This window comes from Nesoenas mayeri (genome assembly GCF_963082525.1).
Source record: "Nesoenas mayeri genome assembly, chromosome: 7".
Taxonomy (NCBI): domain Eukaryota; kingdom Metazoa; phylum Chordata; class Aves; order Columbiformes; family Columbidae; genus Nesoenas; species Nesoenas mayeri.
Window position 1 is genome coordinate 18,843,287 of NC_137551.1, and position 113,859 is coordinate 18,957,145.

The 113,859-nt window shown below is 41.9% G+C and overlaps 3 protein-coding genes across 5 annotated transcripts; 1 reads left to right on the forward strand and 2 right to left on the reverse strand.

Annotated features, from left to right (window-relative positions):
• Positions 1 to 505: 505 nt before the first annotated feature.
• On the reverse strand, positions 506 to 48,061 carry TM9SF3 (transmembrane 9 superfamily member 3). Of its 3 annotated transcripts, none has more exons than XM_080347597.1 (15): positions 47,882 to 48,061; positions 39,556 to 39,751; positions 33,157 to 33,279; positions 28,523 to 28,683; positions 25,552 to 25,629; positions 24,523 to 24,654; positions 23,869 to 24,035; positions 21,361 to 21,455; positions 19,280 to 19,362; positions 10,816 to 10,955; positions 9,186 to 9,254; positions 8,945 to 9,091; positions 8,428 to 8,511; positions 8,242 to 8,318; positions 506 to 3,751 (listed from the first exon to the last, which is right to left on the reverse strand). In XM_080347597.1, the coding sequence occupies exons 1-15, from the start codon at positions 47,975 to 47,977 to the stop codon at positions 3,684 to 3,686; spliced, it is 1,716 nt and encodes a 571-aa protein (XP_080203723.1). In that variant the 5' UTR covers positions 47,978 to 48,061; the 3' UTR covers positions 506 to 3,683. The 3 variants fall into 3 exon arrangements, with proteins under 3 accessions (XP_080203723.1, XP_080203722.1, XP_080203724.1); XM_080347596.1 differs by having other exon boundaries at positions 19,280 to 19,410; XM_080347598.1 differs by lacking the exon at positions 8,945 to 9,091 and having other exon boundaries at positions 19,280 to 19,410.
• A 4,170-nt stretch (positions 48,062 to 52,231) lies between these two features.
• On the reverse strand, positions 52,232 to 96,068 carry PIK3AP1 (phosphoinositide-3-kinase adaptor protein 1). Its single transcript, XM_080348115.1, has 17 exons — positions 96,030 to 96,068; positions 89,823 to 90,239; positions 74,334 to 74,482; positions 73,337 to 73,481; positions 71,679 to 71,821; positions 70,418 to 70,550; positions 69,475 to 69,671; positions 67,319 to 67,508; positions 61,361 to 61,456; positions 59,737 to 59,916; positions 59,100 to 59,162; positions 57,915 to 58,120; positions 56,255 to 56,327; positions 55,778 to 55,933; positions 53,999 to 54,069; positions 53,706 to 53,815; positions 52,232 to 52,625 (listed from the first exon to the last, which is right to left on the reverse strand). The coding sequence occupies exons 1-17, from the start codon at positions 96,040 to 96,042 to the stop codon at positions 52,571 to 52,573; spliced, it is 2,397 nt and encodes a 798-aa protein (XP_080204241.1). The 5' UTR covers positions 96,043 to 96,068; the 3' UTR covers positions 52,232 to 52,570.
• Positions 96,069 to 99,324: 3,256 nt separating this feature from the next.
• On the forward strand, positions 99,325 to 111,267 carry NOLC1 (nucleolar and coiled-body phosphoprotein 1). The gene is made up of 15 exons (XM_080347639.1): positions 99,325 to 99,454; positions 99,534 to 99,589; positions 99,680 to 99,801; positions 101,421 to 101,536; positions 102,305 to 102,446; positions 102,975 to 103,078; positions 103,765 to 103,915; positions 104,882 to 105,022; positions 105,452 to 105,541; positions 106,863 to 107,009; positions 107,172 to 107,726; positions 108,430 to 108,542; positions 108,911 to 108,991; positions 109,262 to 109,412; positions 110,084 to 111,267. The coding sequence occupies exons 1-15, from the start codon at positions 99,344 to 99,346 to the stop codon at positions 110,137 to 110,139; spliced, it is 2,136 nt and encodes a 711-aa protein (XP_080203765.1). The 5' UTR covers positions 99,325 to 99,343; the 3' UTR covers positions 110,140 to 111,267.
• Positions 111,268 to 113,859: the final 2,592 nt, after the last annotated feature.

Genomic DNA, 113,859 nt, shown 5'->3' on the forward strand with positions numbered 1-113,859 from the left:
CCACAGACTGAAGCGGAGTTTTTTCTTAAGCTTATGCTTTTTGGGTACGTTCCAGTGGAGAAATTGCTGATGGAGTCACAGTTATGCAGTTTTGCTGTCTTCAGTGAAACTGTGCATATATACTTCATTGGGCAAATTTAGCTGGATGCTGGTGATGAAGCCAGAGCAAAATGTAACTTTCTCAGTCGCGTCACCTCCGCAGCAATGATGTGCTATGATTTTTACCCAGTTTTAGCACCAAAAGCATAGAAGTCAAAGTTATAGTTTTGTCTGGAGTTGATTGTTTGGTGGTGGTGGTTTTTGTGTGTGTATTTTGTTTGTTTTTTCTTTTGCTTAACCTGAAACCTGTTAAAGAAATACTCTTAGACTATCATACAGAAAACAATTTAATTGTGTGCCCTTCACACACTTTGGAATGTAATTCTGGAGAGGAATTAGTAGACACTTGCACCAAAACATTCAGACATGAAAAAAAAAGAGCATAATGTAATGTTTATTTGCAGTCTCCATTATCTCCAATCCAGCGTTCACCACTTTTCATACATGAAGTACCAGAGGTGCTTTCTGTGTGCACCCTGTCTCAACTGAAAAGATTTACAATCTTATTTATCTAAAGCATTTGATCAAGACTGGCTATTGCTACATAACTATTTACCCATTTTTCTGGCCTCTGATCCAGGGTTGGGAAGAGAAGCAGCAAGTGGCCAACTGAAGAGTTATCAAAAGCTGCAACTGAAGAACCAGAAACTCCTAAGAAACAACCATGGAAAGAGGAGCGTTGGCTGTAAGATCTTTATTTCTTCCATAAAAGAGGAAGGACTACATCATCTAAGCAGAGAGCCTCCGAATTCTATTAAGCAAGATGGTTCAAGCGATATCCACAGTGCTAGGGGGGCAAATAAACAACCTTGCCCCAAACAGCAACCATAAAGACAAGCTGTTGAAAACTGGTCACATTTTGCACTCCTTCAGAAACCAAAAGGAAGGGGGAAAACAAAGCAATCCCCCAACCTACTGACGTGCTAGGGTCAAAGTATAAAAATGTCCATTATTTAAACACAGTACTCCAGAGGAACGTGCTTGCAGAAAACAAAAGCGATGCCTGTGCTGTAAGTATCTTTTCAATGTCACTTCAAAAGCTATACAGTCCTATCTGGATATGCAAAAGCTAATAATGCCAGAGGATAGAGAAAGCAAGTAGGCAGCCCACCATTCTGTGGCATTATAAAGTGATTAAATGAAATTCACAAACGGTTTAGTGACATGTCTGATAGACTAATCACACAGCAGTGCTCTAAATAGAGAAACAGACCTATTATCAAAATAGTCCCTTTAAAAAACTTGTATCTCAGCAGAGTACTAGTACTTAATGCATTTATTGTGTGGAGATAATGGCTTCTCACTTCAGATTTACAAGAACATAGATGAAAAGAGGGCTTCCCACAGCTGTATGCACTAGCAAGAACTAGCGTAACACCCATTCTTTAAGTCTCCACGTTTTGGAACAACGGAAAACTAACCATTGACCCAGTTTATAACCTCATCTTAAAATCAGCCTGTACTTCAAAAAAAAAAATCTGTTAAGATTTATTTGCTCTGTTTCCTCAGAGCAGCGTGTTCAGCTACAGACATCAACCATTCACTTGAAGCAAAACTTAATTATTTTCTGACAGATTGGTTAAACTTGGCCAGGGAGATGAGAGCTGAAAGCTCAGACACTTTTCTGAAGCCATATTCAGCAAGATGCATTGCTGCTCACTGGGACCTGTCAGTTCCGCTCCCCCAGCCCCAGCGTGACCCTGCCGACACACGGCTGCTTCTCTTTGCGGCTATTGCATTATCAGTACTTTTTATACAGAGACAATACAGTGCTAATCAATACAAATACTTCCCTCATTTCTTAAATTCAGGAAGTTGCCTCCTCCATGGCGGGTGCTCTATTTCAGACAGCCACGCTGATGAAAACATCCCTATATGACAGATGCCTAAATTAAAAAAATGACAATAATCAAGCCGACTGGCTCTCAAATCTGTCACAAAAACATCCAGGATATTTCTAGCTAAATACAATGCATATTTAACAGTCATCTTAGAAGGACTTAACCTTTATTTGCCCATTTATTTCAGTCCACGCTTACCCCTGCTTTTCTCGGTACACTAGCTGGATCACACAACAGATTTCTCCACAAACAGTTCAGCCAAGAAGAACCTTTTGGGCTGGTCATCCACTTTGGAGCTGTATTGCACAACACAGTTGTAAGAAGATTCTGAATTAAAGCATGGGGTTTAGCTATTTGAAAACCACACTAACATTGTGTACAGAAACTGGTGTTCAGCAGTATTGCCTTTTCAAACACTTTCAATTGCAAACTCATCTACTTTCACAATCGGAACACTTTTGTCTGAAAAGTTTATTTTAGTTTTCTGAACACCCTAAAGCAACTCTGCTCCTGATGTTACACAAGTGTCCAGAGAGGATTAACAAAATTTAAAATGTTCTAAATTACAAATTTAATTTTCTGTAAGAGCTTGAGGAAGGAAACAGAACAGAAAAGCATGACATACACACATTGTGAAGAAACCCCAACTTTTCATGCAATGGCAGGCAAGATGTAAAAAGCCACCCAAATTCACACATTTTTACACCGAATCATCAGAAAAGTACTCTGTAGTAAATCTGTACATCCAAATACATTTGGGATCTACACCTAAGTTACATTATTTAATGTTTGTTATATACACTTATTACCCCTTGTATAATGTCTAAAGGAAAATCTTCATTCAAACCCAAACAAAAAAAATAAGCAAGACTAACTTGGAAAAAAGGAGAATCACTTTAGACATTCAGTTAAAATGTTGGTTTTGTTTTAATCTAGACCTCAAAGTGTTTATTAAAAAACAAACAATCCTCTTCATTTAACATTTTGCTTTCTAACTGTACAGTAAATTGCATTGCAGAGAACACATCCCGTCTTCAGACTGTATTTTCTTTGGATGGATTTAAGATGTAGTTGGATATTACTTTAAAGATAAATAAAGGGAAGTTGGTCCAACTAGAATAACAGCTGATATATTACATGCATATGGGTTTTTTATATATTTTAAAATTATTTTTTAAACAAATGAATGTAGGGTATAGTTGATATCGCAAATAAACCAAAAAGCACCTGGAGTCAAAATATAAAACATACCTCCTATCCTGGCAATGGCAGTAAAAATCAGAAGAGTAATCTTTCTGGAACAGCATTTTTACATAATTTAGAATTTTTAAGTACCAGGAAGACTACTAATCAAGTAGTTTTAGCAGCCAAGTTTCCCTCTTTCTATTGAATGGAACAAATGCTTTAAATAAACCGTTTGTCCTCTTCACTGAAGAGAGCTAGTCTATTCATCTTTAATGAGCTAGGTTTTTTGTTTTGTTGTTGGTTTTGTTTTTGGGAAGATTAGCCACATACTGTAGTAATGCCTACTGCATATAATCCAAGCATTTGCTGTGAACAGTTGGAGAAAGCAGTCAGTAAGAACCTAGGATCAATGAAATAGATGTTACTTTAAGCCATCCACAAAATGGAGACCCATATAGTGCCCAGTGTTAAAACCCAGATATCTTCTTGCGCTTTTTGTTGTGCAAGTTCGTCCCCATGATAACAGGAACTGATCCATAGTTCAATTTTCTTATTTCCTTAGTCAATTTTCACATTAGTGTAGATTTTACGAACAAAGGCACTTGTTCCCATGTAACCAATTGCTCCTGCAAAATAAACCAAAAATGTTGAATATGTTAGAGAGCAGATCATCAAAATAAGACAGAAATATAAAATACATACTTAAACATAAAGCATGCACTCTACATACAGAAAATTATTTACCTGCAATACTTGTTCTCAAACTCTAATTATCCGTGCTCCCAGTCAATGTCTGGCAAGAACTCCCCTAGTCCAGCAATCTAAATCCATTAAGCCATCTTACCAAGAGGCCATGCTCACTTGGCCTTGATAAATATAGCAGCCCCCCTGCTGCTGCCAATAACTGGGTCCCCTCTTCTGAACAGAGGGTAAAAAACATACAATCACCCACTCTGCAGGGAAGGTGGATGGGAGGGAGGGTTTTTATTAGAAGTTACATGCCTTCTGGACGAGTGCTTTGTTGGCAGATGGCTTTTTCCTTCCCACAAGGCACAAATAATAATATACCCCCATCCCAGGAGTCTTGAACTCCAAGGAGGTCTGTACAAAGAGATTAAACTAGTAGCAGTTAGTAGTTAAAGGAAATTGCAACCTGTGGTTTTCAAATTAGTAAGAGTCACGAGCAGAGTATGCATCGTCACAGCAGTAATAAAAGAACAGGTCACTGAGTTTCTGATAGGGGCAACAGTTTATACTGAACTCAAAATACTGCAAGACTAAGGATGCCTAGAAAAATGAAAGAAATGCACTGGACCAAGGCCTCTTCTCAGAAAGAGCTTCAGCAACCTGCTCAGTCAAACCCAGAACCTCAGGTTTGCCAGCCTCAGTAAATACTGTTGTCTTGCAATATCCGCAGAGAATATCTTCATTGCCTTCAAGCAAAACTAAGAGTAAATCAGCCTCGTGGAAGTCAGCTTGGCAAAGTCTCAAGTTAGAAGTTGACAATCAAGCACGAATTAAAGACAACTGCTGTCAGATTGCCAGAATAACACGTCATAAAATATGGGAAGAAAAGGATAGAGAAGTCAGGGCTGTAACTCACTACAGAGAACTCCTAACATCAAATGTTGGATGCTCAGTACAGAACAGACTCTAAACAGAAGAGATATTTTTGCTTGCCTGAAGCAATATAGAAAAGCCCAGATCAAAGAATAAACTGACATTTTTGGTGATCTGGGATGCACCAGTCTTGCATGAGACGTGTCAAACACAAAAGCCTAACCAACACTAAAAGTTTTCTGCTAAAACTTTATATTTCAATTAAAATAGAGAAGTTTGCCTTTAGAAATTAACACCATGCAGACCTGCAGATAGCAGTGCTGAACACAGAGTTTTCAGAACCTGGAGAGTTCTTTAAATCCTGGGAAATGATCAGATCATTCACGAGTCAGTCATTGAGCTCTCACAAAATTTGATGTTTAGAAGGCTAAAAGCCCAGCATTCATACCTAATCAGGAAATCTGCACAAGGCAAATCCGATGCATCCTTCCATTGCTATTGGAGTGGTAAAGAGCCTGTGGTGTCAGCCTCTGTACTGCACAGCATTTCAAGCTGTAAAAGTATCTTGACAACTATTCCACTGGCCCACAAATTAGGGGTTTGTATTACTAACTTGGACAAAGTAGAGTTCAGTCAAAACAAATACAGCACACACAAGATGAGGCTGCTTGCTGTGCTGAGGACGCAGCAGAGGGAAGGGCTGGCAGTTCCAGGGGAGACCAGTACAGCACTCAGACAGACCCAAGCACACGCTGTGCAGAGGTGACGTGAACCTGGAGTCATACAGGAGCACACGCAAATTCTTCTGTAGCCTGTCAAGGAGCTCACTGTCTGTCTTATCCAGTAAATGGACAAAATAATGGCACTGGAGTCTTGTTTTAAGACTCATGTTTTGTCTGTTAAAGCAGACACTGGTAACAGATCCAATGCCCATTTTAGTTGCTAAACTCAGACATATTCCAGAACTTGCTCTTTGCGGGTTCATCTAGTGATGTGATGCCAGATATCAGAGAGATTTGGGAGAACAATACATTAATTGTGTTTTGTTTGGGATCTAGAGAATGTGTGCATGAGATGGAAGCAAGGGGGAGGAGTAGAGAGTAGCAGTCACATGAGACCACAAGCTCTCAACCCCATAAACAAATCATAACCTATTCTGAATGACGGGAGCCTTAGCCATGAAGGCCACTAATGGCCAATACCCAAGGCAGAGGTTAAACCTCAGGGCTACTTCACAGGCATTGAATAAAACATGGGGCGCGGAGGGGGAAACCCTACACAATGACTACTAAAGAATGTCCTCCTGAAACAAATGCAGGATAGTTGGCTCATTTGAATTAAAAAATCCATAGCAAAGGGAATTATTTTGTTTATTAAACACCTTATCAGATGATATTTATAACTTGGTTATGGCCTATATAGATTCGGCAGAAATAGACTGCAAGCATATTTCAGCAGAACAACAAGCTTTTAAATAGAGCAAAATGCAAACAGCGAGGAAGAGCAACCACAAGCCAGAAAAATATTATTTCCCATCTATTACTTCAAACCAATTAACACTAATTAGAGTTGTGACTTTGTACGCACAGGATTTTTTCAAAAAGCCCCTTCGATCACACTTACAGTATTCATCTGGATGCTGAAGTGTAGTATTTCAAGGGGCCTTTCTATACTACCTGGCTCCTAAGCCATCCACTGAATTGGGGAATACGTTTTATTCTTTTCTGTCACTAAGAGGGAAACATGAGGAGCTCAAAAGGTTTGGAAGTTCTCATGGGCTCCCCACTGTCCAGTCCCAGAGCTGAGATGCTCTGCAGAGCACAGTAGACTTTGTGGATCAAAGCGTTCCACTGCATGTGGGATCCGAGTTCACTGGGCATCGTCAGGGGCACTAAAACCAGAGTTGGACGACACAAGCCTACAGAGTTTCCCTGTGGCTGCTTTGGACCCTGTAACTAGTTCGTCTCCTACCAAACTGTGTGATACTGAACAGGCCCATTCGTGTGAGCCCCCAAAGCACAGCTCCACACACTGTTCACAGGAGACATACAGTCAGTAGCATGCACATTGCACAATTCTTTAACACAAATGTCTTTGTTAGACCTCAATGGCAGCAAGTTCCCTAGACAAATGCTTTTTGACAGGGGATTTTTTTTTTCTTCCCTCCACATGCTGGAAATGGGAGTGCTCAGTAAAAAGGAATCTCACAGCTTCTCTTCCAACCCACTTAAAAAGACAAAAAGAAATCTCAATAGAGCTATGGAAATAAAGTTTAATGTCACAGTATTTTCTGATTTAGAACAAATTTCGATTTTACTCTAATATGCCACCAAGTAGTGTCCTACCATGACAAGAAAGCATTTGACAGTCTTCCTTTTCCATATTTTAAAAAACATTTTAATTACAGAAACTGGTGGGCAAGCTTGGCTTCTGCATCATAGACATTTTAATCAATACCAGCCTGAGCACTTTAAAAAGAAAAGATTAGAGCTGAAAAGTATAAGCCTATTAAAGAAAAAAAATGGCTGCAAGACTACCAGAACAGCAGGGAAGTCTTGTAATGTGCCAAGAACCTGATGAAGCAAGATTAGATTGTATGACAGAAAAGGGGAACAGGTACTCAGCAATTAAGAGATGATTTTCCTGCCCTTTTTATCAAGCACTGTGAAACTACGCACCCTCTTGCAGTATCATGAAATGTATACTTTATAGAAAGTAAGTTCCTGTAAGACATCATGTGTCTCAAATATTTAACTCAAAGAAATCCTTTCAGTAGAGTCGATAGACTACTCATTCTCTGCTAAGAAGTATTAAATAAGTTTCATGCATAAAAAGCAAATAACATCATAGAAAAGTACAAAAGAACCAAGTAGCACTTTCTGAAAGTCAGAGAGCAAAGGATAAAAATAAAGCTAACAGGCGATCAAGTATTTTTGACTTTACCAGATGAGCTCCATGCAGAGCTTTTTTCTAAGCATTTGTCAAAACAGTATCTTAAAAAGCAATGAAATCCAGTTGTACACAGAAGCACTAACCATTCTTCTCACCTGTGAATATTCCAATACTTATTTCTCAAATGCTATCTTGATGTGTCAGTCCTTTCTGTTCTGGTCATTCTCATACACACATATCACAAGATACAGGTGGTAGCATCACCAGTATTGCAACACCACTGATGCCTCAATAGGTGCACCAACCTCCCTGTCTTCCAGCAACAGTAAAACCTCTAAAACAAATTGCTAGCATGGACTCAACTTAATGGAGTTTATTTTCCACAATTTCTTGCCAAATATTGAGTCTTTATTGAGGCTGAAATTCACTGCATAGTACATAAATTATCTTCCTATCAGAAGACACAATCCACATAAATCTCCTATATTAGGTAGAAACAGAGTATAAGCAGAGAATTCTTAAGATTATTTTTAAAGATTGTAAGCTTTTTTGAGCACAACTTGCAGACATACACACTCCACCGATAAAACCACAGATCTAAAAATCAGAAACATGACAGTCTGAAAATTTCTGACAGAAAACTGTCAATGTATTTGAAACTTACCACACATTATTCCCAAAGCTGTGCTAAATACTGCCATATAGCCAAAGTAAAATGACGTTTGAAACAAGCCATACATCCTGAAAAAGAAAGACAGGAATTTATGCCAGATATTTTCTCCAGTTTTTCTCAATAAACTTATTTAGCAATATGGTAATCTGATATTCAAGCAAGAAAGCTACCACTTACTTTGTCTTGAAAAAGTAGTAGTAAAAGGAGTACATGTAAACATAAATCGCAGTTGATGCCGCAGAAAGAAAGCTTGTCCATTGCCTGAAAATAAACACACATGTCCATCATATATCTAACCAACAGGCCTCCCAAGAAGATGCACAATGCGCTAAATCTTTATCCTGAAAATAAAGTATTCTGGTTCTACAGGCTTATTTAACAAAATCTACATGTTGTCTGCTGTAAGTGACAAAAGCTTCTACGGCAACAGTTACCACTGATATCAAGTGATGATCCTTCTTCACATTCCTGTGTGCCTTGACATACATATTTTTTTAATACATACATACATGCACACACAGATGCACATACATACAGAAACTCCTACACAGAAAGGATCCAAGATCTGCTTTTATTCCCTACAGCTACACTGTGGACATGGGACCCTTTGAAAAGACCCATCTAGGCTGAAGAAGATTACTTTTCTATAAAACTCTCACAATCTGGTTAACTATGCAAATAATGCAATACTTACCACCTGTAATCCTCTGCGTTTAGCAGGAAATACGTACAAACGATAGTCACACAAACTGTCACAATACAGAGGATAACCAGAACCAACATCATAAAGCCATAAACATAGTAGATCTTGTAAGCCCAGAATGAAGTAAAAATGAAATACCTGAAGAGAGTAAACAAAATATGCAGATGATATTGTAATTGAGCTTAAATTATTATACTCTTTAATCAAATTGACAAGTAGCTGACATACTCACATTTCAATAAAAATTGAACCAAAAGGGAGGATTCCACCTAGACAAACAATAACAGCTGGTTCCATGAACCTGAAAGACATTAACATTAGTTTAGGGATAATTTTAACCTTTGGTTTATAAACACATTAAGACAATACCAGGTAATTAATATAGAAGAGAGAATTTAAATGGCACGCTAACAAAACCGTATCTGAAGAAGATTCCTCCAAAGACGTCATGTGTATGGATAGGAGTTATTCTTGGGCAAAGCTGAAACAAAACGTAAGTCTCACACCTACCACCTGCAGGCACAAGGTTGGGCATCTAACCACAGCCTTAAAGGCTACAGAAAGAACCTTTCTTGCCCAAAAAGTGCCTAAGCAATCAAGCCCTGTAACATCCACTAGCCTTGAATGAAGGCAATGAAAACTCAGAGTTGTTGATGGCTATAAATACAGCAAAAAGCACAAACAAAATTTTGAAGGGTAATGGTTATATAATTAAGAACCAGTGTTTATTTTTAATGCTATACTAAGTCACAAGCCTACGGCCAAAAATGAATACTCATCTACCTGTAGATGATACTATCACTTATGAAAGGTGACCTCTGTGTAGTACTTGTAATGATGCTGAATCTAGCTAGTAACCAGTGATTTAATTTGCAGCTTCTTTTATTATTTATAGGGAGACTTGTCTAAGCTGACGGTGTGCAATTTCATCATCTTCAAGAGAAGTATCTTATTTCTTTTTATCTGTCACACTGATCCAGAAAAATCCATCAGATTGCCAAGATACAGGTCACAATATAAATCAAATCCTAGCATCTGAGCTGCACAACCCACCGTTAACGAGAAACTAAGTATGCCGCACTTCCTGGATATCGTGGGCGTACACGTTTCAGTGCCCCTTTCATTTTTGTCTGTTCCATTCCTCGGAACAGGGAAAGCAAGAAAAATCTATTAAAATATCCTCTGAGGATATTTTCATTTCCATAGCTTGCTGCCTCCATCTCAGAATTAAATTAATAGGAAAAAGTGACTGCATTGATGATTTTCCAAAAACCAAGTCTACTTTTTGAGACTAGGCATCTACCTCTTTATATTCCCTTCAAAAATTATAAAGGCTTATTTGCAATTCAAACTGTATACCTGGAGTATTTTAAGCTCTGTGCTATCAACAAAAGTGCAGAATTGGTAGCAGCATTGCAAACTTCTCTCCACCCTCACCCTGTCAATATGTCTCAGCTTGTAGATGGAGATCATTAACCAGAACAGTTCTGCCTCCAAGGCACATTAAATCCTAAATGTGCAAAAGGCATTAACTAAAGAGGAAAGGTTTGGTTTCAAGATACCTATACAATCATGGGTTGGGACCATCCGTTTTACATAAAACACTGAAGAGTATTTCAGGCCAAAAGTGAATCAGTGACCCAGGATGGTAAATCTGCTACAACTACTAACAATTAACTGCACTTGGTGTTTCTATTCAACAGACAAATCATACTAAGGAAGTGTCAGTTGATGTGTTCTTCTAGATACAACTCAATTTAAATTTAAAAGGTTATTCTAGAAACGCTTTCAACAACATCTGAAAAGTCATTTTTAATGTACTGAAGTGAATACATCTAGTTAACATGTACGCTTGTCTTTACCATTTTTTCTCTGGTATGGGACGAGGCACTGCATTGACACGACATGGAAAATTAGGCTGTCCTGACAGATTTCGGCCAAGAATTGTACCAACGAGGTTCAATGGAAGAATGACAAAGAAGCAAATACAGCACACTGCCACCTAGAAGCAAACAACAAAAAATTTTTTTAAATTCAAAAGATGACAAAAGAAGAGAACAAGCTCACTCTGTATACATCAGTCCTTAGTAGTTTTTGCTTTAGAATCATACTGCTACTTATGAAGCATTAGTCAATATACATCTGTTTTATCAAATGGAAGTATTTACTTCCCAAGAAACTTCCTCATAAACATTATTAAGTATATTTTCTTGCATCAACTGAGAGAACAGAACCATTACAGATTTTTTTACTTTCATCTAATCATTATACTCAATATAGTGAACAGGAAAGAAATGGAAATCTTCATGGTACTTCATCACAGAAAATTTTGTCAGCTTCTCTAAAACTTTTGCAGAGTGTGCTGTCCCTGGGAGTCAACATCCCGCAGCTACACAGCTGCATACAAAACTACAACTACCGGCTGCAAAATTTTTATTCCAATCCAAAAATGAAACCCAAAAAAGAACTGCAAAGCCATGTCAGAATGCTACCAACTAAAACTCTGGGTTCCATTTTCTCCACCATCCACCAACTAACTAGTTAAGAACACAGGCTGCCAGAGACACAAGTGACCACTGGCATGGACAGATACACAATCCAGAAGCACAGTGGTCCTACTTACATATAGAGCAAAGTCAACCAAGGTTCTACCTCTTTCCAATTGAACAACTTCCTTAAAATTTTACCACAAATCATCTTTCTTCCAATATATGTATGTAGCTTTACTTTTGCTATTCTTTGAAGGCAACATATTTTTATCTTCCAAAACGTGAAAATTTCAAGCATTTAGCAAGATGTTCTCTACTTATAACTGTTTAGCACTAAATGAATTAGCATTAGGCAGTTTGTTATCTTTTTGATATTGATAATTAAAAAGACACAATAGTTGCCTGTGATGCCATAACCACGGTTATGACCCTGTGACCTTTTCTATGCAAATATAAGAAAATATTGCCTTCTAAAAGTGCTGTTGCCTGAGGCTCTGTGTACACCCTGGTGCCTCCTGAGCAAAGAAGTTATATTCCTCTCTGATTCCATCAGGATGCAAAGCCCATGGCAGCAGATTAGTCCAAAACAATGGACAACGGACCACATCTAAGAGCCACACAATGACTTATGAAGCAGTTACTCCAGGATAAAAAAAGGCTGTTCACATGTTATATTTACAAAAATCTGCTGTGAGCAGCTGAAAAACAAGAACTGCTGCCAGGCTTCAAGAGATGAGGAACTGCACTACATTAACACAACACAAACTTAGCATTAAGTCAATCACACCATTTAAGGCAACATCTGACAAAAGTCAGTGGGTTATCCCTCTATTCCTGAGTTGTTATGATCACTAGGCCAGGCCAGATGTGAATGGAAAATGTTGCCTGGGGTTGGATGGAGCAAGCCTTCATGCTTTACAGAAGGGCTTCACCAAACAGGAGGTGAACAAGCTGAAGCACTGTCTAGACTGCTCTGCATATCTTTGAGGAGCCATTATTAAATAATTACATCATCACCAAAATATGAAGCTTCAGCAATAAATAAGGAAAAGCTAGAGTATTTATGCTTGCCAATAATAAAGCAGATTTTGCACATTTTATACATATTTAGTGTCTGCTGTTTATCTTCTTCCTTTACTTGAAGAAACACAGGTAAGCAAGCAGTGTCTTAGGTAGGGCACTGAGGCTGCCTAAGAATAAATTACAGCAGAAGTATACAACTAACTCACTTTAATGGATGCAAGTTTTGCCCCTGAAAACTGCTCAGTCTGAAAGAATGAGCAGATGAGTATTTTCAGAGAAAAATGTCCAAAAGTATTAGAAACATCAAAGAACATCTTGAGCGCTATGTTTGCTAAAATTCTGAGCAAAAAGTCCCAGCTTGTTTGTGGTCCAGTGGGTAGAAGGGACATCCAAGAATTAAGGCCTGGGCAGGAATAAAAAAATTTCCAAGCTGACCATAATGAAACCATTTCCATTTGCAAGAAGAGCTCACTCTTGTGGGGCAGCCCCTGTTATTGGAGCTCGGCAGTCTTCAAACCTGGCTGAGGCACAAAGCTCACACAGGCAGCATGAGAGGGCAGCTGTACTGCACATCTAGCCATAACTGGCTTTTATAGTGCAGTTATCAAGATGTCTTTATTTCTTGATCTCAGAAACTACCTCTGACTAGGGACAGGGACAGGAGCAGAAAGTGAATCCACTGCTTCACTGCAGAAAAACTGTTCAGGAAGAGCCTTGGGTTCCAAGCTCACCTGGAACAAAACTTAGTAGCTTGTAATTGTCCATCTTGCAAAACACATCTACCATAGGGAATCCACAGGAAAAGAATATAACCTTGGATAAGGAACCAAACAAGAAACATCCAGGCCTAATTAGTAATTAGCTGGCAAACTCCTAGATGAAAAAAGGCAGTCAGTAGCATCTCATTCTAGTGACACCAACTGTAGAGCTGAATGGCTTCAAATCAGGTGGGCAAGGAGAAAACCCAACTTGTTCCAGCAGGGCTGGGCGGTTGTGTTGTCCAAGAGACTGACTCAGCAGCAGCTTTGAAATCTAAAATATTTATCTGCATAAAACAAGCTGAGACAGACCAAAGTTCCTTGAATAATGGCTTCAGGAAGTACTGTTCACCTGTCCCCAGTACACTCAGATTTTCTGAAAGATGCCAATTACAAGTGCTTGTGGTTTTGTTATCAGATCAGTCAAATCATGACTGATAATGTTGTAACATCTTCCCTTCTATTAACAATTTGGCTGAAAAAAAGAACTGATTTCAGACAGAACAACTATCATCTTCAGTGAAATCTAGCGATCAGCATTAGGTAAAGTCAATGTTTTGTTACACAATGAAATGCCTGTCTTCATGCCATGCCATGTTCTGACGATAGCTGGAACCGAAGTACAATTTTTCCTAGTGCCATTCAGGAGCATAAAAATTATCTGAGATAATTTTGCAGAGCACAGGAGGCCCAACTAAGCAAGCAAGGATGGCCCATAGTGCAGGTTCAGGTATGGCTCCTACTTCCACCTGCTGCTGATATGCTGTCTAAGCTGTGAATGTTCTGTCTTTGGAGATAACTCCACCCCGGTGATGGCACCCTGTGGGTCTTAGTAGGTTGACCAACACAACCAGTACTGGTTAGAATCAGCACACAGTAGCATTTTCTTTCTTGCTTTGAACTTGCTGTCTGACTCAGGGTAGTCTACCTGCTCAGACTGATGCTTGCTGAAAATCACTTTCTTCATTCTTGGCAGTAACAGTCTTCTCTGGATGTGAGAGGTGGCTGGGCATAGCCAGCTTCTGCCTTTTTAGGCATGTTCCTCTTAATTTCAGATCTGAGGTGAAGACACTGCCTTCCCCAAAAAGTGAAGAGGTAGTGCTTGTCACCACACATGGCAAGAGCAGCGATGATGCAGGTTGGGCAATGCCTAAACGTAGAGAGCTTAAATCCAAACTGAAGCAAACACAGGGCACCGGGATACACAAGAGTCTTAACTGAGAAGACTTAACTGCCTCATAGATTTCAGAGAATGAGATTACAACGGTGAAAGCAGCCCAGGCACTTACTGGCCTTCGTTTCACCATCACCAATGGCGAGAGGAAACAAAGGCAGGATCAAGACCTATACGCGCTCTGCCCTCCCACAGAAGCATCTCCCTACAGACATCACTGGTAACATACTAAAAACAAAACCCAAAACCTCAATAATAGCTGTTGCATGACAGGCAGAGATAAGAAAGCTAGGTCTTCGTGAGTCTTTTAAGAGAAGAATTACTGTAACATTGGCCATACTATGACTATAAACCCAGTCTTCCATCAAGCAAACAAGCACACATTCTCCATAATCTGTATTACTGATGACAAATTTTATGAGTTTTTCTGCCAAGCTAGTACATTAAAACATGCCTACTTCATTTTGACTGTTGCATTTTTGTTGTACAAAATATTTATACACAAGCAACTGGTTTAGTTTGCAGGTTTTAGCTGCCACAGAAGAGACTGTCAACCCCACCAAGGCTGCATTCTTTCTAACCCTTTTTGTTTGGAGGGGGAAAGAATATTCTACCGCCCTTGACTGAATGTGCAGAATTCAGTTTTCCATATTTGAAAGGGAACATTGTCAAGAGGGACATAATTTATGTTCTAGCGCCATGTGTTTCATATTTTCTGACAACTGTAGATTAAACTTCATTCAAAGGTGATAATTAAAATTTTTATGAGCATATCTAATATTAAACAGCTACTGGCAGGCTATAGTGCCTTGACTGCTAAATGCACAAGGGAGAAAAGCAATAAAAATTAACTGTCAAAGCAGCAGCTTGATCCTTCCTGTCAGCTACCAAAACTGCACCCTCGGTCGTGAGACTCTACCCCCTCCTGCACATCACCTGGCCAAACACTATACAAAACAAGACATGAACACACGGCTTCAAAATAAAGTGCTACTGATTTTATTACAACTAAGTAATTAATCTAGGGTGCTGCTTTGGGTAATAAATTGAATTGTTGAAAATTTACACAGAAGCATTTACCTAGGTCTATTTTCAGCAAAAATGAGGGGTTTGATCAAGGATTCCACAGTCACTTTCAAGTAATCTGAGAAAGCACCCTGCTGAATGTATATAACTACATTTTTTAATATTCTTAGCCAGGTATATCTCCTTATCTGGCACAAGGCATGAAAAATCCTTGGTGCTACCAGGTCCTCCTTTTTCAGTGGCAGCAAACATTTACATCAACTTAAAGCTGTCAGGGATGGCTGCAGCCTAGATTGAGCTGTCTGTGGGAGGAAACACTGTTTTCTAGTTTAAACAAGGTATAAAAGATGCAAACACCAGGGCCTTGATCCCAAGAGAAATTCAGTGTGCATAACCTTAATTAATTAAATCATTAAAAATGCATACTGGAAACATTAGCCACACAGGAACCTACTGCTCAAACAAAACAAAAATAGTACATGTTAAACAGTTTAATAGAAGCTGCATGGATTCTGCAGTCAGAATACTACATCAGTCATGGTAGCCTTAATGGAAATCTTTAAATTATGTATAACACACAGAACAAGATAAGCAGTCACAACTTATGAAATGCAAGAATTAAGATGGTCCCTTCATATTCAATCATGCTGTACTCTGCAGAAATTCTGCATTACTTTGTAAGTATTTCTGCACAGAACTACCACTGCACTCACAAATATATATGGAGAGGTCACTTCACTTGCCATTATTTAGAATTCTTTTTAATTGTTCCATGCTCCTTTTTTTGCATATAATTAAAAACCAACAAAATAGAATGATGGTTGATATATACAGTGAAAAGACTGACAAACATCAACAGAAGGTAAGCCACGGTGTACACCTTCAGGAACCTTCAGTGTTCACCAGTAAGACGATACAATAAACAAAATACCTCTCAAAATCAAATCTGGGCTCCAAAAGAACAAAATATTTGAACAGCACCCACTGCATTTCTATACAGGTGAAGAGATAAGAGAAAAATCCCAGACTTTTATAACTCCTCCATATGCTTAGGGAGCTGAAAGCTTTAAACTATTAAGTTTTACAAAGCTCTCATTTTGAATAAAATCTGTCACATTCCGTATTGCAGTTTGAAGGGAAGGGCAGCTGAAAGATATCCCAGGAAGAGATTGAGCCTTTGTTCAGGCCCATGGTGTATTTCACTAGAGAAGGTTTGTCACAGTTTAGGTAAGATGGTTTGCATGTATGTCCAAAAGGGCTAAAGGCAGAGTCCCAAGACTGAAGAATGATTTGAGAAGCAAGCTTTGGATTTTCTCAGTCCCTGCCACATCTTCGAGATCCCAGACATCAGGAATGAATTCTACAAGGTGAGCGAGGCTTTTAATTTCAACACAGACTGCAAAGATTGTGAGGTGTAAGAAGGTCCTGAAGAGCCCAGTCAATTTGAGCATTTCAAGACAAAGTGTGGACGACCAGACACCAGGTAGATCAAAAATGCAGCAACTGTGCGTTAGCTTGGATGTCTTGGCTTTGGCACCATCAGCTGCCCTTGCCTACATTGCAGAGAAAAAAATCTGCCTGGAGGGACAAATTAAGACAGTGAGAGGAGACTACCTAGCGGTTCACGGGGCAGTGGCAACACAAAATGGACAAAGTACGGGATGTCATATTTAACCACAGTCTCTTAGCAACCTTTTAGCTCAGAGACTTTCTTCAGCAACTTGGGTTCTGCTTTTTCCAGATTTACAGTAGCCAAGAAGAGGTGGTAATTCTTGCCAGCAATTTAAATCAAGGAGGGTGGTTTCAAGACACACCAATGCAAAGGAAGTACTTTCTGTGTTCTAATACACTTAGATGGCAGAGGTTTTATTTTCCCAAGAAGGCAGAAGCAGCAAGTTTGCACTAGAGAATTCTGGAAGCTTCTTTACGCTGAAAAAAGCGGTGGAAAGACATAAAGGTACCTTATCTGTAAAACCAGAGGGCTTCCCAGGGACTTCAACCTGAAGCATAACACAGTAATTTCAAACAATTTCATTTCCTTCTACAAACCAGCTTCATTAGTTGATTTGAAATCATTAGAGCGTTGCTTATTCTGATGAAGTTTCCGATTCATAACCTGCTCCTACTAAAAGTCTGCTAACTCCCGTGAAGGTTTATTGCCACAGTCAATGATTTGAACACATTCATAAAACCTTGAGATCATTAAAATCACTGTGTATAAAGAGTCCTAACATCCTGATTAAGTGACCCCTGAAGATTTATATTCCCTTTTGCTCTTGCAGATTTCCATGATCTTAAAATATAAACCAGCTGAACAGATTTACAAGACAAACTTCAGTGCAGTTGGAACTCCCTGACTTCCAAATGGCAATACAAGTGAGAAATGTGATTTTATAAATGCTTGCTCAGCAGTGAAGCCTATTTGCACATATCAAAGATCAAAATTGTATACTTTTCTGACAGTATTGTATTTGGCTACTAGCTTAGGAAAAACAAACAAACAAACAATACAATATTCTTTTGGGGCACTGACTAACTAATACAAATATATCCAAAGATTTTAAGCTATTTTCTGGAAGAAGAAAACCAGAAAAATTAAATGAACAGTTTATAAACATACTTAACTCGGTGTTATATTTAGTGGTATTATAGCAACAAATTTAATGCAAAAAGTTGGTATTTAGGCATTAATTGAAAATACTGAAAAGGAGGTGACTAGAACCAGCAATGTACATGTCAAATAATGGCTCCTCCATCAGGAGAAAATTATTGAAAACTCTTGCCTGAAACTGAGAATGGTCTCTCTTTTTATTACCATTTGTGATTTCTACCACATTCATTCATTAACAATGTCTTCTTAAGAAGTATTTTCAGCCACATAATTAATTTGATAATATCCCAAATAATACAATTTTTAAGATAGAACTTGTGATATTAGGCTTCACTATGTTGTAGATTTAAACTAAGAACAGTTTAACGTATCACGAAAACTGATATGCAAGGGAGCTATAAAGTGGTTAAATTCTAAGATTTGCTACAGCTCTAGAAAAGAAAACAAGCCTTCCTGTTTCAAGACATTTAAAGTTAACAGTGCTACTGCATAAAAAAAGAAAAAGCAATTTTATGGTGTATTAAAAAAAAAAAAAATCTGCTCTCAAATACCACCCCTTGCAAGCTCAAAGACAAATTCTGTTGAAGTGCTAAGTGATTATTTCCTACATTGTATCCACAGGGTTATTTGAGGTTACTTGAAAGGGCCATGACCACAAATGAAATCCTCACAAAAGCCACAAGAAACAAGAAAAGTCATCATGACTAAATGAGAAAGTAATCAAACCAGCATTCTTTTTCAAGTGATACAGTTAATACACAGACACAAGAGCATAACTGGATACTAAATACCACTTCAGAAAGTGAAAACAGAGATTTGTTTTCATAAAGTCAGATCTCCTCAGGATTTCTCATCTCACCTTGTTGGCTGATCTTTTATTTTTATTTTTTCTGCTTGACTGCAATGATTTGGAAGTAGCTTTCACTTGGAATCCTTTTGTGTTGCATTTGAGCTTATAAGCAGTTTGTATTGGCCATCCAGAAGCAAATTCAAGTTGCTAACTTCCCATGTTGCTATAAGATTGAATACAAAGCAGCAGCACCATTTTAAGCAGAGAGAAGCCTCTTGGCATCCATCAGCTGTTGCTATTGTAACTAAAATGATTTATACTTCAAGCACCTTAAAACCCTCCAGAATAAATTTCTAACTAGGCAGCTAAAGCTATGACTCACAATTGTATTTAGACTAAAAGGTAGTTTTCCTGTGTCTATAGTGGTGTTTAAACTCTCCAGTAAAAAGACTTACCATGGTTCCAAAGGGTATAGCTCTTGAAGCATGATAATAGATGGCAATGAAGTTAATGAAGAAGGCAGTTCCACACACCATTGCTGGAATAAGGAAGGCCCCAATGAACATCTGCTTTATCCATCGTCTTCCTGTAAAAAGCGACATTCCAATGGGACTGGTGAGATAACTCTTTACACAAAATACATTGTACCAACAAGCTCTCCAGAATTTAGGTTTTGACTACTTCTTCCACAAAAAGGTGAAAAATTGGTAACCATGTAATACATCAATACAAGAGCCAAAAGTTAACTACAGTTTCATTTGACTCCTGGCAGTTCACAATATGCGGCACATTAATCAATTTACAAGGCCAGGTGAAAAGACAGGAAAAGGGATATAGCGTGAGAACATTCTGGCTGCAGAGCAGCATATGCTGACTAAGCTGGCCAAAGAAACCGGGATTTGAAACATGAGTGTGTATGTGAGCTGCAGCTCAGCAGAGACCGAGATAGCAGAGCTGGCCCCGTGCCGAGCCTGCTCACACCCCGAGAGTACTCGGGAGCCCAGTGCTGCTCCTGGGACAACTCAGCACCGCAGCTGCCCTAAGGCAGCACCTGCGCCAGGCCGTCCTGACCCAAGTAAGCTGGCTCCAGACATTCAGGATGCAGTAAGGAATCAGCTATCCCTGGCATAAAGCAAAATGCCACAGCATTTAATGCACAGCAAAACTGAACTCAGATGTCTTCAAGAGCAGAAAAGGTAGAAAGAAAGTGAATGCTAAACCTCAGACATAAAGGGAACAGCAACACTTGTTAGCAGAGCTCTCTGAGGAGCTCAAAAAAATTCTCTTGGTCAATACTTCAAGAATTTTCACTGTCTGTATTCTTTTTACTTTCTATATTCTTACACACTGTCTATTCCTACCAAAACAATTCTGTGATTCTATATTTAAATTTAATATACCATAGATACACCTGTAATATGCACTAATAGTCAGAAAACTAGCACATGGTTTTCAAGACAGTCATATGTATTTTCACCATGAGACAACATAATCAGCATTTCACAGTTTGACGTGTATTGGATCTGCAGGAAAAAGGAAAAAAAAAGGCAAATCTGGCTCAACTATAGAGCACAGTACATTTTAGAACAGCAAACCTAACATACCTAGGCCTGTTTTTCTACAAATCACTAGGTTTATACACAAAACACATGAAAAGAAACATCTCACCTCCAAACTCAGAGTAGATTAGAGTGCAGTTGAGACTGAATACTAGCAAGTATGCTGTGCTCAAAAGATACAAATTTTCTTTGGCGAACTTAACAAAACTATTTTTCCTAAAGCACTGTAGAGGATAATAGATATCGATTACTCTTTTATTGTAGCATAGGGAATGGATAAAGCTAGCAGTCTGCCAGGATGGAACTGGTCATAACTCAGAGGCATAGTGCAGAGCACTTGAAGACAGCCTGTCCAAACCTGTTATGTCAATTTTACTGGGCTTCTGCTCTCTGCTGATACTAATTTTTAATCTGCCAAGTGTAAAGCAGATCACATACTGAAAAGCAGAATAACCTTCTTTAAAACACACTATAAACAGTTTTCCCCATCCACATTTAATGGTCTAGTAAGTACTGCATACTCATCCTTTCTGTGCTAGTAAATGTAATCCTCCTGGTACCTATAGAGCAGGGCTATGTAGGAGTCATCTCGACAAGACGACATGAGCTGCCTGACAGCATGTTACAGACGAGGAAGAGACTATTAAATTCTCTGGATGTCATGAGCCAAACTGTTATATACAAGAGTATAACAAGTAATTCATAAGATACCACTGTTAACATTCTTTTAGCTCTCATTACTTTCAAATTAACCAAAGACTTCGGGTATCTTTCTTTAGACTATGCAGCCCATACTAAATATAAAATAATAAGAAAGTTAAATATGCTCAAAGTACTTTCTGTTTATTAAGAATTGAATGGAATCCATCTGAATGACCTAACTCCACGGGGATACTTCTGTATTGGTGAAAGTCAGTAAATAATAATTTCTCCATTTAACAACGTAATGGAAATGCTGAAAAACGAAAACAATTTACCTCCTTGTCTAGCATAAAGGCTTCCTCCAAAATATCCATTCACTGGCGATGTTGCAGCATAAACGAATATAGCTGTACTAAGCATTGATCCTCTCCTACAGGAAGTGATTTTTTGATAAATGAAAAAAAACCCCACAGTATTAGAGCAAAAGATTACAGTATAATATGTACATTTATCAGAAGCATTTATTTAATATTTTTAGGTAAGTAAAAATTTTACAGTGCTTAAATTGTAAAATCTGCATAAGAATGAGAACTGTTTGTATTCAAAGCTTCTGGCCAAGTCTAATTCAATCTGGGAAAAGGAGTTGCAACATACTACCTTTTTGCTAACATGCATTTATTTTCACTGCAGTACAAAAATCTCACCTCTGATCAAAATCTTCTAACATTTCTATGTGTGTACCTAGTGTATAAAGAACTGCACTATTTACATCACATACATTAAGTGTAAGATTTAACTGCTGCAGATAAAAGGTACTCTTTGCTTAACAAAAAGGCCAGTATTAACAAAAATATTCTAAGATTGTGAATTATGTTTCTGCCATCCCTCAGAAATTAAACTTTTAAAATCAAAAGTGTTCACCTTACAGAAAATTAGAAAACTGATTTAGAAATTATAAATACTATAATGAAGCCACAAATCAGCATGGAGTAGTCCAGCCAGAAGAGTTTAGTGATTTTAAAATTATCATCTCATTAAATGTTGAGAGCACTCATTTTGGCATAATTTTTCTGAAATGTTACTGGCAAAGCTAAAAATTTTAAATCACAAAAGCCATCTCCAAATACATTTTAAAAAATCATATCTAAGAATAGGCAGATATAAATGTTATTAACGATACAGCTGTTTCCCCATGTCCCTCTGCTATGCTTCGATAGAAAAAAAACAGTGGAAGGTTTTCAGCCAGTTTGCTGTACTATCTTCAAATTAGTTCTTCCGAAAGATTCTAGACTGTTGGTGTTTTGGCCTTTGATGTACCATTCCTGGATACCTGCTCTACTCACAAAAGTGATCCTTAATACAACCAGCTTCCACGACTGGATGGACTGAACTAAGCAAATATACCTGCTGGTCACATAGACTGAAGGAGCGTTACGCTAACATCTGCTTCTTAAAAATAATAAGCAATAGTTACATTTTAGAAAGTTACTTGTTAGAGGAAAATCAATTTTAAGAGTTGCCCTAACTAAAGCCAATTTAGAAACACACAAAAAAAACCCAGAAAACCATGCACAGTCCGCAGTCACCCAGGTAAATCCAGATTGTCTATGAAGTGACCAGCCAAAGTCAATCTAAAACTATAAAGATTTCTTATATTTGAACTTACTCACTTACGTTTAAAATATTCTAATGGAAGAGATCTCAAAACACAAACTGGTATTAATAATAAATTGCTGACATGACCGAGACACTTTTAGTTGGCATCGTCTACATGATCCCCAAGACTTTTAACAGACTTGAAGAACACTGACAGGACATCAATCTTGTAATGCTGATTCACAGCCTTTATCACTCACATCACTATTTTCCTAAACATAAGAATTCTCTGCACCAGATGTAGTGAACTGTTCCTTACACACCCAGAATTAAATTCACTTTGAAAGTGATATAAAGGCCTACTACAATAAAAGACTAAGTGCACATATATTTTTTTAAATTACTGTTCTGACACGTTTTACATTTGCTATTACTAACTTACAGCTCCCCTACGGTGCACAAGCATTCTGAAATGGTTTCATTCCCTCCCTTCAAGGGCTGACATGCTATACAATTAAAATGTGTATGTAAGTCTCTCCAGAAATGTAACCATGGGGCATAAAGGGGGAATAATACCATATGAAAAATGGAAATATGCCAAGATACTGGTACTACACAGTGGCTTTTTAAACACACCATTAAAATGCAAACAGATTCAAACTCAAGAGTTCTCTCTAGTGGCACAGGAGAAGTACTACAACTCCTTAAAATCAATAGTTACAGGTGATATGCAAAGGAAAATAGAAGAGAGATTCGACATTTAGGTCATTGCTTAAAACAAAGAACTTGTAAAAAAATATGTACGTATCTCCCCAGTATCCAAAATATAATCTCTACAGAAACAGATACTTCAGTCTTTACAAGACAAAGGGAGGAAAAGAAGGTAAGAAATACAGCAGTATCTTATCACTCCAGATGAAACCAGAAGTGAAATAAGTGAAATATGTACCTTTTCACATTTATTTCCCACATAATCTACCCATGATGCTGCAGAACAAACTACAGTTTCATAATAAATTATGAAAAAAACAAGCATTGAAACAGTAAAATTAAAGGAAACCAACTCACATGACAAGAGTAGGACAAAGTTTCATTACAACTTAAAAGAACCCTTCCAAATACTACATCTGATCATTTGCTAAAGACTCTCAAACACTTTTTTCCAGGCCAGTTAGAACATTCATTTTTGTAACAATTTTGTTGCTTTAGATATTCATTTGTGGAAGGCATGGCACAATTACACTTACTCTGTGTATAAATCTTCTATCATTGCAACAACAATGACTATAAGAGACACAGCAAAAATTTGACAACCAGAACCAATAAGCGATGAAAATATTAGAGGATGACTGGATGGTCTAAAAACATCTCCATGGACCTGCTTCCACCCGTACTCATCACCTAGATCTCTGTCCTAGGAACAACAACAAAAAAATTTAAGTCTAGTCATGACAACTAATGACAAACACACATGCTAGGCATAATTAAAGGTTTGATTTATCAAAACAACTTAAAGTGCAAATATGTCTTCCCTTCTGAATGCATCCAATCTAGGACAAAAGTTTACTTTTCAGATGCTTATGAAGACAACAAAAATGACTACCTGAATGCATGAATCAGATTCCCCCCATCCCTGAAGTGTTTAAGAGTATACACAGGCTTCTATTACACACCCACATGGACCTTGTTTAACCTAAGTGTGGATATGAATATTTACACAGTGACTACAGACAGAATTCTGGGTTGCAACCTAGGAGCATGAAAACCAGTAAAGCTTTCAAGACACACATAGTGCAGTTTTCTGTCCTATTGAAAAAAGCCATTCAGAGTTGCTAACACAATAAATATACAAAAGCAATAAGCCTTAAAAAAGAGACTTAAAGTGCGAATGCAGATCTTACCATATCATCCATTTCTTCCTCCTTGCTGTATCTTGCATAATCTTTTCGCAAAGTTCTCATTAATATCATAGACACTAGGCCAACCAGAAAGATCACCATCATAAAAGAATTGAAAATTGAAAACCAGTGAATCTATAAAAAGAAAACACATCCCTAAGGTTTAGAACTGAAATGTGTTTCACATTTGTTCCAATAAGGATAAATCATTGCCTAGCTAGTGCTGACAAGCTGTCCTGTTAAGTAACACTTCATTTGTAGAAAGCCCCACTAAAACTGGCTTGTGAAACAGCATACACAAAGCTTTTCAACAGCCAAGCTTGCTCATTACAAAGTTATCGCAGCTTAGGTAAGCGCCAGCAAAGTTTGAAGGACTGGCTGTGCATGCTGCCTGGGTAAAGGCAAGGAGACACATGCACTGCTGCCTTCCCAGCAGAGAGCTTGAAGTGGTAAAAGAGATGCCCACAGTCAAAAAGCCAAAGGCAGCACCATGTGCACAGCATTATTTTGCCTCTGACAAGTAAATCTTCTGGCTTTCATGGAGCTCCAAACAGAACCCAAAACCTCTAATTTCAGAAAGAAGTATAGCTCAGTGTACTACTAAAGAGATTACAACCCCAGTTTTAATCCATCACAATTGATATCACCAATTGGTTTAGGCTTATGCTTTTTGCTTTGCATTTACGGCGGTAAAAAGTATACATATGACCAACTGCTGCAAAGTTGTGTCCCTGAAACTTGATTGCTTCCAATCGTGTCAATATATTTACTTGAACTGCCTTGTATTTGCTGCAGGCTTGAAGCTTGCCTGCAGACACTTACTGAAGCACTCTAAAAACTGGAGCCATCCTATTTGAACAAGAAAACTATCACTTAAAATCTACAGTCCTAGACCAGCCTGCCTTGTTGTCCCAGAACACCTGGGACATCCACAAATTCAGAGATATCATCCAAAAATTCCAAGACATCTTCTGAACTAAAGCAACCATTTTGAATTTGTCTTTTATAAGGTTGTCTTAGAAGAATACATACTCTGTGCTGAAAGAAAGATGGGTCAAGATACTTGTCAAATCGGTCTTCAAACTTCACATCCGATTTCTTCCATTTCACCTGAACACAGAAAAATTTACACTTGAAAAGCTCATAATAATATGTTCAGCTATACTCACATGCAGAAACCCCAAACATTTTAAAAATCTGCCACTTCAGATGTTTTCTTCAATATGAATTGAGGTTTTGGCAAAAACAATGGACTGATGTTCATCAAGACTGATATCTACAGACCAGACACAGAATGGACACCAGTCACCTTGCCTCACGGATCTAATCTTATTTATGCTTATGTTTAAAAACAAGGACAAATCAGTCTTGTGCTGCTCCAGCTCTCACTATCTCTGTGAGACTAACCAAAGAAGCAAACTGCTAGTTGTCAAATACAACAAACCCTTTTGATGATTATAGAAGGAGTTCATTAAGATACTCATACTAAAGATGCCAAAACCAAAATCCATCAAATGATCTTATTTTTCAGTTTTGTCAAATGAATAGCTCAAATGTGTTTTATTTAAATGTGTTTTATTTTCCACAGTAGATACCTGTAAAATAATTAGTTTTCTTCACTTTTGGGCAAAACTGCTGAAAAAATCCTCCCAAATTTGTCCAAGATTTCAGAATAGATGTTAGAGAAAGATGGCATGTTTAAATATGTTCAAGAATGACATGCTAGAAAGCAGTGGAATCCTTTCCTTTCCTTTCCTTTCCTTTCCTTTCCTTTCCTTTCCTTTCCTTTCCTTTCCTTTCCTTTCCTTTCCTTTCCTTTCCTTTCCTTTCCTTTTTTTTCTGACAGCACACTCCCTTTTCTCAACATTTCCAGGTGTTGTGTTGTACAAAAAGAGGCTTGTGGAGAACAATACTAGTGTTCACTGAGCAATGACAACACCCGCTTCATCTGTCCTTGTAATGGCAGCTGAGATCTGGTTTGCTGCCATGCACTGAGACTGGTGTTCAGTGAAATCCCCTTTACCTAAATTCGCTGAGTACTATGCCCAAGAAAAAAGATGCAGTCTAGCAGAAGTGAGGGAAATTTGAAGATATGAAAGCAGATTTAAACCAGATGCCAACAGGAAAGAAATGGGCATAGACTGAGATACAAGCTGCCTGGAAGGGAACTGGGTAAAAGGAATCAAGCTGGACCCTAAAAGCCACACACCAAACTTTTAAAAGCTGCAGTCTAAAATCAGCAACACCATGGGATTGTGTAATCTAGACACTTCCAATTGCCAACAAGTAACTCCGAAACCAGCTGGAAAAGTACACATTTATGGCCATACTATCAGAAATTAGCAGCATATTGCTGCTGTTGGTTACTCCACTAGCTGCACAGAGGATTTGCTTTGGATTTGGAAGATTTAATCATATTAATGAACTATACAGTGCTAATACAATAGCACAAAGTATTTTTCACAATATTTGCAAGGCTGTGTTCGTTTTCATTTTTAAATGCAGTTTCAGAAACTAAACACAAATCTACACTAAAATTTCTTCAAAGGCATGCAAAGATTAGGAAATATTAGGATTTTTAGCGATCTTGAAAAAAAATGCAGTCCCTTGTGTGTATCTTTTTAAAATACATGACAAGGAATTATCCTTTCCAGCAGATGTTCTCTTATTCAGTATAGAAGTGCATAAATGTAGATGGAATACCCCTATCACTCCTCAGTCTTGAGACAGATTAAAAACCCCGACTCAAGTATTACTTACTTTGGGGTAATATTCCTGTTCCTCAATTCAAATTAGTCTTGTTCAAGATTAGTACCTCAAAACATTAATAGCTTAAAACAATGGTGAAAGCAGATACATTTCTTTTTAGAGCATCTGCCACTAAGAAGTGCTGCATAGAACAGGCCAACCAGAGACAATCTGTGAATTAAAAACCCCACACGTGCCAGCCCAACGATTGCCCAGTGGTGCCAACAGAATTGGAAATGTAAATCTTAAGCACCATATGCTAAAAGTATTTTAAGGGAACGGCTAATGTTATTTCCATTACTGGCAGCTACTTAGTGCTGTCCACCTCAAAATTCACAGAGCAAATGGACTTCATAAAGCTGGTAGAATTTGAAATAAAAAACCCAAGGTTTCTAAGATCAATTTTGGAGTAGAAATAGGGGATTTCTGTAAAAGTAATTCTAGAAAGCACAGATAAAAACCAGTTATCTGCACTTCAAACTATACAACTTATTCAGCTCGAGATAAATGTAATAGTGGCAAGAATATCCTTTGAAATAAAAGTCTTATGCTGACACCGACTGCTAAAACACTGTAGAAAAGGAATGCATTAAGAACTAGTTTCAGTATACAAATGTGGTGAGCACGAGAAATGAACCATTACAGATTTAAGTAACATCAAATAAATACGGACAAAAACTGAAAAATTGAAGTCATTATCTCAGATCAGCAAACACTGTTCATTCATTACCTTTTAACATAGCAATTCAATATAATAGCAGAGAGCTTCAGAAAAAAAACTTACTAATAAATAAGACAAATTTCTACTGGAATCACAAAAGCAAAATAAGCTTTCATACTAACTGCCTGCAAAGTACAAAGGCTTACTGTGGATCTTGGTCCTAGCTCAGAATCCAGTGCAAATCTATAACGCAAATGTCAGAGCTCCAAACATTAAGAAAATGTCTACCTACTGGGGGATCCTAGTCTCCATACCTCTTAGGATATCTTCCTTTCCAACCAGAACACTTCTCTGTAGATCACACCAGCTTTAGTTTGTTTGACGTGTTTCAAAAATCAACAGTTTACATTTCTTCTTAATAAACCTATCAAGCTTTTTCAGTAATGAAAACCAAATATTTGAAGGAGTGAAGACGCATCTTCCTCTAATATAGCCTCACATATTAATACATAGTAGCAGGTGTACAAGTACGTATTTTTGAGCTATTTCACTGTGTAGAGTTTCTTATTACAGATGCATCACCAAATTACTTACTGAATATGACATCTGGATTTTTGTGTTTGGTACCAATTTCACCTTGCCTTCACTGGTCAGATTGACATCTACAATTCTATTTCCATTGTAACCAATTTCAAGTTTTTTATAAGTCCAAAGGTAATAATCTTCTCCATTTTCATCGGCTTCTCCAACAATACCTGCACAGGAAACAAGTGTAAGCATCTATTACAGGTTTGCTTTTCAAATATTCTGTAATTATTTTTTTAAATACGCATTACAATCATTTTGCTATCTAATAAAAGCAACATAACTACAGTAAAGAGAACATGGCAGACCTTATGCTCTGCTTTTTAACTGTAATACAGGTATCTGCAAGAAGCATTTTGTAATGACATCAAAAGAAAAAAGCACGGAGCTCCAAACATTGCAGAAGAAACAGAAGACACAACAACAGTTCCTCTAGTTTTATTTGGAACTCTTACCAGGTAAACAACTAGCTGAATACAGATTTAATTTCCATGAACACAGCTTAGCCCCAACCTCTCTATCTTCTCGTCTCACATCTACCCCTTCATGCATTTTTCTTCCTCTTAAAAATTTTACTTTGCCTGTATTCCTCATTAGTTGACTCTCCAACACACTTCTCGCTGTCATTTGCACACATTTCCAACGCTTGCCAAGAATGGCAGTTTTTGACTACTCCCCTCTGTTACTTGCACTAAAAAATTCAGAAAATTATCATTTATTTGAAGATTTTGATCACCAGCAACATGGAAAGCTTCTCAGATGCTTCTGGAGCATCAGAACTCCAGTGAACTTGATATTAGCCATCATTAAATTCTGACTTCTCAATAACTTACTGCAAAATGTTTAATGTACTACAGAAAAATCCCAGAGAATGTACTATGCTGAAAACAAAAAAAAGTCAAGTCTCGGAGTCACCAAGCTCACAGGCAACATGCATTATCTGTAACATCAAGAACATCATACGAAAGATCACATACAAGATGGAAAGCTGCAACAAAAGCAGCACTCCAGAGATACAAAGGTGGGGGGAAGTGGGAGAACAAGTGAAGGATATGGAACAGTTTATCACGAAACAGTAGGTATATGAAGGAATGGCACCTGTGGATTACCTGTGCTTTTTCATATTCAAGGTGGTATTTTTGTGTCATGTTTTCTACTCATGCTCATTTGTCAGGATTGCCTTGTATTTGCCATCCCCGTGAAACACACACCAGTTCGTGCCTATACCATACAGCCCAGCACCTGGCACACCATCTGTTCCCAGGGCAGAATCCAAAACCATGACAATACAGATCTCTACACAGTTTAAAGGACATTCTGATCAATCACTGCGTGAAGGACAGAACTAACACAGTGCTCCATATACTTAGGGAGATGTCCTGAAACAAAGACAGTCAAGCCTACCCACTCCACTGTAGAACAGCAATTCGGGAAAAAATGGAAAATGGAATAGTTTTATCTGAATACACTTTAAAAGATCTGGTTGCATTTTAAGGTCAGAAAGTAAAGTGTAAACCTTCCAAAGCCCTCAAACAGCAGTTTGAAGTCATTACCTCTAGTTATCAGCAGTTATTTTATGCCCAGTCTTTACTGAAAAGAGAGTCCTCCTTACTGAGTATTTTGAGGACTTCCTAAGGAGAATTTCAAATATTAATGGTTGTGCATATGACTTTTACAGCAGCTAGCCTTACCAAGGTGAAAAACCATGAAGAACACAACTAAAGTTCCCCAGGAGACAGGAGTGACACAAATCCACCTGGATGAACCCAGAGAAGTGAGTGGTCTGCTTTAAGAACTGAATTAAATAGAAGTTGCCTAGAATTTTCAGCAAACATGAACACTCTCTGAATCCTTTTCTGTTAAGCTCTTCAGAGAATACTTACTTTCTTTTGGTAGCACAAAAAATGGACTCTAGGCATTTACACTTAGAAAACAACATTTTGGTTTAATCCAGCTACAAGACACAAATCAACAAGGAAAAATAATAGTGGACTGGGTGATACAGTACATACAATACATGCTGGCTAGTAGGGTTCTCAGGAAAGGTAATCTGAATGAAGCAGATCAAGATGATAGCCTACACATATTAAAAGGGAATTTTTAAAAAAGCCATTTCAGCACAAGATATTTTTAATGCAAGCTTAGGGGAACCTGTTCTGAACACTATCTTAAAACAAACAAAAACCAAGCACACACCAAACCTCCTCAGTATTCAGAGTATTTCAGAGATGCCATCATAATAACTAAAGTTCTTACTCCCACGTATTTTAAGCAGTCCTAATGTTTTTCATTACAGTTACTGAAATGAAGAGCTATGCAATGACAATCAAGGAAAAGAGATTAGTTTTCCTTAGTACCTCTGCCGCCACATTACATGGTACTAGGCAAGTCTATATAATACAGTCAAAGACACTGACAAGCTGGAGGAGCCACGTGTACGGCATCACTCACGCCATATTCATAACAGAAGTTATTGATAATAAAAACTATTCAGTGAGCAGCAAAACAATAGGAATATTTCAGGTTCTGAGTTTTAGGCAGCCCTCAGAACCTGAAATATTCCTATTGTTGAATAGAAACTCAGCAAAACCAAAATTAATGCAGATAAGCCATATGCATAGTTTCTAAACTGCACTTGGAACGCAAAGTTTAGAAAGACCTGTTCAGGCTTACAGATGAACCCTTCTGATCAGTTCGGGTGCATCTGCTCCTTTGTCAGTCATCCATCAAGAACCAGTTAATTTTTTTGGAATAAAAGCCAGGCTAATATCAACGGACCAATCTGCAGACCTGCTGATTTTACACAGCCCTCAGGAGATACAGACCCAAATCGTCAGCACTGCTTACATTCACACCTGATGTCAGATTATATCCTTGCATAAAACTGCCACTACTTACAATGTTGCAGTCATCTTTTAAGCGTCACAACTTGAGTTCCTGGTCCCAAACAAAAATGAAAACCAGCTTCCTAATGTCATACAAAGATGGTATCTAGATTCTGCATGTTTGTTAGCTGTAGCACTAGGAGTGGCTTCTTGTGCATACAAAGCGTACTACTGAAGAACATTAAAAACACTAGAATCACAGTAAACCAGATTTTTCAGCAGAGAGCATAAAATTTAGTCAGTGTATATCAGATTTAGTAAGTATATTTGTTCTTCAGTATTTGAGGTGAGAAAAAAAAATGTTCCAAAATAAGATGAGAAAAATCAGTCCTGAAAACTTGCTAGTCACACAAGAGTCCAAAGAAGTCAGGTTAGCATCCATCACCCTTGGGCAGTCTGAAGCCTACAGAGCTGCCACTAGTCTAGTAAAATCATTCATTGATCTTTTGCTGAAAGGCCAGAAACATAAAAAATATTGTAGCAACTGTCACTCGTGGATGCTTTATAAAGCCTAGCAGCAATTGCACAAGAAGTACAGTAAAGGCCACACAGATTAATTCAGGTCTACTCCAAGCCCTGCCACAGACCTGTTACACACACTGAGCAAGTCAGCTGAAAAGAATACGATATACAAGTACTTCTCCTGTCAGGCATTATAATGTTATCTCTTCAAAACAGATACATTAAAAAAAGCAAGAGACTCCCTAAATAACAGATAAACAAACAAAACACTGCGGCTTCTGGCTGGGGCTCATATTTCAACAGCTAGCTGCTTTCTGAAAACAATTAAAAGAAAGAGCTAAAAAACAGCCATTGTCAGAATGAATGAATGATGAGTAACATCATACAGCACACTATCTATCAAAGAACTTCTGTCATGAACTTTATTTTTGTAGGTGTTGTAGGGTTTTCTTTATTTCGGGATTTTTTTTTTGCATCCTTCTCAGAACACAGGCAAAGACAGGCAACAAAGACCTTACCTTAACAGAGCATTTTGTGGTGCTTTTCCTTTCCCCTCAGTTTACATCTACAAAAAGGAGATTAGGGCTTGGGAAGTTTGGCTGATTGCTATCAGTGAAAAAGGCAATCTGCAGAGCAGTCTTTACAAGGTATGTGATCACAGGTTACAAGGGAGTGACAAAAAACACAGAGCTTAGGAGACAATGGCAATAAGGACACACAAATTTTGGTTTGTGACACAAGTACATCTAAGCCAAAATTAATACTCAGCAAGAGCAATTTTAAAAACAGTATAAGAATAAATAAAATAAAGCTACTTCGTATAACCGCAGAGTGCACATGCAAAACTGTTTAAAAGCCACTAATTTACCACAAAAGTAAATCAAACAACTCTTGCATTATTAATAAACCCGAGAACTAGCAAAATAAAGCTAAAACACTGAGTTTTACAAAAACTGTTATTCAGGAACACAATAACATGGACCTTATATTTGACCTATCTAATTACCACTTGAATATTTAATATAATTTAACCCTAAAAACCTGGTATTATTACATCAGTGCTTGGGACACAAAAGACCTTGTCATTTTTTTTTTTTTGTATTTCACTAGTACAAGCCATCCAACTGTTCTTTCAATGCAACAATCCCCTAACTTAGTTGTACTGTTTGGTTACATGAGTTCTACATACTTGTGAGATTATTGTAATGAAGCTTAGTCATTAAATGACTCTGGGAAACCCCCTAGGACAGGCCTCCTGTAGTTGTAATCAAGTTGTTTGTGCACAATATCACTCACCCCATATTGGCAAGTCATCGATATACATCTGGTACCAATAGTGATTTTTAATAGCATACACAAATGCATCTCTTCTGCCCTTGTCCAAGTCAATTTCACAGTACGTAGTCTGCATGACATCGTCTGCAAAAATATAAAGCACAATTAATGATTTATTAATGAGCTGGCTCAAAGCAAAGGCAAATCAAGCAAATGGAGGAAAGGACATTGCTGGAGTCTTTAACCCCTCTCTGTTGTCCTCAAGTAGGTAAAAAAAACCCGACATTGAAAAAGGAACCATTAAAGCAATTATGTGATTGTTCTTGTAATTCCACCCTTCCACATGCAGAAGCTTCCCACAGACTGGAAAGGAAAGGACTCCGAGTATCCTTTTGCTATTTCACCCACACTAAATTAAGATTCATTTGCTTTACCAGGAAAGACCATGAGAAGTACCACATTATTAATAGATACCTAAAACTGTGTGTTATATTATCTCTCCATTGTAGTATAATCAGGCTCCCTGACTAGGAGCTTTTTACAGTTCGTAAAAAAATAAAACTTTTAAAGTTCTCAGCAATTTTCAAGAAACTACCATAAAGGAAGAAACAAAGCAATCATGGTAAAGCTAGAGAAAAAATAAGACAAAAATAGGAATAACACAAAGAACACACAAGAGGCTGCATTTGTCAATAAAATAAATCCACCTCTTTGAGCCAGAAAGCTAGTTTTTCCCAACTACAGTTCCCAAGTAATGCAGTTAGCAGCCTTTTTTTTCACATCCTAATTTGCTTTCCTAATGTTTTCTTTCAAGTGAAACAAGACAAAAAGGCTCATATTTACAAGAGTTCAGGCAGCAAGATTTAGACACCAAAAAAAAACCCATCTGCTTCTTAGTGAATGTTTTCACTCTGCAAACAGTGAAACAAAGTGAACATAAATAATCCCAGCTCCACCTCCCTCCCCTTTTTGTCATCACTGGAATAGAGGCCTCATTTTCAGTAGATAAAATTAATTTAAAGAACATCTCTAATCTGTACCAAAATTCAGTTTGCTTTCTCATATAGGAGAACTGCCATATAAAGCTTAAAATCAAATCACCTGCCCAGAAAAAGCACCAGCAAATAGAATATTGCCAACACAAAACACTATTTCTCTGACAATGACACTTTTAAAATATGCACACGATGTCCGGTGAAGCAAAAGTGAAGCAAAGCCTAGTGAAGCAAGACAGCAAGAAACCTGCCAACAGCAGCCCTGCAGCACTACACTGCTTTCCCGTAGCCCTGGAGAAAATAGTGCCCCTGGCTATTTTGGAATGGATGCATCTCTTCCTCCTATTTCTTACGAAAACTTTCGTATTTTCTATTTTTGTTTCTTCCAAGACCTAACGAATGCACTCAAAGCTTATTTTCTAACTGAAGAAAACCCATTTTTCAGATTGACTTATTAGACAATGAAACTTTTGCTGGGAAAATAAGGATAAAAGAATGTTGTGGTTAAATCCAGTAAGCAGCTAAACACCACGCTTCCCTACATAACTGGGATGGGGGAGAGAATCAGGAAAAATATAAACCTCATGGGTTAAGATAAAGTTAAATAGGACAGAAAGGGATAATTATAATAATAAAAACAACAATAGTAACAGAATACACAAAACAAGTGATGCACAATGCAACTGCTCACCACCCATCAGCTGACAGCCAGCCAGTTCCTGACTAGTGGGTCCCTGGGTCAGCTTCCCCTAAAGCCTATAGTGAGCATGACCTCGCATGGTATGGAATGTCCCTTTGGCCAGGTGGGTCAGCTGTCCTGCCTATATACCTGGCAGGTATATATGAGAAACTAAAAAGTCCTTGACTGCTTAACAACAGGTAAAACACCAGTGTGTTATCAACATTGTTCTCGTACTCCAAACCACAGCTCTATACCAGCTGCCAGGAAGAAAATTAACTCTATCCCAGCCCAAACCAGGACAAAGAGAAACTGGTAGCGGCTGCTAAATGACACATTTACCTATCGCCAGGGCAGGGAAGCCTGATGTGGGGAAATGCCATGGGGCCAGGCTGGTTTTAGGTGGCTCCTTGCTGACTTGTTCACCCACACACAGCGATACCAGCACAACTGAGGAACATGGGGAGGGGAGCAAGTGCTACTATTGAAATTAAAACAAACAAACAAAAGAAATCACATGAACTACAAGTGTCCTTTTCAGAGACCTTTCCCATCCTGTAGTCTGAATACAGCACCCTTTGTTTGCAGTTATTAACCAAACCAAATTTGGTATTAGACTGTAATCTAATACCAAGTTACCCCATGGGCTTTCAGACCCCTGGAATTCATAACTTTTTTTTTTTGGTGTTTAGTTTAGTTTTGTTTGGTTGGTTTTTAACTAACTGAAATAAGCCATCCTGCACCTAATACTCCAGGATGTAAACACTGGCTTTTGCTGCTAAAAAAAACCCCTACGCCAAAACAACAACAAACCCACTTTCAAATATCATTTGAAGTGAAGTGACTGCACTGACATCCAACCAGGTTGCAGGTAGGAGCATGCAACCAAAATACGGTTTTCATCCATTTTTATGGATTTTATTCCTGGTATTCAGAACACCAAAAGACATCACAGTGATATTACAAAAAGTGTGGGTCAACTATGTTACAAGTTACTCCAGTGCACACACACAAAACCCCAGCAGAACCTTCAGAAACAACTCTTGCAAAGTATAGGCCTGATATCACATATGGTATATGATTTCACCCTCAGCCATGCTACATACATGCTACAGTTCTTCTCACCTCCCCATAAAACATCTGAATGAAGGCCATAGGAACGAAGACAAACATTCCTTTCACCAGCCACTGAGAACGGTGAAGCTGCCCTTTGTTACAGGACAGGATTAGATGGTTAAGCTTAAACCCACTGCGTTAAATGATCAAATGAGAGTAGTTTAGAATAGCGTCCAGTGGCTAGGAAGCTGAAGTCTACTTCATTACAGCTTTACCAAATCTGCAGTTTTGCATATGTGAGCTAGTTCTTATCCAAGTTATGGCTGTGTGTGTATCCAGGAGGAATGTGAAGTTACAGGTATGTTTTGGATTGTGTCTCTATCAGGGATATCAAAGCGGTAGCATCTGCTATATAACACAGCTTCAGTCATGTCAGAAGCACATTAAGCAGATTTAAAAGCAAGACCCATTACAAAAGCAGGTGCACTTATGCCAGATCTCAAATTTCCTATGAACAGTCAGATCAACTGGGTTTTATTCAAACATATAAACCATATAAAACCTCATTACATCTGCCCATCTCCCAGTACAACACTGAACATAATCCTGAATGGCTGATGTATTTTCTAGAGGTGTTGCAGAAGGAATTCTTGGGCAAGGAGTTATCACTTAGAAGTATGGTAATTTCATAACATTTTTAAATAAGCACAAAATTCAAGTACGTTAAAAAATACTTTTCCCCTTTATATTCATATTCTCTAATTGGTATTGTATGGCAATGTCAAAAACTAATTTTCTCATTGAAGTTGCTATGATCCCAATGTTCAATACATTTAATAATTCAATAGGTCTCAGGTGAAACATAGAGGATGTCAATTCAAATGCTTGAATAAAGAACTTGACATATTACATAAAAAGGATTATTATTCTAGATTTAGCTTGACAAGAGAATTAAGCCAACTGAAAACTTAAAAGCTATATTACAATATAAGTGTATGTTAATAATTCATTACTTTCTTCACAAAGATACTTGTACAGATTTGAGACCTGTGATACAAGAGCATTTTTCATATTTGTAACAGAAGGGAAGTCCAGCTATCCTGTATGGTCACAGGTATCCTTTTACATGACACATTTTTAAATACAAAAATAAAATGCTACTTCATGGATTCTTGAATACGCTGTAGATTTGTCCCACCGGTCACCACCAAGCACATTCAAGTGCAAACCTCCATTCTCAGCAGAATACATTCCTGCAGAGCAATAATATTCTTACTCTATTTCAAAAACACAGGCAAGGTCCACTAATTCAACAGGCAGTTTTACTTATGCAGTCTACAGTACTTCAGTTACTGACAGCTGCAGCCTAAATTATTCTTCAAATATGACGAACAACATGCGATTTCAGACTTACCTGCCACTGCTGTCCAGCCAAACTTTGTTGAGAAAAAGGGAACCGTTTTTTTATTGCAGAGGCTAATTTATTAGAACAATTCTAATTCCCCTTTACTCACTCCATAGGATAAAAACCTACCAGTCTAAAATCCAAATCTAATTTTCTAAACTTTTGCGACACCATTTAAAGAGGAAAAATACCTGTAATTGTTAGTCTTGCCATAATCCCAAACAAACAAGAGGAAAAGCATCATTATCTGCTAACTCAGAACTTAGATCTGATTCACATATTCATGAAGAAAAACTGTAACATTTCAGATGGTCATGCCAACATTCTGAAAAGCAGGTCCCTACATTTAGGTGTCTAGATGCATATTCAAGCATCTAAATGATATTTCTCAAAGGAAAATGAAATAAAATCAGACTTAAGGAAAACAGGCTTACCTGTTGTAAAGAATTACTAATCTGGCAGGGACACAATGAAAATCAAAACAACCACAGGACACAAAACCTACAGCACTTTTCCACCATTCTGAATCTGTGTTAGTCAGGGATGACTTTGACTCCCTGTAGTTCTGAATTCCAAAAGACTTATCTTAACCAAATAAGAATGGTATCCATTTTTATGTTAGCAAGGAGCTGGAGATGCAGTGTTATCCAGCTTGCCCTTATTTTTAAGAAAACAGACATTAAGTATCTTTTTTTTTCCTAAGTGTTAAAGAATTACTGAAATAGAAACTCATTAATTTCTTTGTTATTAAAGTATTTTACAGAACTATTTGAGAGTGTATCACAGAAGAATGGATTTGTCCAGTGCTCTGCTTCTGCACATTTCCCTCAGAAATGACAGTAAATACTCTGGAAAGCTAAATTACACCTGACTACAGACTGTAAAATAGTCACAGGAGGAGACAAAAGATAAACTGAAAGTTTCATCTCTCTCATCTGTTATTTCAGGAAAAAAATAGATGAAAATGCTTTACAAATCTAAACCAGTCTAACTACTACATGTACATCTGGTACAACAGAGGCTCTGGCTCTTTTGGGCCCCTCACACAGAAAATTTTTCAAGCATTTCAGCTAGTTCCTGATGTTGAGCTAGTCCATTTCCTTCCCTTGATACCATCTCAGCACTTCTATAAAATCAGATTACAAAATTACGACCTCCAGGTCAATAAGGAACAGGGCAGGCCCAGGACAGATATGCTGAAAAGTGAGCTACAGAACAGCACAATCTGTCACAAAATGAAAGACTTGATCTAACAAAAATTTGATATGATAGTGGAACATATTAACTACGAATAATCTTCAGAAAATAAATCTGGGAACAGCACACTTCATAACAGCAAACATCACGTCACAAACCTTCCAGTCTTTAAAACTTGGTGCTGCATCTAGAGGGAACACTTTTCAGAAACTAAATCCCATCTGACTGCAAATGCTGAGACAACAGATACTATGCTTAAGTTCTCCATCCAGCTAAGCACTGGTGATACAATGAAGTGTAGCTTTCTAGGGAAAACAAATACATATGCACAGAAACCCAAATTGGATTAAATTTATCAATGTTAAAATTCAATACAGACAAAAAGAATCTGTTACTCTCTGAAGCTCTGCAATTACCTGTTACAGGTACCTGAAAGGGCTCTGGGTACCAAAGAACATATAAAAAGAAATTATGCAATAGAAGACTGGGGCCCTATTTGTAAAATAAGTTAAATATCATCTCTGGAACAGTATGGAAAGAAGGAGAGGGCTGGAAACAACAGAAAAAATAACCGAGATCAGTTCCATCCTGACTGGCTTATGATAATTTACAGTCAATAATATAAAGGTATTTGTCAAAGGTATTTTAAAATAGACAGTAACCAGAAGGATAAAATAATTAACTTTGTAGAACTCTGAGATGTTGAGCCTTTGCTACTCCTTTCCAACTCCAGAGAGTCTACAAGTACTCAACATCATGGGAAAAAATAAATCTTCAGAATTCATAATTCCAGAACATTAATTCCAGTAAATATACTTTAAATCATTCATACGCAGAAAGCTTAGTTTTACTTTACAAAATTCAGTTACTTCAGAAGCATGTTTCTCCTGTAAGCATCTTCCTTAGAAGGCACATAGACGAAAACTTTATTGTAAACTGAAAAGGCAATGGCAGTACACAACCTTCAAGGGTGTTTCAAGCAACAATACAAAATACACTCAGTTGCTAGCAGCAGGAAACTTTCAGTTCTTCTAGTTCTAAGGGTTCGTGAGATTTTTAAGAGACTAAATCCACTTTCAATCGCTTACCTTTAAATTTGATGTCAAGACCACTAAATTCCAATTCAACTCCTTGAAGTGCTTCTCCTAGGGTTTCATGGTAATGGCTGATGCTTTTTTTTGATCCCACACAAAAAGGAAGAGAGAAGTATTTGTATGTTTCTTGGCGATTGTGGTAGGGTCCTACTGTATTCATCCATAAAACAACTTCCTCTTTATCTTGGTACTGAAAGATAAAGTAATTGAGTTGGATGAGCAGCCCAGCAGAATAAAAATATTCAAGGAACTCTCTCATTCATATTAACTAGCAAGGCAGGATTGTTCAATCACAGGCAACATTTAAGACATTAGAGTATTTTTGTATCTTGGGTGGCAGGGATTCTAGGACAAGATTTTCAACCTGCTTTCCTACCAAAAAAAAAAAAAGCTTAGTTAATCATAAAATTAGTAGAGCCTATCACTGAAGTATTGGAAGAGGGGCATTTATACAAATTTAGTACAGAAGCAGAAGATACAGAGAACAGAAGAAAAGCAGAAGTTCCCCAAATAAATAAGCTTTTACAAATGTTGTGGAAACATGCACCAGTTAAAAGCAAAACTCTACTTATCTCCACTGAAAGAAAATATCAGACTAATGTCTTGTTAAACAAGATCTTAGCAAATAAATTAGGCAAGCTACCCATGGTGACAGGTATACTGTATTTTCCTAAAATGCAACTCCTTTTCATTTTTGTAATTATATAAATTACATTCAAAATTCCCAGAAGAGTGCAACACCTCACAGGAAGCACCAAAACTAAACTGTGGCTTACCCACAGCAGCCAAGAGACAAAGGAAGCCAGACAGAAGGACTGTATTTTGATGCATTTCTAACATTCTCACAGTGACAAAACAAAACAGCAAGGAGTCCGGTGGTTGCCATGAAATTCTTTCTGGGAACATCCACCCTTCACTTTCCACAGCTACTATTAACAAAGAAAACTTATTCCAGGAGCCAGTGATTTCTTTTCAAGTCCTTGTAACAGTTCAACAACAAAAATGTCCTTAAAACCATCCATCTACCAGTATTCAAATACTGCATTAATTCAGGATAATTAAGTGATTTGACACCATAAGTTGCAGTATATCTGAACGCATCTGGATGAGGTATCAGGTTTGTTGGTTACTACAAAGCCTCCCACCCAACACAACTTCTTCACCTACTATAATTTCAACAGATTGGGAGGGACAGTGATCTAACTTATAAAGCAAAAAAAAACCCAACACCTACTTGTAACTGTACACACCTGCAAGCACAATCACCATACAGAGCCTGATTTTTCTTTTTTAAGTACAGAAGAACAAGGTACTATCTTAAGACAAATACACAAACACAGGACACGCTGGAGAGGAAAAGAAAGTCAAATGTTAAATAGCCATAACTATTTCATGGCGCACAGTTGAAATACTGAATATAGTTCTGCATCTCTCTTTTTAACAAAAGAACAAAGGCTCTTCAGCTCCATTTATTCTGAATAACTACAGTCATGCCAACAGGTTAACTCAGAAATAATTAGCTACACATGGAATGCAATAAATTCTTCATATGAGGTGTTTAGAAGTTAAACTCAAGGATTTAAACAAACATGCTTTGGGAAATAATTTAATCCCTTCATACTAACATGTCATCTCAATTACAAGCCTCATCTTTTTTTTGTTTACAAAGATGCACAAGGGTCATTCCAGCCTCTTATTGGAGCAACCTTCAAGAATAAACTTTAAATATCTTACTAATTTGATTTTGAGCTGCAATAGAGACCAAGCACCAGTTTCACAAACCTGCCCATTTGCAGAGCACACACTTCAAAACATTTCTGACAGGTAAAAAATGTCAATGAAGGAGCAAAGAAAGACTAAACAACACAACAAGAGAAAGCAGACATTGCTCCTCTCTGCCAGCAACCAAAAAGGTTATACCAGTGCAGCGCAGTTGTTCAAAGAAAGTTGGGAAAGAAGGAAGAAGGAAATAAAAAAAAAAAACCCCACAGTTCCAGTCCCCTCAGCAGCAGAAGCAGATTGTGGAATCTGCACTACGCTATCACCTCCAGCTCTTGCCAATACAGCAAGGGACAAGTTCATTTGTATCTCTTTCGAGTCTGTTATGCCTGGCACATCATCTGTTTCTTCCTCTAGCAGCTGCAGAACATATTTTCAGCCCTTTCTCAAAAAGGTCTTAACTTGTCAAGAGCCCACTTTAGCATTATCTCTTATAATGCAACAGCTTGCGCATGAATCGAGTTGTGCCTCTGTTCAATCTTCAGTAATAGAATATGACAACACCCTAAGGTCTGTGAATTCATCTCTGACAGTGCCTGAATAAAGAATTGACCACCACTTCACTTAGCTTCTTGTTTCTGACCTACTTCATACTGAGTTGGGACTTCTGCCTTTTTGGAACTATACCAGATCACCTGCAAGTGACAAACCAACTTCCAAGAACATATCAAAACCTTGTTACATTTTCTGATGTAATAATATAACTACATTGTAATTGCAACATCTAAAATAACAGATTTGGTCTTTGCTTGTCTTTTATCCACATGATGCTTAGCCCTCCTTCAGGGCCTACAAGTTTGTTCCCACAATGACTCCAAGATGCCATTAGTCTGCTCTGGAGAGAAAAGGGACCAAATCAAACCTAAGCAAAGTCTACGTTTATTACTTCCTCCTTTTCAGGAAAGACAGGCCAGCCAGGCGTGGTGCTGGAGTTGCTCTTTACGTGAGAGAGCAGCTACAATGTATTAAGTATTGTCCAGGCACCGATGAGGAGCGAGTTGAGAGTCTATGGGTGAGGATTAAGAGGCAGGCTGGCAGGGGTGATACTGTGGTGGGTGTCTATTACAGGCCACCAGATCAGGGTGAGGAAATTGATGAGGCCTTCTACAGGCAGCCAAGAGCAGCCTCACAGTCACAGGCCCTGGTTACCATGGGGGATTTTAACTACCCTGATGTTTGCTGGAAGGACTGCTCAGCCAGCCAGCCGCAGTCCAGGAGGTTCCTCTAGTGTACTGACGATAACTTTCTGTTGCAAATGGTGGAGTAGCCGACTAGGAGAGCAGTACTGCTGGACCTCATCCTCACTAACAAGGAGAGTCTGGTTGAAGCAGTAAAGGTTGAGGGCTGCCTGGGTTGCAGAGACCATGAAATGGTGGAGTTCAGGAGCTCGTGTGGCTGGAGCAGAATAGCAAGCAGAATTACAACCCTGGGCTTCAGAAGGGCAAACTTTGGCCTTTTCAAACAATTGCATGGGGAAATCCCATGGGCAAGGCTGCTTGAAGGTAAAGGGGCCCAAGATAGCTGGGTGGCATTCAGGGACTGCTTCTACCAAGCTCAAGATCAGAGCATCCTGACACGTAGGAAGTCATGGAAGGGAGCCAGGAGACCTGCATGGTTAAACAGGGAACTGCTGGGTAAGCTCAAGTGGAAGAGGAGAGTTTATAGTTCATGGAAGGAGGGGCAGGCCACTTGGGAAGAATATAAGGCTGTTGTCAGAGGATGTAGGGAGGCAACTAGGAAAGCTAAGGCCTCCTTAGAATTAAACCTGGTGAGAGGGGTCAAGGACAACAGAAAGAGGTTTTTCAAATACATGGCAGACAAAACCAACACCAGAGACAATGTAGGCCCCCTGATGAATGGGGTGGGTGCCCTGGTGACAGAAGATACAGAAAAGGCAGAGGTACTGAATACCTTCTTTGTCTCTGTTTACTCTGCCGGAGGCTGTCTTGAGGAGCCCGGTACTGCTGAGGCACCAGAGGAAGTCAGGACAACGGAGAGGTTTGCCTCGGTTGATGAGGACTGGGTTAGGGAGCAGTTAAGCAGTCTGGACATCCATAAATCCATGGGTCCAGATGGGATGCACTCGCGGGTGCTGAGGGAGCTGGCGGAGGTCATTGCTGGATCACTCTCCATCATCTCTGCCAAATCTTGGGAAATGGGAGAGGTGCCTGAGGACTGGAGGAAAGCAAATATCACTCCAGTCTTCAAAAAGGTCAAGAAGGAGGACCTGGGTAACTACAGACCGGTCAGCCTCACCTCCATCCCTGGGAAGCTGATGGAGCAACTTATTCTTGGTGCCATCTCAAGGCATATCAAGGACAAGAGGGTCATTAGGGGCAGTCAACATGGCTTCACCACGGGCAAGTCGTACTTGACCAGCCTCATAGCCTTTTATGAAGACATAACAAGGTGGATACATGATGGCAGAGCGGTGGATGTGGTCTACCTTGACTTCAGTAAAGCATGTGACACAGTCTCCCACAGCATCCTTGCTGCTAAACTGAAGAAGTGTGGTTTGGATGATCAGGTAGTGAGGTGGTACCCCATAGGGCACTTGTGATGTGCAAAACAACTTAAGCCATCTTTGCATAATCACAGAAATTAGCATGGTAACCTTAAACTATTTATTCTATAAAACAATTAAGGCTAGATAAAGTCAGTATAGGAAAGGCTGCAGAAACGAATATGAGACTGTCAGGTTGTTGATATTCTTTCTCAAACCATGAAAACATTTTGCAGAAAATGATGGAGGCACTGAGAGGATTACAACTACCAAATATTATGTGATGATTCAGCAAAATGAATTCAAATCAAAATTGTTCTTTCAAGAAATATTCAATTTTACTCCCTTTCTCAAGTTAAAGTCTGGAATGAGGTTTTCCACAACACAGTTCCTCCAACGCCAGCACGTCTTTTGGGGGGAAAAGGACCAACATAACCTGTCATTGGCAGAGCAAAACTGTAGAGGCAGGATGGGAAATAAGAGGCAGGAAGTGAGACTCAACCAGCGAGTGATATCCCAGACTTCAGTCCCCAGCGTCTTACAGATATTCTGCCTATCAAGCACTGTGATAATTCTCAATGTTCGCAGCTCACATCCACAGTGTATTAAACCATGGATTTCAGCCTCATGCTCTGTTTCAGATAAAGTGGTTTATTTCCAGTAACATCTCTTCATTCCTCTCTGAATTGTAGGCCTCACGAAAACGTGGCTAGAACTGTCCCAGCAGCAGAGTCTGAACTCCTGCACAAGCAGTTCTTTTACTGTTACACTTCCCAGATGCACAAGGTTGCTCAGGTACACCACGTCCTGCTTCTGTGACATTTATTTCACCTCTCTGAAACGGAATCAAGCAAACTGCAAAAAGGAATCAGTGCTCATCTGCACACAACTTTGCATTCAAAGCAGTATTTTGCATGCGCCAAAATGTTTTCTACAGCGTTTCTCTAACTGACAATTTACATGTACAATACAAATTTCAAGATTTTATGTATCAACTTTAAACAAGCTTTACAAGCTCATGGCTTTAACATACTTTATCAGGCTAAAAGTCAAAGAAAAATGCTTTTCTCAATCACTATAAATTAAGAAACTTTGCTACACAGCACAGGCTGGGTTTTGTTTATTTTTCAATGTTTGTCATGTTATTTCCATGCTTACAGAGCACTGATAATTAAATTGAAGCAATATTAGAATGAGAATACAACCAAAAAGCAGGTACATTACACACTCCAAAGCATGAACATAAGTTAAAGAATCAGCAGACAAGTTTTCAGTTAGTTTCTGATAAATTGTTCTGTTGTGCTCTGAAGTTATGCTGCTGCACTGTTTTTTGATAATGGAGATTTTAAATGCTGTGTCAAATCCTAGATTATCTTCACTTACTATTGATTTTAAATACTCTAGTCTTTATCTTGTACTTATACTATTCTTCCCCTAAAGAAATGCAGACAGCATTTTTAAAGATTAATTCACTTAGCTGTTGATACAGTGAAGTTATCCATACCTAAAATCTCCAAAAACACTAGTACTTATAGTCCTAGAACTTCATGCAGAGTCCTTTGACAATTACCTTTTATAATATTTGGTTATGCTGTCCTACCATTATAAAATAAAGGATATATATATGAAACATGAAAAGCCAGTTTATAGTAATACAAAAATACATATTATAGCACACATGTATTATTTTACAAATATTGTATACTATTACGTACTATAGAAGTAAAGGAATTAAAAAATTAACCTGCTAACAGAGCATTAAACACTTAAGTCAGTACTTCCAAATGTTTGGCATGCTCAACACAGATAAGGCTCTGTACATCGGCAGTTAAAAGTAAACTGTGCACAGTATAACAACACATCTCCACCCAGATACCACCAAGTGCTCATACACAAGAAGTTGCACACTAAAGCATTAACGAGGAAACAGCAGCACATACTACTATGTATTCCTACCAATAGGACTCAAATCTTAAAGTTACTGAAATTTAGATTTTGAAGTCATCATGCCCTACTGTTTTCCCTCCAGTTCCCCAAAAAAGAGCAGAGCCTCCAAAATAAGTGTAATAAAGCACTTTGGTTATAGAAAGATTAATCTTCCAACTGCAGTCAAATTCAAAACTTAAATTCATTAAAACGCAGTATTTAAGGAACATTTCCTTCAGGTTCTTAATCTCAAAATAAGTGCACTACTACAAAATCGTGTTCATGTTTCATTCATGATATTAATGCTTTCACTCCAGTCTCCTGTATTAAAGTATCAAAATATCCAAGCACAGAGACAGCCTTCCAAAAAAAGGTAGCTGTCCTCCTACATCAACTATTCCTAACTTATCACATGATGTTACTAAACTGGACACCACATGAACAAGAATACTAAGCAAAGAGACAGAGTTATAACATAATCTCAAACAGCTGAGCAATTTAGAAGGAAAAAAAAGACAAGCCTTCAAAAGGCATTTGTGATTTCCACTGGTATTTGTTAAAATAATCATTCAGAAGACCTAAATCCCATCAGAATTCACTTTTGAATGGAGAGCTCAAAAATAAAAGATTCAATAGCAGCTTTATGAAATCTTTTTTCCCCTAGAAGACTAACAATATTGAATTAATAATTTGGAATCACTCAAGTCAAACAGCCTTTAAAATAAACACATTGCTATGCTGACAGCCATCTCACCTCAGCAGAAACCTAACCGTAAAATACAGGTTCAGCAACAAAACGGGAAACCTAAGCTAGTTGAAAGTACTCAATGTTAGCTTAACTCTTCTGTCATTAACTGCATCACTGAGAAATCCCATTAGCTTTTAAGATATGAAGACAATCCTAAACAGTTTTCAGGTCTCATAAACACATAGAGTCAGGCAACTAAAGTGTTGCTTATACAAAACCTCTGAATGCTATTTATCTGTTTTATTAAAATCACATATTAAGCTAACCATACCACACCTAGAGCGAGCTGTGTTAAGAAACTGAACAAGTGTTCACCAGCCAGGCTGCTCAAGAGCACCCAAGTTCTGACAGACAGACACTGTGTTTAATCACAGCCACACTCCAATCCACTCAGTTTGTGAGAAAACAGGGATGGTTTTCAGCAAAGTCTCATTCCAAAAATCACATCCTGGTTCATGGCACAGACTCCCACCCTCCCGCACCAAAAACTACGGGAGACAACATTCCAAAGCAAGAGCAGAAACTGACAGAGAACCAGTACTTAATTCCCAGAGACTCTTTTTGGGTGATATAGCAAGAACTTTAGCAAAACTGTCCTCATAACAATAGGTGAGTACTCAAGTCAGCAATATTTTACACAGCCATTTTCCATCGGGGTCCACGTCAGCGTTCCAAGCCCGAGAGCCCCCGCTGCTCTCACAGCTCATCCCAGCCCCACACTGCTCCCCTACAGCCCCGCCAGGGCAGCTGTCACACGGCAGCGCGTCCCCGCAGGGCTGTCACAGCGCAGGACGCGCAGCCCCGCGCTCCGGCTCGGACTTTTGCCGGGAGCCAAAGCAACCCCCTCCCGGAAGCGGTATCCGCTCCGGCGGCGGGCCCGGCCCGCAGCGCGGCAGCGGCTCCGAGCGCGGCCCGCGCAGCTGCCGGTTCATCCGCACCGCGAAACGCCGGGAGCCGCGGCGGGGCCCTCAGCGCTGCAGCACCGGGGCTGACACACGGGCGCCCGAACCGCACCAGACAACTCCGGCAGCGCTTCCCGGGCATCCCGCCCGTGCGGAGTCGGAGAGCGAGACCGATCCCGCGCGAACTCGGCCCGCGCGGTCATGACAACGGCAGGGAGCAGAGGAGCCCTTGGGCGGGAGCCACCCGCCTGCCGCCAGGGCCGCCGCCCGCCGCACCCGCTCCCCGCCAAGGCCGCGGCCCGTCGCGCCCCGCTACGCCCACGCCAGCCCGCCGGGTCGCGCTCCCCGGGCCGCTACGGCCGCCGCCGCCCCTCGGTGGCAGCGGGTCTCGCGGCGGGGGGGAGGCCGGGGCTGCGGCCCGAGCGCCGCGCCGCCCCCAGGGGAGGCCGCGACCCGCCTCACCGTGTGCTCGTGCTCGTCGGCGCGGGCGCGCAGCGGCAGGCACAGCAGGAGCAGCAGCGCGGCGGCCCCACAGAGCTGCCGCCCGGGCGCCGCCATCTCGGGCCTCGGCGTCCCCGCGCTCGCAGCAGGCCCCGCCGCGGAGCCGGCCCGCGCCCCGCCGCCAACGCCGACCTGCGACGCCACTTCCGCTCCGCCCAGCCACGTCACCCGGTCGCACGCCGGAAGCGCGGCGCCTACGGCAGCCGGCAGCAGCCAAGCCGGGCGCTGCGCGGGCCCCGGCCGCCACCCCGGGAGCGGGAACTCGGCTCCGGTTCCCGCCCCGCCCGCCGCGAACCGCGGGTGCGGGACCCGAAACGCCCGCACAGCGCGGGCGCCGGAGACACTGCCGCCTTCAGCATGAGCGCGTTGAAGCGCAGCTATTTTTTAATTAACGGAATTGCTTTGTAATTGATATCAAATCATAACACATCGATCAGTGAAATAAGCAGAAATGATCTGAGAACGGCGCGGCGCGGGGCTGCGTGCGAGTACCCTCAGGAACCGGCGGTCCCGTGTCCCGGAGCACTCGCAGGGGCGGAGGAAACTGAGAAGCGCTGAGGGAGCGGCCCGAGCGGCAGCGGCACCGGACCAGACGCGGGTCCGTTTCTGCCGGTGCTGTCCGACACCGGCGGGCGAGCGCGGAACTGCCGCAAGCCACAAGTCCAGAGTAAGAAAAACCCAAACCTAACAGAACCCCAAACCAAAAAGCACACGGTGTTAAGCATTTGTTCATCAGAGAAGTTTTAAACCGAACAATTAATTTTCAGAGGCTACTGGGTATAACATTAAAAAAGGGGGGAGATGAAGTAACTACACAATCTTCACAAATATCGCACTAGCCAACAAGTAAGCAGACAGGGAAGGACAGGAGCTGAATGCAGGAGCTGCTCCAGGCTGTTGTGGGCCATCCATGCTTTGTAGGAACGAAGCAAAAACAGATTTCCCAGCTTACCACTGCCTACCATGCCTATACTACAAGCTTTTCCCATTGTGGTCTTACACATTCAATCTACCTTCCTTGAACATAGTTTAGCAAGCTACATTTATGTGAAGCTTTTTCCAGGTAGTATGTCCACAATCTCACACGTATTTCAGTAGAAGGGAGCTCCCTGTAGAGATGTGTCAAAACTCATTCAAAGCCCCTGTTTATATTTAAAACCAACACTAGACCACTTTGATAACAGCACATGTTTCTTTCTAGTTGTTGCATCTCAGTCCAGAAGAGAGGAGCTTGCCCTTGGGAGACACAGGCTTCAGCATCTTCAGTTTATTCAGTGCTTAAGGCTCTCAGTCAACACCAGGGCCAGCCAGAGCCATCTGCTGCAGCGAGTTCTGTGCCACACACTGTGCAAAGAGCAAACACTGTCCCCAGGCCAGCCAGCTGTCACCTGGGCTTGGCGGATTGGCCGATGCCCCTGCAGGTAGCCAGGCCCTTCACTTTTTACCAACAATTTTATTATCTGTTCAGTTCAAGAGCTCTAATATTCAACAGAAACACACTTCATTCCCACTCTCCCACCCAAGCATATTCTTAAGCCACCAACAATCCAGCCGCAGGCAGTTTTCTTCTCCGATCTCTTCCGAGCTTCTGTTTCAGCTCGCTTCTCATCTTGGGTGGAAGCAATATGTACCTCATGCTCACCAGCACAACTGGAGCTTGCACATACAATGAGCCATAAGAGGATTAAAGCAACTACACAAAACTAAACCAAGGCGGAACACATGTTTTGGCAGCTAAGAGAAAGGCCTGCCTGCACCCCCAACTGTTTACCTGCATTTAACAGTGAAGCCACTTTAGTGCTGCTCCTTTTCTCCTTGATAGGGTGACAGTTTTGCTGTGAGCACTGACTAGTGAGATCCAAAAGTAATCCAGAAGTTACAAAGAGAGAGAAGGAAGTGTCTAGACTGCAGGTACATCTTTGATTTCCCCCACTTATGCAGTGCAGAAGTGCCTTGAAGCGGCATTTATAATAGGACTCAGCCCTACCTGTCCCAGCTCACCTCTCCTCCAAACCAGAGAACCATCAGCATGTTTTTTCTTGTATGATAGGTCAGATCAGACTGAGGAAGGGCCTAAGCTTCAAACATGAGAGGGACGGAAAGGTTACTTATGAGCTACTTTTCAGCAATTCAGTTATAAACCATCTCACTGCAGTACTAGCAACAAAAATCCAGTTCACAGCTATGTTATTAGGATTGTGCAACGGCAAATGCTCAGATACAGTTCAGATAAAACACCTCTCATAGAAGACATTTGGCTATTGAACATAGGGGGTGCAGAATAAAAATTAGCTGGGGAAGATGAATCCCTGGGCTGCTTCAGTCCCACAGCTTTGAAAGGAAATCTGCATCACACACTTTCATATTTTACTCTTCCTTTCTTGTCTTGTTACAGTTTTCCCCCCATTCTACATTTCTACCTCATGTTGTGCCTGGCAGCTGTGGAAGCAGATGCATTCCTCTTATCACATCAGAGCTCCAAGCTCTGGAGCACAGCTGCAGCCAACACTAAGGAGACAAGGAATTCTAGAGCAAAACCAGGGAGCTGTGTGCAAACCAAAGCATGTGTAGCAGCTGAAGACAATCAAGCTGTTGAATTTCCTCTTTTAGTTTATTTCTTTTGTCCCTGTTTTCTTCACTTATACATGCTACCATTTTACTCATTTCAGCACCAAAACCTCCTTCCCTGCTTCCACTTTGACCAAACAATGCTGGGAACTTTGTTCTGTTCCAAGAAGAGCACAGGAAGGCAGCTCCCACCTCACCATTCCCCTGGCTGCTGTGAACAAAGAGCAAACTGAGAGCCTGCAGGATCAGTTACTGGAGAAGGCACTGAGGTCCTTTAAAAACAAACAAAAAAAAACCCAACCAACCAACACAACTACCAGTCGCCTCTGTAGCTGCAAGCACACCACATCCATCCCCCTGTCATCAAAAGGAGCAGCTATATGAACTGCACTTGGAGATATACCCTGAGCTTAATGTGTACATGGTATTTAGCATATGCCCCTACCCCAGAGAGCAGCAGGGGCTACTCCACCTTCATTCAGTGCTGGCTGAGTCACGGCTGCCATCTGTCACTCCTGCAGCTCTGCACATTGGTTTTGACACCCTGCGAGAGGGAGGAGCTACAACTCTGTTGCCTGCTCCCTTACAGATTAAGGGGAGCTTATATGATCAGATAGAAGGTTTACATGGTCCCTCAGGTACAGGTAGGACATCTAATGCAGATGCATCTGTGTTTCTCTCAGGGCTGGAAGAGGGGGAATGGCTTGGAAACCTAGTAGGTAATGATGCTTAATTTTGTGTCCTGAATATTATCTTGCAGAATTCCCATCTGTATCACTAATGGAAAAACAGAGCCTTACACTTGTCCCCCAAGGGTAAGGATATGCACAAAAGTTTGCAAGACCGGCAAAAAAAAAAAACAAACAAAAACAAACCAACCCCCCAAAAACCCACCCACAACCCCCATAACAAACAAAACACCTCACTTCCATCATTCAAGTCCCTTGAGATAAGTAATCAAAGTTAATTCCTGCTTTGCATGCTTTCTACGTTTGGAACACAGAGAGCCAAATCAGGAATCTCTCCCTAAGTTTGTACGCCCTCAGGCAGAAAAAAGGCTGGACACAGCTGTTGCAGATTCACATCGCTAGGAAGGAAGAGGAGAGCAAGCAGAGTCCAGCCCCCTGTCTCCACTGCAGTGGGCTAATTAAATACATGGGTGTCATTTGAGGCGTGTGCATTTATAATTGGTGACTCGCTATACTATTCCAGAGCTTGAAGTGCAACACCTTCATATCGCTTCTACAATGAACGTAAGAGATAGAGAACACAGTATTGCCACCAATTCCTTTCTCTAATTTGAGAAGTCAGTCAAGAGATTTCAAGTAACAACATACCTATTCCCTCCCAAAAAAGGGTTTTAAGTATAGTTGTTCTGTGCTACAGCAGGTCCCTTACCAGCTGCCTTGGGAATTCCCATGGTGAATGCAGCACACACAACACCTTGTTAAAGTCTGTCCTCTTCAGGGAGGGAAGTTGAAAGGGAAAGGCATTTTCAAGGCTGTATGCAAAATACATTCTTGAATAAAGACAACTTCTTATCCTCCCATGGTTTAATGATTGCTGGAAGGAGATTCTATACCTTCTGAAAAGCCAGTATGTCTGTACCCAAAATGTCACACCAAACAGCAGTACATTCACCTGTTCCTGCTGTAATGAGTGTTCTTGAAACAAAATCTTTGAACAACTTATTTTCTTTACTTTTTCAAGCCCTTGCACATTGTATCAAGGGTTTTGGTAACAATGCTTATCAGGATTTAGTTTCTAAAAGGACATATGTTCTTCGTTGGTCAGAAGGAAACTTCATGTTGGTGCAGGGCTGCCAAGACACATGTCAGCGTTCTCCTTCCTAATCATGATACTTTTTCTTGAAGTCCCAAGCACCTTCCAAGCAAAAAAAAAAATATAGAAGGCCAAGAAGTTTCAGTGAAAATCATGGGAAAAGTTACTAGACCTTTTGGAGGAAGAAATGGAAGAAAACATCTGGCTTCCACTTATAAATAATTTAAGACAACCCAAAAAATCTGTACAAACACACATACAAACAGAAAAAAATCTCATATTCCACAGATGTTGAGAGATTCAGCGGCCTCTTGGTGGCACAGGTGGAGGATAAAAGCCTTCAGAACTTACAGGCCTGTAAAAAGACAGAATACAATCCATTTTAAAAAACAGTAGAGAATAGGGTTCTGGAGCAACATGTTGCATGCAGTAACATGATATGTACGAATACTGTACAAGCAATAGTCATACAAGAACTAAAACAGGCTATCAGTGATTCAGCAACAGAGCAGGTGCCAAGGTGCCAGAGCCCTGTTCCTGACCAAGTTCATTCTTCTGCTCTCCAGCTCCAGTAATTCTACTATTACTAGACAGACACACTCTAATACTTGGAGTGAAATTTTGATAGTTTAGTAGCTTTCTCTTGAAAATTAGACGAAGAGCAACAGGAAGAGATCAAAAGATTCAAAATATTTTTTTAAACTAACTACAGATATTCCAGCAATATTCTTGCCAGAGCAAATCCAACATACAGAACTTAACTGCACCACACATCAGTAATTACTATTTTAACAGCTGGAGAATTTTATGAGCATCTCTAATTAGATAAGCATCTGGGGCCTGGACTTCATAGATTTGCATTAGTTGGACTAAAGGAATGTTTATAAGTTACTTAAGTTTGTGGTGGTCTGATCAAATCAAGGCAAAACCCCTCAGCACCTTTTATAAAACCAGTGCAGTTCTTTCTTTGAGGCTCACCAAATATGTAAACTAGTCCGATCTGGAGAGATGTGAAACTTGTAAAAAGAAAAAGAAGTCCAAGGGAATGCCAAAAGGGAATTCCCTCTGCCCTACACTTTGTATGTTGCAAGAGGATCTTCTCAGGAGGATTGGGTACTACATCTCCGCCAAAGGCAGGATGCTACTCCACCAGCATCAGTCTTACGTCAAGTGTCGTGTACTTCAATAGTGCTGCCCTTGCAGTGCGTGATCCGCAGTAGGAGCATTGCAATAGGTGTGTCACCAACTAGGAAACCAATTCCACCAATTATTACAGATGAGAAGCAAGGATCTTACAATTCCTAACAGAGTGTGCTTATAGATAACATTCTGGTAATTTTGTTGAAAGACACGTTTGCTTCCTGCCTTGCTTTCTGCCAAAGGCTTCCATATTGATTCACTGAAAGCCCATATTTAGACTGCATTTTGGCTTTACCTGCTTGCACCTCGAGGAGGCACCCTGGGAGGCCTTTCGGAGAAAGGCAGCCTCTCTGCTTGTTGGGCAACTGGGCTGCGGCTTCTAATTGTTTCTGCGACTTCATTGTCCTACAAAATGAAGAAGAGGTTACAGATCAGCAGAATTTGGTTCGTTAGCTTCACAACAGAAGTAGCTACATTTTGCCACTTCTGCAAATGCAGTGCTACACCTGAACTCATTTTCTTCTGCATGAAAACAAAGCCACGTGCTTAAGAACAGTGGACCAGCACATAGCAGAGGTGAGAGCTTACCTCGCTGTCCCCTTCCATCCCGCTGCTGACACTCAATATGCTCCGAGTGCTGGAGCGGTTACTTGTACTACCTGGAGTGGGTGAGCAAATGAAAACAAACTGGTTATTAAATCTTGGCAATTTAACTGCAGTTCACTAACTCAGGATTACTTCTAACCTCATGCTTACCTCTTGCATACATCATTTAGTGCTTCTTTAGAATAATTTATTTCTATGGTTATTTTTCACATGTTCAGGATCCAAACAATGGCATGTCATGCAACAAAGACCACAGGGCTAAACCATTCAGCTCTGCTTGCTGTCTAGCAGATTTCTGCCCTATCTAGGTCCAGGCTTCTGATTAAATACTCACAACCATAATCCAACTGAAAGGATCAAGTGTCAATACCAATGGGCAAGTAAGGTAAATATTTTCACCAGTGTTACACACCCAACATTTATGTATAGTTAAATTATCAAACCCTATGTCCTTAACAGCTGCATGGAGGTAGATGGCTCTGAGCATGGCCACACATTCTTTCCTGGAATAAGTGACTGCTTGAGAGGTTGTTGTTCCCAATCGCTGTTCACCACCTCCTCTCACAATAATCCTTATTCATCACAGGAAAGTTTCCTGGTCTACTTCAGAACTAAAAATGACAAGTTTGCTCAAACAACCTTCAGCAACCATTTATGCAAACCCACTTAACTTGCAAGGACTCAGAGTAGGGAATATTTTCTTAATCAGCCACACCATCTCTGAAGGGGATACTAACTCACAAACACATCCTACACTGTTATGAGTGGTTTCAGTCATAAATACATAATATTTTGTAAGGCTGTGCAATACTCGGACACTAATGTTCAGGAAATTATACACTGAAATGGAGGTTAGAGAGGTTCTCTCATAAGATGCAGTCCCTCCCTCGCCTTGGTGAGGTAACTCTCATTATCAGCTGGTACAAACAGCAGCACTTGAGAGTGCTAAATATGGTGTTATGGTCTGTTCTCACAATCATGCGTTGGCTAAGAGAGCCAAGCTGCACACAGTGAACTCTGCAGGCTTGGTAGCATTTCTCTCACAACTGCTTATATCCAAATCAGCTGGCTCTGGCACCTGCTCTGGATGTATCAGCTGCATCTTGTCAAGAGCCACAAACGTAGTAACCTCACTAGGACTCAGTTTTCCTTTCAGAAGACCAAAATGATCTTAATCATTTCTGCAATAATTTCTCAGTCTTCAGTAAGAGCAAGAATACAGGGAATTAATTTGCACAAATTAAACCTAGTGAGAACCAAAGATAAAAATGTGCAGACTGCCCAAGTCACTAAAGAGGTCCCATAGCTACTGATGAAAAACACTGCTCTTTACCCACAACATGTAGAGACTGGTTCCCAGCCTGCAATATAACTACGTCCTTCAGACCAGAAGAGCATGCTGCCTGCTGAGAGTCACAGCAAGGGAGCGTCCTTTTTTTTTTGTAAGAGAGCAGCTGCCATGTACTTTTAAGAACTGAAGATGGGTGATAGGCCTTCTCTGAGAAGGCTCAAGGGAATCTTTTACTCAGCTTTCAAGTTCTCCTCCTGCAGAGATGCAGACATAGGTGCCCAGACCACTTGATGTACCTGTTATTGCTTTTACAGTTTTGAGAACAGACAGCCTGAGGCATGCAGGGTTTGGGGTGGCTGTGTCAGTACTGGGATTCAGGAAGAGAAGTCCTGTCCCCTGACCTGACTGCAGAGTAAGGCTGGGGAAGTGTTTTCCATCCGTAGAGGGGATAACACTCAGGGTTTGCTTACTTGTTGTGCTGGATGTGCTTTCTGTTTTCCAGTCTCCTCGCTTTAACTCCTTTTTTGGTGGGAAAACGTTTTTCCGGGGGGCGTATTCATATATTCCACATTCTGGTTTCCTCAAAGTATTATGAGAATGTCGAATGGGTACTGTAATTTCCAAATCTGTAAGGGAAAATGAACAGCTCAGAAGGGTCTATGCAAGCATAGCCTCTGAGAGACAGCTTTGCACCAGAGAATAAAGTTAAAAACAATCACATAAGGGCAATCATAACTGTATATGAATGAATCCAGATTCACTCCCCAGATGTGGGCATCCTTTCCTCGGTCTGGGAAACTGAGAAGTAAAGCAACTTCCATATGTTTGAGCCAACAGGCACATGGATGTGAATATTAAAATACCATGTAACTACAACACACATGGAGAAATTTCTGCCTTGAAGAGCCTATTAGCATTGTTAGCTGCTTCATGTCAGAGACCATTACCTGCACTTTTGTCTTTCTTTTGCTTCTCCATTTGCCTCCTGGTTATGCTGTCTCGTAGCCGTTTCAGATTTTCCTAGAAACATCACAAGATATTAGTTTCAGAGTTTTGGATAAAGTAGGATGAGCAGCTTTCTGACAACACCAATATTATATTCCAGCTAACTTTGCAACCAGCTGTAACAAGGCCTGCTAGACCTGGCTGAAGTCCAACAATGTCAACAGGTTGTAACCTATTCCCTTCAGAAATCCATGTGTGCCTTTCAGAAGCCAAGTTTTTTTCAGACATTAATTGTGTATGTTAAGGTCAAGTTCACAGACCTACTAGCACTTGCAGATAAGCAGCACAGGGTTTAGAACTCCCTCTATTTTCTGTTTCCACTGTGACACCAGCACAGAAACAAGAGCCATGATCAAGTAACTACACAGTCCTTTCTGTACTAATGAACAGATAATTCTGACTGCAGGAATGAAAGAGGCTGCCACACATTCCCAAGTGTGAGGAACAATTCAGAAAGAATTCAGAATGTCCCCATTGAAGCAAGAAGGTACACCTGGAAATGTAACTGCGTGCAAAGTTTCTTCACTATCACATGGCTGTATATTGCACCTTACAGTAAGGAAAGGTGGGGGAAAACAAACAGACAACTTCTCCAGCATGGAAATATGTACATATGTTAGAGGACAAAACCTTTGTATAGGTGGAAAAATAGATGAAGCAATTGCTGTAACATGAGGCAAGATCTGGAGCAGAAACTTTGAAATCTGCTCACAGGATGAGGCACAGAGCATGTGACTTCATCTCTGCTACAGACTTCTACTAAAGTAGTTCTACGTTCTTCATTGACAGAAGAAGAGATTCCTCTGACGGTTTCTGGGTAGAGAGGACACTTCCAAGTGAGAACCAGGAAGAAAAAATCTTGGTTTTCTCTGACAGTTCCCAAAACAGCGTCACACTCCGGAGATCAGCACCTCAAGTGTGAGAGCAGACTGCTGCAGCATGAACAAAAGGCTCCAAAAGAAGCAGGCAGCAGTTTTAAAGAGGGAGCCCCACTCTAATTTGGGAATGGAAATTTTAAACTTTGACTGGTAGTTCCACCAGTCGTTATGCTGCTGCTGCCAACATAACGACTCCATTCAGCTAAGCTGCCCAGACACCGTGTTTTCACTAATGACTGTTGCTAGACTTCGCCCAGCTGCAAGGAACAGGTAGTCCCGGAGCCATCAAACACCCAGGGAGGAATCAGACCATCTACAAGACAGGACTTAAGAGCCAATATACCATCTGGGACTGAGTCTTCACTGATTTGAAATGGATGAGAACTGACAAGCTAAATGTTCATCACAGAAGCCCCCTGCCAGCAGGTAGGTGCTAGGTGACCTCTAGAAAGGTAATTTAGCCAACTGGATTTGACTCAGTTCCTAGTGTACAGATCTCCAGAAACTAACAAAACCACTGCAAGACAAACATCTGTAAAACAGCAACCTGCTTGCTGCCAGATGGAAATGACCCCACCATGTCAGAAGAGAACTCCACTAGCAGGGAGACTGGGTTAGCAACCTTCCTGCTGCAACCAGGAAAGAAATGTACCCACACTGAACAGCTTGTGATATATACTCAGAGAGAAAACTGTATTTCTTAAACCGTGGAATAAGCCTGTACCTGCTGGAACCGGAATGATTCTGATCTCTTTTTCTGGTTTAGTTGCCATTCCTTAAAATGAAGTACTGCTTCATCAACAGTGAGTATGCCCATTTTCACTTGCTCCTGTAATGTAATCAGCTGCCGTTGACCTGGCGTTTTCATTCCAGCAAATGGATCATAGATGCTTGATTGAGACAGGTCCCTTACAGGCCTGACTATTGTCTCTGAAGAGAGAAGAACACAAAAAATATTATTGAACTTGTGGCATCTGCCCTCCTCACTGAACAAAAAGAAACACAAGCACCCTTGATTTAGCAGAGATTAAAAAATAATTTAAAAAAATAATCAATATTACAGACTGAATGTTTCCTTAGCCAGAAGAGTATTTTGTCCTTATGCCATCTGATTATTTGTCAGAGCTAAATGCCCAGTTGAGAGGTAGCCTTGTATGCAAATATGTCCCAGGGATAATCTCTGTTCTTAAAAACATAACTTAAGTGAACAGCAACTCCTTAAAGTGCTCTTCTTCCACACTTCAAAAATCTCTCTCTCCTCAGCAATCCACAGAACAGAGCTTTCACCTTGGCAGCCACAAAGCCAGGCTCTTCCTAGGTAATCTGTGCAGTGCAACTCCAGGAACAGAAAGCTGAAAACCCATCCTGCTGATGCTAGCTCTCTCTAACTCATTTGCAACAAAGAGGAGTTCCCAACATGAAATAAAAGCTCAGGTGTGGTTCCTGGCACTCTGATAGTACACAGGATAAGAGGTGAAAGAACAAGAGCACGGTTTTGGAAGTGCAGAGATCAATGGCAAGCAGTTCACTACACATTAAACGCCAGGAAATTTTGGTCAACAGGCAGTGGCTACATCCAGAAGATCAAAAGTGCAACATTGACTCCATGAAGTAATATGAGTTGCAATAAAATAAAAGGATTTTGATGATCATCATGATCCTGACTGAGGATAAACTCCAAGACAGCAGATATGTAGAGTATGTGATAAGGGTACTCCTCTCACACTCTGCTGTTATAAAAAGTTTCAATGTCACATAAGGTCAGTAAGGTTCAGTCATTCATACAGGACCATTATCCCACGAGCCTTGTAAAACAGACTGTTCTGTCACATTTCACACAAATGAAGCTACCTCAGTAGGTTAGCCTTTGGATTCCTGGAAAGATTTTCAGGTTGAACTTCTGACTTACCTCTCTTAACTCTTCCTCTAGGGACATAGAGGTTCTCAGGTCTTTGAGCTTTCTGTGCAAAAACTGTAAAACAAGCACTCTTTAGATATCAAAATGCATCTCATGAAGACAGAAATAGCAAGGATGAACATGGGAAGCATAGACAATATTGTACTGCATTACAGCATATGACCAAGATTTCCAAAACTGCCTAGCAAACTAAGTGGCACCATTTTCTTCAATTTCAATTAAACCCCATCTCAGAGGGGAGGTATAGAATCATGTCCTATACAAATGCTATTATATCAATGATATCATTACAGAGCAGCAATGTCTCAATTTACTATCTTATAATATCAAGATCTTTCCTACCTAGTTGGATTTGTTTATACCATTTGGGAGTAACCTGCTCTCCTACTGCTTTCATTAAGAGAAACCTCAGGCCAAGACCTCAGGATGCAACATCCCCACACTTTCAGAGTGGGCAGAACATGAAAAACACATCTGAAATTGGATCCCAAAGGTAATCCAGCTCGAGAGCCAAATGATCCAGGGATCTCAAAAACATGTACATTTTCTTGGCATTTATTTGGCAACTGGAGCCCATGTCAAGGCCATTCTACAGCTGACGACTCTATAGTTTAGGTACCCAACTCACTTTTGGAGATGTACAGCTCATTGTCTGGCTGTGGAGAGCTGGATTCTGGTCTTGGAACAGGAACTGGAGGTCTGCTTGCCATTTCCTGTGGGAAAGTATCTTGTTCCACTGAGTAGTATACGTCTTCACCATGCTGCTGGCAAACTCCTTCTTCTGAATCTGGCACATCCACACTACTGCCTACAACAGAGCAGAGTTTGTAAAAAATAAACCTGGCCACTTCACTGAACACTGGATCCTTCCAGGTGCATTATGTACCACATTCTTACCAAGCTGGCCATTTCACAGGCAAAAACATTCAGTTTTGCAATGACTTAAAGTGCCAAAGCCCTTCAGGTCAGGACTTGATAAAGTCACTAACATCTAGTAGCATGTAAGTGTTTGCCACTAAGCCTTTACCATCTGGTTTGGCGAAGAAAGCATAATGGAAAATCTCATAACTGTATTTAAGTATTCAATGAACAGTTCAATTAATTCCAGTAAATTAATATATCAGTTAACAAATCAAACAGAGTGCTGGTTTCCAAAAGCTACTTGTGATGGCCTACAAAGTACTACAGAGAATTTTTCCTGTGTCTGAAATGAGCAATCATCATCAGCTGACAATATGTTTGGTCTCAGAACAATGTGTCCCAGAAGGAGCTGAGTACACACATCCATACTTAACAAGCCCCGCTACCATTATACTACCTCATCATATCCATTCTGTTCTCACTCCTAACATGACTGCAAAATCATCAAATGCTGTCATATCTGATTTAAAAGCTAGCTTCCCTGTTTGCATGCTAGCAAAAGGAATTAAGAGCCCCTAGACTAACTTCCTACTCTGTTACCAAGTCACATGCAAATACCCTAACCAATGGATTAACTTTCTGATAGTGATGTTGTAACACCTATATGAGTCAATGCAATGGGACTGCCAGAGCATCAGTGTCAGCATGGAAAACAGAACAAGATGTTAAAAGCCCTAGATTTAATCTTGCTCTGAGTTCAGCTGGGTCACCCGCAAAAAGTGAACCAGTATCCCATGGAACCTGGTAAGTCAGGAAAAGGCTTGGACAACCAGATCACGCTCAGTGGTGACAGCATGGAGCTAAGGTCTAGCTTTGGTCAGAGAAGGCAGAAGGGAACACTGAAGAGGCAGAGCATAGATCAGGTTTTGGAGCCAGTAGTTCCTCTTCCTCTTTCTAGTCTGCTGTTTTCAATTAATGGACTTTTTACTAAAGCATCTACATTAAAATTCATCACTAGCTTGTGCTGCTCTCCTTTATACTCAGCCTCTGCCCATAAGGGGAGCCTGCACCCACATCAGGACACCAGAATTAATTCCCATCACAAAAGAGAGCCTTTCCTGAATTGGTACTAGCTGTGTGCTTGCACTTGCCAGTATACAGGGACTGGAACTAGAAATCACTCTTCCTCTTTGTTAAGAAACTAACTGCATTTGTGAAATCACCTCACAAGCTGCTTTTTCTGTTGTGCCTCATTTGTACCCAATAAAGCACAGCTGCCCACAAACAGTGTGGACTAACTCCTATCTTTAACAGAGCAAGGAGAAATCTCAAGTCCCATTTAGTTGCTTTTAACTGTGCTAGTGCCACCCCTCTCTCCAAACAGGTCTCACCTTCTAAAAACTTGCGGAGCATTGAGTCTTTCGTAGTTAGAGAAACTTCGTCTCCAGCAACTGGAGTGTCTGGTTTGGATTGAAGCATCTCTACATCTGGGAAAAAAAAAACCAAAAAAATGAAACAAAACAGGAAGATTAATCTGTTGATTATGCCCTTAAACATGTGGAACACTGTAATATAAGAAAATGATGTGAAATTTCTGACTAGACCTCTGGTTTATGGTGAAAATCAAAAAGGAAGCCAGGCATGACCAGACATTTGTGTCAAAAAAGGCTCCTAAGTTCCTGTGTTCACTCTTCACAAATATTTGCCAGCTGCCTGATGGTTACACTTGAGCATGACTAACATTGCCTAATGAGAAGTTCTGGCAAGGCTCCAAGCAGGCACCGAGGATTAGCTACTATCGAGAGTGTGCTGGCCAGGTGAAGATTTTGGCCTCTGCATCGTGCTCCTGAGGGGCCAAACTGTGTGGAAACTCTGACTTGGCAAAACAAGACATTACAGACAATGTGCCCGTGACACAGAAGATAGTATTTGTTTTGTTTATTGGATAAAAGTCAAAACAGCTGGCTGAGTTAATTAGTTGGACTGGAAGGTGTTTAAGGGGTCAGATGATAATTTAGTATTGAGAAAGGAGTGACAGCAAACAATAAGATACTTTAAGTCATTGTTTTGACATAAAGGATTCTGATTTTAAAAAGTGTTAACCTCACTGTAACCCTAAAACTAAAATAAAATATTAGGTATCCTCGCTTCTAATGATATCAAAACCAAGAGTGATATAAATCAAATGTTGTGAAATAACTATTACTGTGTAAATTAGATGGTTTGAGTTATGTCACAGAATATGACATACTTCTCTGTAAATGTCTTTTAAATATTTGCTGACCTATCTTATTTTTTCCTGCAAAGCTGAGGAGATTATGAAAAAGGGATAAGAAAATGCTAGCAAGATTTTGCTTTGTTAGAATGTTGTGGGTTTCTTTTAGATTATAATTGTCAAAGGACCCACTGACAATCATGTGAATGCACTCAACCTGGCTTTAACCTCCCAGGAGTAGCTCCAGCACAGCGGCAGCAACACTGCATGCTGCGTGGACTAACCACCCCAGCAGCTTCTCGAGAGCTCTGCAGTCCGTGCCAAGTTGTGTGCTGCTGGAGCTAATCTGCCCACCACCAACCTAACAAAGTTCACTTCAGTTATCACTGCACTACACGAAAGCACAGATTTGACATTTGAGAATCCTAAAGAATCAGCACTACAGACCTGTACTTTTTTGGGGGGAGCAATTTTTTCCACCTTGCAGCCACCTTGAATATTTTAAACATAGCTTTTAGAAATGAATCTGTAGCAAATTTAAGCCCTGAGGAAAGCCACTACTTTATGGACTTCGGAGCAGAATGGAAAGTGACAAGTGTGCAAAGTTTCTTCCATTCTCCGTGGAGGGAATGGTGTCTTCCCCATGTTCACTGCACTCTGCAGGATCACCAAACCAGCAGTGCAGCAGGATACTGCAGGATTTGTTTTCTGTCACACAGTAAATGTTGTTAAATCTAAGGAGAACTAATAAGCTGATAAAAGACACAATTACCACCTTGCTACCCTCTTGCACATGGGCCTGTCTTGCATACAGATGAGACCTAACATCTCACCCACATACCAAAAGGGGTAAGAAGTTCTCAGCTTCGTCAATGACACCTTCTGTTCCACTTGCTGCAAAAACAGGCTTGTGAGACAGAAGTGACAAGAAGCTGGCACACACAAACTCTGTATATCACAGGAAAGTTCCCAGATTTTCCTGAGACTATTGGAGAAAGTTGGTCTGAAGGGTTAGCAGGAAAAGACTTAAGTAATTCCTAGATGTCAGAATTTAGTAGCTAAAAGGTATTTATTCAAAGAGCTTCAGTTTCCCCTTACAAGGTTTAAAGCTTTAGAAGGGAGCTCAACCAACTTGTGAACAGACAGACATACAGAAAATAAGTTATGTCCTACAGACCCCTCACAATAGCCAAAATATCCATGTGTGGGCACCCTTTAGAAAGTAATAGCACCCTTCTCCCTTTAAACATTTGCAAACACTAGATGCCTGCACACGAAGCAAGCCACCTCTTTACAGAGACCAATCCTTTATTATGCATAACAAAACCTTCAATGTGTTGCAACTTTATAAGCAGTTACATTTTTGTGTACAATTCTCTCCATTTGCTCAAGGATGATAAGGAGGCTGCTGTTTCTCGCATTAACTAAGGAAAAAATTAAAATCAATAAGGACAGTGTTGAGAGCTTGATCTCAAGAGAATAAAAATGGTGGAGGAGGGAAACAACATGCAAGAGAGTAGAACTTATTGCATTGCAACTTACATGTGACCTAACATCTACTCTTTAGGCGTTGGAAGTCTGCAAACTACAGGCCAACGGGTTTTAGTCAGCTGAAACTCTCTAGGAAAAAGGATTAAAGCTCTGCATGAAACTCACACTATCTAGGGTCTGAGTGTCCATGCAGTTTATAGATTACACAAACAGTGCTAAGGGTCTGGACATTTTTTCCACCAGCCCTTTGCCACTGCCAGTGTCTGAGCTTGGACAGAGGAAATACAGCCTTACTCTTTCCCCAAATAAAACAGCATAATAGCACGCACACACACAAATCCAGCAGTTTAGCCTTCACACAAATCAAACCGGTTTTCAGCACTTTCAAGAGCCCTTGCTCTCAGAGTCCCTCTTGCGCACAAAATCAGCAGGAGGTGGTGGTGAAAGGAAAGCAGAAAAAGCAAAGCACTACCTGATGCAACGATTAATGATAAGAAATTAAATAAGGCAATTCAATCTCATTATTAGAGAACAGCAAACAAGGTAACAGCAGGAGCTAGTAAATTCCCACTGATTTGGTTAGGAATACTTCATGATCTATGCTGCTCAGGGCATTAAGACCTGCCTGGGAAGGAATGCTCCCCTCCAGCAGAAGGGGGGGCAGTGTTCTGTATATGAACAAAACCTTTTACTTTTTTTTTTTTTAAATTTCATCATTATCTCAAAACTTAAAGGGACAAGTAGTAACTCCATACAGGTGTGTGTAACTCTCATGCAACATCAATTTAAGTAAAACTGGGTCCTTGCACAGCTTCTGAACTTTCTCTAAGTGTTTCCCCAGGACCAAATGCAGAGAGAAAAATGCATTGAAAAATCACAAGTCAGATAAGAATGCAAGATCTAACAGAACACTCTGGTGTTCAAGTATTTGCTACTACTTTTAATGCACTACAAGGGCTCCAGTCCTGTGTTATCTCTTTCTCAAACCAGTTCCTGACAGACAAATGACCTTGTGATATCTGACCTGCCTTTGATCAGTGTCTGAAAAACTGTGATGGAAGCACATCTTGATCATAGTAAATGGGCATGCTGCCTCAGTATGGCTACACTTCAAATAACCCAGGTATTGTCCTCTACACCACAGCCATAACTACTCACATAAGGGCTACTCTGACCTAGAGAAAGTACCTCAGTAGAAACTGATTGTGATTTCCTAGGGAGCTTTTTATCCTCACAAACCTTTAAGCCATTACAAAAGCTGAAACCCTTCATTTGTGATGGCAGTTCTAAACCAGCCAGCACTCCCACTAATTTCAGTGCTGAGCATTGTGCCAATGTAAACTTACCTGTTACAATAAAGGTAGATTTTAAGGACAGTTCAGACAAGCTGTAAATATTCTTTAGACAAAGACTAACAGACTACATAAAAACCCAGAGATTTTCAGTAAAAGACTTCTGCATGGAAGATTGACATACAGGAGCAATACACTAGGAGAACTCTAGAAGAAGCAGGAAAAGTGCTCATATTCCCAGCTGAAGTATTACACATAAGCCATATACAGCATCTCACCAATGAAGAAAACATTTTAAAACACAGACTCATTCAGCTCTGCCTTTCATCAAAGGAATCATAAGTACCTAGTTTAGTGACAGCTTGAGTTTTTACCTTTCCAGTCCTACTATCCCTGCAGAGCCTGCAGCGCACTTGCACACCAGGAGCAGTTCCTGGTGTGGATCCCAGAGACCTCTGCCACCCTGCTGATGTGGCTGTGCTTGCAGAAGCTTCACCTAAAAGACATATGCCTGCTGGGCCTGGGCTACTGAGGAGGCTTAAAGAAAGCAGCCTGGCTTAGGCTTCAAATGCACAACCTTTCCTAGCTCTCAGTCTCCATGCCTGTCAGCCAAGCAGGCTCTGTTTCTTGAATTCATCCAAAACACCAGCCAAACTCCCTCCTGAGATCTGTCGGAGTAAGGCAGGAAAACCTGTGTACTTGAAGTGTTTAACTTAATGTGGCTTGTTTGACAGAAACAGGCAAGGGGACAGGCACACAAGCCACTGAGAGAGCAGACTGAGGGAGGTGGTGATCTTCAGCAGGGAAGAAGAAACAAGCGCCTTAAAACAATTAGTTCTTCCTCTGCAGGGCTGGCAAATGGTTTTCTTGTCAGGAAGCTATTCTGATCTAAATCTGCACCAATACAAGAATATTTTCAGAGATGCTTTTCAGAGTCCAGTTCAAAGTGGTTGATTACAGGGAGCTTGATTTGCATGCACAAAAGAAAGGAATATCCCCTGCATAGTTTCTGGGAGATCTGGACATTTCGGGGGTAGAAGACAACAAGTTTGGGTTAGTGGTTTTAAACACATTATTTCCCCCTTCACAGACTTAATCAATCAACCCCATTCAGAGGTGCACTGATTGCAGGCAGAGCTTCCAAACATCTAGAAACTCTCTCTCTCTACTGCAAACAGCAGCAGCTTTGTTCCTTATAAATCAAACCAGCCTTACTGCTTATCTCTACCTGAAGGCAGAATAATCCCAGCTTTGGTAGCAAAATTATCCCTGCAGCAGCCAAACAAAACAAAGAAGCGTTTGATTTCAGGCAGAGAACCAAGAAAGTCTTCTGGACTCCATAATCAACAACATGTTCTATAACATCATTTAATCTAAAAGAGAAGAAAACCAGCCCAGGACAGACATAACCTATAAGTAAATGTATTTCGGTAAGAAAACATTATCCCTGACGCAGCACACTTAAAACTGCAGAAACACTAGAAGTTCTTATGCATAGAAGTTCTTATAACTTAAACTGTTACAAGCTAGATTCTCTGCTCATTGTGGGAATCATAAAATATATCAGTGGGATGAAGTCTGACCAAATAGGTAGATAAGTAAGAACAGCAAATTTACAATTTCTTAATATAGATACTTAACTTGATATTTGCAGTGACTGAATACTTGCAGCCTCACTGAATATTAATGGAATAGTAAAAAAGTTAAACATCTGCATATTTATCAGAATTAGCTCTATATTTTTAGCAATAAACCAAGTGGATTAATGATTTTTCAATTATAATCTCTTCAGTACATATATTTCTAGATGTTGGTTTTCTTTTGTTGAGGTAGAATCTCAGCTCTTGTTTTTCACTTTCCCAGTTCTCCATAAAACCATAGCATGTTCTTTTCCACTAGGGTCTGTAAGGCAGAGTGTCCCTACCTCCCTGGATCTCAGGAGGGAGAATCAGGACATGGTAGAAAATTTTGTCTCTTCAAAATACTAATTCTCTTGTTCAAGGTTCAGAGAGCCCTCAAAGCACTGAGTAAACAGCTCTTGGTCTTGTAGACTGGCAATCAAAGAAAGGTTTAGAGCAATTTTATCAGCCATGCAACATCAGAACTGGAGGATGGTTTCCTCATGGTAAGAGCAGAAAATCTATAACGAGCCCTTACTCTGAAACTCAACTGAGGTGCTACTGTGTGTAAGAGAGACAAGTCAGCTTAGGCCTCTTGGACGGGGGCTCTGAACAACCTGATCTAGTTGAAGATATCTTTGCTCATTGTAGGGGTGTTGGACTAAGTGACCTTTAGAGGTCCCTTCCAACCCAAACCACCCTACGATTCTGTAATTCTATAAATATACATACAAAGATCTTCCGGGGCACCAGGGACAAATCCAGCCATGGATTCATAAAGCTCTTCATCAGATCCAGGATTCAAGGAACATTTCATTAGCAGATCAGTGGACAGATGAGCCATAGACTCATAAACAGATTCATCCTCCTCGCCTTGCATGAGCTCTTCCTTAATGTGACTCTTCAGCATATCTGCAGTTTCCTGCAGAGAAAGGAGGGCAAGAAAAAAAATCCAACACATTCAAGTCTCATTTAAATAAAGAAACTGGAGAATCAAAGCAAGCTAAAGATATCTCACTCTCCCTTGACTGATGGAAAAAACCTTCTAAAAGTAGCCATTCCCAATGACTAAGACTTCTCAGAGGAATTAAATCCCCTCTACAGCTGTCTTGGCCCTGCCTTCAAGATCTCTGTTGTATTAATAGGTAATGAAGGTGAGAAACAAGTTGGTGCTGGCACACTCTGACTACTGATTACAGCCTCTCCTCCCCTCGCTTTCATGCCCTACCTCATGTCTGTAAACTCCTAGAACACAAGCAAAGCTCATTCTAAAAATACAAATGCTTGTCAAATGCTATTTTGGGGTAAGCATAACTGACCAGAAGGGGGAAAGCTTGCCACATGTGGAACACTTACAAGAAAGCAAAGTTTTAGCTTTGATGTCGATTCAGTTTCAGTTTCTTGCCATTAGCAGCAGCACGTTCACACCCAGAGTGGGAGTACACAGACCCCTTTCTGTGAGATTAACAGGAAACCTCACAGCACGCAGCTGTTCATGTAATACAGGCAACTTTCAATTCACAGGACAGCAGAACCCTTTTCTCACATATTTGCAACATGGGGCGGGGGGGGTTGGGGCGGTGAGCAGATCTTCACCAAACTGTGCAAGGGAGCAAAATATAAAGCTTCGTCCCAGCCCCCTCCTCAAGCTCCAACTATGTCACAAGCACAACCACCTTAACCAGTTGCAGAACTGCAAGATATTCTTCCATCCACAACAGCTACCTTATGGGCCTTCAGTCCACACGACATGTGTGTCTACACATCTTCCTTCCTTTCACAGACAAAACAGGTCAGGCAGGTAGCTCATTTGATGTGTTAGAGAGGTGCAGAGGAACTTTTGACAAGAGAGAAAATTAGCTGAGTAAAGAGGTTTACTGGAATTTTCAGATACCCATACTAGTAGTACTTCTAGCCACTACCTTGCAGTGGACACACAGGTGCAGATCATTTGTGTGCTCTGGTACTAAGCTGCACTAGCCAGATGGTCAGTAGCAGGATCTACTCTCAACACAGGTCTGTCACTGTGCTGGTGGAGAGGAGAACACAGGAGAAGCAGAGTACTGCCCTAAGATGTTGGAAAGGCTTCCTAAGCATTTCTCGCTTACCTAATGCAAAGATTTTAATTACACAATTTACAGTTTCTGCATCTCTCCTGATCTCAGAACAGGGAATGGCATTTATTTAGCTCTAGCGTATAATGCTAGGTTCACGCTTATTTCAAGAAGCAAGCCCCAAGTTGCCTGGTGCAGCTGGAGTCAGGTCCATCCCGACATGTCAAAGTGCCATTTTCTGGGAATGGGGCTAGCTCAAAGAGAAGTGAATTGGGCTCCCAGACAGAACAAGTAGGAAACAGAAAGCTATCCTAATGCAGAAATGGAAGAAATAGATTTGGAGCCGGCAGACTACACAGATGAGGTGTGAATAAGCTAATAAGCAATCCAGACTGCACTATGACTAATCAGAGAGCACCCCAGATTGTACCTTCCCAAACATATTCCCTTCCCATATTAGTCCCTAAAGTAAGCAGGATGAAGGGGCTGTAGTTTTCCCAAGATCAGAGGTTAGAAGAGTATACCAGGCACCAACCACATCCCTGCAGAAACTTCATTAGAAGGATGGATGATAAAGGAACCCAGCACGGTAGTGTCTGCTTCCATCTTATCTGCTGTGCAAAAGCCCCAAGAACTTCCTCAGCTCCAGAGATGCACCCAACCCTCCAGCCTGGAATCTTTCAGCATGGTTAGATGTCTGTCTTCTACATCCTACCATACCACACTGCAACCTTTATTAGCCCATCACTACTGCTCCCACAACATCAAGTGCCAAGCTTGGTGCCACTGCCCACACTTGCTGTGGGACAGCGCAGGACTGCTGCTTCCTCTTACCACATATTCATCAATGAACTGGCGGAGGTCCTTAAAGCCATGCTTTTCTGCAATAGTGTTTGGATAGTGGCCATACTTGTTGGCTACACTGTAGGCCTGCAGTGCTCCAGGGCATGTCAGCAGCAAGGCAGTGAGGTTCTTCAGCCCATATCTTGCAGAAAAGTGAAGCAGTGTTGGCAACTCCTCATCCCGCTGATCTGTGAGAAAATGAGCCTGTTAGAATCCAAGTTTCTCTCTAACAGCAACAGAGCCAGTAAGTGAGAAACCAAGTTCCTAGCAAATACTCACACCAAAGCAGATGTGAAAGCGCTGAAAAGTATAAATACATTTTCAAAATGGAACTAACCTTGCAGAAATCAACTGAAGTACCTAGTGCATCTCAAGGCTTAAGTCCTATGACCTCTAGTGGGGAATCTGGCACCGTACCAGTGAAACATATCTAGGATCACAGGTTTGCAAGGACCTCTTAGATCATCATTCCAGTAGGATAAAGCTGCTGTAAGGCAACCATGTCATGGTGCCTCACCAATCAAACTGCTTAGTGCCCACTGTGCACCTTAGAGCAGAGTCACAGGGTTGAGGGTAAAGGACTTGGCTGGGAAGAAATGCCATATGGGACTGGAAGAAGAACAAGTGAAGAAAATATGAGAGACATTTTGGGGAGCATCATCTTTTCACTTTGGTTGTGTTTGAAGGTGTCTACATAGCTGCATCTGTCGCAGTGCAAGGAAGTGAGACTGGTGCATGTAATAAAAAAGGGTCACCTGACCCAAACAGCAATCCCCAATCTATAGGCATCATGAGAAACTGAGCTTCTTGACTGAGATCCAAGATTTTTGAGACAGCCTGTTCAGGTATCAGACACTTCAGTGTTAATGCACTCCAAGGTAAAACAACTGATCCAGATGAAGTTTAAAAAGAAAACAAAAATCTTTCAACTTACTTGTTGTCATATCTTCTTCTTCCAGCTGGTTTATTCCAAACAGATGTAAGCCACTGGCAGGAATGTTCTTCTTCAGTGACTCAGTCAACAGTTTGTCCAGTTCTTCTATGCTGTATGGCACAATTTTAAAGGCCTGGAGATAAATGAAAAATTATTTTGTTTGGGGGAGACTGGAGATTCAGTTAAGGTGATATTTATAAAGTGTTTCGTTATATAGAGTATATCAGAAAATGGTAGACTGAAGGTAGAAATGTTCAGGTCAAGCAAAGGACATTAATAGCTTCCTGGTCCAGAAATAGAGTGTCACTAATCTGCGCAGATGAGAACCATACACTTCACAAGACAGAGTACAATGAGAAAGTCACTCATGCAACTGGAAGCACAGAAAACTGTTATTTCCTACTTTTTGACAGGTATAATCTTAGTTTTGATACTGTTCCAATGAAGTGTCACTCCTGCTTTAAGCATGAACTAGCTCATTTTTAATTGCTCTGGTGTACACTCTGGGTTTGGTTTTTGGACTGGTTCTTAACCAAAGACTGAGAAGCATGCCTGTTCCCAAATAGAGGCACAGCCCAGTACCAACTGCTCCACAACTTGAACTAAAAAGAAAGGGGAAGACAGTCTCTCCAGCCCCAGGTACACTGGTGACTAACAAAACTACTCTGTAGGCTTCCGCTACACGGTTGATCAGGGACACGCAGGCAGGCAGCAAAGACAACACATCTGGAGAACTTGCTTGTGCAAGTTTTACCCCTCTAATAAGGTTCAGGTACCCCAGCAAAACATGAGAACTGAGGAGTGGCTTTAAAGAAATAAATGCTAAGAATAAACAAATAATTTTATGTTACTCTTCTTCATTCGGCTAGCATGAATATTTGCTGCCTTTTCACATCTTCTCCAAGAACACTTAGATACAAATTTCCAAACAATTTATTTCTTTACTGTATTTTCCGTTATATCAGGTTCTGTCATCCCAGTCTTTTCAAGTCATCAGGGTCTAAATGTGAGTGTTGACTGACTGCAGTTTTTGTTAGTTCAATAGCCTGAGTCATGCTAGCCAGCTATTTGCTGCAGAGACAGAAAAAGCACCCAATGCTTTCACTAAAAGGGGATATTAAGGTTAAGTGAAAATCCCTAAATAACCTTGCAATCCTTCGTTTCAGAAGAGCTATTTCATGGCAAGCAGTTTTGCTTATGTCTACTTGTGTAGGCTCTGAAAGAGCCAATTTCCAAAGCAGCTGTTTGCTGGAGTCATTACCTGGCACATGAACTGTACCGGGTTGGCTGCATTAGCCAACAGACTGCTGATTTCCTCCATGTCGGTGTGATAGGTGACACTTGCTGCTCCCACCATCAAATCCCCTGAATATATCTGCAGAGGTACTGTCCCAGAGGTTAAATCTGAAAAGAAAGAGAAGAAATCACTGTCAAAGAAACAATGGGAATAGGTCTACCTCACATACCTTGAGTTTGGCGATACTGCCAGCTAAATACCAAAACAGTTTCTGTTTTATTGAATTAATGAGGAGTAAGGAAAAAGGAGATTATGTTGGTCTGAACACTAGGTAGGAAAGTACTTTGGAACTGCCTTCTTCATAGTTACATCAATGCACATCACCTGTGACCTGCTAGGTCTTCTGCTAACAGTAGACTGGACCACTAATGTTAACATTACACCATCCCAAACTAGAAAGCCTCCCATCTCTCCACACCTGACTTCCTCTGGCACAGTCTCTAAAACATGCCATAAAATATGAGAGCTGGGGAAGGAGGGGAGAAAAAACAGAAATTCACTAGGGGTTTTGCAACCCCTGTCAGCTGTACTAGTCTCTGAATGAAATCAACTTAAAAGAATTCCAAGCTTTGCAACTTGACCCATGCCTAGGATTTATCTCCTGCTTGCATCTTGGGAGCTTCTTGATGTTTTATTCAGTGTGCATTCATAGCTCTGAACCTGCTCTTTCAAAACCAAATATTTTGAATCCCAGTGAAATTAATCTTTCTCTGTATATGTGCTTGGCTGTCAACAACTCAGGAACTGATGAAGAGAATTAAAAATATATTTCTTACTATTAGAAACTGCAAAACTTACATAGTTGTACACTTCATCAATATGAAGGTCATGTTTATAATTCAAAGTGCAAGTTAGTTTCCAGGTCCATGTTTAAACTATAAATCTCAATTTAAGACAGATTAAGTTGAACATTTTTATGGGGGTGAGGTCACCTTCTATAAATCAGTCCACCTCACTGAATTAATAGGAGTCACTATAATGACTATTAATCTGTATTCTCAGGTCTGCCACAATGACTCTTCAAGAGGACACACCAAAGTAGTTAGAATAAAATCATGCCAGGAAATTACTATCAATCTGTAAGGCTCAGAAATCTTGCCCCTAAAGTTTAGTGAATCTGACGTTTAGACAACCTACAGTTTTGTAAATATAAATATCTAGAGTGACAGAACATATGTAAATTGAAAGGTAAGCCAGGATAAATAGTTTCAGTTCTGATCACAGAGAGATCAACATTAAACACATGCTGTTACAGTCATGCAATTATTTACTGGCACTTACCTTTCTCTTGGTGCCCTGCCAATACTAATGTGGTGGTGATTATAACATGCAGCTAAGTTCAAAGTGCTTTACAAGCTGCAAACTGCTCTCAGAACTCCCAGTAAGGTGTTTCTACACTGCAACCCTGCTGAGGGGAAAACAGAGCCCCCAAGCAGAAGTCTATCTCAATTCCTCATCACAAAAGCATCACAAAAGAGAATGCGAGTTCAATATTTCCCAGCCCCAAATCCTCCTGTGCTGCAACCTTTACCCTTATCCCTCTGGAACTTTTCAGGACAAGCAGGCTGAGATAGGAAGAAGCAGTGGGGTGAAGAGAGGAGGGAAATCTCAGCCGAGCTTACTTGGAGCCTCCACAGAGATTGTGTACTCATTCTCCATCTCAGCCAGCACACGCACAGACGATGCATTCTCTGGAGAGAATTCAACTTCAGTTTTCACTTCACCATCTAGTTTACATTTCATGATAATATAAACTGTTGTCTGCACCTAAGAGAAAAGGCATTACAACATGCACATTCATAACATAAGAACACTTCGTTAAGTTCCTTTTCTAGGGATTTTGTTGGCAGATGAAAATTTGTTAGTTGCAATGACATTTTCATAGTCCTGAATATTTTTCATGAGCATCTTCCAGTCATGAAGTAACTGGGCAGCTGGCTTCTGTTACAGTTTGCACCAGCATAGATACATGCATTAAGGTGATAAAACTCCAGACTTATCAACTAGATTTATAAACTGACTAAAGCCAGATTTATAATACTATTTATTTTCAACTCTATCACTCTCTTCCCTCAAGCAGCACAGCCCCATTCTAAACAGAAAAAAAGGAAGAAACTTTCAGTATGAGGGGATGCTATACTAAAAAATACTGGTTTACAGATGGAAAGCCATGATCCAAGCTCTTTGGAGTCACTTGCAGGACATGCACCAGAATTGTCATATTAACTCTACAGCCTGGATGCAGTCTAATTGGCTCATTACAATCACTTTACTCCACTTGTCACCCTTAAATCTCACTAGAATGTAAGACGGGAAGTCAAGAGTGTGAACCTGCCTCACAGCACACATGGCAAACAGCAATGTTAATGAGACTTTCTGTCAATAATTGACATTGCAGCCTAGAAAACAGTGGGCACTGCACGGTGCCAGGCTATTTCTCGGCCCAGGGCACTGAGCTCATGAAACAGAGACCCTGAGGACAGCAGGCTGGGAGGGAAGGTGACAGAAAAGGAATTAGGGACTAATTCCCAGGCCTGTAAAGCTGTTCATTACTGAGCAGTATAATGGGTTGCACAAGCCCACAGTAACAATGTAGCCCAAGGAGGTGACATACAGTACCCCACAACGTATGCGGTCAGGCTGCACCACCAGGTGGTCCCCAGTGCTCTTGGATGATCCGTGTCCTTCACTCATGGCAAGTCTGTGGGGGTAAACTGGGTTCTTCTCGTCTTCCGTTTCTGTATCAGTCACAGAGTCACAGCCTGAGTCTAAAAGAAAGCATACAGAGTTCTGTTACATCACTCCCCTTTGCTGAAAATGCATATCATGCACATCCATGCTGAAAACCAGCCAGGGAAATGGTGGGGTGAAACTTGCTATTCTTCTCAAAGTAATGCTTAGAAAAGGGGATCTAGTCAAAGAAAGGGAAACTACAGAGCTTCCTCTTTTATTTCCTTATGTGGAGAACACCCATAAAGACACAAAAGTGCTGGAGTAGCACTGAACATGCTTACAAAACAAAAAACAATGCCACTAGTTGCTGAGATGGATAGTTCCTTCTCACATTAGACAGGGAAACTAGTATGTCAATATCTAATACAAGAATGATTGGCAACTGGACTCATCTGACTCCAGCTGAACTTTGAGTACATTGTAGGATGGGCAGCAGCCTTTAGTCTTCCTCTCCGAAAGCAAATGAAGAAAACCAACTTTTATTTCATTTCATTTCAGTAGCATCTTTAGTTTTCTGGATCCTGCTTATGTTGCTCACCCCAACTCCCAAGTTCATTAGTGTGTCACCAAAATACACCATGAAGCAGTAGTTTGAAGGGATCCTGTTCTTCAAGCAAGAAAGATAAGCTCCTGTGCCCATACAACAGTGAAACTGAAACCCAGAGCCTTTGTGCTGAAGAATAACAGTACTCTACCCAAACAGACCGAAGAGTAGAAGTAAATGCATGTAACCCTACAATCTGCGTGTACAAAACAATGTTCTCATTCTTGTTTCCCAGTAATAGCATGGATATTGACGGAAGAGCAAACTGAAATTATATCACTGGCTGCAAAAGAAAGCCTAGCAAGAATTAAAATAGATTACAGGCCTCCTACCCCTGCTAGGAAACACTTTTCCCAGCTAGAGAAAGGAAACAGACAATTTTGTATCTACTTAGTAGAGAGCACTTTCTTATCTAGTTTCTACCTCTTGATTCACATGATTCACACCGTTTTTCCCACCTCCCAAAACATCTGGTGAAAGTCACTGATTTCCCCTTGCCAGAAGACGAGCATGAAATCTTGAAACTCTATCTGCCATGGCCAAAACTTTTAAACCCCGCAAAAATGTGGAGCCGTCAAGGACTTCAGACAACATTTTGAAAGTTATTTGTTATTGACTACTTACTGTAAAACACATCTATGAAGAGCAGTACAAATTATTTACTAGATGAAAGCTCAAATTTGGACTGGCAGAGGTTTTATATTAGTAAAAAATGATTTTAAATGCTCAGTCCTGATAAGACCTAAGTGATCAACCACACTGTCTAATCTGTGGCATTCATACAGCGAAGTTGCCAACAGTCCAGGTTTTACTCAAAATCCCCCACCATCTGGGTACATTAAGTTTCCACAAAACAAGAGAGTCAAAGTTATTAAAGCAGGCTTATATTCATGGCCTGCTAGTTTCAAACAGTGAAGCTAGAAGCCAGGTAGGAATTTAAATCTAGACTGCTTCATTATTATAATTACCAAAGGCTTAAACTCAGGTCATTTGAAATTCTTTGTCATGTACTTCTAAATTTTTTTTCTATACATTTAAATGGGATTTTATGAATTATACAAATGCAACTTTGCTTTCAGGAGACAGGCTTTAAGCCACAAAATTTTAGCAAATCATTTAGCTGACATTTTTTTCACAAACAGTAGTGTATATATGCTTAACTTTAAGTAAGTGAATCACTCCACATGGCAAGGAAACCTGCTCACATGAGTACAAGTAGATTGTTGCTTTGATGTTTGCTGCAGAAAGAGTAAAGCAAAAAAATCTGCAGCTCAGCTCTATAAAGTTCAAATAAGGCATCACCACCAACATCAACATTTCTTGGAACAAACCTAGTACAGTACATGTAATTTAGCAAATAGATTTTAAAACTGCACCAACATAAATACACAGATTTGACTAAGAAACTACTTTGACACAAGCCTATAAACTTAAGGTGGTCTTTTTGGATTTTCAGACAGTGGTACTAAGTATTACAGAAAACAGACTGACGTTTTAAATTCCTTAACTCAATATTTTAATTGATACTGTCCAAAGTCATCAGCTGCAAGAGGCAGACTCCAGTTTTGGGAACCCTTCTCTTACAGAAAGGTGGCTACTCCCACCTGGGAGTGTGACACTGCCCAGCTGCACCGTAGAAAATAAAGCACTGGTCCCACGTCCTTCACTCACGTGACAGCTGCCACGTCAGGCGTTTGGCACATGCAGAGCAAGGCACCAGGTCTTTTGGGGAGGAGGAGAAGAGGCAACTGTGACCAGAAGTGTCTCTAATCTCTGTTGGTTTTTTCCCAACATGACTACATCACAAAGACTAAGCTCATTGCAGATGAGAGCAAATGACCAAATTGCAGCAAAGCATTAATGTTCCTGTAACATATCCACAAGCTGACAGTGGCCAGCATCCTGACACTGAGGGCATCATTCCCACCCCAATGTGGAACCATTAGTGTAGTAATTTGTACCTCACTTGCCCACCACATCGTCTGTTTCAGAGGAAAATGAAACCTAAAGCTATGGATCTCAGCTACAACATCTACAGTAAGCAAGGATAATAGGCAAGCAAAGACAGAACAAGCCCCCTGGTCTTTCTGCTTTACTGATGTTATTTGATATTAGAGACAAATTAACAGATAAGACTTTTTTAAGAAGTTGGGACATTGCCTGGTCCTGTTTTGCACTTCCGCATTCTCCTAACAGAGTTGACTGCCCGGAGGTGATATGTAAGAACAGAGCTGTTAGGTAATATGGGAAGAAGCAAGCAATGTTAATCAGTAACTGGATTAACAGCTGACGCAACAGGCACTCAGTTTCGGGTATGAATTATTCATCTGTTTTTTCATTCAGAAAATTCTGAAATTCCAAATTACCAACTTCTCACATAAGCAGTGAAGTAATGCTACAGTCATCTTGCAAGTTCTAGTGATGGGCTTCTGACTTGTGAACATGCAAGTACTAGAAGAGGAAAGCATCCCATTACATTCTATATATCCATTCTCTAAAGATACTTGAGTAATGGCAACTCACTTGCATATACAGATTCCAGAATTATATCATCGTAACGATACTACGATTTTATGATTCTCTGATACCCAGGCTAGAGAGTCCACCACTGAGGAGATGAACAGAATCATTAGAAAACTAAGTGAATACCTGAATTGAGCTTCTCCATGAGCAGCTGCTGTAGTCAACAGCTTGTGGTATAAAGGGCTCTGTCTTGACTACAGGGCCTTTCTGTTCCCCTTTAAATTAAGGCTACCTCAGGCCACACTTGAGTCTGTGAAATACTTGTGAGAACAGCAGCAAGGGGAGGAGATGCGGTCCAAGAAACGCAACCACATTTCCCCTTGAAGAACATGCCCCCCTCCACGAAGCGTCAGCAGCTGTGCCGCAGACAGCAGCCTCGTGCCAGCTCCTTCTCATCTGCCCTGCCAGGCTCCCTGCACAGCTGCCCTGCACAAACTCACCCCCGGGAAAAACCCAGGGAAAACACAGGCACGGCCTCGTGCTTCACGAGCCATTGAGCAATTTTAGAAACCAACGTGAAGCAGCCAGTTATTTTGACCTGTGGCTGTACAGCACACACAGCTTGCTCTGTCATCCATTTCCTCCTGGCGAAGCCCATGGGCTATCGGCATGGAGCCGGCAGCTGTGGTTTCTCGGAAGTCAGCCCTTGCACCACAGGACACACGAGTGCTTGGGAAGGAGTCAGCAGCCTGTCCAGACCACTCTGTCATCCAGATATTCATGCAAATGGCAAGAACTGGGCCACAGCTTGAACATATAGTTTCTGCATGTGTATATTACCCCCTCATTGCCATCTTGTGAACACTCCATCAATCAAGAAAACTAGCTTTCACGAGGTGGCAGACACCCAGAGAAAGAGGGAATGCCCTCAAAGAGAGCTTCTGCTGTCACCTGAAGCTTGCAACTGGCCAGCCTCCTTTTCCAAGTGCAAACAAGGACATTAAGTCTCCCAGAGCAACTCCAGTTGCATTTGTGAGAAGCAGGCAGAGTACTAACAAAGCAGGGCAAGTTACCTTTTGTCATGCCAACGTCCAACCCCTGCTTTACCAAGGAGATACAGGCTCAGCAGCGAAACATCTTGTAATAATCCCTCAAGACTGGGTTATGCTGTAGCAACATTTCCCCTTTCAACCAAGTGGAAAGAATCAAGCAGAAAAGCAGCAGGTAAACAGAGAAAAAATATAGGAAAAAATAAGATTTTGTGAAATTGTCCATATAGAACAAATAAAGTATGGGACATCTCCCCTTCAAACCTTTTACTCAAACAGCTCATCTACAAGCATAGCACCTAAAACCAGATTTTCAGTTCTGCAAAGAAAGTGGTCACATTTCCTTTGTCCTTGGAAGTTACAATAAACTAGTTCTCATTCTCCATCAAGGAAACAAGCTGTATTTTACTATGACAAGTTTTGCTTGAGCTGGTGTGCATACACACACTTGTGCCTCTCTTAGGGACGTTGTATACTTACGAAGAACACAAGTGGGTTATTAAGAGACCTGTTGACAGAACCACTGTTTCAGCAAACTGTAAGAAGCCAGAAGGCAAGCCGCATTGACCTTTGTAACCTAATAAGACAATATCTATCCCTCATACTCAAAAACATACCTAACTCCACAGTTCCTCTATAAATAGCATCTCATCCAAACTTTAGGACCATTTTTTTTGGTTATGTCTTATATCTACAGACATGTAACTGAAAGAAGAAAAATGTCTTTGCAGCAGGTTTTCGTGATCTTCATTAAAATCTAACTCAAGTGAATGAATCTGTTCACTTTCTTGGATCAGTGTTCCCAAATTCTGCTTCCAAGTTATTTTTTAACTCCATCTTCGAAACACAAAGTATTTGGAGAAAGCTGAGTCACCAAAAGTTGTTTACAATGCCAAGGGCAACTTCATGTCACTCCTGTAAATACTGGAAGGTAGGGAGGAGAAAGTGGCCAATAAATACCCTGCTTGGGTTTCAGGAACAGGAAACTCAGTGCATAGTTTTGAGAACATGAGGTAAATAACAGAAAGTCTGAAAAGCCACAGGAGTGGAAAGGACACAGAAGAGAAAGCAAAGAGAAAAAATATGAAAAATACCAGGCGCTAGAAAACAGTGATAAAATAAACACCTCAAGCAGGTGGGGAATTGGCAGAGAACAGCAAGGTAACCCACAGGATCAAAGATGCTTCTGTGGGAATATTCCAGTTTAGGGACAAAAGTCACCAGTAACTTTCAGTTGCCTGCTTAGGCTGGGCTCAGTTTTGAATTATTCCTGGCACTTTTTATTAATGTGAAATTAAAAATGGGACTGAAGAGGCAAGGTCATCTGCAAAGCAACTGTGATCAGACTGATGTATATAACCACTCCACCTCACATGACATTTCCTGATGCACAAAAGCACAGATAGGAATCCCAGATGGAATTCCTTCCTGCATTAGGAACAGATGGAAATGGGAAATAGATTAACACACCTCTGCAATTCTTGTCATGGATACAGTGCCACAGAGGTAACAGCTGGGAAACAGCCTGCCACACATCTTCTGCCCCAGCCACGTTCCTCAGCCTCCTGCACCTTGACTGCAGATGATGACTGGATGAGCTCTTATAGTTCAGTGTGTGGTCACTGGTCTGCAGCCCCTCTTCCTCAGTAGCTGCAGAAGGTGCACTCTTGGTCTGTAGTGCTATAGGTTGCAAAAAACGTCATCCACAAAGGTCTATGCACAGGATACTTTCAGAGAACCTCAGCAGTTTCCCCAGGATGACAAAGCAACACTCAGTAATCCTATCACAGACTAAGAGGAAATTACAATTCATGACATCCTGAAAAACTATTTCAAATACACAGCTCTTGCTCATTCACTAGCAGCCCTGAGCTGAGAACAGCACTTTTAAAGTAAAGAATAGGATGCACCTGAAAAAACAGTGACTCTTAGAGCTGTAACATGCAAGACCTCAGGGAAAGCAGGCAGTCTGAATCCAGCATGGGCTTCCCTCCAGACCCAGTAACAGACACACGTTCCCCAAATGCAGACCCCTTCAAATACTGTTCTGAGATTATGCCAAATTCTGCTCTTAGAAACCTCACCAGATGACCTAGCACAGTCCTAGAGAAGAAATGTCATCTTCCATTACCTAATAAAGCACATGAGTGCCAATATGGCCCTTAGAGTGCTATTACTTGTCCAGCAAAGACTTTGTTTCAGCTCAAATGCACACCTCACTCCAGAGGGTTATCCTGGCTTAGTGAGTCTGCTGAGCTGCAAAAAATCTCATCTGTGCATTCATGGGAGCATATACAACAGAAAGAGTTATAGCAGTTTAAAACACAACTACACCCATCACAGCCCTCTTTCCCCTTCCTGTCTTTATTTTCACCAGAGGCTATGGCACATGCAGCAGAACCAGCAAAAAAAAGAACACATGTTTGGCTGTATCAGTGAGACACAGGATCAGGATCTCTGCTTCAGCAGCTGACAGCGGGAGTGTAATCTGAGCTGCCGGTCCCTGAACTCCAGGATGAAGAGGAACATTTACACATTTCACTCATATCTACTGCAAATAGAGCAGCTGTAAACTCTGGGGTAAAATGAAGAGTCCCCCTTATAACACAGAGATAACTCAGTTTATCTGACCATGTCTATAGTGTGCTACAAATGCAAAGTATTTAGCCTGTAGCTCTTTCACTAAGGTTCAAGCAATCATATACCACACTATGCCTGCCTCAAGCTAAAAGCATGCCTGGCTATTCCGGTTGAGAAACTGCAAGCCAACTCATTACAGTTCTTTGAACTCTCAGCCCAAGGGTCTCACCAAGCCTAGTGGTCAATTTGTGATAGGATTAAGTATATAAACCTAAAGAGCTAGCTGGTGTGCATGGGACAAGAACAGAGACAAGGAAGAGCTTATAAGGAAGATGCAGTGCTCTGGCCACCCAGACAACAGACACTGTGTATGACCAAAATCTCAAGAAAGACAGGCTGGAATAGTTCACTTCAACAACCTGTGCCAAGAGGAGACAACACATACTGAAAAAGCATATGCATGGTTGATGATTATTGAGGGTGCCAAGAATCACCTTATATCCACCTCTGATTCAAGTCTTCTTAAGCAAGCACATGCAAGAAACACGAACACCCAACTTGCTGATTAATTCTCTCTTCCCCCTTGCAGTATCCCCTTGCTTCAATTTAAGCACAATGCATAACACTTGACACAACAGAAAAGACTGTCCACATAGCTGGAATTCAACCAAGAGAGCAGGGTAGCTGCTTTGGAAACATCCCACCAGAAGATCACTGTTTGCCTGAAGGTATGGCTCTACAAGTTGCTTCAGTAGATCTAAGGTCACATCACTACTGAAAAGGCAATCCCGCCCTGCCCCTCCTTCAGTTAGTCTCCTTGGAACATCACCTTGCAGTCCAATGCCCCACCAGATCACCCAGCCAGATGAAGGGTGGCAAATGAGGTAGACCACTCTCTTCTGCAGCAGTCCATGCTAAGGCCAGCCTATGCCACTGATGAAACTTCCCCCTGAGAAGCTCAAGATCCACTGTTAATCCCAAGTCGCTTTTGAAAAAAGCCTAGAAATTTTTCTATGGTACTATCAAACAGCCATGAAAATCCTAGAAAATACAGTCCTAGAAGCAAAACAACTCTCCAAGTGCACAATACAGGTCTTTGAAACAACCTGAAATCTGCTACACAGATCTCTTCAGACCTACTCTGCAAAACATCTTTGGTTTGACCACACACTCCTGCAAAGATTTTGCAGAAATTACTTCAGCTGTTCCAAACTTGGAAGAAGCCATCAGTGATGGTTACTGGGCTCTTATCTTAAGCAGGTATTTTAAAGCCTTGCCATTCACATTGGCAGATATTTAGAATTTGGCTTAATCACTTGGGAAAATTATTAGAACTAAAAGCTACAGAGAAATATTATCAGTATTTGTGACATGCATGAAGTCTGTTATAGCCTGACCCTTCCTAACCACATCAGGTCCTGTACTTTACTAGTTCTGGGCTATCATTTCTTTGTGTCTGTCTAGAAAGCTAGTATGCACCTACATTAGCACTGCTTGAATCTCATACTGCCATGAAGTATTGCTTTCAATGTGCATAAACCAGGACTTTAAGAAGCACCTAGATGACAAACAATGCACCCATACTGCAGCTGGGAAGACTATTTCAACTGTTCGATCCCTTTTGCTACAGATGGATAAGAACATTGATGCATTTCTCTCAGTGTCACTCGGGGGCTTAGTTAAAGTTTCTCTAATTGCTTTTACTAGCTCTCTGAAGTCTCTGTGCTTCCAACGTCAGTCATTTTTATAACAATACTAGTATCTATAAGGAAGGACACGCTACCAGACCTTAATTCCTGGTCCAAGAGCGTCACAATTTCCTCTCTTTGACAGGCAGTGAGAACCAGCCCGGCTGCAGAGCTCCCACGTAACAAAGCGGACTCTTGTTGCACCCAGAGGGCTGACTAATACCTCACCTGTTCCTCTTCAAAGAGCAGGGTTAAAGAAGCGTATCTTCTGTTTCAACACAATATAACAGAGAAAAATACAGTTTTAAGAATTCACTTAACCTTGCCCCTCCAAAAAAGGGGAAAAAAAAAAAAAGAGCAAGGGAGGGAGGGAAGACTGCAGTACAGCAGATAATCATGCTACCTCATTTCTTCAAAGCCACTCCAATAAACTGGCAGAAATAAATGCTAGACATAATTCTCAGAGACAGGGGTACTCAGAACATATTCCTTCACAGAGCACCAAGAGCCAGAAGTAAACACCAAACGGTCCCCAGCTTCACATTTCTCTGTCCCTTTAGGTCTGTACATGAATTCCCATTCCTTCCTACCTCTAACTTGCTTCCTTTACTACGCTTCTGATATCCAAACAGACTCTGAAGATGCAAGCAGGGATCACAAACTTGGCACAGGCATCCACATCCAATCTTTGGTTTCTAGAACCTAAGGGCCAAAATGGATCTTGAAGAGAATGGCAATTGCATGCACGAGACTGGAAACATTTTGGGAACATTGTGAGGGTGTGGGACCACCACATGAGAGCTTGAAGAGATCAACTGGCGAGGCAAATGCAATACTAGGATCTCATACAGACAAGAGACTCCAGCACGGCTAGAGTAACACTGTAGTGAGAGCTGCATGAACCTGGGCTTGCTCACAAGCTGGAGCCTCAGAGATACAGCATTATCTCTCTAGCAACAGAACAGGTCCCAAAGAACCATCTTCTGTAAGGCAAAAGATTAAGGAGGTGGTTTCATAAAGGTATTGATCTGACATAGCTTCATGATCCTTTTTAGAAAAGATGACCAGGGATGTCAAATTAACTCACAGAAGTCTTTTTTGCTGCATTATTTCCAGGATATATCTTTTAAGGGAGTGGCTTAACATTCACATAAAGTACTTGGCCATGTCATGCCTCTTTCTAACAGGATTTCTTTCTGCATCCAATATTTCTCAATGGCCATGCTTTATGAAACTTAACAAGCAGCACAGGAAAGAGCTGCTACACCATTCAGAGCTTGTTCTGCCTCCACACGCAAGAGCAAACTCCACAGGCACTGGAAATCATACTACAACACTCCCTCTCATAGCAACATGTTCCTGTACAGGGCAGAATGGACCTATGGGGAACGAGGTTGCAGTTCACAGCACCCCCTTCACTACTGCCCCATCTGAAAGTCTCAGTATTAGTCTGACAGAGCAGTCCTGACTGAAGTGCTACCTACCAGAAACAGACACAGCACAACAGATACAGTAGCTGCTATTGTCAGGGCAATAGTTACCAATGCCCAGTACAAAGCACCCGCACCTCAATGAATTGTTGTAGTAGCCACCTGAGATAATATTACCACTATCCTATACTAAAGTGTGCAAATCTGTCACTGGTGGCTTTTGTGGTTTCTACTGAAAAGTTGCCATTAAAAGTATGCAATGTGAGTTAGCTTATTTTTAATGGGAGAATAGAAAGGAAAGAGTGTTCAAATTTATCCACAAAAGCCACAGACTATTATTCTAGGTTATGGCACTTGCTTTGTCATTTCTCATGACATCTCACATACCAGATAACACTGGATTTCACTGTACTCATGTCCCGAAATAGTTACACAGTAAATCAGAAGGTCGTAAGTTCATCAAGGCCTAACATGGAGCTTGTTTGAGCAATCAAATGAACAAACTCTGATACCCTTCCACAGAAACACTATTGGCCAATGAGCTACACCAGAAAAAAAAAACCTGCCTTTCGGTAGAAATCTTGAGATACATAATAGGAATTCATTTATCATCAATGAACAGATCATTTATCATTAACTCCAAAGTAATGGGAGAGCAGCTCCTGCCCAACTTACAAATTCATTGTGAATTTAGAGCTCTACCCCTAAATGGCAGTTACAAGCAAAAGTTAGCTATCAAATAATTACAGAAGTGTCAGGCTGAACTGAATCTCTTGCATTTTACCACTTTATCCCCCTGGGTTGAGACACACTTGATAATCATCTGTCCAACCTGACCTCAAACTCTGAGTAGCCTATTCCAAGGTTACTTTATCTTTACAGCTTAAGTCCAGCACAGGACCACAAATACGATTAAGGGACCACAGCATATTTCATACAGGTAGAGGCTGCAAGAGCTGGAACTCTTCAGCCTGGAGAAGACTGAGGGGAACCTTCAATTTTTACCTGATGGGAGGGAATGAAAAGGAGGGAGCCAGATGTTCCTCTGTAGTGCCCACTGACAAGACATGAGGCAATAGACACAAAGTGAAACACATAAAATCCCATCCGAACAGAAGAAAACACTTTGTTAGGTTGTTCAGGTAGACTGCGAAGTCTCCACCTGCAGAGACATTCAAAACCTGACTGGATATGGTCTTCAGCAATCTGATTTATCTGACCATGTCTCAGTACGGAGGTTGGACTAGATTATGTCAAGAGGTCCCTTACAACCTGAACAGTTCTGTGATGCGCTCTCAAGTTTCACTCATGGTTTTACCAGTGCAACCGAAGAAAGCCAAAAAGTCAATTCAATTCCTTAACATGTACAGGAGGGAGAACGATAACAGCTTCTGCTGTTTCTGTTATACCATTTTCCTCCCAAAGGCTCGCTGCCTTGGTCTTTGGCATTTCTCAATGAGCCCCTCACTAAGTGGAGTAACATTCCAGCTCTTCCTCACCTACAGGGCTCCAGCAAAATTCTCGTCCTCTGTCTAACTGCCTGCTCTCCTCCATATTCACATGCTTCCTTACACCCATTCCTTACCTTCCTATTTTGCAAGAAGTTTGCTGGTACCAATCTTTCTTTCTTGTCCATTTCATTGCATGAGAACTCAGCTCAGCCAAGTCCACACTCTGTGTTCAGCAGCACAGTTCACAGCTGCCATTACATCCAGTTATCACCTTAGCAATGTCAGTTTCCCTGAGTTCTTTCCCTGAAAGAGTTTGCTTGGGAACAGGAAGTTCAAAGTCACTGATTAATTAGTAAATGCTTTGGAAACACCAACCTTTAAAGCAGGAAATTTGAAATTTTTCAAGACAACACAGGTAGGGGATGAAATAAATCAGAGAAGTTGAAATGTTCATAATACAAAGCAGATGTCAACCGAGCTTTGAGAACACAGGAGGAAGAGAAAGGTCAGTGACTCCCAGCTGACCAACACACACAGCACAGCATGGTGTGGTATCACAAGCCAGACAAAGGAGCTTAAGCAGCAGGCTCATACAGTGCCATCCTGAGCATTTCCATGTCCTTAGTACAGTTATTGCACAGCCGGAAAAACTTCCCCATCAATAACAGGAGCACCTGCAAACAGAAACCTTCATGGTCTCTGTAGTTTGGCAGGACTGAAAAATTGTGAAAGTAAAAATGGCACATCTACAAGAGAGCAAGAGTCAGTGTCAGCACAGTTAGTTCTCAATAAGGCTAGATAAATACTTCCTCATTTCTGAATTTGTACCAAACTAATAAAAATTAAAATAGCTTTCAGCATGTGATGTCTGGAGGTGTCACGTCCCCATGATGCACTAAACAAACCACAGCCTAACAGCTGTGCTAGAGGCCAGAGCATAGCCTGAGCTGGACCAGTGTGCAGGCTCTGGAGCGGAATTTGCCCTCACAGTGTCCCGTGTCATATGCTCCACTCACTTGGGATTCAGCTAATAGGAAGCTGAAATTCAGTTATTTTGCATCAGATTTTGTTTTTTAATTGTGCTGACACTGCTATTAGAAGTACCAGTGAATGCACATGAAGAGAAGCGCTACCCAGAAGAAGACACCCAGACAAACCATTTCAAACATGGCCATAAACTTCCCCTGCTAAGTGGTGTGGGAATTGAGGGCTGCCTTGCTCAGGAGTAGCTGACAGTCCACTGCAGAAAATGGACTTCACTGACACCTTCTAAGAGCTCCTGACTTCAAAGCCTTCACCTAAAATCCTAACAGTGAAGTCCTGCAAGCAGAGTACAGGCTGTGCTCCTCTACAGGAGAGATCTGTTGTCACAAACACTCTTACTTTAAGTCACTCATGCTGGGGTTGGCTGCAACCAAACTGTAACACAGATGCTATTTTTTTATTACCAACCAAGAAGAAAGTTTTCACAGTTTCACCCAAAAAGGGAACTATGTACACCTGGGTTGTCCTCTCTTCAGAGGAAGCATCAAAACATTTTCATTTGAGGCCATTCACAAAATCTGGTCTGTAGAATCACACAATGGAAGAGGTCACCTAGTCACTTTTCCCCACAGAGAAGCAAGATCTCATACATTCATCCAAATACTTTTGCTATGAAACCAGTCTAGCTTACAGAGGTTCTTCCTTCCACAAGAGTCAGAGTGACAGTGGATGGTTTGCCTTGGCAACTTCTCTGATATGCACAAAGAAAGAGCCTGACGTTACCCAACTCTTGTGTGCAGCTGACAGCTCACATCAGGTGGGCCTCCCATGACCTCAACAGCAGTTCAGAAATTCTGAATCTTTGTGTACCAAGCGGTTTGGAAAATGCTACAGCAGATCCCACTGCAAATGATTTTGGTTTTCCCTCTGAGGAGTGCTGGGAAGATCCAGCACCCAGGTCCCACAGGCACAGTCCCCAGTGTGCCAAGGGGCAGCAGCTGTACACAGGGAGAACTAGCTCACTTTTGGAGAACCCCTTGTTGAAATGGAGGAAGAGAGCCAGGTCACAGAATCACAGAATGGTTGGGGTTGGAAGGGACCTCTGGAGATCATCTAGTCCAACCCACCTGCTAAAGCAGGTTCACTTAGAGTAGATCTCACAGATCAGTCAGGTCAGCTCAGTACAATTCATTGACTGCATCTGACATCAAAGAGAGCAGAGGCTGCTCTTTAGTTGATAAGGCCCTGCATTCAGTGCACCACTGCCAACAGATATGCTTTCCCAGCACATAAGTCAGATTTTGGGTGCTTCCCTTTGACAACTACAGCTTCTCTCTATAGAGAGAAGCAGATGATCCAGAGTGGTTTCTAGCTGATCCATTCTGACACCCGTCCCCTTCACTCAAATTCTCTTTGATTTTTATTGTGCTCAAAACAAGCAAAATGAGTGAAAGCCTCTCGCTAGTAGGGAACCACCTGGCTACGTGAAACCTCCCACTACAGCCAGTCCATCTAATGAAGGATGGAGACACTTGTGCTTCCCGCTCCACTCGCAGCCCAGGACGCAGGAGTCTGTCTTCTGCCCAGCATGGTGCTTTGTGCAGTCAGAGCGCAGCAAGCCAGAGCAGACTGGCGAGAGCTGGCTCCAGGAAGAGAGTTCAGGACCAACATCCCTTTTTACTCTCACACGCTCTTCAGCTACACTAGAACTTATTCCTACTCTGGCCTAAAAAACTCTGACGGTCCTCAGACATGTTAAGTAAAACCGTTAATTTTACCAGTAATCTAGGGAGATGTTGTTTAAACCTCCCTAACTTTGAATAGCGTATTTAAAATGAATAAAATACTGGTGCCGTGCTCTAAACCCACATTTGGAGGAAAACAATATCTAAGCTTTTACTTTTGCCAGAAAGCATCAGAAAAGCTAATTTAATCTCTGGTAAGTTTTATTTTTCAGAGTACAAAAGCTCAGCCACTGTTTTCTGTCCTCCTCCTTGCTGGAAGAAAAGGAGCCAGACTACTTTAGCCCTAGGTTATCTGTTGGAATCAAGACATTTTAGGGGTGTTTGTAAGAGAGATGCAAACTTTAATTTATGCAGGTTTTTGAAAGGTACTAAAACATCTGTTGTGACCTTGTTACGTGAGAATGCCATCTTCAGCACAATCCCTCAGTCACCTTTTTTTCAGGAGGACTGTTTTGGCCAAGATCATGCCTTACAAAATTTATTTTTATTGTGATAAATTTGTCATGATTATTGTTGTTGTTATCCTTGCATAAAGCACCTTTATGCACACAACACCAGACACACTAAGACTGCACTGCCTCATTTATGCCACTAAATACAGATAAATATTAATTCAAGATGTGATCACAGGACTCCAATCCTGCTAAGGCTGACAAAGAACACTATAACCCTAAGTATGGCAGTATCATAAAAACATCCTGACCAGCAAGACTCCCCACAGCTCTTCACCTTCATTTCAACAAAAACTATGAGAAAGGAGTACCACACATTCCTCTGGAGTTTAGGAAAGTTCAGACTCAATTAAAACTCAGCACATTGGGCTTCTATAGTCTCCAGCTGTTAATACTTCTGCCCTAGTAAGTCCCTGTGCTTGTTACAAGGTGATCACTTTCAGACAGGCTGGGTTATTTTTAAGGCTATCGGCACAATTCTCCAATTCATCTCTGCCATTCCATCACATGTAGTAAGCTGGTATGTTGCCAGTATGGTTACATCTCTGACTTCAGGCCCAGCACTAGAGAATACATATTAGACAAGCTTATTTTTGTTCTGGTATGACAGAAATGTAAGTCTGAAGGAAAAGAAGATTTTTCCATCAGTTGGGGTCAATAAACTGCAGGGTACAATATCTACAAGTAGAACTTCAAAGAGACTAAATTTTTATTTTCAATTTGCATTCAAAACCAGACATCTAAAATAACCTCCAAATTCACAAGTTCTCTGTGAGTCACTGGTAATCTCTTCTGAATTAGGGACCAGTTGACTAGGCATAGAAAAACTGGCTTGCAAAACTTCCTAGTTTACAAAGGTTGTGCAATTTGCTTTAGCTTTCTATTTCAGTAAAACACATTATCAGCATTAAAATAAGGATAAACAATATCACATATCTCCCTCCTCCACCCCATGACTAGGATGCACAACCACACAGGTGCCACCTTACCTTCTGAAATAGCCTTCTTGACAGCTGCAAGGTAAGCATCAGGCTCATCTTCATTTGTGAGTTCTTGCCACTGAGACCAGTCCTTGAAAAAGGTCAAATAGTCATCACAGTCTGTAACACCGCAGAACAGCTTGACTACTTTGTACGGGGGCCATAAAGCTTCCTGAAGGCTCTTCAGGACAGGGGGGAGATAAAAACTCTGCACCAGCTCAGACGACAGCAAAAGGATGATGCTCCGACTTTGGTTGAACAGGTCCAGATCCTGGTGGCAGATGGCAGAACTGCCTTCCAGCTGGTAGGTCAGAATTCGATGCTTTCGAACGTGCCGAGTAAAGAGGAAGAGATTTTGGAGGTACTGACACCATTCAGTGGCGTCACTTGCATACACAATCAGCACATCATATCCTCCAGAGGCTCCTGTACGAGAGCAAGATTGTCCCAGGGAGAAGGATTAAATTCAAAGCAAGAACGGACTGACCCACAGCTTTGCAGAAAAAAAAACAACAAACCTACAGGGCTGTCCCTATAATTCATGTCAGAAGCTCCAAAGCACTTCAAAAGAACAGTGGGTATATTCAAAGTGAGGTGCTGACAGCCACAGAGCAAGTCTAAGGGCTGTTGGACTCATAATTGCATTTACCCCACTAAAATTTAAGTATATTTTTCATTCTCAAAGAGCTTCCTATGAAGAAGGGGATTTCCTATGTAGTTTTAAGTGAAACAAACCACATGTGGAGATCTACAGATTTAAAGCATGTTGATAGGAAAAAACCCACAAAAACCCGACCTCCAAAACAAACTAGGTTGAAAAGGGGAGTTCACCCTTGGGTGTGAAGTGAAATCATTTTAGACAACTACAGGGTCTCTGCAACACAACTGCAGACCATTGCACGTTCAAGCAAAGTATATATTAAACATAGTACACCTAAAATAAGAAAGGCCTTTATTGAAATGAGGTCCCACAACGTTCACAGGAAGCCACTATGGCTTCCATAGTGTTAGACATTTGCTGTCATTGCAGCAGAATGCAAACTGCCTGCAAAGTATATGTGCAACTGAAGGGTATGAACCAGTCCCGGTGCTCACAGCACAGTAATTCCATCACTCAGTCACCAGACACTTTGCCAGCTTGTGTTAGAGTCCTTCCCCCCTTTCCCAACTATTTTGACATGACAAACCCTTTCGTCAGAGTGAAAGAACTAATACAAGAGTGGTGGCCATAACACAGGCCAAAATAAACTCACCAAAGCTGACTTGTTCTATAATTCTCTAGAGACAGCTCCTACGTACACACTCCTGCATTTCTGTGCTCTGGAATTAAAGTACTTTTAAAGCTATTTCCAGCTTGCTAAGAAGACCACATGCAGATTGAACCAACATGACATGATGCAGTGGCCTCCCACCAATCTCAGGAAAACTTTAAAGTCTAAATTTAATCTTACCATTCACCTGCAAAAGAAGTTCACCCAAATTTTAGGATTACAGCTCTGGTCCCATGGTACATTTCAGTGCTGAGCATTCAAATTTTATTAGTAAATTGTCTTCTAATCCTATTTTGGCTCTTAAAAAGTGTTAACATTTCCAACCCATCTCCAACCAGAATCAAGCAAACAATGGCAGATTTTTCTAATTAAAGTAGAAGGCAATGCCTAAAATTCAGCATGCCAAAAAGAGCATCTGCAGAGAGTGAATTTGCCAGAATTGAAGATGACAGTTTTGCAGTCACCTTATTAAAATTCAACCAAAAATGGACAGCCTCCAAAGACTGTGTTCTGCCACCTTCCCCAGAACCTGCATTAAGAAATGAAGGCTGAACTGATGTCTAGGCTACATATGGCACCCTAGCTCTAAACCATACGATTACCAACTTCAACCTGTAGTTGAGCAGAAGTGGTACAGTTGAGAAGTAAAGCATGGATATGTGCTCCGTTCTCAACCAACAGTATTATGTTTACCTGCATAAATGGAAAGTCTCTAGCATTGAAAGGATGATGTCCTAGCCATGGAGAACACAGACACTGCAATTCAGCAGTATTCACTAGGGTGGCTCCATGTTTCTGTGTGAACAGAGCTTCTGAACCCCATACGGAGGCTTGTAGGAGACTGCATTCTCAGTGGAGGGGATCCAGCAAACTCATACAGCAGACAAACAGACCAAAAGCCTTGGGACTTTACGCTGTGAGTGCAAAACTGCTGTGAAAATGTGTGGCTTTCACACCAGTGAGAACACGACTAACCCCAAAATATTACTTCTGGCTGAACACCACCTGAAAAAGATGACAGAATCACATGAGCAGAAACAGGAAAACCAAGCAGAACTCAAGAGGTCAGTTGTTTTATTCTAAAAAGGGAGGAGTGCCAGGGACTTCTGCTTCCAGAGCCATGTGTTGATTTACTTGCAGCACAGTGGGAAAGGGCAGCACAACTATCTGCGGAGAACAGAGCCCACACACTGCAGCACGGCCCCTGAGCCAGACCTTGTCAGACAGGAGATGATGCAGTGACTTTGAGATCTGCCCAGGGCTCCTGAAGTCCCACCATGGTGCTCTCTGGGAGAGGTCCAGCTTGCTGGGGAAAGCAGCAGTGACTTCCAGGGCATTTTAATGTTCTATAAAATGGAACACCTAAACCAACCATGCATTTTTAGAAAGAGCACAGCTTCCACAACTAAACCTGCTAGAAAACAACCTCTTGTCCAGTCCTTCTGTGACTTGGAAAGGACACAGAGTGAGGGAGCCACTGATTTTAAACATGCACTGCACTATGGGGGCACTAAGTACCCAAGAAGCCTCCCTTCTCAGATACATAGGCAAAAGATGCAAACTTGACAGACGCTCTGCAAGTTCACTACCAGCATTTATATCCCCAGAGACAACATCACCCAGAGCAGTGTAGTCTCTGCAGTCAGTAGGAAGACACTTCACGCAGTGTTTTAGGAAAGGTATTGATTCCCTAGACAGCACTTGCTCTATCAGCACATAATTCCCCTCAAGAGAACTGTGCCAGCCCTCCCCAGGCCCTCTTAATTGCTATAGCCTCTTACACTTTTAGGATAAACTGAAGAACAATGCTTTTAAAAGGAGAACTGAGATATAAAATTACTGACTCCATTTTGAGAGCCAAGGAAACTCTTTATGTTCATAACCAAAAACACTGGAAGTGGGTCTTGAAGGGCTAAATAAGCTTAAGTCAGCAACAGAACTGTTGCAAAGAAAACAAAAACCTAGAAATAGTTTCAATTGCAACACTTTTTTTTTAAAAGGATGACACAGACTCACTTTCCTAAATCATGTTATTATTTGTTCAACCAAATACCTCTCTTCGCAGCACCAACTACTGTTCACTCCTCAGGGAAAAGTGTAATAAATGGAGAATACAGAATGTTTTGGGGAGTTTTTCCCACAACTATTCACACATCAGTTACAGAAAAGCTCACAGAGCACACTTCAAAGCACAATGTAAACTCTGCCTATTGTACACATACACAGAAATCCCTAGGTGAAGAGCAAGCATTTTATTTCTTTAAACCTTGACCTTAGATAGATGCTTTCACAATGCGTGGGACAGTCTGGTTTTGGAAAAACAAACACAAGGAAGCCTTTGATTCAAGTAAGAAAGATATGAACAATATATGCAATAGCAAGATGAAGAAAGATTTGTGCCAGCCAACCATTTCAAAATGGTCAAATTCTCTCACGTGTAATCTAGTTTAAATTTTAACATCACCTTGTTTCTCCATTCCTAAACTTATGGTATAAAAGTGACTTTTGCTTCTGGTTACAAAATGTCAGCACTATTAATACTACTGCAGGGCATATGTAACTATTTATTTCATAGAAAATAATCCAGGTGATGTTCTATGTAAGTTTGTAATGATAAACACATAACTTTTGGATTCATCTCCTGCTCTAACTGCCTCTTCAGTGCCTAGCTGCACACTCCGTTATACAGCAATGATAAAAGACCAATGAGATTACAAACCAGTACTGTAGAAAAGCCTAAGACCTCTAACTGAAGTGGAAGTTCCACAGACTAAATATCACAGACACAGAACACAATACAAAGTCTTCCCTAGCTTATAAACTGCTCACAGAATGGAAGGGGATGAAGCAATTCAGTCAAAATCACAGAAGGCCCATGGCAAGAGAATAAAAGTATCCTATAATTATAGACCGTATCATGCCTTCATAGTACCCCTCTGAGAAGCAAACAAATCAGGTTTATCTTCAGACCATGTTTGCGAGTCGTGAGGTGGCAATCTGAGTTTACAGCAAACACGGGATAGCGGGTTTTGGCCATATTATAAGGTTCTGATTACCATGGAAGTAGCTAAAGAATACTGCAGGAAGCTAGCATATCAACTCAGGGTAAGACTACATCTTGCCCACTTAATGCTTTCCAAACTTGAATCAGGTGTCATCAACTGTTATTACCTATTAGTTCACTCTACAAGCCAAAAGGTTTGACCTTTTTCAATTTACAGATCATAAACAGTTTTCCATTGTGCTTGTGGGTCCCATAAAGCAAATTCAGGGCCTCTAATAATATACAGCTTTCCTGTGTCACCTTTCGCTTCCCTCTCCTAAGTAGACCATGACTTCTCATTGTTCACAGACAAGGTAAAAAACTGACAGACAAAATCTTTACTCCAACTCACATGATCATGTGCTAGATCAAATCCACCTCAAATTCTGACTGTATGAAAAAGTGCTACATAGCCTGTTACCAGTCTGCGTGGAGAATCTTGTGTATGGAGGATACATGAATAAGACAATAGAAAATATAAATTCTTGATAGAGGGGGATCCACTTCCTATGATATAAATGAAACCCAACTCAAGGTGTCTTAATAATAAAATTCCTAAGAGAGAGAGCACTTCCAAGAGCTGTTAGAAGCTGGTGGGCAGAAACAGCAGTAACAGAAGTCCACAGCACCTTTCATATTTCAGTGTCTGAAGTGTGTTTATTTAAGTGATGTATGAGGAAATCAATGCATTCTTTGCCTAGCTGGAATGCATAACAAAGTAATAGTGATCACATGAAATAATTATTAACATCCTAAAAAGACCTCTCACTTTGACCAGAGTAGAAAACCTTCTACTTTACTTAAAGTGCTGCAAACAAGCAAGAAGAAACAGCAGAATCAAACTAGATAAAAGTTTTGCTAGCCAAACTTCAGCGACATGAACATGAGATTTGCATTACGATATGCGAACCTACAGTTGTTCCGCTTTTAAGAGTCTTTGTGAAATCACCTTCTGTTTATAAGGAGAAAAGTAGTTTTGCCCACAAGTCCCCTGAGGCTCCATTTAGCTTATTTTTACATCACAAGGAGATACGCATCAGTGAAACACTAACTTCACTGAAGCTTACTTCACACTCCGAGAATGGCACGTTTTTCCTTTTTTAGATAAAACACTTACACTTCCCTGCAGGGAGGGGAACTTGCAAATTGGGCACTAGCAAGACTTACACAATATGGGCTAACCCCCTCTCCCCCTGGAGTTCGCAGCTCTATTCTAACCAGTTTTACCTGCACACATGGTAACTAAAACATTTTCATCGATGGCAACTCAGCCGAGTTTGTGGTCCTGTACCACTGTGGCAAGTGCCACCAAGTCATATCCCAAAAAGGAAGTCTGCAAATGTAGGGGGATAAAATAGGATTAAGGAAGAACTGACCTCTCTACAAAACAGAAAAACATCTAGGTGGCAAAGGTTGATCAGGGACAGATTTCTCTACAGAACACTCTCCCTCAGAGCTAGCTGAGCCGCCAACCTCAAACGCACTCAAGTCAAAAGAGAGCTCTGCCAGCACTTGCCCTGAGCAAAGCCAAGTGAAGGAAGGTAAAGGAAAAAGCGCAGCAACCCGGCTGCGAACAAAGGAGCCACCGCTGCCCCGAAAAGCTCCCCTGAACTCGGGGAAAAGAGCCTCCCCTCCCCTTTTCCCAGCAGCGGAGGAGCGCCTGGAGCGAGCGGAGTCGCACAGCGGCACCGCCCCGCAGGCGGGATCGCTCGCTCCGCTACCTCCCCGCTCACCGGCGCCGAACCGCGGCTCAGGACGTTCCCGGGCTGAGCTATCCCGGAACGCCTCGCCTCGCCGGGGATGAGCGGGGTCAGCACCCGCCCGGCCCCGCCGCGCAGCACGGCCGGGCGGAGAAACCCCGCTGCTGCCCCGACCCCCGGGGCGAGCGGCCGCCGCACCTACCAGGGGCCGCCATGGTCCGGGGCTGGCGGGAAAGGGCCGCTCCCCGTCCCTCACATCGCGCGGCGCGTCCCTCCCGTGGCCACTTCCTCGCCCCCGGCCAGGCGCTCGGTCCCGCCGCCCGGCCCCGCCTCCCGCCCGCTGCCCGGCCGGAGGCTGCCCGGCACCGGAGGGCGGCCCGCGGCGCCCCCTGCAGAGCCGGGCACGGGGCGGCTGCGGCCCCGCCTCGCCCAGCAGGTACACGGCGGGATTCCCCTGCTGTGGGAGGGAAACTCCCTTTTCCAGCTGGCTCAACTCGTATATTCCACAGGTGTCTGAGGAAACAGCGCTACATTGAAGGAAAGGTTATGTGTTACATCGTATTGAAATTCCGTACCCCGAGTCACAAGAAACTCTGAGTAATGGCTGTGGAAGAGAAGTGAGACCTGCTTTATGCACACCCCCAACACAGGCTTTGACTTCCCTCTCCCATGAGCAAGGAGTTCTGCTCCTTCCCTAGGGGAAAACCTGGTTGTTCCATACAGAACAAAGCAGCTTGATGTTCTGTATTTTCCTCTAAATGATGCAGTCTTTTCCTTTAGATTTATGAGATACCATGTGACTATGTTCATGCTTAAGTACAGAGAAAATAACCCCCAGAAGGACACTGTTGGAAGTTTAGAGATTAGGATTCAGTTTAATTTTGTCACTGAAAACAAAGCAACAGATTCTGCCTAAATAATTATTTCAGACTACCCATTCACAAACTTGGAAAAGCCACATGCACTGATTTGCATTCATAAACATTTTGTTGCTGAGAGCCAGCAAAGTCTTTCATTGATGTGCTTCATCAAAGCAAAAGCAGGTTCTTTACAATCTTGTTTCCATATCAAGACAGTCACTGGACATCTTCCTTGCAGCTTACTTAATGCCACCAACATTAATGTTGGAACAGTAAAGAACAGACTGTCTCCTACTAAGCAACTCTTAGAAGCTGATCAAACTCTCCTGTTACCTCCAAACCTTTCTTTACCCAAAACCCATTTCAAGCTTACAAATTGTGTGCCATAGCCTGTCTTCCAAAAACAGAGTGCTTGCTCCCACAATAAGACCATGAGAAGAGTGGCAAGAGCAGAGACCTCTCCCAGGAACACTCTATTCTGGGGCAAGTAGCTCTCTCTGCAGCCTTAAAAGAAGAGATACACCAGCCAGGGGGAAGGACTGAAAATACCTGTTAGGAGTAGGTGAGGGGAGCAAATGAATTCAAAAGCAATAGCATAAATCAGTTTAATTTGCTTACCTTTTAGATCCCAGGATTCCTCACTACTGACTTAGGGAATAGAAGAACAAAATTGCTTTCCTTCCATGGTTACTGCCCTGCCAAGTCACCTGGAGAGCTGCAGGTGCAACACAGCATAACTCCCCCAGACAGGCGCACACACGTCTGAAAAGCAGCAGTCACGTAGCTCCTGGGAATAGACCTAACTGGCAAAGGCCTGGCAAGAGAGGGTGATGCTTGCTCACCAGGCAAGAAGCAAATACAGCTGGTCATTTCCCTGGATCCTCCCAGTAGTGACTTCAGACAGGATGATTTAAAATAAGTTTACCAGCAATGGCTACATCCTTTCTGATGCTGGCAAAAGCACCGACCTTGTGCTGAGCTTTGCAGATGAAGCTTGAAGCTCTGCCTTACTGTGGATGGAAGCTACAAGAACTGAGAGAAATATTGGCTCCTGAAAACAGTTTCCTTTCTGTAACACAGCCCTGTATTATTCCATACATAACAGGGGCAGGCCAGATCACAGGCAGCTGAAAACTAAGTACACATATTTAACAAGCCCACAGCTGACTATCCCTTTTCTACGCTACAGACAACAGCACCTGCACAAAACTACAAAATCTTACAGTATAATCTAGCACTGCATGAGCTGCTTTGAATTCCCCAGTAGTGCAGACACAACACATTCCACAGACACCAGAACCAAGTGTGCTGTTGGGCACAGAACCTGCCCAAACGTGTGTTCAGCTGGCACTATCTAACTGCACACAAGAGGGCACAACAGCGCTTAAGAGCAGAGGACTAGATAAAGGAAACATAAAACATGAAGAGTGCAACACTACCTACCTACTACTGCTTTTTTGACCCTAGCAGCCCTAACTCAAAACTTCAGCACAGGACTCATTTCTTTCTTCACTCTCACTAGGCTATATAGTACATCTTATTGAAAAGAATCAACAAAAGGCACACCATATAGAAAATAAAACACTGCATTCATCAGAGCAAACCCCCAGTTGCACAGAAGTAAAAACACTTCAGTGGATAAATGACTAATTTAAAGCCACAGCAATATCCAACAGCTGAATGGAATCTCCTGATCAGGATCCTGAATACACTAACAGACCACACTTGTCCTGATCAGCCTCACGTGGGGCTTCCACACCCACCCTTTGCCCATAGGCCCAGAAGCTCCATTCAAGCTCAGGCCTGGGTTGTTATCATTTGTCTGTTCTACTTTGTAGTGGTATCTTTTTCGTGTCCTGCCTCTAACCTCATCCTCCTCCATGCCTTTCAATTCTATCTTGTAACTTTATCCTCAATTCCTTCTCTAGCTTCACGTTATAAACAGTCCCTTTAGGCCTACAGTGTTACTTTTACTCTAGTTCTTCTGCTACTTCTACTATTGCTCCTGAATACATTTGTAATGTGGATATTGGACCTATTTCACAGCTCAGCTTTCCTGGGACTACTGATGAATCTTCTTGTTGTCAGCATCCATGTCTGGCTGCCATGTTGAAGCTGAGTGGGACTGCACGCTGCTGGCAAGGATGCTACCAGCACTGATGTTGCCCACAGATCGCAGTGTGTTCTCCTCCATGGAGCAATCCTGCTCCTTGTGCTCCCCACCATTCTCCTTTCAGTGATCATATTTAAAATGGATTATAGCTAGGAGTTGACTGATGGGACAGAAGGCGTTCAAGCGGACTAAAGTCTTCCAACGCCACACGCGTGCTCCCGAATCTCCTTGCCGAGGCTGACCCGGGTTCCCACCTTCCCTCTCCCTTTGCACCACAAGCGGCCCTGCTGCCCTGCTTGTTGCCTTCACCCAGCCGCGGGCGCCACCACTGAGCAGGGCGTTTCCCAGCCCCGTCACGCCGGTAGGACGGCTGTGCCCGCCGGGTCCCTCCGGGCCGCCGCTGCCAAGCACCGGGCCCGCCCCGCACAGCGGGGAGGGCGGAGCTGAGGCCGTGCGCGCGCGCACGCACGCACGCACGTACGTACGTACGTGGGTACGTGGCGCGGCGCGCGTGCGCGCAGGCGGCACGTGTCGGCGGGCAGCATGGCGGAATGGCGCGCGGTGCCCAGTGACCTGTTCCCCTTCGTGCTCGCGTTCCTGCGCGAGAACCGCTTCGATGGCGCCGCGCGCGCCTTCGCCAGGGAGGCGGCGGCGGTGAGTGGGGGCGGGGCGGGGCTGTGGGACCGACCGACCGACTGACTGACTGACTGACGTGGCCTCTCTCCCCGTTTAGAAGGAGCAGGACCCCAACGCTGCCTCGCTCCTGGACATCTACAGCTACTGGGTGAAGTAAGTGCCTCCGCGGCGGCCCGGGGCGGGGGTGTCACCGCGGGGCTCTCCGGCCGCCGCCGGCTCCCCGCTCAGCCTCTCTCGCCGTAGGTCTCCGGCGGCCAAGAAGAGAAAGCTGGTTCCCAACGGCCCGCAGGCGAAGAGGAAGCCGTCCTCCAGCAGCGGGGACAGCTCCGGCGAGGAGGACGAGACGCCCCCCGCGAAGAAGCCAGGTGGGGGTGTGAGCAGTCCCGGGGCCAGCCCGGGCTGTGCGCGGCCTTGGCTGCTCGCTGGGGTGTGGAGCTCAGCCTCAGCCGCTCCTTTGGGCTCCATCGGCAGCTATCGAGGACTGGGGTGTACTCCCTGATCTTGCTTCTGGCACGTCTTTGGCTGTGGCATGTGAGATGTGTTCACCCCAGCTAAGGGTGATCTCGCTATCCAGTTATAATATGACCATAGCAGGTTTTGTGTCTGCTAGAAGGTTTTAGCCGTTTAGATTGTCTCTTTTTGTTGAGACTGGTGAAGGTATTGGGCTGCACTGCGTTTTGAAGGTGCTGTTGAGCTACTGCCCTCGTTACCTTGTTTATATTGAGATTCTGCTTTCCAGACACTCACTGATAGGATATCTCAACAGGGTTACCACTACTTGTTTCAGCACATTCAAATTATGTGTTGATTTAAATATTGAGTGAAATTGAGTTCTGAGTGCATGTGGATGGGACTGGTATTCTCTTAATGGGAGGCAGCTGCCTGTGGACTCAGTGACCTTGAGGGTCTTTTCCAAACAAGATGATTTTTTGTTACATGCTATTTTACAGGGTCAGTTTCATTGAGAGCTTTAAAGAGTGATTTCTCATCTTGCTATTGTAGGAAAACTGATTCAGATTTTATAAGTGCTTTCACATTTGTTAAAATATGCATAATTTGACAAAACTCTTGCATGGCTAGGATTTATCAGGTATCTGTATTGGTGGACACCATGACCCGTTTGATGCAGGGCAGTTGTACACGGTATCCCTGAGTTCCAGCCAAACACCAGACATCCTTACTCACCTGTTGCTTGTGCGAGGTTACTGCTCTCCTTTCTCTCAAAATTGTATCCTAGTACTGTCAAAAAATGCATCCCTCCACTGCACTTCGGTATGTAGTGATTTGTGTTTTTCCCTTTTATTCTGGAATTGTTCTTCTGCCTTGCCTTAATCACAGCGTATGCATGTTTGTGTGTATCTAGGACTAGATTTCTGCAAGATAAGTAGTAGACATGGAGAGGGCGAGACACAGAAGGAACCTGGTCTTCAACTTAAGACATCCTAAACCTGAATTGGAACTTAGATCTCATATTAATTGATAGGGACAGTTGCAAATATAATTTGAGCGAAAATTATTTATTTTTCTCCACGTTATTAAAAAGCAGTCAGTAACCAGGAAGGAGTATATTTGGTTAAAGCATGTTTAGCAAAGTCTTTGGAACCTTAACACAATGTTGCAGTGGTTCTCTTTGGAAGTCTGTGCACATTCAGTGGGGGTTTTTTAAGCTGGAAAGTGTGCAGATCCAGTTAACATTATCTCAGTTTGTGGGGACACTTTCCTGTGGGGCGTCCTTTTTGGTGATAGAAATCTGTACTTTGTGTGTAACGAAGATAAAAATCTAGAATTGGTTTTATCCTCTTGCCTACCCATTTTGGAGTCTTCTGTATCACCTGCTCAAGAGACAAATTTGGTGTTATGAACTTTATTCATGGTTTAATGACCTTAGTATATCCTTTTGCCCTAATACACACTAGTCCAGGATATAGGTACATGGGAGTTGTGAATTAACTTAAAATTGATGTGTGCTGTACCTTATTGACAGCTAAAGCAGCCACTGCGCCCAAGGCCAAAACAGTTGCTCCAGCCAAGAAGGCAGAGAGCAGCAGCGAGGACTCCAGTGATGATTCTGACTCAGAGGAGGAGAAGCCACCACTAAAGGTCAGCTTTTCTTTCCAGCCTCTTTAATGCATGTTTTGCAGTGATGGCAAACTGATGGTGATAGCAAAATTCTCTCTGAAATTTGACTCACTTTTCCTGATCTATAAAGTCCCTAGACTTACGTAGCAGGTGCTGTGTAAGAAGACATTTTTGTAGTGGACAGTGTGCAATTTGAACTGGTCATGTGAGAAACTAATTTCATGTCCAGCACCCACTTTGTTTCCTCTCCAGGTCTGCTCCAAAGACTGCCAGGGCTTACTTTTTTTGCATAGAAAGATTTATTTTACTATCACTAAAATAAATTTGACCTTTTTTTGGTATATATGTGTCTATATATAAAAAGAGATCCTTCTCTTTCCTTTTTCTTCCTACAGTCATGGTCTTGAGAAATAGCGGAGGAGGAAGAATTATGTCAGTGTACACTAGAGGAGACTTAACAGAGTTGTTCTGTCAGTATTTTCAGTCTTAAAACTAGTGTGATCTGGAGAAGGAAGACAACAGTGTCAGCCTCAGAGCTGCCCCATGTTGAGGAGGCAGAACTGGAGACTGAGGCACAAAGCAAGTCTCCCATGGCCTCCTGGGAGTTTCCCCAGAGCAAAATTTTTATCTGGGATTGTCAGGCCGTAACTGTTAAGCAGAGTGGTGTTCCCAAGTCAAAATGGTTCCCTCTGTGAAAGACAGCTGTTTATGCTCTCTGTGCATGTGTCCTGCTTGTTAGTCTCTCTTCATGGCTACGAGGGCTAATCAGTTTTCCCTCCTGTTGTTTAGAAAGGTGCAAAACCCGTGGTGAAGCCAGCTGGAGCTAAAATCCAGCCTCAGAAGAAAGCAGAGAGTTCCAGCTCTGACTCGAGCAGCTCTGATGGAGAAGCACCAAAGAAACAGCCCCCAAAACCAGTAACACCTAAATCGGGTACATCTTATTTTATATCATGAGTCAAAGTTGGGTGTTGTGGGGGAAGCCCGGGAGGAGAGATGGGGCTGTACCTACAAGCAAAGGCATATGTATTAACATAGCAGTCTGAAAATCCACTGTTCTGGCCATTTGCATTCCAGTCCAGTCTGCTTCTGACATGGAAGAGGTGTAGAACTGATGGCAAATAAAACATCTGGTCCCAAACGCTGCCACATTTGCATAACTAACTGCAACTGGCAACCTTAACTGCTTAAATAGTGCTTTTGCCAGTGTCTTCCACTCAAAGAGCAGGGAAGATCTTTACTTAGCCTTTACTTAGCCTGGAACTTCCAATGAGCTAGAACAGACAGTTTTCTGAAAACTTTATCTAACCTTGCAGTAGGATAAAACAGCAGTTTTGCAGTACTGCCTTAGTCTTTTCTGGCTTCCTATGGTTCTTTTCTCTCTGATACTTTATGCTGAATGTAATTATCCCTCAGCTATCACAGCATATCTTATAATGTCCCTTTTTACTTATCTCAAAAGGAAGTAAACCTGCCCAGGCAGCTCCCAAGGCAGTCAATGGAAAAGCAGCAAGCAGTAGCAGCAGTAGTGAAGATTCTGATGAGGAAAAGACTGCACCGAAGAAGGTAAATTAGACCATGAAAAAAATAAACACTATAGAAGTCTAGCAAGATGGAGTGTATTTGTTTCGCAGGGACTGAAATGTGCAGATAAAGGCACAGACTGCACAGATTCCGAGCACAGTATTTGTGGCTCTTATACTTCCTTCTCCTTTATACAGTGGGATGACATGTTCTGGCATCTCTTAATGTGCTGGCTTGCTTCCCTGCTACCTCCTTACTGCTTCCTCTGCTCCTTCCTTTTACAGGAAGGCATCTCATTGTGTCATAACCATATTGCCATCTCCATTTTATGTTCACTTTTGCATGACTCTTCTGTGCTTAGTTATTTGTAAATTTGAATTTTCCACTAGAGAGTGTTTAAACAAGTTTATGCAACACGAAAATAAACGTAGTTCTGATTAATGAAGTGGCAGTTGCTATAATTTTGATCAGTTCTGTGCCTCCTAGTCAGAGGAGCTCCTCATTAGGGATTTTAGCAGAAAACAACAGCAGAGTGGCCACAAAGAGCCTGATGCTCGTGTGTTTCCTAAAATTTGCATTTGAGAATCTTCGTTAATCTTTCTCTCTTTTTCTTCAATATTTCCTCTGTTAAGTGAGGTGTAGAGTTAAACAAGATCCACATCCAGCTGTCCCCACAAGATTTCTGTAACATCTTTTTTAATGTGTATTTGTTTCCTTCTTGTGATAAGGCTGTTCCCAAGAAGTCACCTCTGCCAAAACCTGCAGCCACTCAAGCATGTCCAGGGAAAACCAAACGTGCCAAGGAAAGTTCCAGTAGTGAGGACTCATCTGACAGCTCAGAAGACGAAAAGCCACCTGCAAAACAAAAGCCAAAGTCTGGTAAGTGTTAAGTGCCATGGCTGCGATGTGGGCAGATGCTTTATGCTATTCCTGATGTCCTGGAAGAAGTGTGTGCAGGGCACGGGAAAGTCTTGCTACACACAAGGTTCCAGGTGGTGCTGGTAGTTGTAACATGAACCAGAAATAGAGCAGTCCTTTACATGTGTGCTGGTGGGGCTAAACTTAAACTCAGCTTCTCACTCAGCAAGGGCTGGGCAGTGAGAGTGATTGCAGCAGACTCTGCTTAGTTTGCTGCATGTGTTCTATTCAGGTAGCCTTTAAATACATTCTTCTGGCAGGTTTGTTGTCTGCTAGGATTTGGGAAGTAATTTGCTAGTGGTTGGGTTATTCTGTAACTGCACTAGTTTCAGCTTTTTAGTTTTTTTGCAAAGTATCCAGGGCTTTTCAGTTGCAATCCAGCTGATGGACTAAATGGGCCTCTGTTCAGTATAGTTTAATGCTTTTAGGATTCCAGTAGAGACCTGATCTGAGTGGAGGATCATGCATTGAAACTTGGTCTGATTCTCTGATCAGAAGATTTGAGAGTAAATGAAAACAATCAACAATTTACATCATTTGTTTTGTGGTGTTTTTTTCTTTTTTTTCTAACTCTCTTTTGTTGTTGTTTTTTGTTTGTTAGTTTGGGTTTGGGGGTTTGTGTGTTTGTTTTTCTGAAAATGCTTGGTGACATGAGCTCCCATTCTTCTAGAAGTGCAGAGAAAACTTCTGCAGAGATGGTTGTGTCAACTGAACCCCAAGAGGAGAGTTAAACTCACAGTAGAAACAGGAGGTAGCAGTTGGGTGGGTGTAACCTTTAAAATTATAAGCTAGTAGTTTTGACTGTAGCTACAGAAGGGGAATAAATGGAACCAAATAGCAGAAGTGCTGTATTCTAACTACAAGAAACATCTCATGTGCTGCCTGCGTTGTCATGCAGGCTTATGAATGCTGTTTGTCTCTTTGTAGGTCAGTACAGTGCTGTGCCACCTCCTCAAGCTACACAGACAAAGAAAGTCCTTACCAAGGCTCCTGCAAAAAAGGCTGAGAGCAGTGACTCTTCAGACAGTAGTGATGAGGCAGAGCAGGTGCCCCCAAAGGGAGGAGCAGGTATGTTGTGGGAGAAGAATCTATAGAGAAAGTACCACATGGTGTGGTCAATGTTTTGGCAATGTCTTGGTTTCCTGAAAAAAGCTGTTTGACTTTGGTGTGTGGTGCTGTTTGCTTCTCTGGAAGCTTTTGAAGGAATTTTTTGAAGGATTTGAAGGAATCCCAAACACCGTGTACAACCTGTGGATCCGAACTGTGTGCAGGTTGGATTGCTTTGCACATGTTGGTTTGAAAAGTCACCAGGATGTGGTTATGTGGAGTAAGGCAGGTCCATTACTGCAGCTGGCCAGGTCCTTGCTTGGCCTCCCATGTGCTGGCTGAATGGCTGGTGCACTGAGAAAGGAGCTTTTTCACATCTAGAAAGGTGTGGATCTTGAGACAAAGGTTTGTTGTGGACGTAACCTGTTAATTTTAGAATTGCTTTTGCAGGCAAAGCAGTAGTAGCTAAAACAACCCCCGGACCCAAAACCAAAGCTGTGACTACCAAGAAGGCTGATTCCAGTTCTGACAGTGACTCAGGTAATTCAAGAAATAAAGTTTTTATTTTTTTGCATTAATGTTTTTATTGGCCAGGTTGCTGTATAGTGCTGTATCTGATAAGATCCTTAGCGTGTGAGCTTGAAAGCTTCACAGTCTCATAGCTAACAAGGTGTGAAATTGAAAAACAGCCACTCGCCACACGGAGTGAAGTCTTGAGCATGAGACACCAGTGAGACCATTGGCAAGTGCAGAAAGGTCTGCATGTTGCTAGGTGGAAAGGGTGGGGCCTTGTATATCAGGTTTCTTCAGGAATGTTAATCATTACACTTTTTGAGGATCTGTGTCTTCAGATTTTTTGTTTCTGCTATCCCATTGTGTTTGGAAGAAGTTTATAAAATAAAAAATGTTATCACCATACCAAGTTAAAGAGAGCCTCAAAAGATGCCTTCTCCTAATGTGACCCTAGAAATAGGGTTCAGTGTGGCTTGTGTCTTATGTTGATCAGCTTTAAGGTTTGCAATGCTGTATTTCCCATGTAAGTTCCCTATGTGCTACATTTCCTCCCCAAATTCGAGGTTGCTTCTGTTGTGTATCTCCACATTTCTGGTGCCATGGCAGGGTCTGTGGGTGGCAGCTGCCTGTCTGTCTGCAAACAGCTAGGACTAGGCTGTGTGACACTTCATTAAGTGGCAGGAGTTCTGTGTTCTGGTTTTGTTGCCTAGTTTCTCATAAACAGACAAGACTTTGATTATTGTTATTAAAGTGCTCAGAAATGTTGGAATAGATGAGGCTTAGCATTCCAGCTTGCTGTGACATACAATATAAAGGCATATTTGTATGCAGGAGTCTCTGATCCATCCTCAAAGTGCTGCTAAACACATTTGGTACAGGAAATAGAAAGCTAAAATGAGATATTGTCCTGTTGATGCCTCACTTTAGCTGTTTTATCAGTTTTCTCTCCTAATTTCCTACTTGTTCTTCGGTCTTTACCACATAGCTTCTTTTCTCAATGTTTCTTCTCCCTGAGTTTGTTCTTGGTGATACCTGTAGTTTCTCCAGTCTGTACCTCTTCTGCTACATTATTCTCCAAATACCTGTTTCCTTGTGCATACATTAGTGAAGAACTTGAATTGCTTGTTTCCACTTCCTTCCAACAAAGAAGACATGTGGAAAGATGAATGCTGTCCCCTGACGCTTCAAGTGTTTGTCAAATGCTGTTTATTGCCAGTTATCTAGTGGCTCTTCTTGGGCCACAACCTATTTTGCTTTTCACTTCCCCATGGCTTGTATACATGTTGTTACTAAAGTAACTTGCACCAGAAGCTTATTAACATAAAACATCCTGTTATATTTTGTTTAGATTCTAGCTCTGAAGATGACAACAAGAAGACAGGGAGTAAGCTCCCAGCCAGACAGCCTGTGATAAAGAACACTTCCAAACCAGCAAAAGTAACTGTCAAGCCTGGACAAGCAAAGAAAGACTCCAGTTCCTCCTCTGACAGCTCAGGTATTGGGATAGGAGAAAACTAGTATTTCCCACATGCATGTTGCACTTGCCCAGACCTCTGTGTTTCTAGGCAGGATGTGAGGGTGCAGTTAAATCTGCCTGTTAGCTTCATGTTGAAGGAACAGGTCTTAGCCTTAATTATTCTTTTTCTTTACATTCTAGATTCTGATAGCTCTGACAAGAAGGCCCCTGTGAAGCCCACAACTAAAACAGCAACGCCTGCAACAAAGAAGTCACAAGCTGCCCCAAAGAAAGCACAAAGTAGCTCTGATTCAGATAGCAGCTCCAGCAGCTCTGAGGATGAGAAGAAGAAGAAAGGCACTCCAGCTAAATTAGCTGGCAAAGCGAGTAAACCAGTGTCCAAACCTTCTACCCCAGCTCCCAAAGCAAGCACTTCTGACTCTGATAGCTCTAGCAGTGAAGAAGAAGAAAAGAAGCCAGCAGTGAAACCAGCCAGCAAATCTACAGGGGCAGCAAAAGCAAATGGGGGGAAGAAGGCAGCTGCTTCTAGTAGTAGTAGCAGCTCATCTGATAGTTCCAGTGAAGAGGATGAGAAGCCCAAAAAGGCAGGGAAAGGGGCACAGAACGGTTCCAAGATCACTGCCTCCACAGAGAAATCAAGAACATCCACACCAGCAGCAAACAACCTGAAGTCTCAGCCAGCTGGTGGCAGCAGTGAAAGCAGCTCTGAAGAAGAGACTGGAAAAGTCAATGGAGGTATTACCTACAGTCTGGCAAGTGGGCCTGTCAGGCAGTGTTACTGAGCTAAGCATGAGTGGGAGCCTTTTCTAAATAATATTCGGTCTAATCCGTATGTGCTATTAGATTATGCCATGTCGTGCAGTACTGCTAGTTTTTAATTTGGTGTGATCATTTTTCTCTGTGTCGTGTATCTGCTGGCATTGGAATTTGTGGTAACATAAAGCACATTTCTGTACAGTTGTTACCAGTTGCCATCTGTGCATGCACAAGATTTTTAGTGACAGCAAGGGAGGCTGCTGGATGACCTTGTCTGTGTTTAGCTGAACACCATAGGTGATGCCTCAGTGCACAACCTGAACCTTTACCCCTCCAGGAGGGAAACAACTTTGAATGTGCTAGTGATATGTGCAAGTGCCTGCTGTGTGATTCAAAGAACTGGAAAATTTAAATGAACAGAACTTTCTTAAGTGCATTAAATCATTAATACAGAGATACTCAGTTTCCCAAAATTATCAATATCTGTTGAGATACGATGACAAAATCTTTGCTGACCCAGAATGGCTGTTAGTGTCTGACATAGCAGTCTGGGTGAGGTAATGCAGGGACTGATTCTCACACCTGTGTCAACACTGGGTTTGCATTCTGGGGGAGAGGTGCCATTACTTTCTGCAACACTGCAGTTACTCTCTTTGATGTTTTACTGCTGTACATCTAACAGGCACGATCAAGAAGAAACAGAAGAGAGAAGATGCTCAGGAGCCAGAGACACCACACAGTAAAAAGTCAAAGATCAAAGCCAAAACACCACACACAGTTCCCAAGGTGAAACGGGTGAGTGAGGGTGGACTGTTGGTGACTGGTGGCAGAGGCATCTCTGCCTTCTGAACAAGTAGGCTTGTTTTGGTTTTTTGGGGGCGAGGTTGGGCCCACAGGATAAATTGTATTTTTGCACTTGAACCCAGTGCACATGTGTGTGTAATATTCTGGCAAAGGCTGATTGCATATGCTTGCACAGGAGCATCCCTGTGCTGCCTGATCTGAAGAAGGGAAAGGATTATAAATCTGAGAAACACTTAAAAGATTGAGGCAATGTGAACAGACTCCCTATTTGCAGGACAAGAAGGGAAGGAGGTTGTCACTAAGAAAATAACATGCACATGTATATGCTTATTGTGTCTTGTTTTCTTTCTCATAAACAGCCAGCTTCCCCATTCCGCCGAGTAAGGGAAGAAGAGATTGAGGTGGATGCCCGTGTTGCTGATAACTCATTTGAAGCAAAGGTAGGGCTCAGTAACACCCAGAGTGGGAACACTTGGCCTCTGCCAGCACAGGTCGGCAGAGCAGCCTTGGTGTATCTGTGGGTGGGAACTTTTTCCACCAGGAGGTGCTGTTAGGAAGCGTGTGAGCACTTGTAGGGGGTGCACGGGAGAGTGGTGTCGGCTCCAGCGTTACTGTACTGGTGTTTGCTGGGCAGAATGAAGTGCAAAGCATTGCCTTTACTCTCTTGGGTACTGACCTGAATTTCCTTTTCCTCTCTCCATCCCTCACAGAAAGGAGCAGCTGGTGACTGGGGGGAGAAGGCTAACGATGTCCTGAAATTCACTAAAGGCAAATCTTTCCGCCATGAGAAGACAAAGAAAAAACGAGGCAGCTACCGTGGGGGCACTATATCAACCCAAATCAATTCCGTCAAATTTGAAAGTGACTGAGAATGTTTTATTGGGAATTCATAAACCATCTGCTCACCAGAATGGCTTGGATGGGCATGTGGACACTGGATGTCAAACCTGCCTGGAGTGCTGCCTTCCCTAGCCCACTGTGGGACAGGCAGCTCCAGAGTGGGAATGTGTGAGAATGGTTGGATGTTTCCTTCTTTTATTTCTAATTCTGGTTTAGACCCCTATTCTGGAACCGTCCTTGAGCTGGTGTTATTGGCACCACTAGCGTGACCTCCAATAATTACATTTTCGACAGTCTCGTTTTAAAAGGCTGACAGTGATTTTTCATTTTGGTTTCCTGCCCATCTAGTAGCAGAAAGAAATCATTCCCCTGTATCTTAGCCTCCCTCTTCTTTTTCAGCCAGTTTAACTTGGATACCTGTGAAATGGCAAGGACTGTGACTTGCCTTTGGCTTGTTCTGTAAGAGCAGCAATTGATTTGAACCCTCTGGCTCTAATCCCCACCCCCACTTGACATTTCAAGTTCACAGTTGCACTGTGACAGGGTTCCTCTTTTCTGTTTCCTCCTTTCATGGTTTCACTTTGCAATAAATTCCTACCTTCCTCTTCACTCCTGTTGAGGCCACTAACCTTAGAGAAGCAGAGTCTAAAGACACCTTAGTAGTTGAGTAACTGTGTTGCTTGCACTTGCAGGTTGGGACCTCTTGTCAGAAAGACCAAGGTCTATAGTACTGCTGCAGCACTCCTGATAACATTTCATTGGGAATGTAGCTGGGGAGTGCAGATGTGCAGATACACCTGACTGCACGGAGGTTGTGACAGTTGGCTCAGTGGGAATGGGTAAGGAGGCGGAGGAGATAAAGCTCTCTACCCAGCTCTGTTTTTTGCTGTATTTTTGTTTCAGAGGCTCTGACTGCAGTGTGGCATTATTCCTCACAGCGTGCCAGCTTATGCTTACTCCCAGCAATGTGCCATGCAGGTTGTTGGGAGTTGAGATGAATGTATTGTTAATGCCTTAAATTTCTTTTTTAGTTGGATCTCTTGCTCTTTGAGCTGTTTTTCATCTGCTAAATCCTCTTGAGAAGTAAAATGCCAGTTTCCCCCTGATGCTGGAAGATTTAAGTGTTGGCTACAAGTACATGTTCAGTATGGGGAGCCTCAAAGAAGTTCAGTAGCTTGCAGCCTCAACTGAGATTTCATGAGCAACTGAGATAATGGCCCACTGCTTTTGAGAAGGAGGGCTTGCATGACTGCCTCCTTCTTTCTGGTACAGCTCACATCTTGTAGAAAATGGTTTCCCCAACTACTTTTTTCCCATTAGCTGGGTTAATTTTAGTGTGTGGAGCAGTCTGCTGAGCCCATAGCCAGTATGAATGCAACAGCAGTAGTGCATGTTTGGGAGATGGGGTAGTGGGCTGTGAGAACTGCTCACCCCATCTCGTGAAATTGCCAGTCACCAGGAGAGGTTATACAGGCCTTTATTTCCATGTGCCCATTCCCTCACCAAAGGATGACAGTGAGAAGAGCCTTGTTAAGGAAGCCACGTTTCTGTGTAAAGCAGCGTCACCTAATTGAGGGCTGGATGAGACTTGATGAACCACGCCCATATACATGAGCTGCAACATGTTCCATTGAGCATTTTTCAGGCCTTCCCCTCTGGCTTGCACAATCACTATGGTGCCTGGATTCTAGCCTACAGTGCAGAGGGGGCCCAGGAGACCACGGTTATTACAAGGAATTAAAGGTTAGAGGCCAAAGGAAGGTAGGAAGAGAGTATTTTTTGGCCTGGGGATTTGAACATCATCTTGCTTGTGACTTGTCCTTTTTCTGCTGTTTATCAGGAACTTGCATTTGCAACTTTAAAACTTTTTAAAAATTTTCGAGGGTATTTTAAGTGTGAAAGTTTTAATGTGTCAGAAAATAAAGACTGCTGCCTTTGTAACCTGAGTGGACACTGTAGTCAAAGGTATGGAATAGCAGGTGGGAAAAGGGAGGGCATTGGTGCTGGGGGTAATGTAGCACTGTCTCTTTCCATCTGTCAATAACCATTTAATGTCTCCTTAGTTGTGTATGCGAGTTACAGGCCTTCAGAAGTGAAAGATGGCCTGTGCAGCTGGCTGTCAAGTGATGCTGCAAGCAATTTGGATAAAACTCTAAGAATATTTGATTATACCAAGGCAACTTGAGGCTGCTTGCGTCCATTCCCACCAGAATATCTGGTTAGCTCTTCTCAAATATTGCTGCCACATTAGCTGTGTGGCAGCTGGCAATATAACTTAAGTAGCACCAGCCTCTGGTAATAAAAAGCAAGGAGCATAACTGAAAAATTCTGTGTATATACCTGGTTAAAAGAAGTAATTTCTGTGTCCCCTTGGATCTCTTCCTCCTCTGTGACCATGTGTGCAGTAAAAAGAAACATGCTAATTAGGTAGGGCCTGGTGGACGTCTTGTGTGCCGTAGTGCTTATTTTTACCCTCTGTGCTATGCCTCTGGAAAAAGGTGGTGATGAACAGAGTGGCCAGGCAGACTGGGCTGGCTGTTGCTCTGTAACCAACACTGTCTGTCAGAACCTTCCACCTTGAATGTGATGTTGTAGGAGAAGGTGTAACGCTATCTGAGGTTGCAGCAGCAGATGCAAAGAACATCTGGAGATCAGCACCTGACTGAACAAATGCAGCAAGTACCAGAGAGGAAATGCTTTGTGAGACTCAAAACTACATGCTCTTCCATGTGCTTGACACTCCTAGGGGAAAAACTGCTCCTTCCACAAGCTTTTGCAGCTAGGCAGGCTTAACACACAGTTCTGCTCTCTGCTACTGTCCTGGCCTAAAGGAAACACCCCATGGAACACTTAGGCCTAGTTTCCCCATGCATCACTGCTGCGGTTTCAGCTGTGGTTAATGCTGGAACTGGACTAACAGGATCTCCCCCTCTGGTGTGTGCTGTACCTGTATGGGTGCCCCGGCACACCGTCCTTAGCCTCCTGATTCCTCTGTTTGCCATCCTTTCCATTTTGCTGTCCTGACTAATATGTGTGCAGTCCCCTGTTCCCCTCCTTTCCCTGCGCCCGCAGAGGGGGTCCTGGCCCTGCGAGCGTCTGAGTAGGGTCCAGCCCCGGTTACTGGAGAGACGCTTTGATACGCTGGCCTGGCAGGGGACGCAAGCGGGAGCTGCCAGGCGCTGCCTGCCTGCTCGGGCTGCCGGAGCGGTGAGGTCGGCCCCCCGTGCTCTCCCTTCCGACCCTCTCGATCTGCCCCACTGCGGGCGAGCGCCTGGCTCGGCCGGGCGGGCGGGGCGGCCCGTGGGTGCGACCCGTGGGCTGGGGCTGCCCCGCCCGTGCCCGCCGCCGCCTGGCCTGAAGGGGAAGGCGGGCGGGCGGCGGCTGCTTCCCTCCCCTCCCCTCCCCTCCCCTCCCACTGCCGTGCCTCGTTTTGTTTCTGCACCGCGACTTGGGCCGCGCTCCCAGTGAGACTCGCTGCAGGTGGGTGTCGGCTCCGCTGCCGGTGGAGCGGGAGTGGCGGAGCGGGCCGGGGCGGGCGGTCCGTCCGAGGGGAGCCGGCATGGGGGCAGCTGCAGCCGGTGCCTCTCATCCCCCGTCCCGCCGGGGCGGCTCTCGGCTCCGTAGGTTCGGCGCTGCCTCCCTGTCCGGACGCCCGCGGTCAGCCCCGGGGAGCGCCCCGCCGCCGGTGCGAGCGCGGCCAAGGGCTGCGGCGTCTGCCCCGCCGCTGGCCGTCCTGCCGGGCGAGGGGCTCCGCCTGCCCCTGGGCGGTCGCGGCGGCGGCGGGGCCAGTGGGCTGCACGGACGGGCTAGTTCGGTGTGAACCGCGGGTCCGTGCGGTGGCCGCAGCCCCGGGTGCTGCATGGCTGCCAGTCGCGCTCCGGGTGACCATTGAAGGGCTGGACCGAACTTTTTGTGCTAATGGCAGAGGCACCCGACTGCTCCTCCGCTGCCGGAGAGAGGGAAGTGGTTTGCGCTCCCAGCTGTCAGCCTGGCCCTGGTTCTACCTGGATGCGTGTGTGAACAGCCTGGGTAACTTCAGCAGGGCTACCGAAGGGCACGAGTTAAGCATCTGCTTAACCGTGCAAGATCAGAGCCTTGGCACCTGAAAAAATGCTCAAAGTGCTTTTGTGTAACTGGCTTCACCTTCCTCTAGATTAGATCTAAGGAGTGTCTTCCCTCTCCTGTTCTGCCTCCTCTTCCTATGCATCCCTCCTCAACCCTTGTTTATGGCAGCTCTGCCAGGTCTGACTCCTCCAGTGCACTCAGAGCCAAAGAGCTCTTTGGAGTTTTGGTTTTTTGCTGGTTTGCTTTTCTGTTTTTGTTTGGTAGTGGTTTGGTGGTGTTTTTTGTTTGTTTGGGGTTTTTTGTTTTGTTTTTGTAGTGTGAGGGCATCAATGGTTTTTATTGAGGATAAGGTTCATCTCTAGCTTCTCCACTGCTGTAATTCTGTCAAATATGATCAGACTTG

What these genes read in the sequence shown, in the direction of transcription:
- TM9SF3 (XM_080347596.1), bottom strand. Translation starts at nt 47,977, where the DNA reads ATGGCGGCGCCCGGGCGGCAGCTCTGTGGGGCCGCCGCGCTGCTGCTC. An exon ending in TCTTGACATCAAATTTAAAG is followed by an intron (nt 33,280 to 39,555) that starts GTAAGCGATTGA and finishes ATATTTTTGCAG; the next exon opens with ACGATGTCATGCAGACTACG. An exon ending in AGCTTTGGGAATAATGTGTG is followed by an intron (nt 3,752 to 8,241) that starts GTAAGTTTCAAA and finishes TTTATTTTGCAG; the next exon opens with GAGCAATTGGTTACATGGGA.
- PIK3AP1 (XM_080348115.1), bottom strand. An exon ending in CTGACCGCATACGTTGTGGG is followed by an intron (nt 73,482 to 74,333) that starts GTACTGTATGTC and finishes CTTTTCTCTTAG; the next exon opens with GTGCAGACAACAGTTTATAT. An exon ending in GGATGGAAGGGGACAGCGAG is followed by an intron (nt 53,816 to 53,998) that starts GTAAGCTCTCAC and finishes TTCATTTTGTAG; the next exon opens with GACAATGAAGTCGCAGAAAC.
- NOLC1 (XM_080347639.1), top strand. Translation starts at nt 99,344, where the DNA reads ATGGCGGAATGGCGCGCGGTGCCCAGTGACCTGTTCCCCTTCGTGCTC. An exon ending in TTCCTCCTCTGACAGCTCAG is followed by an intron (nt 107,010 to 107,171) that starts GTATTGGGATAG and finishes TTTACATTCTAG; the next exon opens with ATTCTGATAGCTCTGACAAG. An exon ending in GACTGGAAAAGTCAATGGAG is followed by an intron (nt 107,727 to 108,429) that starts GTATTACCTACA and finishes TACATCTAACAG; the next exon opens with GCACGATCAAGAAGAAACAG.